We start from the raw sequence: 120,794 nt of genomic DNA, 5'->3' as shown, positions 1-120,794 counted from the left end.
GTCTCTGGAGGTCGATGATCCGAGTGTACCGCTGGAGAACCTGGGATGCCAGAAATCAAGCTGAGTGGGTCTGTGCCAGCCCTTCCAGCGGTGGGATCTCCAGGATCTCAGCCGAGATCTCTTGCTGGTAGGTCTCTCAGCTGCTACGATCCCGCGTAGAGAACAGGCAGTTCATGAGCTACAATTAGATATCCCCACACCACCAGCCACCCAACCTGCACCTACTACAAGTGGAGCTTCCACCCACGCACCCACCACCCAGGAGGTGCCCAACCCACCCCGAGACTTCTCCAGGAACCCTTTTAGGAAAGCCCTCTGCTTCCCACAGGAAAGGCAGCGCTCGAACCCGGCCAGAACCGCCCCCAGAGTGCCGAGGCTCCGCACCTATTACTGCAGGTACCTCCAGAGATGCTGCAGGGTCCCCGCAGAGCAGCCGAGCTCCCCCTCACGCCGCGCGCCCCACCGCGCAAGCTCTGGCCCCAGAGGCGCGGTTTGAGGGCCGGGGGCGGGAGACGGTGAGGAGAAGTAGGCGGGGCGAAAAAGAGCGCGGGCGGCAGCGTCAACCTAAGAAGTAAAGAGGCGAGCCGGCGGGGGAGGAGGTTGAGTGACAGGTGACTAGACCAATGGTCAGGGCTGCCGGGCGCGGTGGGGGGCGGGGCGGCGGGCAGCCAATGGGAAGCGCTGCGCTGTCAGGAGCGAGCGCCTCAAATAATCGGGCTCAGCTGATTGTCCCCGGCAGAGAGTTGTTTGGCGGCGGGCGGGCGGGCGGCGCAGCCAGGAGGGCGGGCGAGAAGGCGGCGGAGGAGGAGGATTGGAGGGGTGTGAGGGGAAGCTCCCCTTTGTTGCATGGGGGTGTCGAGTCGGGGCTGAGGGGAGGAAGGGGAAGGGGAGGGCGCGGCGACCGTTTGTCGGGCCGTTGCCTTCCCGCTGCCCCATGAGCCCGACGGCAGCGGCCCTGGCTGAGGGGGCGGCCCTGGCTGAGGGGGCCGCCGTGCCCTACGCGGTGGAGCTGGGTCTGACCGTGCTCCACACGGCTCTGTACGCCGCGCTCTTCCTCTTCGCCTACCTGCAGCTCTGGCTGCTCCTCTACTACCGGGAGCGGCGGCTGAGCTATCACACGCTCTGCCTCTTCCTTTGCCTGCTCTGGGCAGCCCTCAGGACCACCCTCTTCTCCTTCTACCTGCAGAACTCTCTGCAGGCCCTCCGCCTCCAGCAGCCCTTTGCCCACTGGCTTCTCTACTGCCTGCCCGGCTGCCTGCTCTTCTCCAGCCTCTGCCTCCTCAACCTCTATTTCGCTGAGGTAAGTTTTTTCCTTTGGGGGGGGGGGGGAGGAGGGACACACCAAATCCTCACCATGCAGGACAGTGGGGTTAAAGGCTCCTCTTCAGCCACCCCACCTAAACTTGGAGGTGCCCTGAAGTCAAGGCTTTGAGGTGGGATGGATGGGGGGTGGGGGTGGAGGTGCGCCCTGGTCAGGCTCAGTGGGTGCTCGGAGGGCTGCCCTCGATGAAGGCTTTAGGGCAGGTTGGGAAGATGCAGGATGTGCCCTGAATCCAAGCTTGGAGTGGGGGAGCCCAGGGATTATGCTTTGAATCCAGGCTTGGGGGTGGGGAGGGATGGAGGCGGGGAGGGGAGTAAGCAAAAAGTGTGCCCTGAATCCTTGCAGCAGGGTGATGAGGTGCAGGGGGGACTTCCAGAAACGCAGACCCCCACGGGGTGGTATGGAGGGGTAACAAGCACATGCCCTGAATTTGGGGTTGGGGGTGGGGAGGGGGTGCAGAGATGTGCCCTGCTCCCGGGTGGGGCTTTACCCTTTGCAGCCCTCTGAGACATGACAGCACCGTGGGGTTCTCCTGGGGAGGATTGTTTAGCATCTTCTTATAATTGATTCCTCCTCTCTAAAGGGGACCAGAAAGTGGCAGCAGCAGGGGCTGCTCTGGCCTGGAGTGATGCCAACCATTACGTCACCACCTAGAGCCTCTTCTGCTATTGTTGCTGCGCTCCCTCCTTCTCTCCATCTCTCCGCTCTGCTGCAAACTGGGCTTGTTGTTCTGCAGCTTGTTGTCAGACACACACACAAAAAAGCCCTGAGATCCCCCTGCTTCCCCAAATAACAGCCTGGGGTTGGAGAGGTGGGCCCCTTCCCAGTACCATGATCACTACTGGGACAGTGCGGAGCTGCTTGTTATTGTTGCCAAGCTGTATTCCTCTTTTTCTAGGTTTTCCATCACTTGTTTGGTTATTTAGTTCCCCTTTCTCTATTCCTTTCACTTGGCTTTGTTTTTAAATCCATGGCTTTCTCTTCCCTGTCCTCCTCCAAATATTTTCTTTCTGCTCCAGTTTCTCCTGAGCAGCCCTTCGCTTGCCTGCCTTCCAGTTTGGTGACTTGTTTCGTAAATAGGCAGCACTTTCCCTCCAGCTTTGTTGTTGTTGTTCAGATTCTTTGCTCTGCAGCTCTCAGCTGTTCGCCAGCCTCACAAAGGAATCGCTAACACACAGCGAAATCGCTCCATCGCTCCCATGTGTCACCCGTGGGGAGTTATGATTTTATTTTCCTGAGGACATCAACATTCACATGATAATGTGAGACGTGGAGCAATGGGGTTGTTCAGCTGTTTTGGTTCTTCCTCCTCCCCCCTCCCTGCCCCGTCTTCTTCAGTGTAAACACCTGGGATCTGGGGGTAAAAAAGCTGTTGGGTGTTAGATATCGAGTGGCAGCAAAATAACAAATGGTGCATGGTGTGCATAATCTTGTCTGTTAAAGGGAGCCTGACCTACCAATTGCTCTAACCAGGAGGTGTTTGCGTCTCCTTGAAGTCAAGCTGAGGAAGGGATCCTGTGTTCTGGTGCCACAAAGTGCCTGGATTTCTGTTTTCTTCTAAGTCGCTGGACTTGACAGCAGCTTTGCCTCTTCGCAGGCCAGTTAAAAGAGCTCCTTTAAAGAGCAGCAAAATCAATTCAGATGGATTCTCAGGCTTCCCACAACATGTTTTTCAGTGGACTCTGGCTGATTATACCCCATTTCTTTCTCCTTGAAGACTAGAGCCAAGGGAGATTTTATCTGAGGAAATAAGAGCACAGAATCTAAAGTGGGGAAGGGTAAAATTATTTATTACACTGGGTGGGTATGCTTAGTTACAGAGAGGTTCTGACACCGAGCAGAATGGGTGTCCAGCACTCTGTGGTGCTCATGGGTGATCCCGTGGTGGTGGGTAGTGAAGCCTGCAGATCCTGAGATTTAGAGGAGGAGTACAGCTAGATGGACCAAAGCCTTTGGTGTTTTTCTGGCTTCCATTTTAATAATAGAAATGATGCTGAGTGGTGATATTTGGCCTCCTCTGCTTGGACAACAGGCTGATAAAATCAGTCCATCCTTCTCTGGACAAATGTGCTGGCAAATAACTGGGATGTGCCTGGCTTGGCTGCTCTTAAATCATAGGAGGAATTGTGTTAAGGGGTCTTAGGGTTTAATTGAACCGGAATTATCACTACCTGGAGGAAGGAGAGAAGCTATGGTGGTGGAACCACAGCAGTTGAGGTGAAGTGGCTCAAGATCTAGAGATGTCTGATAAGTTTGTGTAACTTGTCATGTAAACAGTGTGGTGCAGAAACTTTAATTTCCCTCCTCGCTGGAGCTGTTCAAGGCCAGGCTGGACAAGGCCTTGAGCAACCTGGTCTAGGGAAAGGTGTCTCTGCTCGTGGCAGGGGGGTTGGAACTAGGTGATCTTGAAGGTCCTTTCCAACCCAAACCATTCTGATTCAAGCAGAACCTGCTGTGGAAGGCCCATCCATTCCCAGTTTTTAAGAGCCAGTGGGTAACAACCTGTAGAAGATCATTTGTCTTCAAGCCTGAGGGTGTCATCCTGGTCTGGTGTGTCCTCAGATAAAAGCACAGGCTGTTTCTGTGCTGATGGCCTGGCTGATTGTCTTTGAGCACAGTGCCTTCTTTGTGGAGATGCTGGAGAAATGGCATCTGTCTAAGCAGTGGAAGAAAACGTGGCCTGTGCTGTGGTATTTGAGCTAATCCTGCTTGATTTATGGAGCTCCTCAGGCTATGGACAAGCTGAGAATGAAATGGTGCTGGGTGGGGGAAGAGCTCCAGGGAACAACAAATGCCCATGGAGAGCTTGTGCTGTTTTGCACTCCAGGCTGTTATGGGGCTGAAATTTGAACTCGTGGTCTGGTGTTCTTCTTTCTGTGGGAAGAAGCTCTCCTCTGCCTATCCCCTCCTGACTTTTGAGGTTCCTAGAGGGATGTGGAGGGTTGACAAGATTGATTCTTTGGTGGTGGAACGTTCTGTTACCTGGAAAACCAGAAGGTGTAATAATGTCTGCTTGGGACCATCTCTTCCTCTCTGCTCCAGCTTGTAACAGAATGAGTTACTGTGAAGATGTAGAGTTCACAGTACATCAGGTCAGAATTCCTCAGATCTGTTCCAAATCTTGCCTGAAATTGGCAGACCCATGGCTCAGATATCCATCCCAGGAAAGTTTTGGAACAGCTCCTCTGTTGTCACCTAGACATCTGCTTGAGTAATGTTGCCTCTCCTAAGAGTCTGCCAGTTCCTGCTTTCCCCCAGGACATGCTCAGGAGCACAGAACATGTGGAAGTGTAGCCACAGCAGTGCATTAAGAATGTGGCCAGCAGATCAAGGGAAGTTCTCCTTCTCCTCTACTCTACCCTAGTGAGGCCAAAGCTGGAAGACTGGGCCCAGTTTTGGGCTCCCTAGTTCAAGAGATAGAAGGAACTAGTGGAGAGAGTCTAGGAGAGGCAGTGAAAATGCTGGGGGTAAGGGGGGGAGCTGAGGGAGCTGGGGCTGTTTTAGCCTGGAGAAAAGCAGCTTGAGAGGGGATCTGATCAATGCCAATCAAGAGATAAAGGGGAGGGGTCAAAAGGATGGGGCCAGACTCTTTTCAGTGGTGCCCAGTGACAGGAACCCAGGAGGTTTCATCTGACCAAGAGGAGAAACTTCTTTGCTATGAGGGTGCTGCAGCCCTGGAGCAGGCTGCCCAGAGAGGTTGTGGAGTCTCCTCCTCTGGAGAGATTCCAAACCCAGGTGGACATAGTGGTCCTAGGCAACTTGCTGTGGGTGATCCTGCTTTAGCAGGGGCCTTGGACTAGATGATCTCCAGAGGCCACTTCCAACACCCACCAGTCTGGGCTTCCGTAATGGCCTCCATCTTGACCATTTCAAAGACCTTGAGCACTTGGCATCCTTGCCTCATTTGGGAGTCAGTAACTGTGCCACAATGAGTAAGGCCTTCTGCTGGTGTTGTGAGGTGAGGCTTTGGCATGCTGCTCTGCCAGACTGGTGTGGCCATAACCTTTAACCTGTCTGGGTTTCTCTAAGTGCTCCATCTGATGAGATGACATCAGCCTCTTTCATCCCTCCCTACTCGAATTGCACTGGAGCAGACAGCCATGGAAGGAGCATCCAGCTTGGAAGCTGTTTGTCCTTGGTGTCCTCTGTATCCCTGCCTTCTCTGATGGAAAACTGGGAAAGTCTCCACCCATTCTTGCTCTCTTCCACTTTTCTTGTCTAGCAGGGAACTAGCTTGTGCCCTCTGCCTCAGAAGGACAGCTGGGAAGGGGTCACAAATTCAAAACTGCTCCATCCCATAGCTGATGATTCCCAGGGGCTCCATGGTTCCTGACTGAACAGGTGGCCATGCCAGGGCCCAGCTATTCTAGGAAATCAGGGGACATGCAAGTTGCACCCTGTGTTCAGGATGGCATGGGATGATCTCAGTATTAGTGGGGATGGTGAGAGCTCCTCCTCACAGATTGTTCCAGCTCTCTCTGCAGGGTGAGGGGGGCTAGAACACTTGTTCTGGGGTGTAGTCCCAAAATAGTCCCTGCTCTGCTCCGATGTTTGCTGCTGAATGACTGTGGTGAGAGAAGGAATCTGGCTGTGGATGCTCCTGCAACTGAGAGCTGTGCTTCTCTCAAGGCAGGGCATGGCCATGTCTTGTCTTGAGCTCAAACTCTTGATTTCTTCATGGAGCAAAGAGACTTTGATTCTGTCAGACAATGAGAAACTTCTGGCTCCTCTGGATCTTTCAGATGTATTGTAAGTGGCTGTACCAAAACCACACTGAAGTGTTAGGACTAAGGTTCTGGATTGTACAGGTGTTGAAAATGATCCTCAGAGCTGTTTGTGGGATATGGTGTCTGTTACTTGCCATCTTTTAGCAGCTGTGACACCCCCAGTACGCCCTCTAAGGAGGGGAGTATGTTTCTACATGCTCCAGGAACTTCACTTTCTGGGTGCAGTGACGTGAGCAAAGTGTTCACTTTGCAAGACATCCACTCTCATCACAACAACACAAGCCTGCAGCATCACAAGGGCCTTCGAGGTCTGTAAGTCGTCTCAGCCTCACCTTTTTCCTAAGTCTGTGGCTCATGTGAACTGCTCCAAGGACTTGTGGCTCAGGAAAGACAATGAAGTGTTGCCTCACTGCTATAAAAGGCTTGCTCAGGAGTAAATGTTCTCAGTCCTGCTTCTCTGGGTGAGCAGAGACCTCTTCCTTGTTTTCAGCAGGCAACTGTGTGACTTCTGGGGCTGGTCTCAGCTAGGGTCTGAAGGAACTGCTCAGGTTGCAAGGGTTGCCCTGCTGTCTGAGGGCAGGGGTCTGTATTTCTTATTTTTGTGAAGAATGTTCCTGAGCTCTGCACTGGCTCCTTCACAACAGAGACCTCTACATCAGCAGTCCTTGGATTTTGAAGGCAGCAGAGGTAGTCCACTGCTGAAAGCCCTGTGAGATTGGCTTGAGGGTAAGAACTCAGAGATGTGTTTAGAACCCTGCTGGTGTCACCTACTGACCCTACAGAGAAAAAGCAGCCTTCAGGTGAATCATGGCTTAGCTAAAGCCACTGTAAATTGAGTGGTGTCCTGAAGTTACAGGACTAAAGAGCTGGGGGCTAAGGAGTGTGAGGTTAGTGCTGTGGTCTCCCTCTGCTTTTTGTGGCAGCAAGCCAAGCATGAGTCTCAGGTTTCCATTGCACTCTTAACCCTGAGACAGCTTTGTGGGTTTTAGTCCTCAGGCTCAGAGGAGGGTCATGGGAGACTCCTAGGGATTTTTCTCTTTTGAAGTCACCACATGGTCTTTGCAAGGCCCAGGTTTCCTGTATCTCAGATGAGCTTTGGAGCTCAAGGTGGATTATGCTATGCTTCTGTACTTCTCTGGGCTGGTATGGACCAGGACAACAGTGCAGAAGACTTCAAAGGCTGCTAATTGTACTGTGCCCCTCAGCCATGAGGGCCAGATCCCTCTGCTGTACTACTGTCTTGTTCCCCAGCAAGTGCTGCTTGAGTTCATCCACCCTCAGAGTTGGGGAGAGGAGCTAGGCAGTGAAACTGGCTCTCAAAGAGGCAGCTGGAGCTGTCTGATGCCCTGTAGGAAGGCTTTCAAATGCTTGAAGTTACTACAATGGGTCAGACAATCTTCAAACCCAGAAATGTCTCTGGGTTTCCTGAAGTTTGAGTGCCATTGCTACCTTGCTGCTGACTGGGAGTCAGGGATCAAGAGATCCCCTCAGAAGAAAAGCTAACTGAGGGTGTCTTGTAAAAGATGAGTTGTCCTTCTCCACAGCCATAGGCTGGAAGCTGACAGGGAGGACTCCTTGCAGATGCAATGAAACTAAAGCTCTACATACAGGCAGTGATCCTACAGTGGGCTTTTGCTGATCCCACATCTGCTGGGTCTGCATGGATGGTTTCCCTACCTCTTCCCAAGTTCCTTCAAAGTCTCTAGACACAAGCTTTGTCTAAGGCAGAATGTGACTTCAGCTTTGAGATCCTTCCTGGTGGGGTCTGTCCCGGGAGCTGCATTTTTTTCCTAGAATCACAGAATTCATCTGGTTGGAAAAGACCTTTAAGATTGAATCCAACCATTATCTAACTCTATCAAGTCAGCACCACATCTCTGCTGCTTGGAAACACCTCCAGGACAAAACCCAGTTCCTGCCATGGCTATGCTGAATTAGTGTGTGACAAACAAGCTCCATGTAGCTCTGCCACTATGCTGCTTGTCCTGACCATGGCTGAACACCAGTTCAAACATATTGACTTCTAGCAGGACCACTGTGCTCACAGCTGGGCTGTCAGCTTCTTAAACTGTCTAGCCTCCCTTAAGCTAGAAATCCTGCTCCTGTAGGCTTCAGCAGGAGGCACCTGCCCCACCATTTCTGTCAAGTGTGCTGTGCAACGTGGCAGGTGGGACCTTCCACCTCTGGAGGACTTCCAACCATTGCAGAGTTAGTTTTCAGATGTGTTTGGCCTACAGACACCTTCAGGGTGAAGGAGCTGTGAGCTCCAAGTGCTTGTTTAAGTCTGCAGGTCCATAATCCAATCCCAGAGGGCTATTTTATATCAGCTGTTGGTCTTGCTGAAGCACAGCAGCTGAAACAGCCTTCTCCAACAGGGGAATCAAGTGTGATGGAGGTCCTAAAATATGCAGCACACAACACTGGGCAAAGTAGATGCATTTTGAATGATCTCCGGAGTGCTTTCTGCTTTTTGTGCAGTCCTTAAGTGTGGTTTTAAAGGTCCTTGTCACATGTGGGGTATTAAATATTTCTGTGCTTGTTGAACACCTGTGTTTGAGCCTGGCTCTTGCAAAATAATTCCAATCTGCAAGTCCAGTACAAGCTTGGTGCTAATAATCTTGAGTCCTCCAAGATCATAGAATCATTTTGGTTGGAAAAGACTTTTGAATCCAACCATTGTCTAACTCTACAAGATATCCAGCTAGATGCTGGATTCCCTACTGTACTTCCTCACTTCAAGAAGGACAATGAGGTGCTGGAATGTGTCCAAAGAAGGGCAATGAATATGAAGGGCCTAGAGCACAAGTTCTGTGAAGAGCAGCTGAGGGAACTAGGGTTGTTTAGCCTGGAGGAAAGGAGGCTGAAGGGAGACCTTTTGGCTTTTTACAATTTTATGAAAGGATGCTGGAGTAAGGTGGTGGTTGGTCTGTTCTCCCAAGGAACAAGTGATAGGCCAAAAGAAAATGGCCTTGAGCTGTGCCAGGGAGGGTTGGACATTAGGAACAATTTCATTCCTGTAAGGGTTGTCAAGCCCTGTAACAGGCTGCTGAGGGAAGTGGTGGAGTCTCCATCCTTGGAGGGATTGGAAAGCAATGTAGGTGTGGTGCTGAGGGACATGGTTTAGTGGTGACCTGGTAGTGCTGGGTTAATGGATGGACTTGGTCTTGGAGGTCTCTTCCAACATTAATGATTCTCTGATTCTATCTTAACTAAGTTTGATGGAGAGCTATAGGCCATGCTCAGTAATGCTCTGCAAATCTTTCCCCTAGGTTATATTCAAAGTGAAATGTGCAGCTGAATTCAACAAATACAAGTAAGTGACACTTCCTTAATGTTACCTGCAAAGCTGCTGTGAGGTGAACTCCTGCTGCAGTATTAGGAGTGGGAGCTTCAGACTCAAAACCAGAGCTCAATGCCATACCTGGCTGTGCTCCAAAGGACCGGTGTTGTGCCTTAGGCAGAACTGGGAGCTTCTAGGGTACCAAGGAAGCAAAATTCCATGCTGCATGCCTCCATGTCCTCAGCATCCCCATACCAGTGCTGGTAGCAAACTAGATGAATTTGTAAGGTCTTTCTGAGCTGTCCCACCTAAAAAGCTCTGCAGGCTAAGGCTTGAGCAATAAGTGAGCCCTGTATTAGTGCAGCCCAGGTGCTTCCCAGCCATTTCCAGAGAAACCCACAAAGGAAAACAGGCGCTCCAGTGGCTTTCAATAAAGTCACAGTGATTGTGATGACTCAGAGCTTATTGACTGAAGTTAATGCAGAGCTGGAGTGACACTTAAAATCTGCAAGATAAGAACCTGACTGTCAGAAGATGAGTCTTGCGACTCATGACTGCTTCCACTGTTTGAGTTGGTGGCTCAAATACTCTGCAGACCTGGGCTGAAACTTGCTGAGATGTCTGAACTTGATAGCAAGCACAGCCCTGGGTGCACTGGGGGGTTCTCTTGCCTGATGAGATAGGAGGGTGGTGCAGAATGAGCCCGGAACTGACTGACTCTGTCTCCATTTTTTTCCCCTCCTCCATCTCTCCAGGGTCCTGTTGTACCTGGGCTCTGTATTTACCAGCCTTCTCTTCTTAGTTGTGAACTTAACTTGTGCAATGTTAATCCATGGTGAGGTCCCAGAGAGCCAGCTGAAGTGGACAGTCCTTGCCCGTGCCCTGGTCAACGACAGCCTCTTCATCCTCTGTGCCATCTCACTGGCTTGCTGCATGTGCAAACTGGGAAAGATGTCTTCAGCAAATGTCTACCTCGAGTCTAAGGTAGGTGAATGCCTCTTGTCATCTGCAGAAACTGCACAGTCATCACCTGGATTCTCAGCTGGATCTGGGTGTGCTTACTTGGGGTGATTCTCACCTGGTAGCACCTGAGCTACTCTTGCTCAAAGACACCTTCCAGTGTGGAGGTGGCAGCTACCCCCTCCAGAAAGCACTTGCTTCTGCTGCAGGACACTTCATTCCTACACATTTTAGGGGGAGTACATTGTCTGTAGCTTTGCTGGCACAGGAGAAGATCACAGAATCTTAGTGTGGTGGGATTGGATTGGACCTCTGGAGATCATCCAGTCCAACCACCCTGCTAAAGCAGGGTCACCCAGAGCGGGTTGCCCAGGATCACAATGTCCAGGTGAGTTTGAGAAGGAAACTCAACCTCTATACAGCTTGTTCCAGTTCATCACCCTCAGATGGATGAGCTGCTTATGCTTTTCAAGTTCAGACGTATAACTTAGGGTTTGACTGGAGAGGGCTCTTCAAGAGCAGCAGATGCCATTTCTGCAGTATGTTGTCAGTAAGGACAATACAATACAATCTGCAGTACTTTCTCTGGCAGATGTATAACAGTCCTCTGCAAAGGGAGAGCTTCAGCTACTTGAGGCATTGCTTGACTGTCCTGGATGAGATGAGCATCTTAGAAGGGGAGGAGAAGCTGCTTTAGGCCTTTCCCCAAGGTAGGAGGACATCTGAGGGTCTGAGCGTACACAGCTCTTCCCTCCCAAGGAGATAGGAAAGCTGAGCCACCAGCCAGTCTCATCTTAGTGTGGCAGTAGGCTGCAATGAAGTGTGCACTTGGCCTGCCTCCTCTTCCTCTGGGAAGCCATATCACTGCTGTCAAAGGCAATGGTCCATGGTGGGGCAGAGGAGGGGTCTTTTGAAGAACCTGGAAACATCTACAGGGAAAACTTTAGCACCTGAGCATGGGTGGATTCAGGGAAGCCAGCTGCCTGGCTCTGGTACTTTTGAGCTACTGTGACTCTCTATGGGCTTAAATCACTGTTGTGACTTGCTCTGAGAGGCTGCCTTCAGTGAGCTCCTGGAAGCTTCTATGAAGACCTTCTGGAGCCACCCAACTGCCATGCATTGGCTGGAGGTATCTCCTTGATCCTTAGCAGGCTGTTTGTGTGACCGTTCAAAGTGGCTGTGGTCTTTAGAGTGACATCTGAGTGGGTGGCCAGAGCTGTGCTGTCAGGGTTGAAGCTGAAGCTTTCTGTAGAAGTCTGGCTCTCTTAAGCAACAGAGAACATTGGTTCCTGCCCAGAATCCAGGGTGTGTAGGCTGGGAGTGTCTTCCTAGCTGGCTCCAGTGACAGCTGTCCACCAGGTGATCTGAAGCGAGACAGGAGCTGTGACTAAGCACTCAGAACTTGCTCACAATCCAGCTTGCCTGGGCCAGGTATCCAGCTCTGACTGGCTCTGGACACTAACTTATCAAGTTCACCCAGCAGTGGTTCAGCAACACAGCAACTTCCTCTAGTTACATTCCTGAGGTTGCCTGTGGGGCCTTGCTCAGGTAGGACATGCTCTAGAGAAGTCTGCTTTGGGCTTGAACACTCAACCTGACTGTCAGGTAAAGCTCTCTTGCATGCAAATGTTGTCTCCCTTCCCTTGTGGGCATCCCCTGACTTGGTCTTGTGTAGGAGCTGTGAAAATAGGGTGGGGATGAGCAGAAGTGTTACACAAATGCCTGAAAAGGTTGTCCTGCCTCCTCAACTTCAGCTGTGAACCTGCTGACACAAAACAATACAGCAAGGCTGGAGGGGCCCCTCAGGCTGCTTCCACTGAAGATAGGGAGATTTGAGCCACTTGACACTTGAGAAAGGAGGTTGTGCTATTGGACTGCTGCCAGATTCTGTTCTGTGCTCCTTCTCAGGTGGAGACATAGAATCACAGGATGGCTTGGGTTGGAACAGACCTTTAAAGGTCACCTAATACAATCCCTCTGCAATCAGCAGGAATACCTACAACTAGAGCAAGTTGTGCAGAGCTGTGGACAAGCTGACCTGGAGTGGGTCCAGGGATGGGGCATCAACCACCTCTGGGAAACCTGGACTAGTGTATCTCCACCCTGAGCATCAAATATTTCTTCCTTCTCTTCAATCTCCCCTGTTTTTAGTTCAAACCCTCACCCCTTGTCCTGTCACAACAGGGCCTGCTCGAAGGTCTGTCCCCAGCTTTCTGATCAGCCCCTTTAAGCACTGAAAGGCCACCAGAAGGTCTCCCCAGAGCCTTCTCTTCTCCAGGCTGAACAACCCCAACTCTCAGCCTGGGCTCACAGCAGGGGACTTCCAGCTCTCCCATCATTGCTGTGACCTCCTCATTCTCCAAGAGGTTCACGTCTCCCCTGTGCCAAGGACTCCAGAGCTGGCCCCAACACTACAGGTAGGGCCTTAGCAGAGCAGAAGGGCAGAATCCCCTCCTACCTGCTGCCCATGTTGCTGGGGATCAGCCCAGGAGATGGCTGGGTCTGGGCTGCAAGTGCACAGTGTGGGTCACATCCACCATCACCCCCAAGGCCTTCTCCATAGGGCTGCTCTCCAGCCCTTCATCCTTCCCCAGCCTGTAATGATGCTGGGGTTTGTCCTAGCCCAGGTACAGGGCCTTGTGCTTGACCTCATTGAGGCTGTGCCAGATATGCAGCCAGATCCTACCCTGTGGTCCTCGTCACCTTCCCCAGCCTCTTCTCATTATGCTGACCTGAACCCCAAGGACTCAGCTAACAGCACTAAAAGAGACTTTGCTCCTATGCTTCACTGGTGTAATAGGGACTTTGCCAGCAGCACTTTTGTGCTGACTCTTCCAAGACACTGTTTTGAGCAAGAGCTGTAAAGCTGGGAGAAGAGAGCTGGCATCTCCATAGCCTGGATGTGGAGCAAGTCAATGAGGTGAGCTTCCAGAGCAGATTGCTTAAAAAACAAAGGCAAGTCAGCTGCTGAGATGTTTGCCTGCCCACTTACTGCCTTGGTGGCTACCAGTAGCTATTAAAAAACTTCATGGGTGTTTTTAGCAAAGGAAAGGAGACACAGATCTTCGGTGACTTCCTCTCCCAGGAGTAGCCATCCAGGAAAGGTAGGTGCTGTGACCTTCAGGTACCTCCTGTAGTTATCTCTGTTCTGAAACATGGAGTGAGCTCTTCACTGGCACAAGCTACCAGGAGGCAGAGCTCTTGAACATCTAGCAACCTTTCAGTGTGTACAGCAGTGCCTGGTTTGGCCCACAGCAATGCTGAGGTTCAGCTGCTAGGTCTTCAGCTGCTAGTTGTTCACCCAAACTCTTCAGGCTTCTTTCCTAGACAAACAGATTCCATGTCAGGGGTGCCAAACTGCTGCAGAGTGAGGGACATCACTGACAAAGTCTGATCAGGCTGTAGGAGAAGCAGCAAGCTCATGGCTGTTGGTTGGCCTTCTGGAGAGTACCACAGTGGTTGGAAGAGCTTCTTGCTGGACCATCAGTTTGAAGCTGACTGATAAGATCCTGGGAATGGTACTCCAGTGCCTCAAGTCTTCCCTGCTTCCAGGTGACATGGGCTGTATCATTCAGCTTCTGCAGTGAACTCATCACACAAGGAAGCTCTTACCCAGCTCTGAATATTTTAGCAACACCATGCAAATATTCTAGATCCTTCTTAAGCACTTGAGGTGGTGCTGGTAAATCACAGGGCTGTAGGAAGGTCTGTGTTAAACCAGTTTCTTCTTCCTATTCTAGGGAACATCTGTCTGCCAGGCTATTCTTGTGGGATCTGTAGTGGCTCTTCTGTATTCCTCAAGGGCTTGCTATAACCTGGTAGCTGTGGCCATATCTCCAGACAGTGTTCCTGGTCCTTTTAACTATGGCTGGGACAACCTTTCAGACAAGGTAAGTATCTGTGATCCTCAGTTGAGAGGTGGTGAAGTGAAAGGCAGTTATTGTTCCCTGCTGTGAGGGCTGTGAAGATAAAAAGGGGATAGCCTGGGGGGGTCTGTTCAGCTGAATCCCTACACAAGCTGGCTTTCTGCCTCAGAAGCCCTGCTTGATGTCTCCACCACAGCAAACCCAAATCTTCCACAATCTGACTGCCTCTCCAGGAGGGATTCCTTGTTGTGCTCTTCAGTCTTAGCCTGCCCACTCTTCTTTGGGGGGAAGAGGAGGACCAAGTCAACTAGAGCAGAAAAGCAATGCTTAATTGGGTGTGGCTGCATGTGAGGGAGAGTTGCTCTGGGGAAGGAGCTAACAGCACTCTGGTGGCAAGCTGAGGAGAACCATCTCCCTGAAAACAGTAGCAGGACCTGGATAAGGGTCATTATTCTGTTGCAGGGCTTCCTGCCTCTGAGTTCTCCATGCTCCTAGTTTGTATGCTGTGTTCAGCTTTGGAAGCCCTGTGGCTCTGCTGATGGCTGGGTCAAAGATCTCTTAACTTCTTTCCACAGATGCACATGGAAGTGAGCAGTGAAGAGTATGTGGTGTTTGGGGTGGTTCTCTTCCTCTGGGAGCTGGTGCCAACCACTTTTGTGGTGCTCTTCTTTCGGGCTCAGAGGCTGAGTCAGAACCTGGTAAGCCTCACGCTGGAGCTTGAGGAGCTCCAAGGTGCCTGGGGAGGTGGAGGTTGGGAAGCTGTGAGAAATACCTCACTTCTGGCCTAACTTTCTCTCTGACAGACTCCAGCAGGGATGGTCAACAGTCACAGTTACAGCTCCAGAGCTTACTTCTTTGACAATCCAAGGCGCTACGACAGTGACGATGACTTGTCACGGCTTGGGGCTAGAGAAGGAGGGTGAGTGTTGTCCTGCTGCCTGGTGTAGAGACAGCTGAGCTCTTGGCTTCTGCTCTGAGGAGACAAATGTAAGTGTAAGAGACAGCTGGGGCAAGGAGGCTTCTGACAAAGGTTGAGTTTGGTCCCTTCAGCAACTCACAAGGAGCTTCCACTTAGATGAAAATGGCCAACTTGGAGAGGTGGATTTCACACTGCATCTCCACATATGCAGTGACTGCAGACAGGAGGTCTCAACCAGGATGGCTGCTCTTGCTAGAATCCTTCCTCAGCTGCAGGGTCAGATTGCTCTTCAGTCACCTTGTCCAGAGAGGTTTCTCTACTGGAAAGAGGTGGTGAAGTCCTGAGAGGGATGTGCTCTCTGGGAGCCAACTGGGACAAAGCTCTGTAGGAACACCTGTTGTAGAGAATGGTCAGGTATCCCTGACCAAAACTCCAAGGGGAAATGTGGCAGTCCTTAATTTGCTGCTCAGAGGACTTAACTTCACCTGCCCAGGAGTGTAGTGAGAGGTTCTGGCTCTTCTTGACCAGTGTTGTAGGGCCTGGTTCTCCTCTCCTTATATCCATTCCTTGGAGATAACTGTGCCAGCATGTTGCAGGTGCTTCCACAGGTTTGGATGCCCTGATCAGTCATAGCAACCCCATGAATGCTTCAGGCTTGGAACAGGGTACCTGGAAACTGCACAGCAAAGAAAGGACCTGGGGGGTGTTGGTCAACAGCTGGCTGAAGGTGAGCTCAGGTGGGTAAGAAGGCTGATAGCATTCTCACCTGGATCAGCAATAGTGTGGCCAGCAGGACCAGGGCAGTGATTGTCCCCCTCTACTGGGCACTGGTGAGGCCACACCTTAATACCAAGTTCAGTTTTGGGCTCTTGAGTCCAAGAAGGACATTGAGGTGGTGGAGCATGTCCAGAGAAGGGCAGTGAAGCTGGTGAGTGGGCTGGAGAACAGGACTTGTAAGGAGTGGCTGAGGAAACTGGGGTTGTTTAGCCTGGAGAAAAGAAGACTAAGAGGACACTTTCTCACTCTACAACTCCCTGAAAGGAAGTTGGAGCCAGGTGGAGGTTGGTCTCCCAACTAACAAGTTATAGGACAAGAGGAAATGGCCTCAAGTTTCACCAAGGGAGGTTTAGGTTGGACTAAGCAACAATTTCTCCACCAAAAGGATTCTCAAGCGCTGGAGCAGGTGCCCAGAGCAGTGGTGGAGTCCCCATCCCTGGGGGTGTTTAAAAACCATGCAGACAAGGCACTTTGAGACATGATTTAGGGGCAGTGGTGGGTTGACAGTTGGATCTGATGATCTTAGAGGTCTTTTCCAGCCTTACTGATTTTACGATTCTATGATCAGTGCTGGGAGCAACAGCTTTCCTAGCTGCAGCCAAAGTTCTCCTTTCTAAGAGTCCCTATCTACTTGCTGTGTCTCTCCCTACAGCTTGGCCACCCCTCAGTGCTCTGGCTGCTACGGGTCCCTGGCTGGCAGTGACAGCTACGTGGTGGGTGCCCATCTCGGCTCAGCCGCTACGGACAGCGCTCCCTTGCTCTTTGCCGCAGGCGGCTCGGAGATGAATAACCACCACAGCTCATACCCTCCACTACAGGACTAAAGAGGCTGCGAGGTCCTTCTCCTCCCAGAAGTGGCATTCATGTATAGGATTGTGACCTGGTTTTTCTTCCCACCTTCCCCAAAACGTTGAACCTGTCGACACAAACATTCCACTACCTGCTGCGGCCGTTAGCGGGACCTTGAGCCTACGGCTGCTGGCGGTGAGCAAGAGAACTGTGACTTTAAGGTACCATGTAGCAAAATGAAGCTGAACTCTCTGGAAGCTTTTTTTTTTTTTTTGGTGGTTTTTTTTTTTTTAAGTTCTTCTTGGTCTGGTCTTCAAGATGTTGGCAGCTAAAATTGCACCAGAGCTTCCTCACTAGAAAAGAAAACATCAAAAAATGCGTATTTGCACTTTTTATCTGCACACTTGGAAGGAACGGATCTTGCTCAGGCCATGCTTGGTCTGAGACTGTTCTAATTACTCCTTTTTAATTGCACATCTGTGGCTAGGAGAGGCACTGTCCTCCCTGCAAAGACCTGTTCATGAAGCCCTCTGCATCCTGACTCATTTGGGAGTGTGAAGCTCTGTGGTCCTCCTGCAGGGAACCTTGATGTGTGCTGTGCCATGTTGACACCTGCCAGGGCTAAGCCTGGGCTTGCTCTGGCTGCTGGTCCTGGTTTCACCTGGTAGCCAAGCTCTCCTACATAGGGCTGTGGGGTGGAAGCTGAGCTCAGAGCATATCCTAGCAGAAGCCTCAGCATGATACCAAGTGTTCCTACTGGCATTAAGGTGGTCACCAACCCCCACTGGCTTGTGGTGAAGGAGGAGGAGGGCTGGTATGGATGGTAGCTGCTGGCAGGTGATGTGGGGCAAGAAGCTGCTGCCTTCAGGGAGAGCTTCAAGCTGGAGTGGCCCAAAGCACATGTAATACCAGGGCTGCTGTGAGTGGTGGGAGGTGGCCAGTGATTCTGCTCCTCCTTGCTCTTCAACCATGGTTGGGGCTCCCCTTTCCCCTCTCAGTATTAAACTGCATTGAGCAAATAACCAAGAGTTTTAACCCTGAAGTGAATGTGAACTGGTGGGGTCCCCTCTAAGGTGCAGGAGGTCTCTCTTGTGGTAGAGGTAGGAGCTGAGGGAAGGGATCTTTGTTTTCCCTTTTCAGGGGGCAGTGCTCTGGGTCTGGAGTCCTGCTGCTGCCCCAGTATCTGTTGACAGTGTGGGGTGGTGTGCACAGGGTTTGGGTCTGCTGGGTCAGTTTGTAACCAAAATAGCCAAGTTTGACCTGGCCTGTAGCTCCATCAGGTTCTTGGAGACAAAGCTTGGTGTTATTCCTGGCTTGTCCCTGGGCCTGATGTGGGGATGAGCAAAGCAGCTTTGATCATAGCCTTGGCTGGAGGCACTGGTCTGGAGAGGGCAGCTGCTCTGACCTCTGGACAACCTGAACTGGAACTGCTTGTACCCCACTTTGAGCTGCTCTTGCTGCTGGAACCCAAGACAGTGAAGGAGCAGGATCCTGTGTATGGAGCAGGATTGTGCTGCCTGGCTGGGGGACACTGAGTCAGGCGTTGGTGCATCAGTGTCCACAGCTGAGTGTGAGAAACCCCCAAGCACTGGGCCAGACCCAGCTTCTCCTCCCTTGCCTCATGCTTGCTAGTATGGCTTGGTCACCCTGTTACCCACCTTGTCACAGTGAGAGACTTGTCATACCTTGTCCCTCTGTTCTGGCTTGTGGGCCCCTCTCTGCTAACCTGCTTCCTTCTTGCTGGCCCAAAACCAAGAGCAACCCCAGCTGCTTCTTGGAGAAGGCTCTGAGATGACAACAGCCCATCCCTCTTGCTCTAGTACTTGAACTGGAGAGGCCCACACTGCCTGCTGTGGCTCTCCTGGCTGTTCCACCTCATGTGGTGGGAGGGACCTGCCTCCTTCCCTCAACTGGGCCACAAAAACAGGTTGCTCCATCTCGATCACTGCTCGACTTATGACAAAGCTCCTGAAGGGCCTGGGCTGGGTGCTGTTGCCCTTCTTTCCTTTCCCATAAGTCGCCAAAGACAGTTAAGTGATGTTGGTGGCCCCTGTTTCTTGCTTAAATTCCAAAGCACTAGGAGCACTTTAAGTTTTTCTTCTGGAGGGAAAAGAGTGTAGTGCAAAAAAAAAAAAAAAACAAACCTAATTAAAAAAACTAAACTGAAGGGCTACAGGCTCCTTGTTCACGTTGCACTGAAGCACACACCACCAAGATGATCTTCCTGGCGTAAGGGGGCTCTGAGTCTCGTTGCTGATGAGTGACTGGCAAAGTGTTTTGGGTTTTACTCATTTCAGAACTCTTTGACCACTCCTGGTGGGGTTGGTCCTGTGTTTTACTGAAGTAATTTATAGCTGAGAAGTACAATGACTTTTTTAATGCATAGTTGCCTTTTTGTTAGCTTTTTTTTTTCTTTCCTTTTAATTTTTTTTGAGGGGGTCTGGTTTAACAGTGTTTTGGCTTTGGCAGTTGGGCAGCAGCTGCCTGCACCAGGAAGCTGTGGCCAATGAATGTACCTATTTGTTCTTCACTAAACTGTAACCAAGCACTGCTCTGTTCATGAAATAAAAAAAAAAAACCAAAACTAAAGTTTAAAAAAAAAAAGCCCTTTCTGTGCTGGGTTGCTGTGGTCTGCTCTTGGTCTGAGCCAGCCCAGCCAGCTTCAGACCTGCTCCTGGCCAGGTGCTTGGTGGCTGTGCCCCCATGGAAACCCAAATATTACAGAATCAGTGGTAGGGGTGGGAAAGGAGTGCTGGAGATCATCCAGTCCAACCCCCCTGCTAAAGCAGGGTCACCCACAGCAGGTTGCCCAGGATCACAAGGTCCAGGTGGGTTTGGAATCTCTCTGGAGAAGGAGACTTCACAACCTCTCTGAGCAGCCTGTTCCGGGGTTCCAGCACCCTCACAGCAAAAACTTTTCTCCTCTTGGTCAGATGAAACCTCCTGGGTTCCTGTCACTGGGCACCACTGAAAAGAGTCTGGCCCCACCCTCTTGCCCCCCTCCCCCCATAGCTCTAGCATCGATCAGGTCCCTTCTCAGGCTGCTCTTCTCCAGGCTCAACACCCCCAGCTCTCTCAGCCTTTCCTGCTCACAGAGATGCTCCAGGCCCCTCAGCATCTTTGGAGCCTCCCTGGACTCTTGCAGTAGTGTCCTGTCTCTCTTGTACTGGGGAACCCAGAACTGGACCAAGGACTCTGGCTGCAACTCCATGAGGGTAGAGTAGGAGGGGAGAGGATCCCACTTAAACAGGCTGGGAAAAGCAGGAAGGCCAACAGGTTCCAGTACTTGCCTAAATTTGCCTCAACCTCTTCCTTCTTGTCCCCATTTTCTCCTCCCCACCAGAGACCAACCACCAAGCAGCACATTTTCTGAGGCACACTCTTCCTCCTTTCTACACCACAAGAGCCCAGGACCACTGCTCCCACAAGGTTCTAGCACAAGGCTGACCAAGCAGTGAGTAGCAGGTTCCTTGTTATGCTCCTCGGTCCTTCTCCCCACACCTCCAACAAGGAAGTAATTGGAGAAGCCTACGGCACAAAGCAGGGTTCCTGCAGCAGGGACCATCAGGGCCAGCCTGTCACCAGGAGAGAGCTTCACAGGATGAGGAAGGCACCTGTGCATGGCTGCAGCTCTGGAGCACAGGAGCTCCTACAGCCCCTTACTGATTATTTGATGTCCAGAGACCGTGTAAGCAAGGGGCTGGTTGGAATCATGGAGCAGGCAAGGAATTTTCCCTGTAATTTATTCATTGGCATGATTCCTGCCCTGGCTCCAGCTTCTGAAGGCAAAGAGATGGGTCTAGTCCACCAGAGTACAGCAGGAGTCAAAGATCTTACTCAGAATGATCTTCCAATCTATAAATAAACTTTTCATACAAAATAAAAAGTAGCTTTTTTCTTTTCCTTCTTGTACAAAATATTTCTCATCAGCAGGTCACAAACAATCAGCTGGGAAGAAGAGGTCCAGCAAGTGGTCTTCACCCTGTGGTGCTGGGAATGTGAGGAAAGGAAGGTATTCATTCATTTTCAGTCCAGAACAGCCAAGCAAGAAGAATGTCTCGGGTCTCTCTTTCCCCAGTGAATTCATCTCATATTTCTTAAGATATTTCTGAAGTTTTCCAATTCTCTGACGCTCGTTGAGATCCTGGGTGCAGGAGAAGGAAAAAGCAAAGATCAGAGCAATGTGTGAGATAATGGTTGGACTTGATGATTCATAGATTCATTGACTGGTTTGTGTTGGAAGGGACTTTAAAGATCACCTAGTTCCAACCCCCCTGCCATGGGCAGGGACACCTTCCATTAGCCTGAGTTGCCCAAGGCCTCATCCAGCCTGGATTTGAACACCTTCAGGGCAACCTGCTCCCATGTCTCACCACCCTCACTATAAAGAATTTCCTCCTAATTCCCAGTCTACATCTCCCCTCTTCCAGCTTCAATCCATTCCCTCTTGTCCTATTGTCCCATTGCCCTACAAGCCCTTGTAAAAAGTCCCTCCTCAGCTTTCTTGTACCTCCCCCTCAAGTAACTTAGAGGACCTTGGAGGTCTTTTTCAACCACACTAATTCTGTGGGCATGAGGCCTTGTTTAAAATTGAGGAGAGAGAAACTGTGATGGAGTAAAGCTTCAAGGAGCTCTTGGGAAGAGACAGTTCAGGTTTGCAGCTAAATTAGGTTCTGGTTACAACCAGGCTCTTCCTTCTTTTCACTCTTTTTAAAGCAAGCAGTGAGAAACTTGAGTGGAACAGGATGTTACAAGCCCATCAACTAGAGATCAAGAAACAGACCATAATATTACCACAGCAGAGTCTCCTTGGGATAGAAACATGTTTCTACTTGAGGGTTTTTAATTACCCACCACATTTTTTGTACTCCTGGAGCATCAGTGAGGATGCCTGATAAGACTCTGAGGACAGGGCCTGTCAAGGAAGGCTCTGTCCTTCCTGACTAGGACAAGGCTCTGAATAACCCACATGACTTGTGAACAACAAGCAGAAGGTGGAGGCTTGATTTAAAGCCTGCACTTGGGTCATAACAACCCCATGAACACTCCAGGCTTGGGGCTGAGTGGCTGAAAAATGCTCAGTGGAAAAGGACTTGGAGATGCTGGTTGACAGCTGGCTGTAGATGAGCCTATGTGTGCCCAAGTGGCCAAGAAGGCCAACATCATCCTGGCCTGGATCAGCAATAGTGTGGCCAGCAGCACCAGGGAAGTGATTGAGTACCTGTACTGGGCACTGGTGAGGCCACACTGGGTTCAGTTTTGGGCCCCTCACTCCAAGAAGGTCATTGAGGTGCTGGAGTGGGTCCGGAGAAGGGCAATGGAACATGTGAAGGGTCTAAAGAATGGATCTGTGAGGAGCAGATTAGGGACCTAGGGTTGTTTAGCCTGGAAAAAAGGAAGCTGAAGGGAGGAGACTTCATTGCTGTCTACAACTTCCTGAAAGGAGGCTGGAACATTGTCTCCCTAGGAAGTGACAGAACAAGGGGAAATGGCCTCAAGTTGCACTAGGGGAGGTTTAGGTGGGACATTAGGAAAAAATTCTTCACAGAACAGGTTGCCAAGCCCTGAACAGGCTGTCCAGGAGAAAGTGGTGGAGCCACCGTCCCTGGAGGTCCAGAGGAGGGCAATGAAATTCATTGAAGGATCATGGGGCAGATCATCTCGAATGCCATTACAAAGCACATGCAGGGCAACCAGGTGAGGCTGTCAGCTCTGAAGTGAACACAGAATCAGAATCTTGTCTGGGGACAATGTGGGACTCAGGATCCTAAAACCCAGGAGATTCCCTGTACCTTCACAGGAACATTTCCTTGAATCCCTCACAGAAATGTCGAGTATGAAGTTGTTCTGTGTGGTTCCAGCTGTTGCATGTGACATTAACATCATCTGAAAGCCTCTTTATGAGGCAACATGACCAGAGCAGGAGTTCACACCGAGGCTGCTGACAAGAACTGACTGTTTAAGCTGAAATGGGATGTACCACAGCAGCTCATGTAAAAGCAGAGGAGAAAAATCACAAACTAACCTTCCAAAAGCATTAAATAAGGCCACAATTTCTTGTCTGCTCAGCTGGAATCCATGGGAAGGACCACTCTCAGGAATCTTCTCTATCAGGTTTTCAGAGAAGAGGATCTTCAGCACTGTACCCAGGCCCTGTGTCTGTGCACAACAAACAAAAGCAGTTAACAGCAAGGAGACACCCAGGGACTCACAAAATTAACTTGACTTTCCTCCTCCATCTTTACAAGGATTCCTGTTGACAATCTCCACAGAGCAAGACTTGAATCTCACTTGACATGACCCAGACTGGGAAGCATAACAGAGCCAGGATGCTCTGAGAACTGGAGTACTTTAATCTGTAGAAGAGGAGACCTCATTGCTCTCTACAACTCTCTGAAAGGAAGCTGGAGTGAGACAGGGGTTAGTCTCTTCTCCCTAGTATCAGGTGACAGAACAAGAGAAAATGGCCTTAAGTTGCACCAAGGGAGGTTTAGGTTGGATATTAGGAACAATTTCTTTCCTCAAAGAGTGGTCAGGCTTTGGAACAGGCTGCCCAGGGAGGTGGTGGAGTCACCATCCCTGGAGGTGTTCAAGAAACGTGTGGACACAGCAGTGGTAGGTCAACGGTTGGACTTGATCTTAGGTCTTTTCCAACCCAAACAATTCTATGACTCTATGTTTTATTTAGTGTTGATGTGTCCATGTGTAAAACCCAGTGCAGACCTCAGCAAACCCCCACAGCAGATTCTGCCTCCCTTGCTGGAGGATCTGTGCCCCACGTCTCCCTCCCAGGCAGTGATTCTAGCAAGGTAACTCAGTTTTCAGCTGTAGAGACACAAGCAGTTCCTGCCAAGCCCTGCAAGCAGGAATCAGCACCCCACTTCCTGCTGACTGGATGAAGAGATGATCCCAATAGTTCCAAATCCAGGAGCTGACCAGCTTAGCTAAGAACTCAGTATGGATCCAGAGATCCTACCAGATGAGGTACTTACAGACACATCCCCAGCTCCTGACAAAGCTTACCTGCAGCTTCCCCCACAGGCGACATTTGAAGCAGCCAACGCAGTCCATAATCTTAGAAATATTCTTGAAGTGCAGCCTGAATTCCTCCTGGGGTGGACAAAGAAAGGCATTCAGGTTGGTCACAGTTATGCACTAATTAGGATTCCTTCCATTTGTTAATCCTGGACAAAAATGATGGAAGGGCTGGAAGCCCTCTGCTATGAAGCCAGGCTGAGAGAGTTGGGGTTGTTCAACCTAGAGAAGAGTAGGTTCCAAGGAGACTTTCTGGTGGCCAGTCAGGGCTTAAAGGGACCAGACAGAAAGCTTTTAAGCAGGACCTGTTGTGACAGGACAAGGGGTGATGGTTTAAACTAAAAGAAAGAGATTCAGACGGGAGAGAAGGGAAAAAATTTTGATGATGAAGGTGGTAAGACCCTGTCCCAGGTTGCCCAAAGCAGAGGCAGATGCCCCATCCCTGGAACCATTAAGGTGAGGTTGATCAGGGCTCTGAGCAGATGTCCTTGATAACTGCAGGGGGGCCGGACTAGATGACCTTTAAAGGTCCCTTCCCACTCAAACCATTCTGTAATTCTATGATTCTGTGACTCCAGGCTAAATTCAGTGGGACTGAGGGAAATGCCTACTGAAATGGGCTCCTCACCCCACACTACCCACAAGCATCCAAACCATTCAGAAAGCAAAACGAATTGGAAAGACCCAACCCAGTAACTCCTTTTGGTACTCCAAATGGTAGGGCTGGCCAATTACCTTGAGTTTTGCAGCTTCCTTTGGATTCCCTGCAAAGAAGGAGTTCTCATCAAAGTGCAGTGGGAAAGACCTGAAACAGAAGGAGAAGAATTTTATCTCCACAGCTTGTTTGTGTGGCTGAAGCCTCTGGTTAGGGGTGGGGATTAAAATGATAGGTGTTGGACACTGGACATCTCACAATGTATTTTAAGTGCAAGCTGCTTGCTTCTTACATCTCTGGATGCTTTCCCTTTTAGCTTGCATCTCACCATCTGATTCTGGCATCCTCCTCTTACTCCAAAATGTGCCTAACAGCCTCAACTGTTAAACCCTGGTGCTAACTACTGTGGTTTGCAGTTTGAATGGAGATGCAGATGTTCACCAAGGCCAAGTCTGGGGTCAGCACTTGGGTCACAACCCCACAAATGCTCCAGGCTTGGGGCAGGGTGGCTGGAAACTGCACACATCACACTGTCCCACTAGACAGGCAAACCCAGGACCTAGGTGCAAAAGGGTTCAAGGTGCAAAAATGTGCTCAGAGATGCCAGGGTGGACAGAGCCACCCTCCCCAGGTACCAAATCTAATTACTTGGCCAGATGGAGTATTTCCAGCAACTGGTTCTTCACTTCCTCATCATGACTTGGATTCCCTGTGTAGAGCTGGAATCCTGAGCGCTCAAAGAAGGGCAGCACTTTGGAGAGGGCCCTCAGCTCTATCAGGTACAGAAAATACAGGTTCTTCAGTCTTCTGGGACCTTCCCCTCTGGTGATGACTTCATCAAATCTCTGCTGGAACTCTGTAACATTTGGGCCCCATTTCTTCTCTGACCATGTATCTGAGAAAGCAAAAGAAACAAAGATATGAGGCAGGCAGGTGCAGATCTGGTTCATCTCCTCCCACCAGACCAAGCTAAACAGCGAGATAGAACTCAAGCCAAGCTTTACAGCAGTCACAGCCCTCTTGCTGACCACAAAGAGTTCCAAGAGCCAAAAGAGAAATGTTCTTAATCAAACTCCAAGCCCAACAATGCACAGTTGCTGCTGGGTTTTGTCAGCTGGGTTAAAACATCACCCTGGCATACAAGCAAAAGCTGAAAACAGAGGGTGCCCATTTTAAAGAGAGTTAAACCAGTTGAAGAGTTTCTCATCAGCTTATTGTTTCTCAGAGCAGTTTGATGTCAGCTGGTGACAACTTCACATCTGCCTGCAAGTGAAGAGGGTCAGGTAGATGTACTGGGGTGGTTCAGTCTGGAGAAAAGGAGGCTGACAGGAGACCTCTTCAGTCTCTACAACTCATGAAAGGAGGTTGGAGCCAGGTGGGGGTTGGTCTCTTCTCCCAGGGAAGAAGTGATAGAACAAGAACAAATGGCCTTAGGTTGTGCCAGGGGAGGTTTAGGTTGGACACAAGGAACAATTACTTCCCTGAAAGGGTTGCCAAGCCCTGGAACAGTCTGCTTAGGGAAGTGGTAAAGTCCCAATCCCTTGAGGGACTTTAAAGCCATGGTTTAGTGGTGGACTTGGCAGTGCTGGATTAATGCTTGGCCTTGGTGACATTAAAATGGTCTCTTCCAACCAAAACAATTCAATGATAGGTTGTGAAGAGTCCCTTTGCTCCTTCACTCCTACTTACAAATGCCACCAAATTACTGCAGAACTCAGAATTCCCTGCTTTGCTCTGAGTGTCTGCACAGGCCTCCTAAGCACTTTGCACTGGTTGAATAGAGATTGGTAGGTTCCCTAATGAACAGGGATATTGCAAGAGCATTCCTTCTGTTGTGGAAGTGCAAGAGAAGAGAAGTAGCCAAGAGTAAAGACTCTTACTTGGCTGTCTGCAGCCAACCTTATTTTCCTAATCATCTCCATAGTCCCACCTCATCTCTTGCTTCTCTTGTTATTCTAGCTTCCAACACAGTCTAACTCACATCAAGGTGAGGCTTATGTGGGCTGTAGAAACTTAAAGTAGAATGAGCTGGTTAAATCTCAATTGCCTGTCCAAATTCCAACAGCTCTCACCAAATCTGTACTTGACTTTTGTGAGCTTTAGCAGAATGAAGGTGGTGGGTTTGGTCTAAACAACCATGGCTTCAGACCATGACTTTTAGGGCAACAAAGCTGGTGAAGGGTCTAGAGAATAAGTCTTACAAAGAGTGGCTGAGGCAATGGGGATCATTTAGTCTGGAGAAGAGGAGGCTGAGGGGAGACCTCATTGCTCTCTACAACTCCCTGAAAGGAAGTTGGAGTGAGATGGAGGTCAGTCTCTTCTCCATAGTATCAGGTGACAGAACAAGAGAAAATGGCCTTAAGTCGCACCAGGGGAGGTTTAGGTTGGATATTAGGAACAATTTCTTTCCTGAAAGCATGGTCAGGCTTTGGAACAGGCTGCCCAGGGAGGTGGAGTCACCATCCCAGGAGGTCTTCAAAAAAATGTGTGGACGTGGCACTTTGTGACATGGTTTAATGATGTTGGTGGTCTCGGCCTGGACTCAATCTTGGAGGTATTTTCCAATCCAAACAATTCTATGATTCTATGACTTAATCCATCAGGAAGTTAATCAGAACTTGCATCCCACAGCCCTTGGCCACACAAATTGTGCTTTCACACTGGCCTCAATTTTTAACCCCAGGGTGGAAATTTAGATTCGTCAGAGAAATCTTTCTCTACCTATGGAGAAAGGCAGGCAGAGGAAATGGAAATGTATTGAGGGTTTTGGAAAAGCCCAGCCAAGTGTTTCACCAGCTAGGCAAGATCATTGCTAAACTGACCATCACAAAGACAGGTTAGGAAGGAACAGCCTTGACATGCTGCTAGAAACCTGCTTGGAAATAACCTGGAGGAAGATTAGAAGGAGTATGGGCTGGAAGTGTTAGGAGAGAGCACAGTCCAGCCATGTTCAGACCTAAAGACATGGTAATTGCACTCCTGACTGTTAGACAACCTCTGTGCTGAGAGTAGTAAGAGGAAAGCACAAAAGGAGGCCTGAACCCTGCTGGAATAGGCTCCTGCTGCCATTTAGCAGAGCCACAGACATGTCACTTTAGGTCTGATGTCAGACAGAAAGCAGCATTTACCTTGCAAAAGGTACCTGGCACTCAGGTGGATGTTGATGCTGGCATGGAGACCAGAAATGAGTCTGTAGAAAGCTCGCTTCTCTACACAGACACCTGAAAATAAACAAATACTTTAAGATACTGAAAGCACAGGTTGAATTTTCTTCTTGCTGTCAGATCTAATCCCTCTTGCATGCAGCAACTCCCACCCTCCCCACTTTGTCTTCATCCTAGGAAGAGCAACTAGGTTTAGAAGAAGGATTACCTTTCAGCCACTTGTAAAATGCATGCCCTGGAAAAAAAACAAGGAAAACAAGCACATCACTTTGAGAGCACTGCCCAAGCCTGAGTCCCTGAAACCACCTCCAAGGCCAGTCCCCCGAGGAACTCTGCTTACTCCAGTTTGTAGAAGCAGGGAGAGGAATGTTAGAAGAGCAGGAAAATAGTTTCTCCCCAACCTTTCTGACAAGACAGCATGGCAGCAGCTAAACATACCACGTGGTCTTTCCTACCCATCTCCCTGAGGGCTGGTGGGGAGCAGAAGTACTGCACAGGGCAAAACAACAACTGTGAAGCCCTTTTATTTCTGGACAGGATGGGAGACAGGCAGTTTGATTCAAAATAAGATAAAACAGTGCAACCTAGCAGGTACAATCACACAAAACAGTGTTTCACATTACTCCTGCTACACAGAACCATAGAATTGCTTTGGTTGGATTGCATCTTGGTTTAAGATCATCAAGTCAAACCTTCAACTTGCATGCTTGAAAGGTATCTGGAGAACAAAGTGATTTGGAGATAATTTGGAGATAAAAAGACATGAGATACACATAGGCCCAGAGGGTGATGAGCTCCAGGGCACAGCCTTTTCCAGGCCTGAGCCTTGCAGGGCACCCAGCTCCTACCAGCCCTCAGAGGGTGTTGGGACTAAGTCTCCTCAATGCTCCTGCCCAAAAGGGGCTAAGCTTTCTCAAAGCTTAACAAAAACAAGCACTGAAAAGACACAGGTCCTGGTCCTGAAGGATTAAGACACTCTGCTGACTTGATCTTCAATTTGCCTTCACTCCTAACTGCTGGTGCTTTCTAAGGTCTTCAAACAAGGATGGGCTGGCCTAAGAAACAGTGAGATCTCTCACAGAGTCCTCAACACAGCAGAATTTCCAGACAACTTCTGATTTTGCTAGCCAGGTGCATTATCTACTGGCACAGCTCGTGACAGCATGATAATGGCACCACATGTCTGTTATCAGTAAAACTAAACAAAGTGCCACTCACCTTCATCATCTCCTGATGAGGAAAAAAAAGCCCAGAGTGGTGGAGGGAGAAAAAAGAGGAGATAAAAGTTACATGTGACCAACATTAAACTCAAGCACAAGCATTAAGGCCACCCTGTTTATTGGCTCTGACAAGAGAATGAGCTTCTCCAGGGAGGTTTAGAAGCATTCTGAACAAAGAGTATCACCTCAAACTGCAGCAGTGGACACATCAGATGAGCAAAGCTCCTGAATAACCTGACCAGCACAGGAGAGATAAGTATTTGCAGGGGAAATAAAAGCACCATACATTTGGAGCAGAGACCAGAAAAAAAGGGACAAAAATGCCTACTTGTGACAGAGATCTCCTGGATGACCCCTGACAGGATACTGAAAGATACCATCCCTGCTTCCTGCAGTTTGTTAGTCACTTGCAGCAACTCTGGCAGGTTTCAGGTCAGATCCTCTGCTGTCATGTCCTCCTACTTCCTCACCTCAACAGTCCTTCCCTCTCCCTTCAACATACCTGTGTTATTTCATTCTGATCATGCCCTAAACAGAGGTGCTGAAGGGAAGGACAGATATTTGAAAGGACATTGTCCATTTCCTTCACCAGTGCTGCTTCTGAAGTGCCACCCTTTGCACAAGGGCCTGCAGAGGGGAAAGAAAGGACCCCCAGCAGGCAAAGAAAGGGCCTACATGGCTTAGGGAAAATCCCACAATCACCCCAGAGGATACTGCTGGAGCAGTGGTCAGGTCAAACCAACAGGGAGTAAGGTTGATTCTAGATGTCTGGGCATCAGGAGACATGGGGTCTCCCAGGAGACATGGGCAAGAAGCTGTGATGCTTCTCAGATCATTCCCTACTGTCATGTATGCTGTCCAGCCTTCACCTCTGGGACACAGTTTCTCTTACTGGTTCTCTACTGAGAACTCAGCCAGGTTCTCATTTCAGTCCATCACAGATAGTTTGGCATTGCCAAGTGCAGAAATCAGGCTCCCAGTCCCTCCACAGCTCACGAGGCTTCCAAGAGTGAAAGATCAGACTTCCTTTCCCCGTGATGAATGCTAGAGAGCCACACTTCCAGGTGCCCTTCCATAAAACTCGACACTTGATCAAGAGCTACAACATATTTCTCATTCAGCAGAATTAGCCTAGAGAATTTGCTCTTCCTGGAGTGGGATCAGTAGACTACTAAAGCGTTTAGAGAGATGCATAAATGACTTACCTCTACCAGATGCCAAAGGTCTTTTTACATTCTGAGGCCTAAGAGGGAAATAAAAATAATATGGAGATAAGTGACAGTGTCCCTTCTGTGCAGAAGCACAGCAGAAGTAGTTACTTCTCTGCAGTCAAAAGGCAGTCACAAAGAAGATGGAGACTCCCTTTTACAAGGAGTCCCATGGAAGAGACGAAGGGTGATGAGTACAAGTTACTCCTGGGGTGATTCCAGTGGGACACAAGAAGAAAACTGTCCACAACAAGGACAATCAGCCATTGTGATGATCTACCCAGAGAAATGGTAGAGTCCCCAGCACTGGAAACTTAAGATTCGCTTGGCAGAGTGTTGGACCATCTTGTCTAGATCATGCTTTTGCCAAGAAAGGTTGGGCCAGGTGATCCCTGAGGTGCTTTCAATCTGGTATTCTGTGATTCTATGAAATAAGCAAAGAAGTTCTTGGATCTCCTTATGTGCTTAGGCTTGCTCAGACAGGAAAAGGCCAGAGCAAAATGTGGCTTTCCTTTTTTCTTCTTTCTTTAGAAAATAGCTAGGAAAACTCAAGTGTCTACAGAGGAGCTGTTGGACATTATCCCACAGCCCTGGTGTAACATGATATACCAGCACAAACAGGGAGGAAATGCCTAAAGAGACCACCAATACTGTGTCAGCCCCAGGGAATTCTGACTGGTATGTGGAATGGGGAGAGAGAGCTCCATGCTATGGCCAAGGGAGGACAGAACTGTGTGCTAGGACCATGCACACAAGACATGCACACCACCTGCCAGGCTGCACTAGAAACCTGCAGCATGATAAAAGCTGTGGTCCAAAAAAACAGCCAAGAGACCTCAGGAGGCAGCCACGTGGGTTGTCCTCTCCTGCACAGCCTGTACTGCACAAATAGTGCAGCAAAGCCAGGACAATCACAGAACCCCAGACTGGTGGGGGTTGGAAGGGACCTCTAGAGGTCATCTAGTCCAACCTCCCTGATAAATCAGGATCACCCACAATAGCTTGTCCAGGTGAGTTTGGAAACTCTCCAGAGAACAAGACCCCCACAACCTCTCTGCAGCCTGCTCCAGGACTCCAGCACCTTCATACCAAAGAAGTTTTTCCTCATGTTCAGATGGAAGCTCTTGGGTTCCAGTTTATTCCTGTTGCCCCTTGTCCTGTCACTGGGCACCACTGGAAAGAGTCTGGCCACATCCTCTTGCCCCCCACCCTTTACCTCTTGCTGAGTACTGATCAGATCCCCTCTCAGGCTGCTTTTCTCCAGGATAATTAGCCCCAGGTCTCTCAGCCCTTTCTTGTGTAGGGACTCATGGAACAGTTAAGCCCATGCAGCCTCCCTGCAAAAACCAGCATGTGCAGGATATGGTATACATCTCCTAAAGCACCTACTTGAAGCAGTTTTCTTCATAAATACTGTTCCAGATCTTCCAGGCATCAGGTCCTTTGTAGCCAGTGTAGCGCTCAGGATTCAGGAGCAGATCCACGTACTCAGCATCAGGGGAATAGATGTCTGTGAAGCACAGTGCTGGGTCAGTGACCAAAACATCTGAACGAAGAATGACATCTTCCAAGGCTGACCCAGCCACCCCTCTGCATTCAGAATGATCTTTCTAGCACAGACACCACCTCATCCCTGCCCAGAGAGCCAGGGGCATGCTATTTGCTACACATGAACCCACATCAGCAGGGCCAAGATCTCTGTCCTTCAGAGCTATCAGAGCAAGAGGCCACTAACAGCAAAGCAAACCCCAAGTGTGCTCCAGCCAAGCTACTCACTTGCTGATCATGGCAAGACCTTGACCAGCAGCAAAACTTTGCCAGATATATTTGCATCATATTATCTTCAAGGCACAATCATAGGAACCTAGGATGTTAGAAGTTGGAAGGGACCTCCAGAGACCATTGAGTCCAATGCCCCTGCCAAAGCAGGATTACCTAGGGCAGGCCACACATCCAGGTGGGTTTTCAAAGTCTCCAATGAAGGAGACAATGCAACCTCTCTGGGCAGACTGCTCCAGGGCTCTGTCACCCTCACTGTCGAGAAGTTTCTCCTCATGTTGAAGTGCTGTGTTCCAGCTTGTAGCTGTTGTTCATTGTCTTATTACTGGGCACCACTGAAAACAGACTGGCACCTCCTTGATACCCACCATTCAGGTATTTGTAGACATTAATAAGACCCCCTCTCAGCCTTCTCCTCAAGGCTAAACAGCCCCAGGTTTCTCAGCCTTTCTTCATAGAAGAGATGTTCAAGTCTCCCAAACATCCTCATTGCTCTCCACTGGATTCTCTCCAGCAGATCCCTGTCTCTCCTGAATTGGGGAGCCCAAAACTGGACACAACGTTCCCTGTATGGCCTCACCAGGGCAGAGTAGAGGGGGGGAAGAACTTCTCTAGACCTGCTGAGCACACTTTTCTTGATACACCCCAGGATACCATTGGCCCTCTTGGTCACAAGGGCACATTGCTGTCCCATGGATAACTTACTGTCAACTACGACTCCAAAGTCTTTCTCCCTAAGGAGAAAGTACTAAGGGCCAGGGGTGTGGAAAAGAGAAGGAGTTCTCTATAGCCTCCAGGCTTGCTAAAACATTGGCTTTGGGTTATTCTTGCACTATGCTTTGTAGTTTCACCAATTGCTTTTCCATTTAAACTTTCCATCACTCTTCAATCCATTTTTGTGAGTGTCATTCTTTTGTCCCTCTCTGGGCAAGAGAGGATCTGTCTGGCCTCAAACCAGCACAGAGGAGCTTAAAATCCCATGACAAGACTTGTCAGATCTAGCAGGTCCCCATACCATCAGCTTCGCAGAAGCTGTCTGAAGAGTCATCATGCTGTGTCCACTGCAGCACTGCCTCCTGGGTTTCCTTGCTGCAAAGAGTGGAAAAAGCCCATCAGAAAGAGCACTGATAGTAGTTTTCCTTCAGGAGAAGTCAGGATTGTGGAAAAAGAAGTCCAACCTCAAAGAGCCATCAACAGCTCCAAGTCTTTCGGCCTCTTCACATTCTTCAGCAAGGTTGTTGGCTTCTTCTGAATACTGGGTTGAAAAACAAAGGGGTGGGGAGGCAGAGGAGGATTACAAAGCAGCTTTTAACTCACTAACCAGTTCAAGCACCAGGAACACTTCTATGATTCATCCCATCCTGGTCTTCCACAGGATGCCCACAGATAGCCAGAGGCTTATGCAATCCTGGTGACTGTTGCAGGGACTCACAGCAGCCCCTGGCACTGCCACAGGGGCATTTTGTGCCTGATGCCATCTGCTCTTGGAGAAGCTCTGGGTTAGTGGAGTGGAAGACCTGACCTCAGGATAGCCACCTTCAAGACTCCACATCAAACACTCGAAGAGGGTAAAAATGCAGCCACAAAGGCATCCCAAAGGATACTGCCCATCCGACTAAGGCAGCTTTCATCAGCTGCAGTGACACAAACGTGGTCCTCTAAACTGTGTCATTTTGTGCAGATGGACACACCTACCTTGTAACTTCCAGATCTGATTCCATCAGGAACTTCCTCCTGAAAGACAAAACAGAGCATGTGCTACGTGTGGGGCTGATGAGGCCTTTCAGCCTGATCTTTACGAGATATTAGGTGTTTGTAGAAGTTGAAAAAGGAAGAGGTTGTAGTGAGGTGGGTGTTGGGCTCTTCTACCGAGGAAGAAGTGACAGGAAGAGAGAAAATGGCCTCAAGTTGTACCAGGGGAGGTTTAGGTTGGACATCAGAAGCACCTTTTTTCACTGACAGGGTTCTCAAACCCTGGAACAGGCTCCCCAGGGACATGGTTGAATCCCCACCCCGGGAGGTGTTTCAAAGACACAGAGGTGTGATGCTGAAGGATGTGATTTAGCACCAGACTCGGCAGAGCTAGAGAATGGTTGAACACAACAATCTGAAAGGTCTTTTCTGACCAAAACAATTCCATGATTCTAAGTTGGAGGCAAGCAAAGCACTCAGCTGAGCTTACAACACATTCGATTTCTGGCTCCTCCATGTACCAAGGTTAAGCAACGCTCTTGGTGCTTTGCCTTTTTGCAAGACTCCTCTTCTCTCAAGGTCAGCAACCCTCCCCAGCTCCTGCATCATGTTCTGTTCTGCCTACACAAGTGTGAGGTTGGTGAAGCCAACTGAAACCATAGAGGAGCTGGAGTTGCCTCTGGTCAGCTGATGCCTGCCATCCTGTCTCCCAGCGATGCTGGTGCTCCTGGCAGGAGCCCAAGTGCCTCCTAAGGTACTGCATCTCCCAGCCCCTGACACATGTCATCCAAAGACAATACTTCTACCACTCCATCACCTAATGTCAGGCTTGCCAGCCTAGCACAACATCAGCAGATTACACACATTCCCCTCAACTCCACAGAATCACAGCACAGTGGAGGTTGGAAGGGACCTCTGGAGATCAGCCAGTCCAACCCCTCTGCTAAAGCAGGGGAACCCAGAGCAGCCTGCACAGAATCACAATGGTCAGGTGGGTTTGGAACCTCTCCAGAGACTCCACAACCTCTCTGGGCAGCCTGCTCCAGGGCTCCAACACCCTCACACCAAATTAACTTTTTCCTCCTGTTCAGATAGAACCTCCTGGGCTCCACTGTGCCCATTGCTCCTTGCCTTGTCACTAGGTAACCACTGACAAGAGTCTGGTCCCATCCTCTTCCCCTCCACCCTGCCCCTTTAGCTCTTGCTGAGCACTGAGAAGATTCCCTCTCAGGCTTCTCTTCTCCAGGCTAAACAGCCCCAGATCTCTCAGCCTTTCCTCCTCACAGAGATGCTCCATGCCCCTCAGCATCTTTGTAGCCTCTGCTGGACTCTCTGCAGTAGTTCCTTGTCTCTCTTGAACTGGGGAACCCAGAACTAGACCCAGGACTCCAGCTGCAGCTCTATTAAGGCAGAGTAGAGGGGGAAGAGAACCTCCTTAGACCTGCTGGTCACACCGTTCTTGAGCCCCAGGAGAGCATTTGCTTTCTTGTCCACAATGGTACTTTGCTAGCTCATGGTGAACTTGTTGTCCACCAGCACTCCCAGGTCCTTTTCCACAGAGCTGCTTTCCAGCAGGTCACCCCTCACCTGTACTGGTGCAGGGGTTATTCCTCCCCAGGTGCAGGACCCTACACTTGTCCTTGTCAAACTTCATGAGGTTCCCCTCTGCCCAACTCTCCAGCCTGGCCAGGTTTCACTGACTGGCAACCACTTCTTCCTGCTTTGTATCATCCACAAACAATCCATTTCCTCCATCAGCAGGAAATCAAGAAAGCCACCAGTAGCAGGAATAAGCATCACAACGACTGGCAGCCCAGGAAAAGAAAAAATAATCAATGAATAAGCACCATTTTTGCTGCTTTCAGAATAAAATGGACCCAAATCAAAATAATTAAAGCCAGAAGTGACACAGTTCTTAAACCTCTTACTAATGTAATTGTAATGTTATTCCATCACGTTGGTATTACTCATTACCAAAACCATCATTTTTTTAAGGGGGAAAAAAAATGGGTTCATAATAGGTGCTTTTTAAAGACTGAGAAAGTAAAGGGCACCTGTTTGAGGTGTAGAGTAGTTGCTGAGAATACAAATGAACACATTTCTCATACAGGCACCTTATTGTTTCAAGGTGTCACAGAATTGTTTTGGTTGGAAAAGGCCTTTAACATCAAGCCCAACCATTATCTAACTCTCCCAAGGCTGGTGCATTGCTGGTTCATAGTGAACTTGAGCACCAGGCTCCGGGCAAGGATGCAGGACAAGTTTTGACCACTTAACCAATAAAAAAGGCTGGCTTATCTTTAAATGTTCCAAATCTAGCATTTTGGCTTTTCTCACGGATACCAGTGTTACTGCACCTAAGAAAGCTCCATCAGAGCCAAACCTCTGTAGCTGTAATAACAAGATGACTCAGTCATTTATCTGTTTCTTCCTCTTGGTGTCCAACAGCCAAACAGAGAAGGCAGGCAAAGGAGTGGATTTGCTACTTACAGAAGGGCAGGGCTGTACAGCACAGTCTCTTATTCCACAGTGACTGCTGTCATTCCAAAAAGGACATGGCTTCTGTAGGTTTACCTGCAAACAACACATCACCCTATTAGACATTTCCTCCAGGCAACAAAGACAACCTTCAACCCCACATCCTCTCTACCTTGGTTTCAAGGCTTGAGATAACAGAACCTGGTGCAGTGAGAGCGGAAACAGATGATGTTATTTATCTTCAGGTTGATCACACTCTACTTGCAACTCATATGAGGTTTCTAAATTGGAAATACATGGATTTGATGGGTGGACCACTTGGTGGATAAGGAATTGGCTTGATGATCACACTCAGAGGGATGGTCAATGGCTCGATGTCTAAGTGGAGACAAGTGATGAGTGGTGCTCCTCAGGGTCAGTATTGTGTCTTGGTGCTGTTTAACATCCTTGTTGGTGACACAGACAATAGGATTGATTGCACCCTCAGCAGCTCTGCCAACCACACTAAACTCTGTGGTGCAGTCAACACGCTGCAGGGAAAGGAAGACATCCAGAGGGGCCTGGACAGGTTTCAGAGATGGGCCAATGCTAATCTCATGAAGCTTGGCAGAGCCAAGTGCAAGGTCCTGCACATGGGTTGGGGCAATCCCAAGCACAAAAACAGACAAGAGAGTAAAAAGTCTAGAAAATATTAGGAAATTAAATATTTCTTTACCAAGAGATCCAGTCAAATGCTGGAACAGGCTTCCTGGAGAGGTGGTCAGTGCCTGACAGTGTTTAAGAGGCATTTGGACAATGCTCTTAATGACATGCTTTAACTTTTGGTCAGCCCTGAGATAAATCAGTCTGGATGATCACTGCAGGTCCCTTCCAACTGGAATTCTTCCAGTCTCTATCTTTAAAGCCATGCCATTTATTTTAGAAGTGTGTTTTAGCACATTGAGAGTCTCCTAACAATAGAAGAGTCCCATTTACTGACTGCTTGGTCAAAAATTAAGCAGCAGCAGGCAAAATGGATGCAGTACCACAATTCTTGGACAAGAAAATTACCTTGTAGTATCTAAAGTAGTCACTTTCCAGAAGCGCATTCAGTCTAGGAAAAAGCTTGTAGTTGTTGAAGGCATCAATGGTTTCTACATCACATGTGCAGTCATCTAAGTGACCAGTAACCTGGATAAAAAACCAAAACAATTAATATTAATGACTTACCCTGTACTTTTAAACGCTTCAGACAATAAAGTGCCTTTTTTTTTTTTTTTAACCAGCAAGTCACAGAATAGTTTTGGTTGGAAGAGACTTTTAAAGGTCATCTAGCCCAACCTCCTTACAATGACCAGGGACATCTGCAACTGGAGGAGGTTGGGCAGAGCCCCAAACAACCTGACCTGGAATGGTTCCAGGGATGGGGCATCTACCACCTCTCTGAGCAACCTGGGACAGGATCTCACCACCCTCAGAAAGAAACTTCTCCTTTCTATGCCAGATGTCCCTCTTTCAGTTCAAACCATCACCCCTTGTCCTGCCACCACAGGCACTGCTCAAAAGTCTGTCCCCAGCGTTCTGGTCAGCCCCCTTAGCACTGAAAAGCCACCAGAAGGTCTCCCTGGAGACTTCTCTTCTCCAGGCTGAACTGCCCAACTCCCTCAGCCTGGCCTCACAGCAGACAGGTTCCATCCATCCCATCACTGCTGTGACCTCCTCTAGCCCTGCTCCAACAAGTCCATGTGCTGAGGGCTCCAGAGCTGGCCCCAGACTTCAGGTGGGGTCTCAGAGACCAGACATTTGAGGAGACTTTGAACACACAAAACCACAGAGCCCTTTTGCCGACACATCTGACACAGTTAAATAGATGACTGATGTTTCTGTCAGGGTCAAATCCTGCAAGACACTGGATATGGGCTGCTGGAACATTGGGCACTTACACACTGCCAGTCAGCTCAGGATCCCATCTGAGAGAAGCTCCCATATGTCATTCCTGGAAGATGACATACAAGTGAGAACTGGTGTTTGCGTAAGGGACCAGTTAGGAAACACAAAAGGACCAATTAGGCAACAAAAACGTCACCAAGGATTACAGCACTCTGAGAAAGTCCTTGTGGCTAAATCAGCTGCACTGAGGCCATTTGTCTGATTTCATCACAGAATGGTAGGGGTTGGAAGGGACCTCTGGAGATCATCCAGTCCAATCCCTTTCCAAAGCAGGGTCACCTAGAGAAAGTCACACTGGAACGCATCCAGGTGGACTCCAGAAATGGAAACTCCACCACATCTCTGGACAGCCTATTCAAGTGCTCCATCACTCTTAAACTAAAGAAGTTCCTCCTCATGTTTAGATGGAACTTATGTTCAAGTCTGTGCCTGCCATCCCTTGTCCTGTCACTGGGCACCACTGAAAAAAAATGGTCCAATACTCCTGATGTATATATAAACGTGTATGATATGCCCCCCCCAGTCTTCTCCTCTCCAGACTAAAAAGACCCAATTCTGTCTTTCCTCACAAAAGAGATGTTCCAGCCCCCTCAGTATCTTCTTAGCCCTCTTCTGTACCCTCTCCAGCAAAACCACAACTGCAACCCTCTCTTCTCCTCACTTCAGAGAACCATTTGGCAAGAAAACATCTGATGCAAATCTGATGTAGAAAAAGCCAATCCTTCTTGCATCATCCTGAACAAGTCAGCAAGCTGTGTGGAAGCCCTAAAAAAAAAAAAAAAAAAAAAAACAACCAAACCAAACCACCACCCCACAACCACCACCAAAATAAAGCAGCATGGATTCAGCTCTCTCTAGCTTTCTGAGACATAGATTACAGCCTGGGTTGCACAACACAGAAGTTGTTTTGTTTCCCCCTACACCTACTGCTGAGTTCTTGGGGAACTCACCCCAGCCAAAATCAAGGTTTACAACTCATCTGCTCTTGACAGCACACCAGGGAATTTTCCTGGATGTAGGTGTAGCAATCCCACACATGTTGAGCTGCCTACAAAATCCTGGTGGCAGACAGCCACTAAATGTGCCCTACACTGCTGCTCTAGGGGGTTAGGTTCAATCTCTGCCTCCTCTCTGTGCACAAAACAAGCTGGAAGCAGAGACAAGCAAGATAAGCCAGGAAACACTGGTACAGAATCATAGAATTGTAGAATTGTTTCAACTGGAAAAGACCAAGTCCAACTGTCAACCTAACATCACCATGGCCACTAAACCATGTCCCAGAGTGCCATGTCCACACATTTCTTCAACACCTTCAGGGATGGTGACTCCATCACCTCCCTGGGCTGCCTGTTCCAAAGCCTGACCACTCTTGCAGGAAAGACATTTTTCCTCATGTCCAACCTAAACTTCTCCTGATGCAACTTGAGGCTATTTCCTCTTATTCTATCACTTAGTACTAGGCAGAAGAAACCAACCCCCACCTGTCTCCAGCTTCCACACTAAACAAGCCCAGTTCCCTTAGCATGGGCTGTTTCTCTGTTTCTGTGAAGAGTGACAGTGGTGGCACAGAAGGTCCACAGGAAGGCCATGAGCAAACAGAGTTGGTGAACACACAAGACCTAAGACAGTGGTGGGTTGTATTTAAAGTGCTCCCTCTTTTCTTACTTTTAAAGCACTCAACCAACCCAAGGGCTCTCATAAAAGCTGTGGGGCAACAAATAGAGGCAAGTCAGAAAAGGCAGCAGGTGACCAAAGCCACCATCACAGCAGCCAAACCCAAGAAGGGAGTAAAACCCTGTAAGCCTGAAGAAGAAGCCCCCCTTAACCCAAAGCAACTCTACACATTCCTGAAGCAAGGCTGGAGAGAGGAGGATGCCAGGCTCTTCTCTTTGATTACAAGCCACAGGACTAGAGGAAATGGTTTCAAGCTGCACCAGGGCAGGTTTAGGCTGGATGTTAGGAAATACTTCTTCACTGAAAGGATTATCAAAGGAATGGTCTGCCCAGGGCAGTGGTGGAGTCATCATCCCTGGGGGTGTTCAAGCTGCATGTGGACCTGGTGCACAGGGACATGGTTTAGTGTTGACTCTTCAGTGCTGGGTTGAAAGCCTGACTGGATGACCTTCGGAGGTCTCTTTCAACCAGACATACTCTGTGTGATTCTGTGCTACTCCAGCCTTCACAATTAGAGAAAAACATTCATGTGGCTGACACCATCAGGCTGTGCTGCCTTTCAGTGAGACCTGGACAGGCTGGAGGGGAACCTCATGAAGTTCAACAAAGGCAGGTCCTGTACATGAGGAGGAATAACCCCAGAGAGAAGAGAGGGGCACGTGAGAAGCATGAGCCACCTGCCTTGACGCATTTCCGCAGCGTCCTCAGATCACTCAGCAAGAGCTACACATCAGCTTCAATAAATCCATGATAATTACTGCTGTGGAGATGAAGCTCCCTGCCCTCCTTCTGAGAAGGAAGTCAAAAATGGAACACAAAGTCATATGAAATGGGGAAGGAAGAGGGAGAAAAATAGCTTGGATCAGGCATAGGGCACCTTAAAGGTAACTATAGATTCTTCCTGCCACTCCAGACAGAGGGAAGGAATCTATCAGGAGTGGTCAGCATGGATTCACTATGGGAAATCATGCTGGACTAGTCTGATAGCCTTATGGTGTGACCAGTTGGGTAGATAAGAAGAGAGCAGTGGGTGTTGTCTACCTGGACTTCAGCAAGGCTTTTCACACTGTCTCCCATAACATCCTCACAAGTAAACTTAAGAGGTGTCGTTGGATGACTGGACAGCAAGATGAATTGAGAACTGGCTGAAGGACGAAGTTCAGAGGTTGCAATCAGTGATGCAGAGCCCAGTTGGAGGCCTGTGGCTAGTGAGGTTCCCCAGGGGTCACTACTGGGTCCAGTGTTGTTCAACATCTTCATCAATGACTCGAACGAAGGGCCAGAGCAGACCCTCAGACAGTTTGATGATACAAAACTGAGGAAAGTGGCTAACACCATCAGTCTGTGCTGCCATTCACTAAGACCTGAACAGGCTGGAGAGTTGGGCAGAAGGGAACCTCACGAAGTTGAAGGGCAAGCATAGAGTCAGAGTCCTGCACCTGTACAGGCTCTGTGAAGGAGGACCTGGGAGTGCTGATGAACAAGCAACTTGCCATGAGCCACCAATGTGCCATTGTGGACAAGGAGGCCAATGGTGTCCTGGGATGCATGAAGAGCGTGGCCAGCAGGTCTAAGGAGGTTCTCTTCCACCTTCTACTCTGCCCTAGTGAGGCCACACCTGAAATATTGGGTCCAGTTCTGGGCTCTCCAGTTCAAGAGAGACAAGGGTTTACTGGAGAGAGTCCAGTGGAGGCTACAAAGATGCTGAAGACTGAAGCATCTCCATGGGGAGGAAAGGCTGAGAGCCCTGCAGCTGTTTTGCCTGGAGAAGAGCAGCACGAGAAGGGATCTTCTCAGTGCTCAGCAAGAGCTAAAGGATAGGGCCAGACTCTTTTCAGTGGTTGCCCAATACAAGGGACAATGGGCACAAACCCAGGAGGTTCCATCTGACCGAGAGGAAAAACTTTGCTGTGAGAGTGCTGGAGCCCTGGAGGAGACTGCCCAGAGAGGTTGTGGAGTCTCCTTCTCCAGAGAGATTCCAAACCCACCTGGACCTTGTGATCCTGCGCAACCTTCTGTGGGTGACTAAAGGAGTGAGGGGAATTCCAAGAGGGCCAGAATCCCCTGAGCGAGTTGTTAGGTACAGCACCATGATTTGGAGGATCACTTCTATTTCCAGTGGTCACACTGAAGCCCACCAACTCATCCTCACCCATGTACTGTCCTCTGTCAACCATTTCAGGTGGTAACAAGGATTAACAGCAGAGCAATTAAACTTTCCAGTAGCCTGAATCACCTTTGTAAAAACAAACAAACAAAAACCCGAACACACCTAAAAACCCCGACCAAAAACATAACAGCAATTTGCTAATCCACTTTCCCAATTTAAAACTGTTTTGAAATTAATAAAAAGAAAACCCCACCACAAAAACCCCACACCACAACAAAAGCCTAACCAACCAACCAACCACATTTTTTGCTTCCTGGAAACTTATCCCTTGTTGCAGGCAGCTTTGAGATCGGATCTAAAACCTTCCTGCAAAAAGATTCGTGGATAATCTTCGGCCACTCTCTGTCTCCGTGCTAAACAAACATGTCACTCCAAAGGAAGGACATTTCTGTAAGAGGTGACATCAGAGCACCTGGCCAGCCCTCAGCTGAAACAGGACACATCATTTTTTGCCACCAAGAACATGCCTGTGAGGGCGGTACAGGTAAAAGGAAGATGCTGAAGAAAACTCAAGCTCCGCTCAAGAGGGAAAATGTTCTTCCTCCAAGGATTTCAGTAAGATTGTGCAGAAATAGGCAATTTCCCTGGCTACCACATGGCCAGTGAGGTATCACTGACCTGCTGACCTTCTCTGCCTCCTATCCACCAGGCTGCTGAGAAAGAATCATAGAATCATTTATGAATCATAGAATCATAGAATCATTTATGATGAAAAACACAAAGCACAGCCTGGTGACACCACCTGTATGTGCCCAACCTACCAAAGCTAACAGGCAAAGGAGCAGAGAAGAAGCATCAAGAGACTAAGATGAAAGCCCCAGTGATGCCACAACCAAACAGCACTGATACAGGGGAGTGAGCAGTACCAGATCACTTAGAAGGGCATGGTCTTCATCTTAGAAGCTCCCTCTTTTCCATGACCACCTGCATCTCCAGAACCTGTTTCTTCCAGCCAGAGACTCACTTCTTTGAGTCTTCAATTCCTGCTGTCAGAGTGGCTGAGCTACAGCATGCGTCAGACTTGTCCTGCAATGGGTAGTGCCTCAAAACACTTTTCCCCTGCCACCTCCCTAAAATATTTATCTCCATCTTCAACCTGTAATAATTAGGACAGTTGTTTAAGATGAAGCACAAATCGACCCAGTCCCAAACATGTGCCATGTGCTTGCTGGCACTGGTGAACCACCAGGAGGAGTGGCAGCAATGGGTTTTGCTCCACACACACCCACCCAGTGGCGTGTGAGACACTGAGGGGCAGGGTTGGGTTTGCCTGGTGAGAAGAGATGCAATGGAGCTGCTGAGACAGATACCACGCAAGAGGCTCCAGCTGCTGAGTAAACACTCAGGAAGGTGTTTGGCTGGGTTCCATAACAGCCACTCTCAATCCCTCAACACCAATGCACCCGCCTTGTGCACACAGCATAGGTTGGAACACCACCACTGCACACTCCTTGGGTTTGGCCCTTGCTTCATCTTCCTTTAGGTCCATCCCACACTCCTGCCAGTCTGCTCTCCCTGGCACTGGCTGATGTGTCTCTCTATACCTCTTCCCGCTTCCCTCAGCGTCACAGAAACGTCCCCTAAGCAGTGGATTTGGGGCTATGGGCTCCATCCCAGACCCACACACAGCTGGGCAGGAGAGAAGGCAAACTTCTCTTGTGCATCTCCCACCTGCAGCTACAAAATGGCACAGGGAAGGGAACACTACAGTGGCTGAGGAGTTGCTTTTGGCCTGTATCACCTTCAGTGGCAGCTGCCTGCTCTTGTAGATAAGCCACACATCAGCCCCAGGCTGATGGCAAGCAGATGCCTCTCCTGCTGTCCCAGCACTGGGGCTTCCAGAATGAACACAGAACGAAAGCTCACATGGGAGCCTCAGGATGAGGTTAAGCCACAGAATCACAGACTGGTGAGGGCTGGTACAGAACTCTGGAGACCATCCAGTCCAACCCCCCTAAGAAAGCAGGGTCACCCACAGCAGCCTGCCCAGGATCACAACGTCCAGGTAGGTTTGGAATCTCTCCAGAGAAGGAAACTTCACAACCTCTCCGGACAGCCTGCACCAGGGCTCCAGCACCCTCACACCAAAAAAGTTTCTCCTCATGTTCAGATGGAACTTCCTGGGTTCCAGTTTGTGCACGTTGCCCCTTGTCCTGTCACTAGGCACCACTGAAAAGAGTCTGGCCCAATCCTCTTGCTCCCTACTCCCTTTAGCTATTGACCAGATCCCCTCTGAGGCTGCTCTTCTCCAGACTAAACAGCTGCAGGTGTCTCACCTTTCCTCCTTACAGAGATGCTCCAGGCCCCTCATAATCATCTTTGTAGGCTCTGCTGGACCCTCTCAAACTGGGAAGCTCAGAACTGGACCCAGATGTGGCCCCACTAGGGCACAGTAGAGGGAGAGAAGATCCTCCCTCAACCTGGTAGCTACTCTTCTTCATGCACCCCCAGGATGCCAGTTGCCGTCTCGGTCACAAGGGTCTGTGGCTGGCTCATGGTGGGCTTGTTGTCCACCAGCACTCACAGGTCCTTCTCCACAGAGCTGCCTTCCAGCAGGTCAGCCCCTTCATCTGTACTGATGCAGGGGTTTATTCCTCCCCAGGTGCCAGGCCCTACACTTGCCCTTGTTGAAGTTCACGTAGTTCTTGCCCACCCAACTCCCCAGCCTGTCCAAGTCTCACTGCATGCCAGCAAAGTCTGGTGGTGTCAGCCACTCTTCTCAGTTTTGTATCATCAGCAAACCTGCTAAGACTGACATGCTGTCAGATGGCCCCTCCAAGCACCTTCTAGCAAAGATGGCCCTGCAGCTGCTCCACTCTTGGAAGCTACCTCTCAAGCCACCCCAGAGAGATCAGGAGCTGTGCTATGTATGAATTCCTGCCCTGAGGGCTGCTGGATGAACATCAATTCAGCAAGAATGTAAGAGTGGCTTGAAAGTCTGTTTAGGTAACAAGGAGGTAACTCTCGGTGCCTGGACTCTGGCACTAATGATGGCATACTGACCACAGAAACATCCCTGAGGGAAGGCAGCCTGCTGCCAGACCGGAAACCAAGCCAAAAATCCCAGTTTGCCCAGCACCTGCAGCACATCCTTAACGCACCTACATCAGCCTGTAAACAGCCAGTGAGTAATAATTAAAAGGAATAAAGAGAATTGGTTCGTGGCTGACTAAAGCATGAATGAAACAGGAATATCTGGGTGGGGAAAGACCTCTCTGCAAAGCTGGAGGGAACCCCAATACCAAAATGTTATTCAGGGCTCAGGAAAGAGATTGGAAAGGAGAAACAGGCTGTGAAACTTCAGTGAGTTTAGTAACAGAATCACAGAATGGTAGGGGCTGGAAGGGACCTCTGAAGATTGAGTCCAACCCCCCTGCTGCTTCTACTAGAAGATTCCAGACAGGTTAGTAATTTTCTTAAGTAAATGAAGAGTTAAAATAACTGTCAAAAAAAAGCAGGTGAAAGATTCCTCTCTATGGTACAGACAGACAAGAGCACAACACCAGAATTACAGCCTGCTTCAGTCAGCATTTGAAGCATTGCTAGAGCAACTGCTCTCAAAAGTGGCCCTTGTCAGCTATCCCATCACAGGCTGATGGGCAAGCCAAAGCTCTTGCATTCACCTTACATCAGGGTTTCTTCATCTGACAAATTCATGAGACAGAATGAGATGGTTCATGGGTGGAAGCCAAAAGCTATACCCAGGTATTCAAGTATATAAGCAACAGAAGGTAAAACATACCAAGACTTAGCCTGTATTTAGTTTAGGGGTAAATCAAACCCACCAGATCAGTTCTGCACAAGATGATGGGCAGATTCTATTTTACAAGGAGGTGAGGCAGCCCACAAGTGTGCCTTTGAGAGGTTGAGTGTTTAGTAAAGCTGAGAACTGCTGCCCTACACAACATATTCTCCCAAAGGCAACAACGTCTGGAAAAAACTTGAACCTGAGCATTTCTGTTGAAAACTAAACCAAAGCATAAGCTACACAAGATGTGTGCTGGCACAAGAAGAGAGCATTGTACAAAGCACAAGACAGGTTCCTCCTACCCAAGGCAAAAAGCCTGTGAGCCATTACAGTGCCAGAATGCTGGTTTACTTCAGGTACAGGGCTCCTTATCCCATAGCACACACCCAACTCAGACTTCAATCCTTTGCAGGCAAACCTCATTACTAAGCAGAAAGTGTACAAGCAAAAACCATATGGAGATATTGAAAGGCTAAGAGACCTGGGACTGTTTATCCTAGAAGAAAGTAGACAGAGGGAATCTTCTCAGTGCTGATCAATAGCTAAAGGGTGGAGGGGCAAGAGGATGGGGTCAGACTCTTGCCAGTGGTACCCACAGATAGGACATTGGGTAACATGCACAACCTGGAATCTTGGAGGGTCTATCTGACAGAACAAAAAAAAAATTATTTGCTGTGAGGATGCTGGAGCCCTGGGAAAGGTTGCCCAGAGAGGCTGTGGAGTCCCTTTCTCTGAAGGGATTCCAAACCCCCCTGGACATTGTGATCCTGGGCAACCTGTTCTGGGTGATCGTGCTTTAGCACTAGATGGTCCCTTCCAAACTCTACCATTCTATTACTCTGCGACATTGAATCAAAATGCATGATTTTCACTTTTTTATCAGCATAGCTTGTATTTACCACCTCCATGTGAAACTGAAGCATCAAGAGTCACCCAGAAGGCAAAGGCAAGCGCACACCTATGTTTGTTTTCTTTCTCCTCTCCCAAGTTCCAACACACATTTAAGCACTATAATTTTAATATAGCAAGAATGGGCTTTACAATAGCTTCCTTTTTTAAAAAAAGGCAGCAAAAATAAAGCACTAAGTACATTGCACCATCTTCACTTCTCAACTTTGCACAAGCACATTTGCAACATCAGCCTGCATAGTGATCGATCTCCCCAGTCCAGCTGCTTGGCTTAGTCTCTTAGTTGACTATACTCAGTTCTCTTATTTCTGTACATCAACAGAAGATGCATCAAGCGCACTGGGTAACATCCCTGGCAGATCATCAAGCTCACCCCTGGCCATGGTAGGGTAGGGATAGCCCAGCTCACTCCTGGGTTGGGTAGGAGGAGGGTAGAAGGTGTCTGCTGCAGCTACGCTTTTTCCTAGTGAGCAGAACTGAGAGGAAAATCAAGGAAGACCTTCAGGAAAGGGGAGGAGGCAGCTCCCTGGAGAAACACACATCCCTGAAACATCCCAGCAGAGGCACCTGGGTAGTTAGGGAAGAAGTGAGCCAAAACTCAACTCTTTGTGCTACAGGCAGCAAGAGAACACAGAAGACAAGGAAAGCGGCACCCTCCCAGCCCTTTTCCTCTAACCACCCCCGACACTCGGAGAAGGGCCGAGCCACTGAAGCACCCTCGTGGTGGGGTCCCCAGCCGCGGCGCCCACCCTGTCCTATCCTGTCCTGCTCCCCCGGCAGAACCTACCTGGCAAAAGCAACGTCGCTCCGCCTCGCCGTGGGCCACCGCCACCGGCAGCAACAACAGCAACAAAGCGGCGAACCCCAACAACCGCAGCCCGCTGCAGGCCGCCATCTCGCAGAGCCGGCGCGGCCACGGCCGGCTGAAGAAGCCGCGCCGCGCCGTGCACCGCCCCTTGCTCGGGGGCGCGGCCGCCGCCGGCTACGAGCGGAGCTGCACGCAGCCTGGCCCAGCCCGGCCTCCGGGGCTGCCCGGCAGCTGAAGGGCGTCCGGGCCTGGCGAGTTGGCCTGGCGAAACGTCCCAACTTCTGTGCCACGGTGACTCACCCGTGCCAGGACGGGGTGGCGCTGACGGGACGCGAGTGATAAGCCCGGGACCCACGCCCGCAAAGGTGCCGGTGACCGTCGGTAAGAGGCTGAGGTCCCGGGCGCCGGGCAGAGTTCTGCCTCCTGTGCCAGCACAGGGATCCCGAGAGAGAATCGGGCCAGGGCCGGTCTTCTCCTGACAGTGCCTCAGATGGCTGGGTGTGCCTCAGCTGAAGGAAAGACTTGGTCGGGGCCGGTAATCTCCTGGCAATGTGCCCTGGCCCGCATAGAGCAAGGGGCGGCAGCTGACCCTGTTCGGAGGCGGGTGCTGGTGTGGGTGCTCTCCTGCTGAGCAGGAGCACAGCGGAACAGGGAATGCCCCAGCCTGCTGCAGCCCACACTGCCCCCTAGACCCACAGGGCTTTGGGCCTGCCTCTGGCTGTGCAAGATGTGTCCGGGCTCTGTGTACCCACAGGCCGTGGCTGCTGCTGAATCCATATACTGCCACCAGTCAGTGCTGATGATAAATCCTCACTGGTTCAGGTAATGGAATGTATAATTTCGTTGTAGTTTTGTGACTTGTCTTCTTTCTTGACGTCTTCAAAGCTCCTGAGTGGCCTAAAACCTAGAAAAGCCATGTCTGAAGGAACTGCCACAGTGACTGAAGAGGGGAGCTGTGAGATACTTCTGAAGGGACTTGGTCTGGCTGTCACTCATACCAGACACTGTGGTGCATAGCTGTAAGTCCCCACACGTGTAAAAAATCATGGAATCACTTTGGTTAGAAGAGACCTTTAATATCATCAAGGCCAGCTGTTTACCCAGCATTGCTAAGTCCACCACTATCCCTCAATACCACATCTATATGATTAGTTTTAAATTTCTCCAGGGATGGGGACTTCATCATTACCTTGGTCAGTCTATTCCAGGGCATAGAATCACAGAACATTAGAAGTTGGAAAGGGCCTCTAGAGATCATCCAGTCCAGTTCCCCTGCCTGAGCAGGTACACCTGGAGCAGATTGTGCATATAGATAAGTTTTGAATGACTGCAGAGATGGAAACTCCACCACCTTTCTGGGCAGCCTGTTCCAGTGCTCTACCACCTTCAAAGTAAAGGAAGTTCATCCTCGTGTTTAGATGGAACTTTGAACGTTGTACCTGTTACCTCCTGTCCTTTTAAGGAAGAAATTTTACCTCATATCCAACGTGAGCCTCTCCTGGGGCAGCTTGAGACTATTTCCTCTCATCCTATGACTTGTTCCTTGGGAGAAGAAACCAAACCATCACCTCATGTAAACCCTTCTGGGAATTGTAGAGTGAGAAGGTCTCCCCTCAGCCTCCTTTTCTCCAGGCTAAACAATCCCAGTTGCCTCAGCTGCATCTCTCAAGACTTGTGCTCTACACACCAGCTTCGCCACCCTCCCCAGCATACCCATACACACCTACAGATAAACAGGCGCGGGTGTTTCGCATAGGTGTGCGGGGAGGCTGTGTGTGACCAGCTGGATCTGCCGGTCTCAATGCACATGCGCGTTCCCCCCTCGCGTTTCCCTCCCTGTCGTTAGGGGGCGCCGCGCCGCGCGGCGAGCGCGGCGGGCGGGCACGCGCAGGGGGCGTGCCGCGCGCGCGGCCCTGCCCCCGGCGGCCATGGCCCTTCCCGGCATTCCCTATGAGCGGCGGCTGCTCATCATGGCGGACCCGAGAGACAAAGCGCTGCAGGACTACCGCAAGAAGCTGCTGGAGCACAAGGAGATTGACGGACGCCTCAAAGAGTGTGAGCACTGGCCCGGGGGGAACGCCGCAACCCTAAGGATAACCGCTGCTGAGCGCCATAGGGAGCTTTTGAGGGAAACCGACCGCCGCCGCTGCTGCCCGCGCTTCGTCATGGGCCTGGTTGGGCCCCGCGGGGCAGTGCCGGTGTCTTGGCTGAGGGGAGGGCAGCTGGGCCTGAGCGCTGCCGGTCGCGGTTGCCCTTGCCAGTGCTTTGGCTGTTCTCCATTCTACTCTGGAAGAGCACCGTGGGGCAGCCCGAGCCTTGGGATCCCCTTGTTTGGGGACGAGCAGGAGGGTCAGGCCCTGCTGCCTCCACGTCGAGCTGGACGACTCTTTTCCCTCATCTAGTTCCTTGTAGAGTTTTTCAGTTGACGTTTTATTATCCTGTTGCAAATGTTCTCTGTTATACCGTTCTGGCAGTAGTGTCGCCCGCACTATTAATGTCAGTGTCATACAGAAGCACACATACCTTTGAATTTGAGCTTTTTAAACTCACGATTTGGTTTTTAGATGCCATCTGCAGAGTGTTCATGTTAATAAGAAACACTGTTATGTTCAGGGTGTGCGGTCCCTGGAGCATGTGCTTGTAGTAGGGTGACTTAATAGGTGTGCAGATTCCCTACAACCTGGCTCTACCTGCTGGTAAAGGGCCTGTTCCTGAGTTGCTGTTGAATTAAATCTTATAAAAATCCTTTGTTTGTTTCCTCTTCTAGTAAGGGAGCAGCTGAAAGAGCTCACCAAGCAGTATGAAAAGTCAGAAAATGATCTGAAGGCCTTGCAGAGTGTTGGGCAGGTATGTAAGAAAAATGAGATCACAGCAGCCTGTGGTGGTGGGTGGCAGTGAACTGGCCTGGAAGTTCATTTAAGCCCACTTTTGGGAACAGGAACAGACGTACTAAGTGTATGGCCTAAAAAAGTTTTCTGTGTCCTGATGACAGAGATGTGTTAAATAAAAGTGCTGGCAAGTGGCATGAAGCAGGAGAAAAAATTTCGCACCTGGCAGTCATCTTCCATGCTCAAAACACACCTTAAATGCTGTTTTGCACTGATGCTTTATCTGTCGGCTAATACTGTATTTATGCTTTTGCAGATTGTTGGTGAGGTTCTTAAACAACTAACAGAAGAGAAATGTAAGTGTTGGACTGCTGCAGTCTTTGATGTGTTCAAAATAAGCTTTTGTAGTTAAAATCTGGCTAAAGATTTGGGAAGTAATCAGAGTATTGGCAGAAAAATATATTAATCTGGGGTATTTCAGCAGCATAATCAAGAGTGAGTCAAGTAAATTTGATTGGTTTTTGTTTTTCCTTTCCTCTTCTCTCTTCAGTCATTGTGAAGGCTACAAATGGACCAAGATATGTGGTTGGCTGTCGTCGTCAGGTAGTTGATTTATGTGAATGTTTTTAGAAGTTTGATTTAATCTCAGATATTAGCATTGCTTTTCATAAGCTAGGTCCATACTGGCATAAAGTATTTTCTTCTATAATGTGTGTATGGCTTTCCATACTGGTATTTGCTTATGCTTCACAGCTGGTAGCAGTGTCGTTTCCTAGTGAAGATAGAGCAGTCTACAGCATACCTGTAACCTTGCATGTGTTTTATCCTTTTCATTGAGTTCAAGCTCTCTTTCTGCCTGATTGTAAACTCTCTGAAAATTAATCATCACTATGACAATTAGTCAACTGGGCAAGATCTCCCATGCTGTGTTGTGAATGCAGCATTGTGACCATTTTTAATCTTCCTAACTATGTGTCATGGAATCACGGAATGGTTGGGTTGGAAGGGACCTTAAAGGTCATCTAGTTCTAATCCCTCTGGGAGACATCTCCCACTAGACCATGTTGCTGAAGGACCCATCCAACCTGGCTTTGAATGCTTTTTGGCTTGGAGCCTCCACAGCTTCTCTGGGCACCCTGTTCCAGTGCCTCATCACTCTTATGGGGAAGAATTTCATCCTAATGTCTAATCTCAATTTGTCTTCTTTCAATTTGAAGCCATCACCCCTCACCCTGTCACTCCATGCCTTTGTGAAAAATCCCTCTCCGTATGCACCTGTACATTTCTCTGTATTTTTCTAATCCTTTTATACTCCCAATAAATATTGTAGGCAATGCCCCTGGTCTGGGAGGCTCACAATTAGCAATACTTTGCAGTAAGCAGGGAGGAAAACTTTGTCAATCGAGTGTGTGTTTTTCTGAGAGGCTTGACCTTTTCTCCTCCTTTTGGAGAGAAAGCGTTTGAGAAATGTGGGTACCTTTAGGTGTGTTACTCTGTGTAGGACATATGCAGATATCCATGGCTTTCCCTAAGCATGTTGCTATAAAATCATAGAATATATAATTATTTTGGTTGGAAAATACCTTTAAGATCATTGAGTCCAGCCATTATCCAACCATTGAGTCCAACCATTATCCAAGGCTGCTGGTAAACCATGTCTCTCAGCACCACATCTCTGCATCTTCTAAATGCCTCCAGGGATATGTTTTCGCTTGCATAAAACATCTGCAAATGCTCTAAAGACTTAATGTTAAGCTTCATCCCAAGAGGTTATGGTGCAAACTCACCATTTTCTTTCACTAGATAGAAGAAAATATTTTTCTGGAATATAATTGTGTCCTTAATTCTGCTTCAGGACATGTGACATGGTCTTGATGCTCTGTGTTGGAACAGATACATTCAGGGGAATAAGTTATCCTTGTATGAGCCAGGCAGTGCAGCACATACTTACTGTAATAAAAACACTTTAATCTTAAAAGGTCCTTAATTTATAGCAGATACTAAAAAAACCCATACCTATGGTGGTTTTCAAGATGTCAAAATATCAAGGCAAGCCATTTCCTGTGGAATGTTTCACAGTTGAGCAGAATCATGGAATCACAGAATGATTTGGTTGGTCAAAGCGTTGTCAAGGCTAACCTTAAGTATCTCCAGGGATGGGACATCAACTACTTTGGGCAACCTGTTCCACCATCTTGATTTTAAAGAACTTGTTCCTAACATTCAATCTAAATCTCGCCCTTTGTCCTGTCTCTGCAGGCCTTTGTGAACAGTCCCTCTCCATCCTTCTTCTAGCCCCCTTCAGGTACTGGGAGGCTGGCTGCTATTAAGTCTCCCTGGAGCCTTCTGTTCTCCAGACTGAACAACCCCAGCTCCCTCAGCCTGTACTCATAAGAGAGGTGTTCCAGCACCCTGATCGTTTTCATGGTCCTCCTGTGGAACCACTCTAGGTCCATGTCCTTCCTGTATTGAATGTTTGATCCAAGGCCTTGTGGCTTGGCTGCTGAGGAAGGGGAGCAAGGCTTTTTATACTGAAACAAAATTACTTCCCTATCTAAAGTGTATTTTTGAAGGAATTCAAGGTCAAGGGGTTTTTCTTTGTTTTCTTCCCACTGCAAAATAGCATAATTCTATTGGGCAATGTTGAATCTGATGCAGTTTCAACCTTTTACAGTTTGTCCCAAAGAACAAATGGTAGATGAGAGGAAATGGCCTCAGGTTGCTCCGTGGGAGGTACAAGTTGGACATGAGGGACAGTTTCTTCCCTGAAAGGGTTGTCAAGACCTGGTAGAGGCTGCCCAGGAAAATGATGGAGATCTCATTGATGAAGGGTTTAGAAGACATGGAAATGTGGTGCTGAGGGGCATGGTTTAGTGGTAGCCTGGCAGTGATGGGTTTAAGGGTTGTTCTCCATGATCTTAAAGGTCTTTTCCAACCCAAACAATTTTATGATTCTAACAGGTTCATTGGTCTAGGTCAGCTTCTGGATCATAGAATCCTGAACTGTTTTGGTTAGAAGAGCCATTTAAATTCATTGAGTCCAACCTTCAACATAAGACTACCACGGCCATTAAATCATGTCCCAAAGGGCCATGTCCACATGCTTCCTGAACATCTCCAGGGATGGTGACTTGCCTCTCCCAAAGGTCATGTTCCCATAAAACAGTGGGCCAACTTATTCCCATTTTAAGCATTCCCAAAAATGGTGGTGATAGGGACACAGGGTTGGCCTGTACCTTGGTAGCCTTGTCTTCGTATTTGTGATGGAGTTACAGAAAACACTTTCGCTAGAAACAGATTTTGTTGAGGTTCTAATCAAAATATCTTCTTTATGTCTAGCTTGACAAAAGTAAGCTGAAGCCAGGGACAAGAGTCGCTCTGGATATGACCACTCTGACTATCATGAGGTAGGTTTCTGCTCCACAGCTGGTCTTCTGCTCATCATATGAAAGGAGAAAAGAGTGATCTAAGTAGGTTACACAAGAGGTTGGAATGATCAGCAATCACAGAATATATCAGGTTGGAAGGGACCCTCAAATGTCATCTTATCCAACCCTCCTGTGGTGAGCAAGGATATCTGCAGGCTGCTCAGGGTCTTATCAAGTTTGACCTTGAGTGTTACCAGGGATGGGGCCTGAACAGATACCATGTTTTCTGCCAAGAACTGCTTAATTAAGGATGAAAGATACAAGTGGCTAATATATATGGTTCAGGATAAAATTGGCTGCTCTTGAAAAAAATAATTGACTTAACTCTGCATTTCAGCAGGTTTTTAAGCATTAAGAAGAAATATTTTTCATACTTGCCATAAAATGTATGGGAATAACTTTATGAATGTCTTTGCACAGTGACAAATGTCTGCTCTTAACTATTCATTCCAGGTATTTGCCAAGGGAAGTGGATCCATTGGTTTATAACATGTCTCATGAAGATCCAGGAGATGTTTCGTATTCAGAGATTGGAGGCTTGTCAGAACAAATCAGAGAGCTGCGAGAGGTATCCAGTATCTCAAACTTCTGATGTGTTCTGAGTCACGTTTTTCAGTGCAAAAAAGTGTTTTTTCAGCTTTGCAGTTCCTTTTGTGGCAAACAGCAGTGTGATTATGAGCCAACTGACTGTGGCAGATCATTTGTGTGTTGTGCACGCACCTTGTAGGAGCAAAAAAAGGTTGTTCTGGGCACCAAAAACCCAGTTCTCAAAACCTGTTATGTCTTCTCTCTGCTTTTGCAGAAGCTCAGATCGGGATTAAAATGAAGAAAATCCTCTAAAGAGGAGGATTTGAAAGGTCCTTTAGGCTAAGAAAGTGCCATAAAGACAAGTTGGAGGGCATAGAATTGAGAACCAGCAAAGCACATTGAATTTTGTACAAACACTGCTAGAGCAGTGGTATTACTAGGTATTAAAAAGGCATTCTTTACAGTGAAGGTGGTGAGACACTAACAAGTTGACCAGGGAGGTTGTGGATGTTCCTTCCCTGGAGGTGTTCAAGGCCAGGTTGGATGAAGCCTTGAGCAAGCTGGTCTAATGGAGGTGTCCCTGGTCAGTGCAGGGGGGTTGGAACTAAATGATCTTTGAAGTCCCTTCCACCCCAAACCATTCTGTAATTCTATGAATTATGACAGTAGCAAAATACAGTTTAAGCGAAGGCCATCAAGAGAAACAAGCTGTTGTAGAGCTGAGGTCTGAATAACAAAGACAGGACTGTGGACTGATCCATTAAATCAGTCAGACGTTTTCCATCTTAAACGGTTCTCACAGAAAATATGCTGCAGAGAGAAATAAGAACACAGGTATCTGGCTAACAGGCTGTCAAGTACCATTAGCTTCCTGGGATTGCTGATCTAGTTTAATACACATGAGTCTCAGTTTGTTTTTCTGTCTCTTCACAGGTAATAGAACTGCCACTTACAAACCCAGAATTATTCCAGCGTGTGGGAATAATACCTCCAAAAGGCTGCTTGCTCTACGGCCCCCCTGGTGAGTCTCATGAAAGGGTAATGAACATTGAGTTGTCACACTCGTACTGTGGCAATAGCCTTGTTTTGTTGCTTTTTTTTTTCCTTTCTTGTTGCTTTTTTTAAATCCCCAGTGTGCAGCATTGATTTAAACAGCTTCAATCTCCTCTCTGTCTAGGTACAGGGAAAACACTTTTGGCCAGAGCTGTTGCTAGCCAGCTTGACTGCAACTTCCTAAAGGTAGGGTGATTTTACTTCTGACCTCACACACCCCCTCAGCCTGTGTGCACTCCAGTCTCTTCACTTGTGTCTTTTGTTCCTGCATAGGTGGTGTCGAGTTCCATAGTGGATAAGTACATTGGTGAAAGTGCTCGACTGATCAGAGAGATGTTCAATTATGCCCGAGATCATCAGCCATGTATCATTTTCATGGATGAGATAGATGCTATTGGTAAGGCTGGTGGCTTGAGGGGTAGCCCAAGTCTTCTTCAAATGCTAAAATTAGCTATAAAGCCATTCTCAACCTGCATTCTCAAAAGAGTGCAGGTGTGCTGGTCCCAAAGAAGGGACACTGCAGTGCTGGACCGTGTCCAGAGGAGGGCTACAAAGCTGGTGAAGGTTCTGGAGAACAGGTCTTGGAGAGGAGCAGCTGAGAATGCTGGGGTTGTTCAGCCTGGAGTAAAGGAGGCTGAAGAGAGGCCTTCTTGTCTCTACAACTCCCTGAAAAGAGGTTGGAGACAGGTGGCTGTCAGTCTTTTCTCCCAACCAACAAGTGACAGGACAGGAAATGGTCTCACATTATGCCAGGGTTGGTTTAAATTGGCCGTTAGGAAAAGTTTCTTCACTGAATGAGTGGTGAAGCCCTGGAACAGGCCTCCCAGGGAATTGGTGAAATCCTTGTCCCTGGAAGTATTTGAAAAATGTGTAGATGTGGCAGTTAGGGACACCTTAGTGGTGGACTTGGCAATGCTGGTTTAATGGTTGGACTTGATTTTTAAAGGTGTGTATTTAACCTTTTAAATACCATTCTGGCTCTCCCCCAGTTTAAAAGGGAAACCTAATTGTCTTCAGAGTTAGTATTCTGTGGAGGCAAACGTCAAGTGCTGTCACTGATGGGTTTGGTGTGCTGCAGGTGGTCGCCGTTTTTCTGAAGGCACCTCAGCTGACAGAGAAATTCAGAGGACTCTGATGGAGGTGAGTGTCTCATCCCTGGCTACATATTGTAGGGTCCAGATATGGATTGTTCCACTGGGATCTCTCTTGGTACAAGCTTTTCTGAGTTAATAAGCTAAAAGTGAACTACGTGCTGCTTTCACCAAGGGTAGCTGCACATCCTTGGTAACTCAGCCATGAGTTCTATTTGGAGAGTAATGGAAAGGAGCTTTAAAACTGCTAAAAATGTTTGAGAGGTTTCCTTTTCTGGCTGCAACTTGACTTTGCTGCTGCTTACGGTATCTTGAAAATTTGGAGGGCTTCTCTTTCTTAAAGAGGGAAAAACTGAGCTTGTCTCTTAAGTCCCAAGACCACTTATTCTACAAAATGTTAGAACTGTTTGATTTTTTGCAAAACTTTGGTCTAGGGGTGAACCTTGTAGAGTAGGGTTATCAGTTGAACTTGGTCATCCCAAGGGTTCTGAGAAGTAGTTGTGTTACTTTTCCTGTACTAACTGCTCTGGTGAGCTGGGTGGTGTGAAGAGAATGTTAAAACCACTGCTGACTAACACTGGAGCTAATGAGAACCTTCTTTGGCCTGTGTTTGCAAACAGTTTGCCTGATTCAAAAGAATGTCCCTGCCTTACAGAGAGAACTAAATGGCTGTGATCAAAGAGCAAGTACTTTGAATCTTCACAATGAAATGCCTTCCTGTGTGTGGATTAGTATTCAAGAGGCTGCTCTCCAAGTCTGATTTGAATGTCCTGGGCTTGCTGCAATACACTCAGGCTGTGTCAGCCAACATTTGGCTCCTTGTGTTGTTTTCATTGCCTTATTGTTTTAGTCAAGCCTTTCACATTTCAGCTCTGCTTTGCTCAAGATCTTTCTCTCTGGGTAGAGCGTTTTCAGTGTCTCTCTTAAGCTCTTCTTTATTTCTTAGAGTATGTAGGGAGATGGTAACCTCTCATTGGTTTGTAGCATTTTTTGGTGATTTATCACTTGGTGTAAGTATTTATGCAGAAGGCAAGCACAATAGATCACATTAAGAAAGACTTAGGTTGTTTAAAACCAAACTTCTGTTTATTGTTAGCTATTGAATCAGATGGATGGATTTGATACTCTGCACAGAGTTAAAATGATCATGGCTACTAACAGACCAGACACTCTGGATCCCGCGCTCCTGCGGCCTGGAAGACTGGATAGGAAAATCCGTGAGTTACTGCTTTGGTGTGGCTGGGAGGAGGATGTTCTGTGTATCAGCTGTGGGCTTCTTACTAAAGCTGTTTCTCTTTCTAGATATTGATCTGCCAAATGAGCAAGCCAGATTAGACATTTTGAAGATTCATGCAGGTCCTATCACAAAACATGGTGAAATAGGTAAGTAGGAAGTTACCTTAGATATTCCTCCTACTTCTCTTTGTAAAACTGTGACGAGGGTGGGTTGTGACAATGATTCTGCTCTTTTACACTGGCTACACAACTTCTCTCTCAGAATTCTAAATTTTTAATGCATCCTGACTGAATTGTTGCTAACTTCTTTTGCAAGCCTCAGAACGTAGTTGTAAACTGGAAAATCAATGTGGTTCTTATCAGGTAGTTTGCTGTTTCTAAAGGAATGTACAATACGAGTAAAACCATCATTTTCATGTTTTCATTTTCCCTCACAAAGAAAATGTCTTTCTTCAGAAATCAGAAAACAATCTTTAAAGGTCATGGAGAAAATTAGTTGGAGTTTGGAGATGGCATGATGAAAGTCTTGTTGTCTGAAACAAAGCTTGTCTTTGGGTAGTGGTGTAAATCTCCAGAGCGTGAATACCAGGATCTATCAGATAGTCCAAGGACGGTTTATTTCATGACAGTGTTACTTTAAGCTGGCCAGAGTCTTACTTTCATAGTGACACCTCAGAGCTTTCTTATATAAAACCTGTAATTATGATTTGCCTTTGAAACTGCTGCCTTTTATTTCAGTAATGCCCCCGACAGGCCCATCTCTGCTGACACGAGCTATTCACACAGCCAGGCAGCAAGGGCTGGGCAGTGCAACTGATCTCCTTCACCATCTGGCTGCACTAACAGCTGCAGCGCAGCAGTGGAGGCTGGGGGAGGGTGTGAGGGATAAGTGGTGATTTTTCTGAGCATCAGTGTTGGCTTAAATGTGCCTGTCTGAGAGAAGAAGCTCCAAAACTAATCATGAACCTGAGGTGAAGTAGTTCATCTTTTCTCTCCTATCCATAAATGGCTACAAAGATGCTGAGGGGCCTGGAACATCTCTGTGAGGAGGAAAGGTTGAAAGACGTGGAGCTGTTGAGCCTGGAGAAAAGCAGACACAGAGGGGATCTTCTCAATGCTCAGCAAGAGCTAAAGGGACCATAGCGGGGTCGGAGGATGGGGTCAGACTCATTCCACTGGTGCCCAGTGATAGGACAAAGGGCAGTGGGCACAAACTGGAACTCAGGGGGTTCCATCTGACCAAAAGGATAATCTTCTTTGGTATAAGGGTGCTGGAGTCTTGGAGCAGGCTGCCCAAAAATCTGTTCTGGAGAGATTCCAAACGCACCTGGACATTGTGATCCTGGGCAACCTGCTGTGGAAGACACTGCTTTGGCAGGGAGGTTGGATTCATAATGCGCCCCAGGAGACCAATGGCCTTCTTGTCCAGGAGAGCACATTGCTGGCTCATGGTGAGCTTGTCCACCAGCATTCCCAAGTCTTTCTCTGCAGCACTGCTTTCCAGCAGATCAACCCTCACTGTACTGGTGTAGGGGGTTTATTTCTTTCCAGGTGTGGGACTCTACACTTGCCCTTGTTGAACTCGCCTCAACTCTCCATCCTGCCCATATCTTACTGAATGGCAGCATACATCAAGACATTAAATGCCTTTAGTAGATGCAGTTATAAACAGAAAGGGACTGAGTTCCCATCACTGGGAGATATGTTTTCTGCTTTCACATCATTTAAATTATGAGAACATTGTCTTGATGTTGCTTTTCTTCCATTTCATGTTGATGGCTGTAACCACAAGTGAGTCACTTTGGGATTTAATGATAAAATGTGAGCTTTTGGCTGCAGCACATTTCAGTTTTAATGAAAAGGGTGATAGAGCTGATGACTTCAGTTAATTTAATTTAGTGGGCAGCCATCTATTTGCACTGACATCAAAGTAAAGTCATTCTTTGTTAGCTGAACATGTATTTTGTTGGAATCCCTAACAGAAAGTGTAAATTTTTTTCCTAATCAGCATTTGTGTGTCATTAATAGATTATGAAGCAATTGTGAAGCTTTCAGATGGCTTTAATGGAGCAGACTTGAGAAACGTCTGTACTGAAGCAGGTATTTTCTTAACTCTTAATTTTGATGTGCTAATTATTGGTTGATGCTAAAAGGGCTTAATATTTTCTCTGCTAAATTATATTTTCTCTAACTGCTTGTTGGCTGACTGCTGTGACACAGAATCATTAAGGTTGGAAAAGATCTCTGAGATGGAGTCCAACTGTTAACCTAGCACTGCCAGGTCACCATTGAGCCATGTCCCTCAGCTCCACATCTACATGGGTTTTAAATCTCTTCAAGGATGGAGACACTACCACTGCCCTGGGCAGCCTGTTCTAGGGCTTGACAACCACAGAATCACAGAATGTTAGGTGTTGGAAGGGACCTCTGGAGATCACCTAGTTCAAATCCCCATGCCATAGCAGGTTGTCCCTTGGCACCAACATCCATTTTTCTCCTCTTTGTGGAGAATACAAGTTTCTTAGTACCTGAGTTACTGAAGAGTTAATACTGTCATGCTTTTTCCACCATGTAAGCTCATGTATGCGTAGGGTTTGCCTACATGGGAAGGCTGAGTTACACAGTAAATATACCTTGTAGTTTAAAATGAGTTACAATTGATCACCTAGTCATGAAGATGATTTCATTGAAGTTCACTCCTCTTCCCATCACCTAAGACCTGTAACTTAGTTCTGTTTTCACCTCAATCTGAGTGATTCTCTATGTGATTTAGATTTGGTATTAGGAACAGTTTATTTCCTGCAAGAGTGGTCAGGCATTGGACAGGCTGCCCAGGGAGATGGTGCAATCACGATCCATGGAGTTGTTCAAGAAATGTGTGGACGTGGTATTTTGGAACATGGTTTAATGGCCATGGTGGTGTTAGGTTAGTGGTTAGAATTGATGATCTTAAAGGTCTTTTCCAACAAAAACAATTCTATGATTCTATGTGGTGTCCTCTCCACACTGTTGCTGCAAGGACCACCCACTTACTCATGCTGTTAAATTGCTCCTCACAGGGATGTTTGCTATCCGTGCTGATCATGACTTCGTGGTTCAGGAAGACTTCATGAAAGCTGTTAGGAAAGTGGCTGATTCTAAGAAGCTAGAGTCCAAGCTTGACTACAAACCTGTTTAACTGTGTCATGTGTGATGACTGCACGCATCATACCGGGTTCATGTACACACAGAGGAGTAACCTCCCTCTTGATCATTGTAAGGTGTTTGTGTAATGTGTAGCTAGGAATTTGGTTGCAAGATGGCTACAGAAGTGTTTTTTCTGTACAGTTCTGAAATGCAACATTCATTACAGCCCAGGGTAAGTAAAATTTTTCTTAGCAATTATGGTCTGGATTTGTAAAGCTGTGTAGATGGGTTGACAGCAGGAAAGTAATTTCATTTCTTGACTCTTTTTATATCAGTAAATTTCCTTTCCCCAAACAGTTTATGAATAAAACTTGTTTAAATCTGCTTATCCTTGTGCACTTTCCCTGTAACTTGAGGAGCACTAAGTTGTGTATCTTTGAATTTAAACAGCATCTTTTCTTCTTACACGGGGATTACTGCATTGGAGTCCTTTGCCTCGCATAGCCTTGAGCAAACCTTGCTCAGCCAGGGAAGGGCAACTGGTAGTCACTCCTTCACTGCTCAAGTCCAGGAAGAGGATTTAGCTGAGCTGGCATTTAATTATTGCAAGGAGTAAATGAGGTTTAAAATGTTTGCTGTCACAGAATTATAGAATAGTTTCGATGGGAAGGGACCTTTAAAGGCTATCTAGTCCACCCCCCCCTGCAGTCAGTAGGGACATCTGCAGCTGGAGTAGGTGGTTCAGAACCCCATCAAACCTGACCTGGAATGGTCCCAGGTATGGGGAGTCTACCACCTCTCTGGGCAACTTAGATCATGTTTTCACCAGTCTCAGCATCAAAAATGTCTAGAGCACAAATCTTGTGAGGAGCACCTGAAAGAACTGCGGTTGTTAAGTCTCAGGAAGAGGAGACAGAGGAGAGAGCTCCTTGCTCTCTGCAACTCCCTGAATGGAGGTTGAAGCCAGTTGGGGGTTGGTCTCTTCTCCCAAGGAACAAGTGACAAGACAAGATGAAACATCCTCAAGTTGTGCCAGGGGAGGTTAGAAGAAGCTTCACTGAAAGGGTTATCAAGCCCTGGAATAAGCTGGGAAGGGATGTAGTGGAGTAGCCATCCCTGGAGGCGTTTGAAAGATGCATAGGTGGGACATGGTTTAGCAGCAGACTTGGTAGCATTAGGTGATGTTTGACCTTTATGGTATTAAAGGTCCTTTCAGATGAGAACAATTCTATGATTTGAGCCTGTGTTTCTTTAGACATGCAGAGTGGTGTAGCCAATACTTGCAGATCGATGTTGCGTACCTTATGAGACTGGAATTTGGCAGTGTGTGTGTTGCCTTTGTGCACCCTAGCAGCTGACTGCTGCAGCTGTTGTAGTAAACAGAAATAAAATGCAGAGGCCAAGGTGTTGCTGCTCTGAAGGGCATCTGTCAGTATTATTTTTATTTCCAATCAGTTCCACCCCAAGAGGTGTGCATGTGGATCAACTGCACCACTGTGCAGCTTACCTAAATGTTGGGCTGAAACAGAACTGTACCAGACTCTACTTTTGGCTGCTCCTTGATACCCTAATTGGATTACTCCAGGCATGTTCAGCTGACAGACAAATACATTAGATTAACTCTAGATTTGCCAGGAAACAAAACCCTTAACAGCATCTCCCTGGCAGCCTTGACAGCCATTTTAGATCTTTCCCTGTCACTCTGAGAAAAAACAGGTGGCATAAGGTGTAGTTTAACAGGACAGGCAACAAGAGTTTCACATTTCTGTGGGTAAGGGTTGTTGATTTGTTTTCTGGTTAGTATGAAAATTGCCTCTTGTCATTGTGTCAGGAGTGTGAAGATTCAAATCTCAGGTTCAGTTGACTGTGACACCCATTTAAATGCAGCTAATACAGGTCTGAGTGCTCCAGCTAAGCGTACTTGGAACAAGAAAATTCAATAAAAGTCCATTTCTGAGCACTGCAGTGATGTAAGCAGTGAGCTGTAAGCAGAGCATTATCCTGGAGGAGGATAAAAGGTGGCAAACTGTTCCCTGAAGCCCTGGCAGTAGTTATAGCTCATTCTTTAGTTCAAACTGTAAGCTAAGGCTAGCAACACTCATCCCTCTTCCAGACACCAGCTGAAGGTGGGAGCTGAAGTTTCACTGTTGGTTTCCCTTTGCCATTTCATTTTTCATCTTTCCCTGAAAGGGAATTGCAGTGCTGAAGGAGCGGTCACTGAAGTGGGAAGTTTCTCAAGGGGGAAATAAGCAAATGAACAAAGCGTTTAAGTAGTTTGGGATCATAGAATGGTTTGGATTGTGAGGGAACTCAAGGATCATCTGGTTCTAACCCCCTTGCTATGGGCATGGACACCTTCAACTAGATCAGGTTGCTCAAAGTTTCATCCCATCTGGTCTTGAATACCTTCAGGGATGGAGCATTCACATATCCTCTGGGCAACCTGTTCCAGTGCCTCACCACCCTCACAGGTAAGAATTTCTTTCTACTACCTAATCTAAATCTCCCCTCTTTCAGTTTGAGTCTGTTACCCTTTGTCCTATCAGTACACTCATTACAGAGTGCCTCCTGTCCTGTTGGCCCCTTTAAGTACTGAAAAGCCACAGGAAGGTCTATCTGGACCTTTCTCTTCTCCAGCCTGTCCTCGCGTTGTTGCGGCCTCCTCTCGCCCTCCTTCAACAGATTCATGCCTCTGCTGTGCTGCGGACTCCAGAGCTGGCCCCATCACTGCAGGTGGGGTTTCATCAGAGTAGAAGGGCAGAATCCCTTCCCTTCAACTGCTGCTCATGATGCTGGAGATGCAGTCTAGCATGTGACTGACTTTCTGGGCTGCAAGCACACGTTGATGTCTGCTGTTCAATTTTTCATTCATCAACACCCTCCAGTTCTCCTTGGCTGCTCTCAGTCCCTTCATCCCCCAGCCTGTTTGAGATTGCATCAACCCAGCTGCAGGATCTTGCACTTTGCTTTGTTGAACTTCAAGAGGTTTGCATGCACCTATATCTCAGGCCTGTCCAGGTCCCTCTTTCTGGATGGCATCCCTTTCATCCAGTGCAGACCACATCACTCAGCCGAACTTACTGCAGGTGCCCTGATCCCAGTGTCCCATGTCACCGGTAAAGGTGTTAAACAGCACTGGTCCTGGTACTGACCCCTGAAGAACAGTAGTTGTCACTGGACTCCACTTGGACAGTGAGCTGTTACCAAGTCTGAGTGTAACCATCCATATCCAATTTAGGGACAAGGATCTCAAGGCTATCTTAAAGTCCTGGAAAGCATGGGACCAGGGAACCTCAAAAAGCAGAAAAAGATTCCTGCCCTAGAACAGTTGTCAGAGGATATCTCTTATGCATGAAGAGGACCTGTTTGAAAACAACCCCAGTGGCATCAGCTGAAAGTTGAGGCAGACAGACCCTTTTTGATGGCAGCTAAATTGCCAAAATGGAGGCAGTTTGATGATGATGAGCCAGCAGTGTGCTCAGGTAGCCAAGAAGGCCAGCAGCAGGCCTGGATCAGCAATAGTATGGCCACAAGGAGCAGGGAAGTCGTTGTGCCCCTCTGCTCAGAACTTGTGAAGCTATACATCAAATACTGGGTTCAATTTTGGGCTCTTCAGTACAAGAAAGACAGTGAGATGCTGGAGCATGTCCAAAGAGTACAACAAAGCTGGTGAAGGGTCTAAGGATAAGTCTAATGAGGGGCAGCTGAGGGAACTTTGGGGAGAAAAGGGAACTAGGGGGAGACCTTGCTCTCTACGTCTCCCTGAAAGAAGGTTGGACGCAGGGGGGGGCAGACTCTTTTGCCCAAGTAACAAGCCATAGAACAAGAGGAAACAGCCTCAGGTTGCACCTGGGAGGTTTACACTGGATGTGAAGAGAAATTTCTTCACCACAAGGGTTGTCATCTATTGGAATAGGCTGTCCAGGGAAGTGGTGGAGTCACCATTCAGGGAAGTACTTAAAAGATGTGTAGATGTGGCATATGGTTTAGTGATTGATGATCTCAAGGATCTTGTGCAACCTGAATGATGCTATGAGAAAGTGGCAGGATGAGGGGACAGTGATGTTTGGATGTGTTGATGGCCACGATACAGTGGTGTGTGTGTGTGTGTGTGAGGTGTGGGGTGTGTGAGGTATGACGTGCTTCAGGCCTGTGCTTCTACCCAGAGACGCTGGACTTCGATCTTTGTGTCCCTTTGGTTGTTACAGGGCCTGCTGAAGTTCTGATCTGCGTTGTGAGACGTTAATTAACGCCTGTTAATTAACGAATTCAGGGTGCTACGGGCGCTTGCCCCAACCCCCGATTTGGGGAAGGCCCTTGCGGAGAGGGAGGCGGAGAGCGCGGGGAAGCCGCTGGGCGCCTGAGGGGAGCGGGAGCGCGAGCGCCCCGGCGCCCGCTGGGGGCGGAGCGGTGGCGGGCCGGGGGTGGAGGCGGTGCCGCTGCCGCTGCCGCTGGAGCGGAGCCTGCCGGGGGCGGGCGGAAGGGCTGGGGAGAGGCGGTGGCGGGAGGAGGAGAGAAGAGGCACAAGCAGCAGCAACAGCAGCATGGCGGCCGGGCGCGAGCGGCTGAGCGCGTCGCCGCCTCCTCCTCCACCGCCTCCTCCTGCCGCCGCTGCCGCCGTTGCTGCTGCTCCCGAGCCGGAGCCTGCGGGCCCGCTGCCCAAATAGCCGCCCTGTCCGGTCCTGCCCCGCTCGGAGAACGTCCCGGTCATGGAGCTCGCCAAGCCGGCCTTCCCCGCGCTGCCGCAGGCCAAAGAGGACTCTGAGGTGAGAGGCAGAGAGAACGACGGGGGGGCCGCCGCTCGGGCCCGCCTGAGGAGAACCGCTGCCGACCCGGTTCCTGCGCCCCAGCCCCGCGTGGCGAGGGTGGTCCTGGCTTCCCCATCCCTTGTCCCGACACGGTCTGGGGGGCCCTGTCCCCCACCAGTGGGGTATGTTCTGTCCCCTTTACCTCACAACCCGCTTCCCCTGGCCGCAGGGACCCCGCTGAGACCCCAACGCAGGCCTCACTGGCTGCCCCCCGAATCCCCACCGAAGCGCAGGTCTGTCTCCTCCCCTCTCTATTGGTGACACCCCCGTTCTAAGGCACCACTGCCGGGGCTGTGCCACTCCCGCAGGACCACCGACCACATCCTTCGGTGCTGCCTGTTGTCTTCTGTTCCCTGCCGTCTCCATGGCTTTCTCTCAGACCCCCTGCCCTCCTGCACCTCCCTTTGGGATGCCTCCGGTCACTCCCCGTCTTCTTCCAGGGCTTTTAGCCAGCCCTGCCTGCTTTCACAGAACCCTTTCCAGTTAATCTCCGTTGGCTTTTACCTTCTGCTAGTGCTCTCCCCTCAGCTTCTTGTCTCTGATGTCCCCTTTTCTGTGCCTCAGTGTGTTATGGCCTGCCTGTTAGCCGCCCTTTTGCTTTCCACTGCGTGTTCCCTCTCCCTTTGTATGGTCACCAGTCCTCCATCTGCTGCTGGCTGCCTGCTTGCCCCTTCTATGTCCGTGCAGAAAGGGAACGAGCTGCTAACAGGGAGTACCTACCTGTCCCCTTCCTAACATTTGGTGCCTACTAACTCTTTAGATACTCCAGAAACAATTGGTGAGTCTATTGGGGAGGCATTTTTACAGCGCTCCAGAGCCAAGACTTGCAAACTAAGACAGGTGGCAATATCTGCCAAGACTAAACTGCGCCCTGTGTGGTGTCAGAGGAGTCGGGTCAGTGCAGTGTCTGATTTCTGAACTTGGCTTAGCTTCTCAGGCCTGACCCTGGAGGCTGGTGGGGTGTTTTCATGTGTCACAAGCAGCCCAAAGGGCCCTGCTTTCATAGCTGTTGGTTATTTAATGGAAAAAGTTGCAGTGTTCACGTGGAAAGTTGATAGCATCAGAGCTTTACAGGTTGTTGTATGCTTCATAAACATCAGCATTTGTTCCTGCTTGAATGGAGTTATTGTTGAATGCTGCTGTTGTGGTAAGTTACCTGAAATACAGAAGTTACTATGTCTCCTTTTTGTTGTCAAGGTTTAATAACCTCCTTATGTCAAAGCCAGGAGGGTGTTTGCCGGTCACCTTAATTGTTTTCAGAAGTTGTAAGCAGTTTGTATCTGAGTTTAGAATTTGTTTGTTTTTAAATATCTTTTCTTTCTGGAGAAACCAAACATGGTCTACAGTTACTTCTGAAAATGATTAATTAAAACCTGGATGGTTTTTTTGAAGCTGTTTAGAATGAAGTGTGTGGTTAAAATAATTTTAGAAGCAGGGATTGCTTCCAGTCTTACCAACTCTTAGCTGATGAAAACTGAAATTATAATAATCTCCTTCAAAATGGACTTTGCTTTTTGCTCTCTTTGTGCTCTATCTCAATAGTATAATGTATAGAGTGTTAGAACTTCACATGCTGTTAGACCATAGTGGAGAAATTGAAGAAATATTATTTAAAAACTCCAGGTGACTTTTTTTTTTCCCCAGCACCTTACACTTGTGTCTGACTCGATCTAAATGCATCATAGTTGGGAGTATTTGAGGAAAACAGAAAAGTTAAAGCCAGTGTGAGACTGTCAAAGTTCTTGTGGAGCTAACTTGAGCAAAACATAAGAGATTTATTCAGCCTTGGGCTTTCAGACCATTTCTTAAGGAGATGCTTTGGAAAAGCAAATTAAGGAAGCTAAAATAATTCTGCCCACACACTGTAGTTACTCGTGGAAAGCTGAAGATCATCTCATGTATATTGCAGTGAGAAGGCTCGTTAAGAAGTCCTCTCTAATATTATTTCAGGAAGCTGGCTGTGCTTGGTTTAATGCTGTCTTGGTAGATGTGATTTCAAGATATTGGGAGGAGGAAGGGGAGGAGAGATAACTTGGGAAACCCCTGGTTTACTTTCTGAAGTGCACCTTTGTGGTAATTTCAAGGCAGTCTAACTGCAACCTCCCAACTCCCTTCTCCTGACTGACACAAATAACCATATTACAGCTTAAATAATAATAATTGAAAAAGAAACCAAACAAGTGAGCTGATCTGGTTAACTGCACAGCTTCACACTCCAGTGTTGGCACAAGAAGTCCAAGAGCAGGCAGGGCTGTCTGTTGGGGGGGTGACAGCAGGCAGTGGATGGATTGACTTAGGCAGGCTGCAGGAATACACTCTAGATAAATAGGTCAGTGTTCTGCCCTGTAGACTGTTTGCAGTGTCCCTAATCCATACCTAGTGTTGCATGTTGCTGGAGTTTTAAACTACTTGGCTATTGGTAATTTTTAGAGCTTGGGAAATGCCACATCAAGAAATGTTGGTGGTATTTACCTGCTGGAGAGAGTTGTGCTTTCCTCTGCATTCCTCATCAGTTGCCATTTCTGGAATTGATGGATCAGAAACTGCTTCTTCTAAGTAGTTAGTGATCTGTGTCACTTTTGGGTTGGTTGGTTGTTTTTTGCTTTGAGTGTTGTGTTTTTTGGGGGGCAATTTGTGTGTACTTAAAGTTCATTCAGGTGGTGAAACCCTGTTTGTTGTAGGTCAAGCACAGATAGGTATTTGCCAGCACTTGCCATGCTTTGGTACCACCATGTGTCAGCGGTGGCTTGTACTACTTCCTCTAGTCTGCTCTCATGTGCTGGCTGTGGTCTGGGTGAGTTGTCCAGTCCTGCAAGATTAGCTAATGAAGGCTGGGGTAAACCAGCTCCTGTCTTTCACTGGTGAATCCATGGTAGTTAAAAGCTGAACTCTTTTTACAGGTCCTTGTGTCATCTGAGTGTCTTCTAATTTTTGGATAGTTGTGGAATCACAGGAGGATTTGGGTTGGAAATGACCTTTAAAGGTCGCCTAGTCCGACTCGCCTGTAATGAGCAAGGACATCAACTAGATTAGGTTGCTCAGAGCCTCAAACAACCTGATCTGGAATGTTTCCAGGGACGGGGCATCTACCACTGCTCTGGGCAACCTGGGACAGTGTCTCACCAGCCTCAACATCTACCTCACCATTCTTTCAAAGCTTTTCTGGTATATGCCATCAACGTCTGTAAACTCTGCATGTGCCTTTATAGGTTGGCAACAGTGAATATGTCAAAGTCTGATGAGTAATACTGATTGTGCACAGCATGGAAACCATTTCCAAGCTTAGATTTAATTCTATTTTTCTAAAATTGGTACATTTGTCAAGATGAAGTCTCAAACTTTCTTAAATCTGAGACGTTCTGGCTGGTTGGTTGTGGGTGTGGGTTTTTTTCATGTATGGTTAAAGACTCTTTAAAAGAGGATCAGGTTATTAGTTGTATGCTGGCATGTTGGAATCCTTGAATGATAGTGGTTGGAAGGTTGCAGATCATTGAGTCCACCCTCCCTGTCAAAGCAGGATCACATAGGGTGGGTCATACAGGAATGCATCCAAATGGGTTTTGAAAGTCTCCAGAGGAGGAGATGCCACAACCTCTCTGGGTAGCCTGCTCCAGTGCTCTGTCACCCTTGCAGTAAAGAAGTTTTTCCTCATATTGAGGTGTAATTTGCTGTGTTACAGTTTGTATCCGTTGCCTTTTGTCCTATTACAAGACAAGAACTGGGACATCTTAGCGTTTCTGGAAAGGTGGTAAATAAAAACTGGAATAATTTAAAGATTTTAATGTGAATTATTTTCCTATTTAACATTAAACAAAAATAAAGAGTTAATACTAGAATACCCCTAATGGGAACACAGCAATAACTACCAGTTCATTTCTTTGTTAAACCATTAGCATATCTGCTTGGAAGCAGGCTGAGTAAACTAATAATTGTGATGTGTTTAGAGATGGTTTTATTTTTTTAGGACTCTCCATGGTTTTTGTAACGGAATTATCAGCTTATTGACTGAATGGTCACATTTGCCTTTTTGTTATGCATACGAGCTGAGTTCTCTTTTTAGCACATGATTTTTTGGAAGGAATTTACATTTCTTGACAGCTATATTTAGTCTGAAATGCTAATGGATTTTTGACTGCCTTTTTAGCTGTGCAACAGTGCAGTCTGTCTAAAGGTGGAACACATCTCTTCAACTGTTTTATACTCTTACTTGTAATAGGGAACACAATCCCCCTTAAACACAGTGATTCCCCTCCTCTGCAGGGGGGAAATCTTAAAATAAGTAGGAAGCCTGGAGTATAATACTTATTTTACCTGCCCACAGAAGAAATTTAAAACAAATGCCATTTTATGCTGGGAAATGTAAATCAGGTGACAGATTTTGATCATAACTCTGTGGGATACTCTCAGACGACTTTGCATACATCAGAAGCAGTGCTCTGTGGCAGCTGAAGTTGAGCAATCCTGTCAGTCGTGATTAACTCACGCCCTGTCAGTCCTGATTACCTTGCGCTTTGCCTCTGTGGGCAGCCTGTTGAGTCCACAGGAATTCACACAGATGTGAAGGTGGCTCACAGCTGGAGCTGTTTGTAGGACTAGGGGGGCTTGTGGCCAAGAGGGCCAATGGTATCCCCCTACTCTGCCCTGCTGAGAACACCCCTGCAATACTGTATCTGGTTTGGGCTCCCCAATTCAAGAGAGACAGAGCTCAGCAAAGACAGAAAGCTCAACAAAGAGCTACAAGGATGACTGGGGGATTTGAACATCTCTCCTGTGAAGAAAGGCTGAGAGAACTGGGCTGCTTAATCTTGAGAAGAGAAGGCTGAGAGGAGATCTTACAAATGTCTACAAATATCTGAGGGGTGGATGTCAAGATGAAGGTGCCAGTATCTTTGTGGTGGTGCCCAGTAATAGGACAAGGAACAACAGGTAAAAACTGGAACACAGGGAGTTCCACCTCAACGTGAGGAGAAATGTCTTTACCATGAGGGTGACAGAGCTCTGGAGCAGGCTGCCAAAAGAGGATGTGGAGTCTCCTTCATAGGGATGCATTCCTGCGTGGCCTGCCTTAGGTGATCCTGCTCTGGCAGGGGCATTAGACTCTGATTTCTGAAACTCCCAACCCCTAACATTCTATGGTTCTATGACTTAAAGGATGTTAGGGTTTTTTTCCTTTAAGTTGCTCTATTTTTCTTCCCCATGAGGGTGGTGAGGCACTGGAACAGGTTACCCAAGGAAGTTGTGGAGGCTACAAGCCTGAAGCGTTCAAAATCATTTTGAATGGGGTCTCGAGCAATCTGGTCTAGTGGGAGGTGTCCCTGCTCATGACTTTGGGGTGAAACTTACAAGATCTTCAGTGTCCCTTGCAGCCCAAATTATTCTGTGATTTTTGTGATATTTATCTAAATGAGGATTGTAAAGTGACTTGGCTGTCCCTATGTAGCCTTGCTCACTAGGCTGCAGGTAAGAGTGTGAAAAAGGACATTTTTACCATTGTAAATAATAGTGATAATCTGAATTCCATTTTTCTCTACTGGTAAAACTTGCTTCATTAGTGCTTATTCTACAAATTCATCATAAAGTGAATTAAGGCCTTTTATTGTAGTGGGTAGAAATGGCTTGGGATCAGTGTGAGAGACATACTACTAGAAGAAATTTAGATGAGTCTTAGCTTCTATGCAAGTCTATCCCTCGCTACAAGAAAGACATTAAGGTACTGGAGTAGTTCCAGAGAAGGGCATCAAAGCTGGCGAGGGGTCTGGAGAACAAATCCTATGAGGAATGGCAGAAGAAACTGAAAAGGAGACTGAAGGGAGATCTTTTCTCTACAACTCCCTGAAAGGAGGTTGGAGCCAGGTGGGGGATGGTCTGTTCTCCCAAGTAACAAGGAATAGGATGAGAGGAAATGGCCTCAGGTTGAACAAGTTAGGTTTAGGTTTGACATTAGAAGAAACTTCTTTACTGAAAGGATTCTCTAACACTTGAACAGGCTCCCCAGGGAAGTGGTTGAATCCTCATCCCTTGAGGTGTCGAAAAGAGATGTGGTACTGAGGAACATGGTTTAGCAACAGCCTTGGTAGAGTTTGAGAATGATTTGACTTGGTCTTGGTCAAAACTTGGTGATCTTAAAGGTTTCTTCCAACCAAAACAATTCCATGTTTCTATTTAAAAAGAAGCTAGTACAAAAAATGTGCTGGTCCTGTCACTTGGTTCTGTGCTTCATATGAGCTGAGGAATTCTGCCTTCCCTGCTCGATCATGCTTTAATCAGCCAGGTCTGCAGACCCTGTGTGCTAATTGGTATTTAACAAGCTACTAGGGTGTCTTTTGGACCAGTGTCACAGAATGGGACAAATTAGAAACATTTTTCTTATCTATAGTCTATCCTTTTCCATGGTTTGTTTCTCTTTGCTAAAACAACTGTTGTTTTACTGTTGGATTCTTCTTCCTTCCTCTGTCTTCTGTAGTTCCCACCTGCTATTGTTTTTCCTCTCCAGCTTCCTGCTTTTGTATTCCTCTGTGTTTTCAGAAGCCAAAAGGATGAGGACATCCCACTGTCCCAGTACTCTACAAACAGAACACACTGTTCAGCTGCTTCCCAGCCCATGTTTATCACTGTTGAGGCTCCCCAAACTGGGAATCTGTGACTGAACCCATCTAATAGCTGGCTTTGCTAAAAAGGGGCTTTACCCATGCTGCCAACCACCCAGTGTTGTCACTGGTTTTGTCCCCGTGCTTATCTGACCTGTGGTGACCTGGGGCAGGGAGCTTACAGCTGGCTTTGCTAAAAAGGCTGTTGGTTGGGGCCATTATAGTTCCCTGAGTGTAGCGATTAAGCAGTAGTGCAAAGGTGGGAGTGGAACTTCACCCTTTAGTGAGCCACTGCTTTGGTTTGAGTTAGCAGTGCTGTCAAAGCCTTTCTTCACCTCCTTATACAGCTCTGTTCTTGTTCCTGGCATGGCCACATCTTGAGGGAACAAAAATACGGGACTTCATTTTTCAGTATCTTATGTATCTGCATTAGAACTTCCACTTGAAAACAAACCAAAGATACTTAGCCCTGAAGTGGTCAGGCAGTTGGACTAAATGATCATTGGCCTCAGAATAATAATAGGTCACAGAATCCCAGCGTGGTGGGGATTGGAATCTAGTCCAACCCACCTACTAAAGCAGAGTCACCTACAGCAGGTTGCCCAGGATCACAATGTCTGACTCCCATCAGTTGGATGGAGTCACTTCCAATTGAAATAATTCTATAAATATATGTAAAAAAATACATATATATTAAAAAAGGGGCAAAAAAGCTTCTACTGGAGTAACTGTCCAAGAACATGAAGCCTGACTGAAACTACAGACAGCCTTTAATGTCACTCTTGTTTGTGGCTCTTTTTGAGGCCCTTAAAGTAGCAGAGTATCCAGACATGACAGGTCTCAGTAATACTCAAATATTTTACTTGATTATTTCTTCAGTGCCTCATTTAATTTATCTGGTTGCTTACTAAAAGGTGGCAAGTGAGGACTACTGCTTTAGTGTTTTATGATTTCTCCTTGACAATTGTTTAGAATAGATTGACCAAGGAGGTGGTAGAGTTACTGTCCCTGGAGGCATGCAAGAAACATGCTGGCATCACACTTTGGGACGTGGTTTTATAGACATGATGGTCTTAGGTGGAAGGTTGGACTCAGTAATCTTAGAGGTTTCTCCCAACCCAAACAATTCTGTGATCCCATTTTGCAAAGACTGTTGGTGTCACGAGGTTTATTTTTGTGCAAGTCTTTAATGATAATGTCCTCCCTACCACCCTTTTGTGGACTGTATCAGCTGGCACTTTTTTCCAGTCTAAAACACTTTGAAAAATAAGATGTCATCTCATTTAATTGTGTAAAGTAAACTTAAAACTGCCTCAGAATTAAGCATAAAGCTCCTATGTTAAGGTAATCACTCAGGGATCAGGAACCATCCACAATCCAAGCTGTAGCCAGCTCAGAGAGGTGTTGGCAGTTAATGATGCCCTGACTGTGCTGATCCTACACTGTGTAGCTGTAATTTTAATTTCCTGCATAGAGCAGTACAAAGTTACAGCCAAGAGATCCGTTGGCCAGAGCAGATGAAGGAGTTGAAGCAGGTCAGCAGGATTTGTGGCTGTCATAGTCTTCACAGTTGTTTTCAGCTTTGGTTTCACAACTTGTGGTTGTGAGGTTTGGAGGAGAGACTGAGTCTTACAGCTTCTATGAATATTCCACTAGACAGGGAAAGAAATTTAGGCAGGAGGATTGTGACAGCCCTAGATTTTTGAGGTATGCAAGGAACAATAAATCACACAGAAGTCTTGCTGTAATGAGCTCTAATGGGATGAAAAATCAGTAGAGAGAGGTGAGTGATGCTATTAATCAAGAGCAAAAGAGCTGTTAGGGTGTTGCAAAACGTCAGAAATCTGAAGTAGCCAGGAAGTTACTGGGAGTGTTGTGCAGCTTTCAAAAGGATCTGAGGCCTTGAAAGCAGAGAAACCCACTGCAGATGGTGGGTGATGCTGAGCAGATAAAGGCCCCAGCACCTAAAATCTAGAAATATCTTTATTGCTGTTGGATTCTCCTGCTAAATAAACCTGCTGGATAAACCTGCTGATTCTGATTTATTTTACTGGTGGTTTTGTTTTTCCAGCACCTTTCAGAGCTTCTTCTTTCAATCTAAGGTGTTTTGCAGTCTCTACTAATTAGGCAGCAGGAGTTTAACCATAACAAAGTGCAGTATTGCAGGTTGCCTTTCAACCAAGGCTGAGCTTTGGCAAAGACCAACTGAGATGTACTTTTTATATGTGAAAATTAGGTGGGCCTTCAGATTCAAACTGTCTGTTAGGTAGCAGTTAAGTGTTGCCACTTATCGCCATTTCACCACATTCCTTTTGGTGAGGTACACAAATTGCATCAGGTGTGTTGTGGTGCTGTGTTTGAGAACCACAGCCTTTGCTTTCATGCAGATTTTGAACATGGACAAGTCTCAGTGTCGGGGCTGTTAATATAAAATTGATATTATTAATTTTTTAATTAGTTTTAAGTCCTTGCCAAGGTTGCTCTTGCAGGAGAAAGTCCATGTCTGTGTGCATTTGCACATCACTGTGAGGTGTCATGGTTTCTTGCCATTAAACTGTTCTTCAACAGAAGAGCAAGTGTAGCTATGGCAAAATATTGGCAGAACTGTTGGCATAGTGATTCAATGTAGTCTGGATATTGGTTATCAAGAAGCTCTTTGTCACGTAGACAACTCTCACCTGTTCATTGCTGCCTTCAATTGGCTGTAGATGGGGAAGGGAGGGATTTGAATGTGCCTTATTCCTTTTTGTCTTGCTAATCCCTCTGTTCCCAGACAGCAGTTGAAGTGTTTTAGATGGACTTGTAGAATTACAGAATGGTTTGCGTTGGAGTAGAACTTAGAGATCATCTAGTTCCAGCCCTGCTGCCATGGGCAGGGACATCTTCCACCAGACCATGTTGCTCAAGGCCCCATCCAGCTGGGCTTTGAACACTCTCTTTGAACACGCTTCTCTGGGTAACCTGTTCCAATGCCTGACAACCCCCATGGGGAAGAATTTCTTCCTAATGTCTAATCTCAGTTGAGCTTCTTCCAGATAGTTCCTTGCATTTCATTTGTGCAAATACAAAATACACCAGACACGTGCAGTGAACACCCTCAACAAAACAGTCACCAAACCACGTCCCTCAGTACCGCATCTACATGGCTTTTAAGTCCCTCCAGGGATGATTATTCAGCTGTTTCCCTGGGCAGCCTGTTCCAGGGCCTTATAAACCTTTCAGTGAAGATTTTACAAATGTCCAACCTCCTTTGGTGCAACCTGAGGCTGTTTCCCCTTGTCCTGTCTCGTTAGTCTGGAAGATAGTGTCTTTCACTGAGTTGCCACTGACTAGTTAGAACCAATTGAATACTCAGTGGCAAGGAGTGCTGCTATTCTTTACAGCTCTGGGGCATCTGTGGCTCTGAGTAACCTGATCTAGTGTGAGGTGTCCCGGTCCATAGCAGGGGGGTTGGAACTGGATGATCCTTGAGGTCCCTTCCAACCCTAACAATTCTATGATTCTATGATCCGCAGTTGTTTTCTTAGCAAAATTCTTGTGTTTGATCTGATAAAAAGGGAAGCTTTCAGTTATTTGTCTGTTGGGTGCTTCACAGTGTGGAAAGCATGGTTGATGAATGAATTCCTCAAAATGAGACCTTTGCTTAGGTTCAGTCTACATTAATAGATTATTTTTGGATAATTTTGCATGACACTTGAATAACCTTGTGTTGTTAGTTTGAAAAGCCTGGAGTTTGTCCGACTCCCCTACCAGAGTGGGTTCACCTAGAGAAGGTTACACAGGACCGCTCTAGACGGGATTTGAATGACTCCATAGATGGAGACTCCACTGCCTTGTTGGCCAGCCTGTTCCAGTGCTCCACCACCCCCTCTAAGGAATAGTTGTGTTAAGTCCTTTTGATCACACTAGTGATGAATTTGTGTTTTTGTTATGCTCCAGATTAAGACTTTTAAATTCTGCAAGTATGTACATGGAGTTATAAACCCACTTAAACACTTTTGTGCTCCTGGAGTGTAACTTTCAGAGTTTTTCTCACAATATTGTTTTGTGCTTGGACAAAACAGAGGGTTTCTTGCTTTTTGGCCTCAGATTGTGCTACGGGAGGATATTAGCTTGGATATTAGAAGAAACTTCTTCACTGAAGGGGTTCCCAAACCCTGGAATGGACTCTGCCGGGTGGTGATTGAATCCCCATTCCTGGGGGTGTTTCAAAGATGCAGAGATGTGGTACTGAGGGACATGATTTAGCACCAGACTTGGTAAAGTTAGAGAGTGGTTGGACTCTATGATCTTAAAGGCCTTTTCCCACAAAAACAATTCTATGATTCTAATTATGCTCTCATACATGCAGTAAGACAATGAGATTATGTTAAACCTCTCTTAGGTCAGAATTCATTGGACAGAGTTCTATAAATATTATCCTTTTGTCACAGGATTTCTATTTTCTACTGAAAGGAGATTTTTATGGTTACAGCTGGAACACACAAGAGTAACTTACTTTACTTCTCTGGGTCTTTTGCAAAGACCATTTCTGTGTATTTTATATCCCTGATTGTCTACCATTTTAGGTAGTATTCAAAGAATTGCTTTGAGTGGCTTGATATTTGTTTGCTTTCTCAGAAATGTTGTCCCAGATTCAATTCAAGTGGTTTCCAGATTAACTTCACTGATACTAAAATCCTTCCTAATTCCACTTCCAAGAGCCAGCAAAACACCACTGAGTCATCATGTGTGTGTCTGAGGAAGCACTGGATTTGATTTCTCTTGTGTGCCTCAATAAAAAGGGAGGTTAACAGGAAGTTGATGCTGAGCTGGATAGTGCTGCAGGTTAAGATCTTGGCTCTTTCATAGATTCGTTGAATGATTTGAGTTAGAAGGGACCTTCAAGATCATCTAGTTCCACCCTCCCCACCATGGGCAGGGACACCTTCCACTAGACCAGATTGCTCAAGGCCTCATCCAACCTGGCCTTGAACACCTCCAGGGAGGGGGCACCCATGACTTCCCTGGGCAACTGTTTCCAGGGTCTCACCACGCTAAGCACCAAAAATTTTGTCCTTTTCTCTAGGCTGAATCTCCCTCTTTTAGTTTAAAACCATCACCCCTTTTCCTGTCACAGCAGGCTCTGGTAAAAGTCTGGAGCCTTCTCCAGTCTGAACAGACCCAACTCTCTCAGCCTGTCCCCACAGGGGAAGTGCTCCAGCCCTCCGATCATCCTTGTGGCCTCCTCTGGACCCTCTCTAATAGTTCCACGTCCTTCTTGTGCTGGGGGCACCCTTTTTGTGCTTGGGATTGTCCCAACCCAGATGTAGGACCTTGCACTTGGCTTTCTTGAACTTCATGAGGGTGGCTTGGGTCCATCTCTCCAGCCTGTCCAGGTCCCTCTGGATGCCATCCCTTACTTCCAGCGCTATCAACCTTACCACACAGCTTGGTGTCATCCACAAACTTGCTGAGGGTGCACTCAATCCCACTGTCCACAACTTCTTGTTGTAACCCTGATCTCCTTTCAGAGGTGGAATATTTAGAGTTGTAATTTTCTCAGAGTTTAGAGGATTTTTGGAACCAAACAAGAGCGACATATGGCAAAGTTTTTTCTTAGCTGCCCATGTGCGTGGAGCACCCAGCAAAGTTACATAAAGAAATGCATGCAATCTATTTGCTTTGGTGTGTTTGCCTGTTTCCTTTTTATTTTCTCTCCAGCTGGTAACTGTGATCTCAGATACAACTCCTTCGTGTGCCTGGGTCAAAGAATGAGTAAGAGCCTGTTAATAGAGGACAGTGGGAGTTGTAGAGAGGGAAAGACAGGAATAGAGCTTGCCTGAGCATTTTGCTCTTCAGCTTTGGCAGCTCTCTTAAATGGGCTGAAGGATGAAAATGTTGATACTGGCTCTTGCTGAGGGCAGTTCGGATAGATAGAGGGACAGGTTGCTGGAGTTGGGGCTGTTCAGCCTGGAGAAAGGAAGGTTCCAGGGAGACCTTATAGTGGTCTTACAGTACCTGAAGAGCGCCTGCCAGAAATCTGGGGAGAGAGTTTTCACAAGGCCTTGTGGTGATAGGACAAGGGGGAATGGATTTAAGATGGAAAAGGGCAGATTTAGACTGGATATTAGGAAGAAATTCTTTAGAGTGAGGGTGGTCAGACACTGGAACAGGTTGTCCAGGGAGGTTATGGATGCCCCTTCCCTGGAGATGTTCAGGATCAGGTTGGACAAGGCCTTGAGCAACCTGATCTAGTGGAAGGTGTCCCTGCTCAGTGTAGGGAGGTTGGAACGAGATGATCTTTAAGGTCCCCTCCAACCCAAACCATTCTGTGACAGTAAGTAGGTGGGGATGTGATGGTTCCCCAGTGGTGGACTTTCACAAAATTGAGGATCTGAGATCTCTGGAAAGATGTGATGTGTGGATTAACTGATGGGGAGTACTGTGTCATTTGTGGCTGAACACAAGTGTGTGCATTTACCGTCCTTCCTGTCTTAACTCTCTAGTGGAGGTTCACTTCAATAGCTTGCTGAGTTCACAGAAAACATAACTTCTAAAGATTGTTAAAGAAAAATCCTAAATATTCAGAAGAAAGTTATTTGGAATATGTTAGTTGGGGCAGTGTGGATTTTAAGGGAGTTACCCACTATACTTATTATCTTCTGTTTTTTCAGTGGCTGTAGGAATGTGCCAGGCAAAGGAATTCTTTTCGCTTCTGGGGCTAGTACAGAATGTTCTAATGTTCTTTCCTCCTTTTTCTTTTTTTCCTTCCTGCCTTTTCTAAGCAGGAAGCTAAGGTGTGGATGTACAATATGCAGGCTTCATCTCTGATGTAGAGGTTTCTTCACATTAGCTTTTAAAATGGTGTTACTTGCACTTGAGCGTTACTGGTCTCCATGTGGAGAGTTAGCAGTGAGTATGACCACTGTGCCGTTGCATAGCAAGTAGCTTGTACAACCTGCAGAATAGAGATTTTGCTTCTTTTATATAACATACACATGCAAATCTCTGCTTGAATGTGTTCTGTTATTTTTTTTTTTCCCTTGTGCCCATTTATAATTGTGAGTTTTGTTTTGTTTTTAAGGATTGGACCTATCCGATGAGGAGAGAGATGCAGGTATGACACAATTTAATGTATCATTTGAGTCAAAACCTGTAGTGTTTTCAGTTTAAAAAAGTGCCTAAAAAAGGCCTGGGATCAAAATAAGTCTTTAGGGGTAAAGTGTTAGGCAACACCATGGGAGGGATGTGTGAGGAGTGGATACGTGCTTGGATCTCTGCTGTACAAATACAAAGAAAAAAGTGTGTTTTGTCTTTCAGAATCCCCACCGTGTTATGTTTTTGTCTTTGTTTTTAGGAGATCATTGTTAAAAACGTATCAGAGCTTTGCTTTTTAGCTTGAATTTGGTTGGAAGTAAGTGCTCTTCAGCAGGATGGACAATAAAATTTTCCTACCACAATGTCACTGAGTCTTTGCTCTAGATAAGATCAGCAGACTTGCATGTCTGTGTTGGTGGGGAGAAAAATGGCTGAAAATTGGTATTTTCCTGCTGCTAAGACTAGAAGACTTGCCATACATGTATGTCTCTTCATGTGAGTGATTTTTTAGAATTAATTATGACACATTCATACACAAAGTTAATGTCCCCCTCATTTGGTCTGGGGCTGGGTAAGGTGCAGTGATCAAACTGGAACTCGATCCAAATAAAGGACTTGATTCCTGTTCCAAAGCAAGATCTCCTGCACAAAGATCATGTTTCTTTTGGTTTGCCAAACGTTTAGACCATTGTCCTGTTAGAAATGACACTTGATAACACCTCTCACTGCCACATGAATGACTTGTTCCCATGGCTGTGGTCTGAGCTGAGAGGGATGTATTCTCTTGGGTAATTTTCACTTGGTATTAAATGTCTTTTCTTTTGCCTCCTAGGAAATTTTACCTGGGTTATTTTTAGGCCCATATTCTTCAGCTATGAAAAGCAAGGTAAGATTTTTAGAATACCATAAGGAAACTTTGCTGTGCTGATTTCATTTGTTACTGCAGATGCATTCAAATGTTAGTTATATAGGTGTAAATTTGCTGGCAATCCTCAACTGGAACATGCAAGATGCCAGAGAAGTGATAAATGGTGCATTTATGGGGTGGACCTTTTATCCTACAGCATTATCTGATTTGGTGTTGATGCCTCCCCTTTCCAGAGTGGAGCCAGGTGGGGGCGGTTTCTTCTCCCAAAGAACAAGTGACAGGACAAGAGGAAATGGCCCCTGGTTGCACCGGGGGAGGTTTGTGTTGGAAATGAGGAACAATTTCTTCCCTGAAAGGGTTGTCAAGCCTTGGAACAGGCTGCCCAGGGAAATGGTAGAGTCCCTATCCTTGGAGGGATTTCAAAGCCATGTAAATATGGTGCTGAGGGACATGGTTTAGTGGTGACCTGGCAGTGCTGGATTAGTGGTTGGACTAATCATCCAGTGGTGATGATCTTAAAAGTCTCTTCCAACCAAAACAATTCTATAATTCTAACTCTCCCCTCAGGCACATCCTGGGGCAGCTGGCACTTAAAACACTTTGTTTACCATAACAATCTTGTGACCTAAAGGGTTGCTCCAGGAGAATAGTGAAAAAAAGAACCTCAGTTAACTTTTTTTTTTCATGTGGCTTGAAGTGCTGCATGCATTTATACTGACACATGTACTTTCTCAGTTCAGCTTGTCAGCTTTTACCTACTTCTTGCAAACCAGAGAAAAAAGGCAAGTTTGCAGTGACTTCCATATCAATTGCATTAATTGGCAGCTTTTTGTAATAAAATCGAGTCTTATAGGGAAGGTCAGATAGGTAAGAAAAACTCTATCAAGCATTTTATTTCCCTTGCTAAAGTTGTGTTCCTCAGGGGTCAGTGCTGGGTCCAATCTTATTCAATATCTTCTTCAACAATCTGGATGAGGGGACAGTATACCCTCAGCAAGTGTGCTGGGAAGATTGGCTGATATTCTAGAAGGCTGTGCAGCCATTCAGCAAGATCTGGACAAATTGGAGAGCTGGGCTAAGGGGAAACCTAAGGAGGTTCAAAAAACAATTAAGTGTAGAGTTCAAAAACAGTGAGTGTAGAGTACTGTACCTGTGGAAGAACAGCACCGGGCACCAGTACAGATTAGGGGTTGGCCTGTTGGAAAGCAGCTCTGTGGAGAAGCCCCATGGAGTCCTGGTGGACAGTATGTTATCTGTGGGACACCAATGTGCCCTTGTGGCCAAGAAGTCCGATGATCTTCTGGGGTGCATTAAGAAAAGTGTGGCCAGCATGTTAAGGGAGGTTCTCTTCCCCCTCTGCTCCACCCTTGTGAGACCACATCTGGAGTATTCTGTCCAGTTTCAGGCTCCCCAGTTCAAGAGAGACAGGGATATACTAGAGAGTGTCCAACAGAGGCTGCAAGGGCAATGAAGGGACTGGAACATCTGTCTGATGAAGAAAGGGTGAGAGACCTGGGGCTGTTAAGATCTGCTCTCAGTCTTCTCCAGACTAATTAATGCTTATAAGTATCTGAAGGATGGGTGTCAAGAAGGTGCCAGCCTCTTTTCAGTGGTGTTATGTGATAGGAGAAGGGGCAATGGATGTAGACAGGAAGCTCCACCTCAACATGAGGAGAAACTTCTTTACTGTGAGGGTGACAGAGCAGGCTGCTCAGAGAGGTTGTGGAGTCTCCTCTGAAGATAGTCCAAAACCCATCTGGATGTGTTCCTGTGTGACCTGCAGTAAATGATCCTGCTTTGGCAGGGGCGTTGGATTTGATCTTAAGAGGTCCCTTCCAACCTTTCCCATTCTATGAAAGTGTTGCAACACAAATCAGAGCTGAGAACTCACAGGTATGCAGTAAAATAAGGTAAATTGCATCTACACTAAAGACACGTAAGACAAAGCTTCTATCTCCAAATTACCTCAAATTAGGTGATTTTACTTTCAAGAGTTTGATTCCAGCAAGAACCTGATGCTAGCTGAGAATTATTGCATCATATAGGGACTTGGAGTTGCAGGCAAAGGTGGGCAGAGATAAATTAGTTCACTCAACGCTGCCTTTTTTCCCTGTTCTCTGTTATTGTTCGGAATGGTTTGGTTATTTTTTTCTTGCAGCTCCTAATGACTGTGCTTTGTTTTCTCCAAAGACAAAATTTTTCATGCTGTGCTTTGAATATTAGAAAACAAGATCTGATTTTCCTTGAGGACACAATACAGCCATGTTGTATGTTTAAGCATAGCTTTTCTTTCTATTACTGTGTAACAGCCTTCTTTTTTTATTTAAACAAACCAAGATTTAGTAAGCTTTTAAATAAGATTTAATCAAAATGTCTTGTGTGTTTTCTTGTTTTTCCACAGCTACCTACACTTCAGAAACATGGAATAACCCATGTAATATGCATACGGCAAAACATTGAAGCAAATTTTATTAAACCAAACTTCCAACAGTTATTTAGGTGAGAAATGAGCCAGATTTGTGTCCTTTCTAAATATTTTCGTATTGTCAGAACTATTTGAACGATGTACTGAGATGCAGAAAGACTTACATCCAAAGCATGAAGTTTATTCATCCTGCTGAACTCCAGATTTAGGCAAGTCTGCAAATGAGAACTACCCACCAAAGTTACTCCGAGGACAATTTGTCCTGCTAATAATAACATTTGAGGTGACTTAATATACCTCTGAAAAAGCTGCAGTGAGCCCCAGGAAAGAACACTGCTCTGTATTTACACACTGATGGGAGCAGATGAGTATGTAGTACACCACCTTCAAATAAAGCTGAGGCACCTGTAGCATGGAGATGTCAGCCAGAGGGACAGGCTGGACAGGCTTGAGGTGGGCCCATGGTAACCTCATGAAGTTCAATAAAGCCAAGTGCAAGGTCCTGCACCTGGTTTAGGGCAATCTCAAGCACAAATACAGGCTGGGTGCAGAGTGGATGGAGAGCAGTCCTGAGGAGAAGAACATGGGGGTGCTGGTGGTGAAAAGCTGGTCATGTGCTGGCACCATGTACTCACAGCCCAGAGACAAACCAGGTCTAGGGCTGCTCTTCAGCAGTGTGGGCAGCAGGTGGAGGGAAGGGATTCTGCCTCTCTGCTCTGCTGAGACATCACTTGCAGTGCTGGGGCCAGCTCTGGAGTCCTCAGCACAGGAGAGATGTGGACCTGTTGGAGCAGAGCCAGAGAAGGCCATAGCCAGGTTGGATGGGGCCTTGAGCAATCTGGTCTAGTGGAAGGTGTCTCTGCCCACGGCAGGGGGGATTTGAACTAGATGACTTTTAAGGTCCCTTCCAACCCAAACTATTCTATTGTACTATGGCACTTGTGGATTCCTTCATGTCTAAGAGGTGTTTTGATCAGGGGATGTTGGAGAAGGTTCTTTACTTGCTTCCTCATTAAGGACAGCTCTGAAGTCTGCTTGGTTGTAGAAGTGCTGGAGAAGTTCTTACACCAGAAAGTAAAGCCACACTGGTTGCTATCTGTAGATTTGGGTGTTGTAGTGGGATTGAATCAGCTGTACCTGTACTGGAGGCAGCAACTTAGTGTTATTGTCTACTCACAAGAGCTGTTTTCATTGCAGGTATTTAGTCTTGGACATAGCAGATAATCCAGTTGAGAACATAATACGTTTTTTCCCTATGGTAAGTGTCTCTTTGTTGATGTGAGTGGGTTGGGAGTGGAGGTGCCAGTAGAAGTTTTCTGAACTTAGGATATCCACCCTCAAGCACCTGGAAGGACTGTGAACTCTTCAGTGACTTTATTAATGCCACTTTAAGTGTAATTAACCTCTTTTATACAGATATAGAAACTAAGGCAGAGTTGTAAGAGCTCTATCATCTTATAGTCTCACCAAAAAAGAAAAAAAAAAGAAAGGAAATTAGAAAGGACTGGTCTCAGACCAAAGATGTCTAGGAGGTCATGGGAGAGTGCTAGAGAAACTTGGCCCCTAGGAAACTTATCTTTTGAGCTCAAGAGTATTTACTTCTCTTGTATCAAATACTATTCAATATGTATCAATACAAATTCAACAGTAAATAGTAACCAGTTGTTGTAAATAAGTTTCACAGCATCTCCAAACCTGTGCTGCAGAGGAATTAAAAAGTAACTTTAAACTAAACAGTGCCTGTTTACATACTGACCTTTGAAATAGATTAAACCCCTAGTTTTGAGCTATGAGTTTGTATCTTTATTTTAGGTTAGTTTGCAACAGTGAAAAATCCCTTTTGGTTTTTCCTCCTCAAAAACAAACAAACAAACCTGAAGAAACCCCAATAAATCCCAAGCCCCACCAAAAAGATCTTCTGGCTTCCCTGTCTATGGCAGAGGTGGTCATGTTTTGGCAGAGCAAGGGGACAAATTAGCCAGTAGCTTGCAGCTTTTTTAACATACTTTCTGAAGTATAAATACTTTTGGTCAGGGGATGCTGGAGAAGGTTCTTCGTGCTTCCTCATAAGGACAGCTCTGGAGTTTGCTTGTTTGGAGAAGTTCTCTGACCAGAAAGTAAAGCCAGGGGGTGTCCCTGCCTGTGGCAATGAGTTGGCACTGGATGATCTTTGAAGTTCCTTCCTACCCAAACCATTCTATGATTATAGAGGGTAGTGTATATAGTGTATAGGGGACACTCATTAGACTTTTATGCATTTTTATTTCTGGCTTTGCAGTAGTTTTTCGCTGAAAATTTTATGGGTATTTGAATGCCCAGAAGAAAGAGAAATGTCCAGTTGAAGTGATATCTAAGTCTGTATAAAGAATGTGTCATTGTCACTCTATAAAAAGACTGATGTTACATTCTACAGTTTGGTAGAATTTTTATATCTAAAAATAATCTGAAACTTTGAGCCTTGTAATTTTTTTTTTCTTTTTAGACTAAAGAATTTATTGATGGAAGTTTACAAAGTGGAGGTAAAACCCTAGTAACTTTACCCTTTTATTTGCTGATACATTGTTGTTAAAGCTTTAAAACTAGCTTAGTGGTAGAGGCTCTTGAGTATGAAGCTTTCTTGAATTTGGGGGTTTATTGGAATTTACTTGTATTAGACAAGTTCAGAGCAAAGTGTTCTTTCTTTCTGCCTCTGACTGGAAAACAAATCTTTTTGTAGCTCTAGCATATTTTTCACTTTAAACACAACTGTGTTCTCTGTATGAATGATTTTTGTCCCCTTTTGTGTAGGGCCTTAAACCTGTGTTGTTGTACATTCTGCTCCTCAAATCCTTAGAGGAGCAGTATCCCAGAGCAGCAGTGGACAGAGCAGTAGTTTAGTAATGTAGAGTGTGGTAAGGCACTATTCTTAAGATATACCTTGCTGCTGTGTAGTTCTCCATATATAGGAAAAAAAATAGATTTTAAAGAATTTTCTTCAGTCTGTTCAAGTGTGGTTGTGGCTTTTTTGCCTTCTCAGGAAAAGTTCTTGTCCATGGAAATGCAGGGATTTCTAGAAGGTAGGGAATGATCCATGCTGCTTTTTGGTTTATTTTATTATTATTTTAAACCAATGGAAAGACATTTTTATTGATTTGTTTATTTATTTCCTTTCAGTGCTGCCTTAGTTATTGCATACATAATGGAAACATTTGGGGTGAAGTACAGGTAGGAACAGGAGTTCTTACTGTCTAACTACCAAAAAGGAGTTCTTGCTACCTAACTAACAGTAGTAGTTAACAGTAGGCAACCATTTGTATGAGAGAGTATTTGAGTACAGCCAGAAGTCTGATGCCTCTGTAGGTATTCGTCTTTTGATTCAAGCATTGTAAATGAAGAATCAGTTTGGAGAGAACATAAACATGTATTGACTCTCAGAAGCCAGTTGCTGAGATTAAGTGAAGACTTTAACGTAGGGTAGATTGTCCCATCTCACTTCCCTCCAGGTTTATTTACATCCTTCCTTTAGGAAGAAGTAGTTACCTGCTGCTCATGGGAGCAGGATCCCAGCCTACGCAGATTGATGCTGTGCTGTAAAGCTAGAGGAGAGGCCCTGAGAGGCTGGTTTTAAGTAGCTGAAAACAGGTCAGCAAGCTGAGGAGTGGAGCTGGAGGTGGGCAAATGTTTTGCAACTTCTCCTCCTTATTTTGCTCAAACAATTCGTTACACAAACCAGTTTAGAGGAGAATTTAGAGGTTGTGTATTTCCTAAGAACTGATAGAAGGAAAACTGAAGCTGCAGAGCCTTTTGTCATAACCTGTTTCCCACTAAAGTAGTTTCTCTTTCTCTTTCTAAGGGATGCATTTACTTATGTTCAAGAAAGAAGATTCTGTATTAATCCTAATGCTGGTTTTGTCCATCAACTTCAGGTGACTTCTTTTATTACTGGTCATAACTCAAAAGCTATTTGATGAATCATCTTCCTGCACAACAGCTGTTTCTACTTAGGCTTAACATTTACTGTAAGAATGTGCTTCAAGTCAATGTCAGGAGCTGTAATGGAGCTTGGGAGGGAGATGAATGGGTATCCTGGTTCCTTAGACGTTAGACCAAACAAAGCTGGGAATGGAGGAGAAATAAAAACCCTGTTTTGTGCAGTGATCAAGAGGCTCTGAAACAGGCTAGCTGGGGATAAGGAAACTGCAGCGTGAGAACTGTGCCACACACCAGTGATGCTTCTTGACACTTGAATTCCTAGGTGATGGAATTCGCAGGTCTGGAACAGCAAACAGTGATACTGTGAAGTTGCTTTGTCGCAGTCCAGGAGTCTGCTGGGTGGGCAAATGTCAGAACAGTGTGTTGAAACAGACTTGCAGTGTCTCTGCTGTTACTTAGGTGGCTGGCATCAAGATGACTCATATCTCTTGAGTTTGTTTTTTTTTTTTGTTTCTAAAGTAACTCTTGTGAGGAGTTGCTGTGTAGCCCTGGAAGTGTGACAGGCCACTGAAACACGAGGTCAAAGCCATCTCCTCGTAATAAATGTCTGAAGCTACTGTATTCTAGGATTGGTTTGTTCCTATTGAGTTGCCTTCTGCGAGCAACAAGTTCTCTGAACGTTCTCACAGAACTGTTTCAATGGAAGTTTACTTTTCCTTAATGCCATTTTTTGATCACCCTTTAAGTTTTGTTTTGCTCTGTCTTCTTGACAGTATATTTCTCATGTCAAAGCAGCAAAGAACTCTCTTCCGCTAAAATGTATGCCTTCCTCTAAAATGTATGCCTTCCTCTAAGACACTCTAATCAGTCTTAGGGTAATCTGAATTAGTCTTCAACTTTACCATGAGGATGGTAAAATGATAGAACTTACTGAGGTTGGAAGAGACCTTTGGGGTCATCAAGTCCAACTGCTCATCTAGAAATCACAATCCTACCACTACTGCTAAGCTGCTACCACTAAACCACATCCCTAAGCACTATATCCACGTGTCCCCTTGAAGGATGGTGACTCCACCACCTCCATTGGCAGCCTGTTCTGGTGCCTGATAAACCTTTCTGTGAAGAAATTTTTCCTGATATCCAACCTGAACCTCATCTGGCACAACTTGAGGCTGTTTCCTCTTGTCCTGGGGCACTGGAACAGGTTGCCTAGAGAAATTGTGGATGTCCTGGAAATGTTAAGACAGGTTGGATGGGGCCTTGAGCAACCTGGTCTAGTGGAAGGTGTCCCTGCCTGTGGCAGGAGGGGTGGAACTAGATGATCTTGAAGGTCCCTTTTAACTTAAACTATTCTATGACATTGTGATGGTTTTAAGGCTATATCTTTAATTTCTTCTCACAGAGTTGGAGCAGAAAGGTAAACACTACAACAGATGTGATTCTATGATCCTTACACAGCAGCATGCCAAATTAATAGCAATATATATTAAACTTTTTCAGGAATATGAAGCCATCTATCTAGCAAAATTAACCATCCAGATGATGTCACCACTGCAGCTGGAGAGATCCCTTTCGGTTCCTCCTGGTACTACAGGTCAGAAGCCTCTTCTGTTGTGTATGATGCTACCTGTCTCACTGGGGACTTTTGTACTCCCTAAGTAAATTTCTAGCTGTGACTTTCAGACTTTTGAGGAGGAGATGGCTCCAAATGGCATTCAAACTCCAGTGTGCAGTACTTAAATATTCTGTTCTCTGGCTAAAATTCCCTGTGGTGTCCTTCACCCTGCCCCTTCTCCCTGTCCTTCAAAACCCACAAGTTCCCCAGAGGCATCAAGAGGAGCAAGTTGAAAGCAGCCAATGTTCCTGATATTGCTGCTGCCTTTAAAATTAAGGTGGTTGCTCAGGAAAAAAAAAGTTTTGCTGCATCTTTAAACAGATAACAGGGGATCAGGGCACGTAAAAAATGTTACCTTCATCATCTAGATGGGGGCCAGTAGCAACTCCAGCTAAAGGTCAGTGAAAATGCAGTTTGGGAGGAGATGCAGAAGGGGAGTGCAAAAAATGGTGGGTTCTAGGGAATTTCTCTTCCATGTGAGAACTGAGGGAAGAAAAGTGCTGTCACCAACTGGCTGTCCAAAACCTGAATGTCTTCAGGGTAGAGTCTTGTTATTGACTCTTCTTTCAAGGAAACAATTATAACTGCCCTGTAGCCCTGCTCACAGCTGATCTTGTTCATCTGAATCCTTCTTCTTCTTGCCTGTTGCAGGAAGCTTGAAGCGAATGCATGAAGAGGATGAAGAACTTGGAACCATGCAAGTGGCAGCAGCACAGAATGGATGATGCCTGAGGACAAGCATTGGTGGTACTGCAAATTCCTGTCAAGAAAGGTGAAGAAAAATAGGGAAAAAACAAACAAACAAACAACATTAAAGCAAAATGATGAACTCACACACACACACAGAGCTTCTTTTCAATTACATGTTGCTTTCAGATGTGAATCTGCCTCTGCAACACACTAAGCATCATTTTTAAGATGTTGGACTTCTTGAATGACTAGATGGCACTGATTGTTTTACTCCTTTTTTACACTTTACAGTTTTATTCTAAACCAAGATTTTTTGGACTTGCAAAGAGGTATTATTGCAATAATGCACTTTTCATACTTGAAATTTCTTTATTTGTATGATATAAAGTTATTACTTTAAACAAAAATGCAAGCTGGGGGGGAATTTGTTTATAAAGTTATTTGTGTAATTTATAACGAGAGACTTTAGTAAAGAAAAAGTTTGCTAAAACTCACCTTGTTCTCAGTATGTATCATGGTGGTGCTTGTGGAAATGTGCTGCTGCTGACAGCTGTGCCACAGCAGTGACCTCATCAGTACTGAAGTCTTTACCTTGTCTTAAAGCCTCATTATCCGTTAAACTCTTGATACTGACACTGAGTCAGAATTGTTTTGGCTGCAAAAGACCTATAACATCATTCAGTTCAACTGTTAGCTGAAGCAAGTCTGGTGCTAAACCATGTCCTTCAGCACCACATCTCTGCCTCTTAAACACCTCCAGGGATGGAGCCTCTATCACTTCCCTGGGCAGCCTGTGCCCGGGGCTTGACAACCCTTTCAGGGAAGAAATTTTTCTTCATGTTCAAACTAGACCTCCCTTGGCACAATTTAAGGCCATCTCCTTTTGTCCTATCACTTATTCCTTGGGAGAAGAGACCAACCCCTACCTGGCTCCAACCTCCTTTCAGGGGGTCATGGAGAGCAAGAAGGTCTCCCTTCACCCTCCTTTACTCCAGGCTGAACAACCCCAGTTCCTTTATCTGCTCCTCACAAGACCTGTGCTATAGACCTTCTGAGACCCCTTTAAGACAAAATACTGATCTAAAAACCTCACCTTGTTTTATACAAGTTAGAACTTAAGAGTCCTGATTAATTACTTAATGAAATAGTTATGTGCTGAGCTAATACAGAGAGCAGCTACCAGTTTTACATACATCAAAACTGAATTAGAGAGCATTAAAAAGCTGCTTGTTAAATTGGTCAGAGGCTGACTGCAGTTGAGGAAACCAGTATGACCCATCTGTCTGCTAGCCTGGTGCAGCTTCAGACTGCACAACTGAAGGAGTTGTTGCCTTTAAGACAAAGGTTTGCATCATGGGAGGTAAAAATTGGGTTGTTTGAAAACTGAGGCCTAAAGTGCTGGCTTAGATGTAGAATCATAGAATGTTAGGGGTTAGAATGGACCTCTAGAAATCATCCAGTCCAACCTCCCTGCCAAAGCAGGACCACCTAGGACATGTCACACAGGAATGCATCCAGGTGGGTTTGCAATCTCTTCAGAGAAGGAGACTCCACAACCTCTCTGGGTAGCCTGCTCCTTATGTTGAGGTGGAACTTCCTGTGTTCCATCTTACACCCATTGTAGAGACATCAGCTCTTCTAAAGCATTAGAGTCAATTAAGATCACACTTATCTGCTTTAAAGTTTTCCAGCTGGGAATTGTCCAGGCAGTTTGTGCAGGTTTAATTCTTGTTCCTTCTCAGCAGCTCAGTGATAACCACTGGTTGAGCAGTTACAGCCTCAGCTCTGTGTCTCTGCTTGGTTTGCCAGCTCAGCCTGCTGCATCAGAGATGAGTGAAATGATGGCTCCTCTAGAGCTCACAGGTGACCGAGTAAATGATAAAGCTGTGAGAAGAACTTGTGTCTTTGGGAAGTCTGAGCTTGTGGATAGGAGTGTTTTAACAGGGGACAGGTGGGCTCAAGAGATCAGAGTCCAGCTCTGTCCTGTACTCTGATCTCATAGAATCACAGAACGGGTTGGGTTAGAAGAGAACTTAAATCTCATCTAGTTCCAACCCCTGCCATGGGACACTAGACCAGGTTGCTCATAGCCCCATTCAACCTGTCTTTGAACACTTCCAGGCTTGGAGCCTCCACAGTTTCTCTGGGTGACCTGTTCTAGTGCCTCACCATGCTCGTCAGGAAAAAATTCCTCCTAATGTCTAATCTCAGTTGAGCTTCCAGTTTGAAGCCCTCATCCCTTGTCCTGTCACTCCAAACTTTTGTAAAAAGTTTCTCTCTAGCCCTCCTGCAGCCCCCTTCAAATGGTGGCAGGCTGCTCTAAGGTCTTCCTGGAGCCTTCTCTTCTCCAAGCTGAACAGCTCCAACTCTCTCAGCCTGTCTTCATAGGACAGATGTTCCAGTCCTCTGATCATCTTCATGGCCCTCCTCTGGACCTGCTCTAACAGTTCCATGTCCTTATTTTATTGGGGCCTCCAGAGCTGGACCCCACTGCAAGTGGGGTCTCATCAGAGCAGAGAAGGAGGCTGTGAGTGGCCACTGGCTTCTGTCATCCTCAAAATGGGCAACCTGTGATGAGAGGGACCCTCTGAGGGCAAATATTTTGATTTTACCTGCACAGATCTAAACAGTGCAGCCATTTTTGTTCTGAGGATCTCTTCTGATGCTGCCTTTTGTTGGAGGATGGTCCAGAAGCTTGTTTACCTTGTAGGAGTTTCTGCCTCACTTTGTGTATTCAAGGCAAGTTGACCACACCTGTGACTTGCTAGTCTTTGCTTAGTTGCTGATCCTCTGCCCTGTCTCCTCTGAAGCTCCTCAAGGTTTGCTGAGAGGAAGTCTCTCAGCTATGAGCTCTTGGCCTTAAGTCAGGAAACATGGGTGAGGCTATATAGCCTCACAATCCCTTCGTGCATGGACTGTGAAGGTCCTAGAGTGCTGCATGAGGGCAGAGATCACAGCTTCAGTGGAGCTTAACAGGAGTTCAGCAGCACTTCACTGCTGTCTGTCTTCTGCTGCCTACATCAGTGCTGGAGCAGTGAAGATCCCTCAAGAAAAAAATCTTTTAGGAAACACAGGATCATTTCAGTTGGAAAATATCTTTAGCATTGTTGAGTCCAGCCATTATCTAACTCTATGAAGTCTGGTGCTAACCCATGTCCCTCAGCACATCTCTTAAAACACCTTCAAGGATGATGATCCAGCCACCTTCCTAGGGACCCTATTCCAGGCCTTGACAATCCTTTGGGGAAGAAAGTTTTTGTCATGTCCAAGCAAAACTGAACCCAGTACATGAGGTGTGGCCTCACCTGTGCTGAGTACAGAGAGACAATCACCACCCTGGTCCTGCTGGCCACCCTATTGCTGATCCAGGCCAGGATGCTGGTGGCCTTCTTGGGCACACTGCTGGCTCATGTTCAGCCCAGTGTCAATGAACACCCCTAGGTCCTTTTCCACTGGGCAATTTCCAGCCACTCTACCTGGAGTATTCATGGGAGTGACCCAACTGCAGGACCCAGCACATGACCTTGTTGATCCTCAACCCACTGGCCTTGACCCATCAGTCCAGCCTGTCCAGATCCCTCTGTAGAGCCTCCCTACCCTCAAGCAGATCGACTCTCCCTCCCAGCTTAGTGTCATCTGCAGTGTGACTGAGGGTGCCTTGATCCCCTCATCCATCTCACTGATGCTTTAGTAGTTGGAACTCTTTCAGTTCAAGGAAAAGATGTGTGACTGTTCCCTGCTTCAGAACTCCAGCCCATCAGGGTTCAGCTGACTGGCTCAGCATGCTGTGCTGGTTTCATGGTTGCAGGCTCTATTAACTGACTCTCTTTAGAAGAATGCTTCTGGAGCTCTTGGGAAATGCAGTCTGGGATGTCTCACCACTTACCCACGAAGCTACCACAGGGCTGTAGTGGAGTCTGTTGATGTTTGTCTCTCTTGCAACATTCACCAAATGCTCACAGCTAGGAGCTGCTGCTGAAACAAGGGTGGGAACCAGAAAAAAAAAAGTGCACTAAATGGCTTTGTTTCAGCTCCCTTGGGAGGCAGAAGAGATGAAACAGATGGAGGAACACTCTTAATTCATCTAACTATCCCCTGCCAGAGAGGCTTGTTCATGTCTAGTCTGGTTCTGTTATCTCACCAAGGTCCTGGTGCTTCCCTGGGGAGACTGTTTCACAAACTAACAAGCTTCATGACTAATGATTTTCCACCAGTCTTAAGTTTTTCATGCCATTACCCCCTGCTGATGCCTCCTACAATCATTCTGGTCTGTCTGCCTGCTACTTGCAGATAACAGCCTCTTGGATCCTAAGGGATTCTGAGCTTAGTTTTCCTTATCTATCCATTATTAAGCCTTTTATGTAAAACTTCTTGACATCTGTCTCACTAAGCTCACTGTCAGCAGATATTTCAATTACTGTTTGCTTTCTGGAGTTAAACCAAAGGTGGTAATTGGCCTTGGAGGAGCAGCACAGGTTGAATTTTCTCCCTTCTGCAGGTCCAGATTTGAAGTTGCAGGACCCAGATCTTTAGAGGATCTACAGCTGTATGTTAAGGTGCTGATGATGTTCCCTTTTCCAGCTTAGGGGAAGCAGAGTGAAGAAGCTGGAGATCTGCTGCTCATCAGGGGCGAGCTGTTACCCTAAAAGTGAAATCCCAAGGAGGAGGCACCATTAAGAATCTGGAGAAGCTGGCAGTTATGTTATGGTTGATTTCTGGGATTTTGGGAGACCTTTTTGTGGGCTTTTGGTACTTAAAGGGGCTGAGAAGAAAGATGGGGGCAGACATTTGAGCAGGGTCTTTTGTGACAGGACCTTTGTCCTGTGATGGGTTTAAACTGAAGGAGGGAAATTCAGACTAGAGAGAAGGAAGGACTAAGGGTGATGAGAGAAGGGTGATGAGACCCTGTCCCTGCTTGCCCAGAGAGGAGGTAGATGCTGCATCCCTGGAACATTTCCAGGTCAGGTTCTTTGGGGCTCTGAGCAACCTACTCTAGTTCCAGATGTCCCTGCTGACTGACCCAAATCATTCCGTGATTCTGACAGGATCCTTGGTTCTGTTCTCCTGTGGGTCTTGCTCTTTCCTGTTGAAGCAACTCTACTGCAGAAAAATTAAGAGGGCTTCTTCACTTCAGGAGATGCATGGTGTATTTTCATATCACCAGCTGCTGCTAAATGCTGGGGTTTGTGGCATCTTCCTGGTTCCTGTGAGCCATGCCAGTTCAAAACACAGGTACTTGTGTCCTAGGTGTTCTTCCAGCTGCCATGCCTGAATCCACAGCGATATTTGTCTTAGGTATCAGCTCAGCAGCATCTGCCCAGTAACTGGCCAGTTCCTGCCTTGCAGCTCACTCCCACAACCCTCTCCTCATGGAGAAGACCTTACTCAGAGCCCAGCCTTCCTCCTGGGAGTTCTGCCAGCTCAGGTGTGACACAGCATGTGACACCACCTCTCCTGTCAACCTAGAGCTGCAGTAACTGCCATTTCCATCTGGGTGTAGTCTGCCAAGGGTGGGAACGTCACCTCTGGCACAGGACAAAGAGCTCCTCCTAGCTATGGAGATGCTGATGAGATGATTCCACCCAGCAGAGGCATTGTCATGCAGCCAAGAAAACCAAAGCTTTCAGCCCAGTTCATTTGGTTTACAATGATCTAAGCTGGGCACACAATCACCTGCTCCTCACTCCTGATCTTTTCATTAACTCTTAGTGAGGGCCTGAAACTATTTAGATGGTGGAGATATCACAGAACTCAAACAACCCACCTGGAATTAGGGAAAGTTCAGAATTAATTAAACACTGTGAAAGACAAGAAAATCCACCTCAATTATTTGAGCCCATCAGAAAGCAGTAGCTGATCTTATACAATTAGTTCAGAGTTGGGGCTCAAGAACCATTTGGATCTTCTGTCAGGAGCAGCTCAGCTCTCCCTCAGGGATGTTCTCCCCTAAGCAAATGTGGTGCAAAGCCTGAAAGACAGGGACACAGTGGGTTAGGAACATGTCTGGCTTTGAGACCAGCAGATCCCAGACTCTGTCCTGCTCCTGGCAGCTCAGGGCTTGTGTCCATGTCTGAGCAATCCAGCTTTTTGGATGCACACCTCTGCTTGCAGGAGAAGTGCTTGGGCTGGGGTTTGTCCCTACAGACAAAAGCTCCACCCTCAGAATGAGCCAAGAATGCCCTTTGAAAACTGGATTCACAGAACCTATCCTTGTAACGATGAAAACATACAGCAAGCACGTGCTTAAAATCAATGAGTCACAAAACATCATTTTCAAGTCCAAGGAACAGAAACCAAAAGGTATTTTGCAGCAGGTGGTGCTGAAAGACACCAGGTCTGTGCTGACTTGATCCCCACCACTAGGCACAATGCAGCAACATGGAAACCAGACCACATGTGTTTGACAACTTCCATTTATTCAGCTTAAACAAAGATAATTTTTATTTCTCCTTAAAAAATAATCAATAAATAAACAAACCAGGCATCACCAGGGTGAGCGGAGTACCATCAGAAACATTCCATAGAACCCCCACCCCAGCTTAAAGTAGCTCTCCACACCACCATGAAAGAACTTCTTGTAAGGCCATGACTGGTCACAATCCAGACCTTCACCTCTTGATAATGCCCTATTCAGGGATGGAGCATTTGTCACTTGTCACACAAGACACCACTGTTGGAGCCCTGGCGTTGTACATTAATTTGCTTGCCAGCACTGGCAAAAGTGCTCAAATTGTGTATCCAGCCTCACAGCAAGAGGGAGCCCTCAGGATGGACATTTCTCTGCTGGTTTGGAATGTGTGGCTCCCAGGAGATCCAGTAGAGCCAGCTGGCTGGTGCTCTGTGAGGATGGATCCCTCACTGCACATCCCAACCACATTCCAATGGAGTAGAAGACAATCCCACTCCAAACTGGGTGTATTCTCCATCCAACATCCCAGTTCTCCAGTAACCTTTGCCCTGTTGGAAACCAAAGCATCACAGAATCATTGAGGTTGGAAAAGTCCTTTTAGATTAGTTTGGGTTAGAAGGGACCTTTCAAGCTCATCTAGTCCAACCCTCCTCAAGTCAGCAGGGACATCATCTAAAGCAGGTTGCTCAGAGCCCCAGACAATCTGACCTGGAATGGTTCCAGGGATGGGAACCACTGGGATATTCTTTAGTCCAAAAAAATTATCCTGAAAACAAAGTTATCAGCTAAAGTGCAGGAGCCCTGCAGCGAGAAGGACACATGCAGTTCAAGACCCAGAACACCAGCTGTTAGCCTGTAAGGATTCACCCCTACCTCAGAAAGTGACAAATTTGCTTGTGGAAAGTTGTGCCTATAACGTCAGGTACATGAAGACCACTAGCACTTCCAACCCAATTTAATCACTGGATCTCATGGGCAAAGCAGAACCAGAGCTGGTTCTACCCAAGAGAAGCACCATCCCTGCCCAAGCTACGTCACCCTTCCACAGAACCCAGACAGCACAACCATCCCATGGGCTGGACTTTGGCTACCAAGAAAAGAAGCCCAAACCTTTAGAAAAATACAACGTGAGAAAAGATTTGAGATAAAAATATAGACCTTTGGTTAAAAACCATCCCTTTAAGAGTTCTTTGTAACCAAACTAGAACCAAAATAAGCTCCACTTAGACTAAACAGTAGTAAAAATTAGTTCTAAGCACTGATTTTCCTAACCCCAAGGACCCTTCTAAAACATCAGTGATTATTTTTCTTTTTTTTCAAATCAGGGTTTAGACATTTGATGTTATTTATAGGGATCAATTAAATTTGCAGCAATAAACCAGACAATTTTTCCATGAAGAGAATGTTTGTAACATGAGCTTCTCCACCAACAGTCTGTATCAAAAGAAAAAGGACTAAAAGTTCTTAGTTAAAGAACCGTTGAAACATGTAATTCTCTTCAGACACCGAATAGCCAAACTTCTTGTAGAAATCCACATTTTTTGGCAGACATTCCAGGGTGATTTTGTAACAGTTCAGTCTCTTACTTAGCAGTGTCAGGGTGGATGTTAATCTGAAGGAGAGAAAAGCAGCAGTTACATGGAAGGATGGGCTCGGTTCACATTTCAGTGGCTAAACAACGTTTTACAGCACTGTGCATTTTACTGCACTACAGGACAAACTGCTGTCCCAAGAAAAGAACAAAATGTCATAGAATCGTAGGCTGGCTTGGGTTGGTTGACTATCATCTAGTCCAAGCCCACTGCAGTCAGCAGGGACATCTGCAACTAGAGCAGGCTGCTCAGAGCCGCAGCCAACCTGACCTGCAGTGGTGCCATGGATGGGGCATCTACCACCTCTCTGAGCAACCTGGGCCCAGAGCATCAAAGTTTTCTTCTTTCTCTCCAGTCTGAATTTCCCTCTCAGTTTAAACCATTACTCCTTATCCTGTCACGACAGGCCCCGCCCAAATGTCTGTCCCCATCTTTCTGATCAGCCCCTTTAAGCACAGAAAGGACACAAGAAGGTCTCTCTGGAGCCTTCTCCAGACTGAAGAATTCCAGCCCTCAGCCTGGCCTCATAGCAGAGGGCTGTGGCCTCCTCTGACCCCTCTCCAACAGGTCCATGTGTCTCCTGTGCTGAGGACTCCAAAGCTGGACCAATCACTACAGCTGTGGTCTCAGCAGAGCAGAGGGGCAGAATCCCCTCCCTCCACCTGCTGCCCACACTGCTGGGGATCAGCCCAGGACAGACCGGGGTCTGGGCTGTGAGTGCACAGTGCCAGCTTATGTTTCATCCACCAGCACCCCCTTCTCCTCAGGGCTACTCTCCAGCAGGGGACTACTCTCCAGCTTGTGTTGACAGCAAGGGACTGCCCCGACCTAGATATATTAGCACCTTCCAGCCCATTCCACATGACTGATACAAGAACCTCAGCTCTCACGCTGCTAGCTAGCGCAACCTACTGGCTAAACTCCTTTCACACATCTGCCTGGGGAGGACCCACCCTGCAGAGAAAATCCTGCTCTGTGAGCTGTCTTTGTTCATAGCATAAGGTGAGGGGACAGAAACCAGCTGTTGAATGACAAAGGTGATGAAATACTCACAGTTTACCAAGCTGCCTTCCTCTACACTCCCTGCTTACTACGACGTCTTCTATCCTTCCCCTCTGAAAACACAGTGAGGTGTTAAGTCAAACAGAGCACTATTGTGTGAGATTCTGCCCTACCTTTCACCCTTGGATTTTCTCTTTTCTATTTAGATCCAGCTCCTCCGGTGGTCAACACACAGTGTTGACAGTGGTAAGTCCCCTTCCAGCAGCCAGCAGGAACTTCAATCCCACCCCAGCTCTTCCCTGCCAAGGGGTTTGTATCTCTCCAGCTCCCTGCTTTCACACATTTAGCTGGGACTCCACACCAGCAAGATCCTCAGCCATCTGCTTCACCAGAACCACGTCTGGCTAGGTCTGGGAGGACAGGACAGACTTAGATTGCTCATTTTCCTCAAGAAAAGCGAAAAGCTCCCTTTTTACTCTTTGCTGAGCACCCAAGGATGGGAGTTACTTTTCAAGTGCCTTTGCAAGGTACCTCATCACACAGTAACACATCAGAATGACCTGTCAGGGGAGAGGATCTTTTTCCTGCAGTGAGAGAATTTACCTTTGCACAGGAGTGAGTGAACTTGTGTTCTATCACCAGCGTTGCCGTGGCAACAATCTGGCCAAGGTTGGTATCTTCTACGACAGTAACGTAGTAATCTCCGGATCTCTTCATGTGCTCAAAGGTTTCTGTGGGAGCAGACGGAGAGCAGAGAGTCAGCATCAATCTCAGATGAAATTGATGTCAAGTCAAACACTTGCAACAGGTTCTGAATGCATACCACTGCATAGGATTCAGCATTGTCCTAGGGCAAAAAAGAAGCTCCTCTTCTACAAAGGCAAGCTGAGAGAGTTGGAGTTGTTCAGCCTGGAGAAAAGACCCCAGGGAGACCTTCTGATGGCCTCCCAGTACCTGAAAGGGGCCTACAAGAAAGCTGGGGAGGGACTTTTTACAAGGGCTTGTAGCACTAGGACAAGGGGGAGTGCTTTTAAACTACAGAAGGGTAGATTTAGATTGGACATTAGGAAGAAGTTCTTTACTATGAGGGTGATGGAACACTGGAACAGTGTGGAAGCCCCATCCCTGGGAACATTCAAGGTCAGACTTGATGGGGCTCTGAGCAACTTGATGTAGTTGCAGATGTCCCTGCTTACTGCAGAGGGGTTGGACCAGATGACCTCTAGAGGTCCCTTCCAACCCAGTGCATTCTGTGATTCTGCAATTCTGTGAAAATCCCAGAAGCTGGAAGCCCCAGAGATAGACCAAGCCGACAGGAGAAGGAAAAAAGCAGAAATTAAACAAAATCCTTTCCCTCAGCTGCCAAGAGAAGCGTCCATTCCCAGAGTCCTTGCAGATGGACACTATGACAAAACTGGCAACACTTCCAAGTCTTCCTAAATCTCAGACAAACCAGTGAAGGAAGCTCAGGATGCTGTGGAGGTCAGAGGCCTCTGCCTCACTGCAAGTGCTGCAATAACTCAACCAGAACAAGCCATCCCCCCTCTACCGAGTACCTAAAGCTCGGCCTCAGAAGCAGGAATACAATTCAGGCCTGTCCCAGCCAAGATGCCCTCCAGGATACCTCAAACTGGATCCAACACTTAGTGCTAGAGGCTGCCTCAGGGTAGCTGAGCTAATAAATCCCTTTGGCATCAGGCAGTCAGGAGAGGCACGCCCAAGCAGCTTTGCCATCAGTATCCTCTTGTTCCCAACAACCACTATGGAAACGCCAAGAAATTATGATCTACTCACTGATGAACTGCTCTGGGCTTGCAACTCCAGTTTCAGTCAGCTGACCCAGAACCTTAAAAAAGCCTGTTATTAAAGAAGAGGGGGAGAAACAAATATCAGTCAAGGACAGAGACACACGATTAGCTCCAAAGAGTGCAATGGCTGTTTGAAGAGAACATCGCCCTGGCCAGCAGGACCTCTGTACTCAGCACTGGTGAGATCACACCTTCCAATTCTGTGTTGTTTTGGGCCCCTCAGTCCAAGAAGGACATTGAGATGCCGGAGTGGGTCCAGAGAAGTATAGCAAAGCTGGTGAAAGGTCTGGAGAACAGGCCTTGTGAGGAGCAGCTGAAGGAACTCCAGTTGCTCAGCGTGGAGAAAATGAGGTTGAGGGTAGGCCTCACTCTTCTCTACAATTCCCTGAAAGGAGGCTGGAGTGAGGTGGGGATTGGTCTTGTCTCACAAGGAAACTGTCTCAAGTTGTGCCAGGGGAGGTAACCTGCTCTAGATGACCCTGCTTTAGCAGGAGGGTTGAACTAGGTGATCTCCAGAGGCCCCTTCCAACATGTCCCCCACAGGCTGCGAATGTGTGAAAATGAGCAATCCCCAGCTATCTTGTAGCAATACATTTTATCCAGTTCAGCACCCAGCTTTACTTTTTTTACTTTACCTCGATTTAAATCAGCAGTGCAAAGTGGTCTCAAAACTAGGCCATCTCCTGGATCTAGAGGAGAAATAGCAGGAGAAAACGTGGTGGTGTTCTGGCTCCAGTCAAGCTCATGCAGAATATTTGGGTCAAACATCGGCGTGTCATCAGGCATCACGGTTGCAACAGGCATCATGGCTGCAACAGGTGTTCTGGAACAGAAACACACAGGTAAGGGACATTCTGGTCTGCTTTTGGTTCAGTGTGCTGTCTCCCCTGGTTATATCACACCATGTGATATTCCTCAGGGATGTGAAGAAAAGGGAACAAAACTTTATCTGCAATTGAAGCTCCTTCACCAGAGGGTTAAAGCATGGAGCGTACACCAACTGTGTCCCCCCAGCAGCATGGGCAGCCTGTGGAAGGAGGGGATTCTGCCCCTCTGCTGCACTCTGCTGAGACCAGCTCAGGAGCCCTCAGCACAGGAGAGACAGGGACCTGTTAGAGTGGAGCCAGAGAAGGCCACAGCAATGATGGGACAGCTGGAAGCCCTCTACTGTGAGGACAGGCTGAGAGAGTTGGGCTTGTTCAGCCTGGAGAAGAGAAGGCTCCAGGGAGACCTTAGAGCAGCCTTCCAGTATTCAAAGGGGGCTAGAGGAGAGCTGCAGAGACCTTTTACAAAGGCATGGAGTGACAGGACAAGGGCTGATAGCTTCAAACTGGAAGAAGATCATTTGAGATTAGACATTAGGAAGAAATTCTTCCCCATAGGGGTGGTAAGGCACTGGAACAGGTTGGACACTTGGAACCTGTGAAGGTTCCAAGCCTGGAAGTGTTCAAGCCAGGTTGGATGGAGTCTTGAGCAACCTGGTGTCCCTGCCCATGGCAGCAGGGTTGGAACTAGATGATCTTTAGGGTCCCTTCTAACTCAAACCATTCTGTGATTCTATGATCTGAAGTCAACACATGTGGCACTTGTGTTCATCTGGGAAGTTTTTCCTTGGGAAAAACAAACCCAGATAAGACACTGACCCCTCCAGCCCTCTGAAAAGGGAAGCATTTTGCTCTCTGAGTTTACTGAGTACAGAGGAGATGATATCCATCAGTGTTCTGTTTCAACCTCTGGTAGCCACAGTAGAGGCTTTTTTCCATCAGCCCCATCACACAAATACTTCATGTCTCAGTCCAGAGCCACCCTGTCACACAGATGAAATCCCAGGTGATCCAGCAGCCTGCACTGCCTGTCTTGTGTTGGCTCAGGGTATTTACACGGCCTGATGCCACCTCACAGTTGTGAAGCACAGGCCCTCACTGTCCATTAACTGGGAGAACACTGAACTGCCAAGATGACAGACTCCTGTTAATGATTAAAGAGAGATTTGGGAATTGTGCATTATCTGGAATCAGGGATAAGAGGAAGCAACGAGATATATTTCCCTACTTGCTAGATAACAGGAAACTAATCCTTGGTTTGTCACCTGGGGAATACCTGTTTGGGTTTCTGGTGTGAACAGAGCACTTCACGGGAACTTCTCCCCAGGCTAGGTTCTTTATTCATCTTCAGATTCGCTTAGCTCCACCATAAAAGTTATGGTGGTCTGATGCTGTAGGACAGGCCAAATAAAAATCAGAAACAAAAATGTCTTTGGGATGAATGCTTTTCAAAATAAGACAAGTCACAGCTTTATTAAGCTGCCAGAGAAAGCGCAGAGGATGTCAGCTATGAAACACCTCAGCATAGCTGCAGCACTCAGGCCTCAAAGCTGGAAACCCAACTGAAAAAAATCTCCTTAAAAAAACCCAAAATAACCACAAATTCCTTTTTTTTAGGCCACCTGCTGGTATCTACTAGCCTTAAAAATCCCCATTCTCATCTCAACCTTGCACAGGAAAGTAAACCCCATAGCTGTTAGAGCAAATAAACAGCAGTGCTAATTCTCACCCCCCACCCCCTGAGTTTTCAAAATGAAAGAGCAGGAAAAATGAAGTAAAAAAAAAAGAAAAGAAGAAATTCCATAGACAGGGGAGTCAGAAGTGAGAATCCACGTCTCCTGAATCTCAATCCTGAGCTTTAGCCATCAGACCACACCAGTTTATGGAGCCCATAATAAACTGGTCCCTGCTAAGCAAGACTGAAGCCTTCCTGGTTTCAGCAACACATTTGGCATCTCTTTGCCTAGATCTCAATTATTCTAATACTGCCATTACCCTGTCCCCCAACAAAACCCTGCTAGAATTTGTGAGTGTCTGTAACAACATTCGTGTTCTGTGCAGACTAAACCTAATTAATTTCAGCTCAGGGTTATAGAACACCACACACAGTGGTAGAAAAGCACACAAAGGAAATAAAATTGTTGATGCACTTCAAGCAGTTAATTGACAAACTAAGAGTTATTTCTCAAACTGCATCTGTCACAGCTGGAGCAGGAAGAAGTTTCATGCATTTCCTGGAATTAGGAATATGACTTGCTCTCTAAAAAAAACACTCCACAAATCAAGGATGAACGTATGAGGAAGATGATGAGCTCTGGCCTGGTTTGATGAGTGGCCCATTTCCCCTCCAAGCTTGCTGAGCTTTCCCCAAGCCCGGGAGCTGGCCCTGGTACACACCTGCAGTCACTCCTGGAGCTTCCCAGGCTTCCCACTCGTGACAGGGCAAGGATGGGGTCATGCCAGCGCCCACAGGACACACTCAGCCCCACTCACCCATCCTACCTTCCTCTGCACTGTTCCAGGAAGGTGGCCAGGTATGCCAAGGGTGCCCATGAAGTGAGACCCTCCCCCCCGCGTCCCCATCCTGGGAGCCAGCGGCTGCTCGGCCGGACCTCTGCCAGCTCCCCAGCGCTGGGAGACCAGCTGACAGAGGGATGACAGCCCCGCGGCAGGGTGCCCACCTGAACCACCACTCCTCGGGACGGGGGGGATCCACACAGCCCCACGTGTGCCTCCTCAGGGAGTCCTCACAGCTCCCCTCAGCCGAAGCAGCCCCTCAGGAGTGAGATCCCACATGGAACGCCCGAAGAGGGTCCCCTCACCCCCACACAAAGTCCCGCAGCAGGGTCCCCTCACCTCACACCCTCCTCGGAGCGCCCCCACACTCCCTCACCAAAGGCTCAGCCTCTTAGAGTCCCCAGATCTCATCACCTCACACCCAGCCGCTCGTGGGGGCGCCCACCCCAGCCTCTCACCTCACACATACCCCTTCGTTGAGGTCCCCACAGCTCTCCTCCGCTCCTCTTGCAGCCCCCTCAGGAAGACACCTCGCAGCCTCGCTCTCCTAGCAGGCTTCTCAGGAGGGCTTCCCGCAGCCCCACTCCCCTCACAGCCCCCTCAGGAGAACTCTCCGCAGCCCCGCTCCCCGCAGCCCCGCCGCCAGTACTCACCCGCACACGAGGCCGCGGCGCTCGCTCCCGCCTGCACCCGGCTCCGCCGCAGGCGCCGCACGGACGTGGCAGGGGGGCGAGACCCGACGCCCTACGCACATACAACGCGCAGCCAATCACCGCCTTCCGCCCCCGCCCCGGCCCTGTGACCTTCCGGGACAGCCGCGCCCCCGAGCGCCGATTGGATTATACTCAGTATGACCACGCCCCGGCCTCCAGGAAGGCCCCGCCCCAGGTGACGTAGCGCCCGGGAGCCGGGACAAGATGATGAATGGTGGCCAGTGGTTGGTGTTGCTGTCCGCCCTCGATGCTCCCGCTGCTCCTCCTGACGCCTCCCGACCTATCCCCAGGAGTGAGGCGGGTGTCAAGGGTCGGGCAGTGTCCCTCAGCTCAGGGAGTGATTTCTCCTGCAGCGGGATGTGGGGATGTTGTTTGCACCTTGAGTACTGGGTTCAGTTTTGGGCTCCTCGCTCCAAGAAGGACATTGGGGTGCTGGAACGTGTACAGAGAATGGCAACAAAGCTGGGGAAGGGTCTGGAGGACAGGTCTGGTGAGGAGTGGCTGGGGGAACTGGGGTTGTTTAGCCTGGAGAAAAGGAGGCCAAAGGGAGACCTGACTCTCTACAACTCTCTGAAAGGGGGTTGGAGCCAGGTGAGGTTTGGTCTCTTCTCCCAAGTAATAAACGATAGGACAAGAGGAAATGGCATCAAGTTGCATCAGGGGAGGCTTAGGTTGGACATTAGGAACAATTTCTTCCCCAAAAGGACTGTCAAGTCCTGAACAGGGCTGCTCAGGGCAGTGGTGGAGTCACCATCCCCGGAAGGCTTTAAAAGCCATGTGGATGTGCTGAGTAACATGGTTTAGTGGTGGACTTGGCAGTGCTGGGTTAGTGGTTGAACTTGATGATCTTAAAGATATTTTTCCCAACAAAATTATTCTGTGATTCTAAAGATTCTGATTAGTTTCAGGGTTTTCTTCTGTTGGAGAGGTAAAACTGAAGCCTAGACCACGTGAGGTCAGTGAAGATCTGTCTGACACTTTGCAGAAGCAGCAGATCACTGGGCAGCTCGCAGGGTGTGGTTGCTGGCTGCTCTAGAAATGTTTCCCTGTGTTTTTACTGGGACTAGGCCTCTGGAATTACTCTGGGAAGCTCTGGAGGGCTGCTCGCTTTAATCCAGAGCTGGCTATAGCTCAGGAGAGGCTCACGGGTATCTCTGGAGGGATGGCTCAGGTGAAAGGGCTACACAGAGATTCTCCTTTCACCTGAGGAATTTTAGGTGGCAGCAGCTTTCATCATGGAAACATCCCTCACTTTGATAATTTTAATCTTTGGGAGATTGTGTGTGGAACCTCCTTCATTCCCCTTGGACAAGGGCTTTGAGCCCTTGATCTAGTAGAAGGTGTCCCTATGTGTGGTAGAGGGGCTTGGAACCAGATGATCATCAAGATCCCTTCTAACCCAAACCACTGTGTGGTTCTTTGCTGAGATGGGCCTTGTTCATCCTCCATGACTGACAGGAGACATGAGCAGGGGTTTTTCTTCCTTTTCAATAAAGAAAGCAACAACTTGGAGATCACTTGAGAGACTGATTTATAAATAGCTGAGGTCAAGGCATGTGTGGAGCTGGAGCCCTGCTGAAGAAGATCATTCTACAACATGCTTCTGAGACATGATTGTCATTTTCCATGTTTCTTCCCCCTGAATGAATCACTCTCTGTTACCATGGAAACTATCAACATTACTTAGTTTTCACTTCTTCAGGCCCAGAGTGACCAGATGACACACACCAACCTCCCTGGGCTCAGGCACACCCAAAATCTGGGGGAGATGCTCTCCTCAAGCTCATCCAGCAGAGCCAGGGCTGGGGTCTGTGGGCAAACCACTGTGACCATTAACCTTTGATGGTAAGGGAAGAGTACAAACAGGTTGTGAGTTTTCCCCACTGTGTCCCATCTCTATTCCCTTTGTTTTGAGGGAGTAAAAGAGAAGGGAAGGTCCCACCCTTGAAAAATTAACATCAGATCTTGCATGAAAAGAAACTGGGAAGTGCTGCTTTGGTTGGTTAAATAGAGAAACTGGGAGTGCAAACATGTTTCCCCTGAGTGGAAGATGTCAGGCAAGGGTTTAGCTTAATTAGCTCTGCAGTGCCTTTTCCTTGATGGAAAGATTTTGTGTATGTGAGATAGATTCCATGTTTTACTGTGAAATCCCTGTGAAAAGTGAAGGCTTTTCAAAAGCCAGATCATGCCATAACAAGGTCACGACCACATGGGGTCAGCCCAGCTCTCCCTAGTGAGGCTTGCCACAGAGGTCTTGGGTCTGCACTGGGAATACCCTGGGTTTTGGATGAGCTTTATCCAGACACATCCTCCGGGTTTCCAGCAGTCAGCTGTGTTAGCACATCCTGACCCAACTGAGCAGTGCTATTCTCTGAGTGTGCATCTCAGCTTCTGACCTGCAGAGCTCACACTGTGCTGCAGCATAACTTTACAGAATGAGGTAAAAACCCTTTAGTTTGGGTTAAACCCCTCACCCTGCCCCAGCAGGACCAGTTTTGTTTGTCCTGGAGACAAGTCCTGTCCTATTTACCAGCTCAAGTGCTGGCTTCAGCTTGGCTTGAGGACAGAAACCTTTCTGCATGTGGATTTTGTAGCAGCAGGTGTCTAAACCAGGCTGCACCTCAAATACTGGGTTCGGTTTTGGGTCCCTCACTCCAAAGAGGACATTGTGGAGTCAGTCCAAAGAAGGCAATGAAGATGGTGAAAGGTTTGGAAAAACAGGTCTGGTGCTCCTGAGAGTCCACACACGAAACAGGCTTCACTTTCTACCAAGAGCTTGGCAAAAGGCACATGGCTGCTGCTGAGCTCTCACATCTCCTGGAGTCCCACCCGGTGGCTTTTTAAAGGTCAAGCAATTAGGGCCAGTGAGGATTCACAGCAGCCAGCAACTAAACCTCCCTGGTAGCTCCAAGGCCAGGATTTGGTTGCTGAAAAGCAAGGGGAAAGTTGAACTAAGACATTTCCATTTGTGTCACAGATAACGTTCATCTCCTCTCTGCTGGTTCCCCTGCAGCAGATTTTATTGCAGAGGGAAAAAAACATCCCAGGAAAGTGATATCCTCTGGTTGCTCCGTGCTTGCCAGCGCTGGAACAAGGCTGTCACAAGGCAGGGAAACTGCAAATTCATGAGCAAAGGACAGTCAGGAAGATGGGAAAGGAGCCACACGCTTGATGTAGCTGCCTGAGCCTGAAACACACCCTGCTTTATGAGGAAAGAAAAAGGCTTCTCCTTTCCTTTGGCCCTATGACACAAGGCAGGAAGAACGAACAAACCCTCACCACAATAAAACTGTTTATCTTCTGTTTTGGAAACAGATGCTCAGGGCTTGGTGTACCCAGGGACCAACCTCTGGCTCTTTTTTAACTTCTTATAGATTAGGCTGTATCCAGGCACTGATAAATCCTGAGTGGTGGAAATGTCTCCATGAATGAGCTCCAGGCAGCTGGGTTTCACAGAGGACACAGCACCTGCTTAACTCCTCACTCCAAGAAGGACACTGAGGTGCTGGAGTGGGTCCAGAGAAGGATAATGAAGGTGATGAAGGGTCTGGAGAACAGGTTTGTGAGGAGCAGCTGAGGGAGCTGGGGTTGTTTAGCCTGGAGAAAAGGAGGGGAGACCTATCTCTACAGCTCTCTAGAAACAAGTGACAGGACAAGAGGAAACAGCCTCAAGTTGCACCAAGGGAGGTTTAGGTTGGGCATTAGGAACAATTTCTTCCCCAAAAGGGCTGTCAAGCCCTGGACAGGGCTGCTCAGGGTAGTGGTGGAATCACCATTCCTGGAGGGATTTAAGAGTTGTGTAGATGTGATGCTGAGGGACACGGTTTAGTGGTGATCTGGCAGTGCTGGTTAACTGTTGGTCTTGGTGATCTTAAAGGTCTCTGTTAACTGGAATGATTCTATGAGTCTAACTCTCATCTGTCTGACAAAGAGAAGATGCTGCCATGCCTCCCCAGATGTTGTCCACAGATGCATGACAAGAACCTTGAACATGATAAAATCACAGGGGAAGCCTGGTAGTCTCCAGCAAAGCTTTGCCACCATCCAGCTGGCCACCTGGGACCTGGGAAATGGCATTTCTTTGGGGGTTTTGATAGCATTGGTGCAGTTCTTAGAGGAGAAGTGTCTGCTTCACTGGAAATAATTATTCCCATCTTTAGCTTAGAAGCCAAAAGTAATTTAACTGCAGGGGAAGTGTCTGGAACTGCTTGGTGTGTCAAATGCCCCTGCCCCAACTTTCAGGGGGAAGCAGAGGCTGCCTCAGCCCACCATCTATAGAGGCTGGAAGAAATGCATGTTGAGCATCTTCAGGTTTTATCATCTGTCTTCCCCGTGGCCCAGAAACACTAAGTTTTGTAAAGAAAATCCCCACCTGAGGCCAACAGCATCACACCTTATTAGTGCTCCAATATCTCAGCTGTGAGTCCAACTTGAGGCTTAAAATCATGCAAGAAGCTGGATGTGGCCATTTCAGGAGACGTAAAATAGCAGCAGCTTGCCCCCAAAAAAATTGAACCTGGAGTAGATTGAGGACAAACCTGGCCTTGAGCTGAGAAGTGGGAAATGCAGCCCACTTCCTTTTGATCCCCAAGCCCCCTGAGCCTGCACACAGCAGGTATGAGGGTGCTGGATCTTTAGTAAGTCCATAAATGGATGGTCCCTGCAGGTGAAATGACATTTTCTCATCAGCCACAGGCAGAGCACTCCAGGTGATGGATGTCCCCAGCCTTCCCCTGCAGAATGAGCATGCTGTGGACTCAAGAAGTCATTTTCTCTGGATGGGTTAGGGAGTAAATCACAGCTTTTACCTTTTACCCTCCCACCAAACTCAAGCTGGTGGCATCAAGATGGCACCTGTCTAGTGACTATCTCTGCACACACACTGTCTCACCTGACTTCCCATCAGTGAGCTGGTTCTGAAGGACCTTCCTGCATTTCCCAAAGGGTGTATTTCTGAATTAAATTCAGGAATTAAGCTTCCTCAAAGGGAATACAGTCCTGGTCTCTTATCCTCCTCTTCCATGGATGCTGGGGGAGATGTTTCAGGGACAAAACTGACCTCTCTGCAGCCACGGAGCAGCCAGAGTTTGGGCACGGGTGAGTGTCCATCCTGCACAATGAGGTCATCTGAAAACTGAAGGCCAAGCTCAGCAGTGGGAAGGGCTTTGGAGAGGAGCTGTGGGCAGGAGGAAGCTCTCACACCCTGACTGTACGTGAGGCCCAGCACGGCAGCTCTGTGACCACCCCAGCTGAAGGCAGAAAAACCTTGGCATGTCCCTCAGCAGCAGGCTGATGGGACAAAGTGTGCAGCAGTTTGGAAGTAAGTGGTTAACAACCAGCTGAGAGGCTCTGCCAGGCCATGCTGGACCCTGCACCACGCTGTGGAGCAGGACGTGTAGCCTGTGAGGAAGCACAGCCTGAATTTGGGCAGCTGAGAACACAAAGGACAACGTTGCCCTGTGAGCTGCTTGGCAGGCTTGATCTCTGTTTATCCATCCTGGTGGGAATGCCTTATCTTCTGCCTGGGCTGCACTGTGAGCAGTGATAAGAGGTGGTTGTTAAACAGAACCCCAGGCTGATGTTCCTTTGGTCTCCATATTCCAAGGTTACAGAGAAGAAAAAACAGTGGTGGCTGATTGCTGTGCCCAGAGCCAGCATGGTGTGGCAGGAGTCCTGTGGTGGCTGATACAAGCCTGTGGGGTGGAGCATTTTGCCACTGCTCTAGTGTCATGGAGCCACCTGCAGCAGGGCCACCTCTGTGTCCAGGCCACGATCATAGAACCATTTTGATTGGAAAAGACCTTTGAGGTCACTGAGTCCAACCATTCTTTAACTCCACCAAGCCTGGTGCCAAACCATGTCCCTCAGGGCCACATCTCTGTGTCTTTGAAACACCTCCAGGGATGGGGATTCAGCCCCCACTGTGGGCAGCCTGTTCCAGTGTTTGAGAACCCTTTCAGTGGAGAAGTTTCTTCTCATATCCAACCTAAACCTTCCTGCTTCAACTTGAGGCCATTTCTTCTTGCCCTGTTACTTGTTACCAGGGAGAAGAGACCAACTGCCACCTGGCTCCAACCTCCTTTTGGGGAGTTGTAGAGAACCAGAAGGTTTTCCCACATCTTCCTTTTCTCCAGGCTGAAGAACCCCAGTTCCCTCAGCTGCTCCTCACCAGACCTGTTCTCCAGACCCTTCACCAGCTTTGTTACCCTTCTCTGGACCTGCTCCAGCACCTCAGAATATTTTTTGTTTGTTTGTTTGTTTTTTTGTTTTTGTAGTAAGAAAGCTCAAAATTGACCACAGTACTCAAGGTATGGCCTCACCAGGAGGGTGGCAAATACTCCATGACCCTGAACCTCCCCTGGTACAGCTTGAGGTCATTTCCTCTTGTCCTGGCACTTGTTACTAGGGAGAAGAGACCAACCCTCATCTGGCTGCACCATCCTTGTAGAGGGCTGTGATCTCTCCTTGGCCCCAGCCAGCTGGTGACAGGGAATCTGCTCAGCCATGCCATGGCTGTCCCTGGTTCACCTCACCCAGCTGTCCCTTTTCCCTCTAGGTGGAGTTATTACACATCAGATTTCAGCTCCTTCCGTGTCTGGACCTGCAGATGATGAGGTCCCTTCCACTCTGTTGGCATCTTCATTACTCAGATAATTCCCAGGAATTTAATGAAGCCCAGGGTGTCCTGGAGGGTTTGCTTGCTGCATGTGTGGGATGGGAAGGCTGAGCTGTGCTTGGGGTGATGTGAGCAGGGGAAGGGGGAAGGCCATTCCGAATGCAATGAGAGGGATAACACAGGGGTGTAGTGTGGGCTTTGGGGAGCATCTTCCCTTCATTCTGCTTTATCCCCCTCTTACCTGGTGGTGCAGTTGGGGGGGGAGGGAGGGAAGGCAGGAAATCCTGCAGGGCTATTTTTGAACTCTGGATCGATTAACAACGTCGTTAAGGGGTGGGGATTGACTTGGTTGCAGAGGGCTTGAAGGGCAACCTTGCTTCCAGATGTGCTCATTCCCAGGTTGCATGGACATCTGGGATAGCACAGGGTTTGGCTGGGAATGCTTAGGGAGCAATTTGAGCCAGATTCTGCTGTGCCCAAGGTCTGTGAGTGCCTAGGGAGCAATTTGAGCCAGATTCTGTTGTGCCCAAGAACTGTGAGTGCTTAGGGAGCAACTTGAGCCAGATTCTGCTGTGCCCAAGAGCAGGTCTACCCTTGAGGCTATTCATCTTCACAGAATCACAGAATTGTAGGGGTTGGAAGGGACCTCGAGAGATCACTGCTAAAGCAGGTTCACCTACAGAAGGTCACACAGGAATACATCCAGGTGGGTTTTGAATGTCTCCAGAGATGGAGACTCCACCACCTTCCAGTGCTCCATCACCCTTAAATTAAAGAAGTTCCTCCTGATGTTTAGATGGAACTGCTTATGTTCAAGTTTGTGCCCATTCCTTTCACCACACTGCATTGCTGCAGGGCCAGGAGGGTCAGCTTTTAGGTCCTTGAAAGTGGCTTCTTCTCTCTCTCTCTTTTTTTTTCCTTCTTTTTTATTTATTTTTTTTGCCACTGCATAAAGGAAGAATGTTACAAGTGCTCACCCAGTGCTCTCCCTGGTGCTCAGCTTGTTCACCCACCAGCAACATTCTTCACTCTCAGGGTCCCTCCCAGGATCTTCATTGCTTTTAAAGATGTAACCCCCCCTCTCCCTCCTGTCCCATCATCTCCCTGCTGGTCTTAGACACGTTCCCATCAGCTTCTCCTGTTTATGGGAAGGGGAAAAACCCAAAAGCCTTCATGAGATAAACCATCGAGGGTAAGGCTTTGTCCTTTGAAGTGCCTGACGTGATTTTCAGCTGTGGCATGATGTGAAGCAGATGTGGTCCCTCCAGATGGCTACCCAGGACAGGGCAGTGTGGAGCAGAGCTGGAGGTGGCCATGGGGCAGCTGGATAAGTAGGGATGAGGATACATGGGGATCTGGGCTGGGTGAAGGTTTTTTTTTTTTTACTGTGTTTGCTTTGTGGGGACATCTTGTGGTGTTTGGCATTGTGGGGGGAGCCAGGCAGAGGGGATGAGCTGGCCTGTTTAGCAGGACCCAAGCTCTAGGAAGGGACATACCATGTTTGGGATGTTTGGTCTCAGACCTGTTGCTTTGCTTGAGCCTGTGCATACCCCAGGCTCTCAGTGTTACACCTAGAGCCTTTCCAAGACTTTCTGGGCTGTGTCTTTCCAACTTTGCCATTCCTGAGAGCCCTCCTCACCCTTATCACCTCATCAGGACAAAAGCAAATAGTCTAAAACTCTTTCCTCAAGGTCACTGATAGCCAAGAGCAGCTCTTTCTTTGCTCTCCTGCCTAAAGCTGCTGAGAGAGCCATTGGGGAAACTGGTCCCAGGTGAGGTGTGGCTGTCCCTGCCTCCTGTGATGGGCAATACACACCACACCTGTGGGAAGGAGCACCACCTCCAAATGCAGCCAGGAAGCCACAGAATCACAGAATGCCTTGGGTTGGAAGAGACCTCTAGAGGTCATCTAGTCCAACGTGCCCTGCAGTAAGCAGGGACATCTCCAACTAGATCAGGTTCCTCAGAGCCTCACGTCAAGCCTGACCTTGAATGTCTCCAGGGACGTCCACCACCTCCCAGGACAACCTGTTCCAGTATTCCACCACCCTCATACTAAGGAGGACTGAATGGGCACAGGTAGGACAGTTGGGCTGCTGAGATAACCCTTCCTGCTCCTGAGCTGGATGTGGGGAGCATGGCTGGGGCTTGCTGGGATGTGGTGCTGTGGATTTCATTTGATGTTCTCAACATTTTAAGTGCCAAAGCCCTAACAGGAACATGAAGGGAGAGGAGCCCTGCGGGGAGGTGGCTGGGGGCAAATGTAGGTGTCAGGAGCTGGTTGCAGGCTCCCCATTGCTGGGCTTGTCCCTCAACTTTCTGCTCCAGGCAAGCAAGTGGCAGAGCCAGTCAGAAACAGGGTGGTGAGAGGTGTGAGAAGGACTTCACCAGGCTTGTTCTGCAGGGGATGTGCCAGTGAGGGAGAGCTGACATCTCAGCTCTGCCCTGGGATTCAGGAATTGCACAAGAGGAGTACTGTGTCTGGTTCTGGAGTTCTCAGCATAAAAATGACAGAATCACAGACTGGTGGGGGGTGGAAGAGACCTCTGGAGATTATCCAGTCCAACCCCATGCAAAAGCAGGGTCACTCACAGCAGCTTGCCCAGGATCACAATGTCCAGGCAGGTCTGGAATCTCCCCGGAGAAGGAGACTCCATAACCTCTCTGGGCAGCCTGCTCCAGGGCTCCAGAGCCCTCACAGCAAAGAATTTTCTCCTCCTGTTCAGATGGAGCCTCCTGGGTTCTGGTTTGTGCCTGTTGCCCCTTGTTCTGTCACAGGGCACCACTGAAAAGAGTCTGGTCCCATCCTCTTGCCCTACCCCCACTTTACCTCTTGGTTCCACTTGCTGTTTCTTTTTCTTTCCTTCCAAGAAAGGCATGGACCTGTTGGAGTGGGGACAGAGGAGGCTGTAAAAATGGTCAGGGGACTGGAATCCCTCTGCTGTGAGGACAGACTGAGAGAGCTGGGGTTGTACCACCTAGAGAAGACAGGGCTCCAGGGATAAAAGGAAGACATTTTTGATGCTGAAGGTGGTGTAACACTGGCCCAGGTTGCCCAGAGAGGTTTTAGATGTCCCATCCCTGGAACCATTCCAGACCAGCTTGTTTGGGGCTCTGAGCAACTTGCTGTATTTGCAGAAGTGCCTGCTGTCTGCAGGGGGGTTGGACTAGGTGGCTTTTGAAGGTGCCCTCCAATCCAAACCATTCCATGATTCTGTGAATACAGAACTGCTGTTGTCCCATCCTGCAAGCCCAGACTGGTGCATGCCCAGTTTGGAGGGCAGAATGGGGACACAGGCTGGGCCCATGGGCTTCACTCGCCCACTGCAATCCCCCTGTGGCCCCTCCTGCTTGCCCCTGAGCCGATCCAATGCCTCCTTCTGGGATGTGTTCTGGGCAAGGACTGAGGAGGAGCCATTCCCACCCAGGGGAGCTGGTGTGAGTCAAATTTCTTATCCCAGTTCCTCTGCTGTTTCTTTTACGCCCCCTCTCCAGGCAGGAAATCAAAGCCCAGCTTGCTCATTAGGGGCTGACCAGCTGCTGACCAAAAGCCAACAAAAAACCCCAAGTGCTGTGTTTGCTCAAACTGCTGCTTTCTCAGGGGAGGAGTGGGAGCCCTCCAGCCAGAGCCTTCCCACCGGCTTCGCTGGGAGGCAGCAGCGCAGGGGAGCTCCATGTCCAGGTCTTTGACTTAACCATGGATCAAAGGGAGAGCTTTCCAGATGATTTCTGTGTCTGACAGGTTCTTGCATTCCTGAGCCACTGTGACATATGGGCTTGGCCCTTCTGAGTCACTTGGGCTCCAGGGAAATATTTCTGATGGTCCTGTGTTGAGCTAAAAAAAGAATCTCACCCCTACCCTGAAAGTGTCACCAGCAGGTCAAGGGAGGTTCTCCTCCCCATCTGTTCTGCCCTAGGGAAGCCACATCTGGAGAACTAGGTCCAGTTCTTGGCTCCTCAGTTGGAGAGACAGGGAACAACTGGAGAGAGTCCAGCAGAGGCTATAAAGATGCTGAAGGGCCTGGAGCATCTCTGTGAGGAGGAAAGGCTGAGACCTGGGGCTGTTGAGCCTGGAGAAGAGCAGCCTGAGAGGGGATCTGATCAATGCTCAGCAAGAGGATGAGACCACACTCTTTTCAGTGGTGCCCAGTGCCAGGACAAGGGGCAGTGAGCACAAACTGGAACCCAGGAGGTTCTGTCTGAGCAGGAGGAGAAACTCAAATGGTGTGAGGATGCTGGAGCCCTGGAGCAGGCTGCTCAGAGAGGTAGTGGAGTCTCCACTCCAGAGATTCCAGACCTTCCTAGAGATGATCCTAGGCAACCTGCTGTGGGTGGCCCTGCTTTATCAGGGGGGGTTGGACTAGAAGATCTCCAGAGGTCTCTTCCAACTTCCATCATGCTGGGATTCTATTGGAAAGTGAAATGCTGCATGCAGCCTTTTACATGGATCAGACCAACCTGGTCTAGTGGAAGGTGTCCCTGCCCACAACAGGGGAGTTGGAACTAGATGATCTTTAAGGTCCCTTCCAACCCAAACCATTCCATGATTCTATGATTCTATGAATGATCAAAACAATGTAAGCTCCCCATCAGCTTTTTGGGGGTGAATTTGGTATGTTGGGATTTTATTTCTTCTTAAACTGGTGTTTCCCATCTCCTCCCCTCCTCCATCCCCCATCACAGCTGTTCCCAGCTCCCAGCAAGGGGAAGGTCCAGATTTGCATCCCTGACCTGTGGCCTCAATAACACCCTGGGAAAAGTCCCCATTTGTGTTCTGCAGTTATAAAAAACAGACAGGAAGCTTCGGAGAAACCCAAGGAGCCGGCTGGGGGGGAGGGTAGGGAAGGCTGAAGCTTGAAATATGTGGAACAGCTGGAGAGATGCAGGAGATTTGGAGTTAACTCCAGTTGGCAGACAGTCACCAGCAGTGCTCCCCAGGGCTGGGGCAAGTTCCCTTTAATATCTTTATCAATGATCTGGATGAGGGGGTCAAGGGCACCCTCTGTAAGTTTGCAGATGACACTAAGTTGGGTTAGAGTGTTGATCTGCTGGAGGAGTGTTGATCTGCTGGAGGGCAGGAAGGCTCTGCACTGGTGAGGTCACATCTCAAATACTGGGGTCAGTGTTGGTGTTCTCACTCCAAGAAGGACATTGAGATGCTGGAGCATGTCCAGTGAAGCTGGTGAAGGGTCTGGAGAACAGGTCTGGTGAGGAGCAGTTGAGGGAACTCCTTTCAGGGCGTTCTAGAGAGCCAGGTGGGGGTTGGTCTCCTCCCTAGCATCAGGTGATAGAATGGGAGGAAGTGGCCTGAAATTGTGCCAGGGGAGGTTTAGGTTGGACATTAGGAACAACTTCTTTCCTGCAAGAGTGGTCAGGCATTGGAACAGGCTGCCCAGGGAGGTGGTGGAGTCACCATCCCTGGAGGTGTTCAAGAAGTGTGTGCACATGGCACTCTGGGACATGGTTTAGTGGTCATGGTGGTGTTAGGTTGATGGTTACACTGAATGATCTTAGAGGACTTTCCCAACCAAAACAACACTCTGGTTGTGAGATTTCAAAGGAGGGGCTGGGGTGCCAGTTGGAACGGGAGCAGGCGTGAGGATGGGTTGCCCAGAGCACACTGCTCTGGAGCTTATGGGAAAAGAGGCACTTCTTGCTTTTTAATCCATAACATCCAGGAGATATTTATAGATCTTTTATCTCTTCAGTGCCTTGGTGCCACAAGTAAAAGCTTCCAGTGCTTTTATGGTACTTAAAGCCAACAAATCAAACCCCCACTGGTTTCCAGAAAGGTTTTGAGCTGCATGAGCGTGGTCATGACTCAGTCAGAATTTAATTAGGCTGATGAAACCGCTTCTCATATCCAAATTGGTGCCATCACTGAGGGCTTTGGCTCATCACCATCCTTTCCTGCACTGAAGACAAGGGTTACAACACCCAGGGAGAGGGGGGTTCTCAGCAGGCAGACTGAAGCAGGCAGCTCACATCCGTGTGTGGTTTTGTCTCTGGCTGGCGGTGGCGACGCCTGGTCTGGGTTTCCTGCATCCTTGGTCAGTGCTGGGTGAATCCCTGGTGGCCCTGGTTGCCTAGAGGCCCTCTCCACAGGCTTATGCAGCAAGCAGGGCAGGGCAGGGTGGAAGATGCTGCTGATCCCATCCCTGATGGGTTTACCAGGCTTCTGGCCCTGCAGTGCATGACCAAATGAGAAGCTAGGAAGGGTTGGAAGAGGAAGGGGACGGTGCTCACATCCCCACCGTAGTCTGAGCACCTGGATAAAGGGACAGAGTGGATCCAGGTCCAGTTTGCTGATGATACCAAACCCGGAGGAGTGGTTGACCCCCCATCAGGCTGTGCTGTCATTCAGTGACACCTGGACAGTCTGGAAATTTGGTTGGAGGGGAACCTCATGAAGTTCAACAATAACAAGTGTAGGCAAGCACCTGGGGAGGAATAACCCCTGCACCAGCATGGGTGAGGGGTGACCTGCTGGAAAGCAGCTCTCTGGAGAAGGACCTGGGAGTGCTGGTGGAAAACAAGTTCACCATGAGCCAGCAATGTGCTCAGTCAGCCAAGCAGGCCAATGGTCTCCTGGGGTGCATTCCTTTGAGGGTGGTAGAGTCCTGGAGCAGGCTGCCCAGAGAGGCTGTGGAGTCTCCTTCTCTGGAGAGATTCCAAACCCACCTGGACATTGTGATCCTGGGTAATCTGCTGTGGGTGACCCTACTTTAGCAGGGGGGTTGGACTAGATATCTCCAGAGGTCCCTTCCAACCTCCACCAGTCTGGAATTCTGGTGTTTTGTAATTTAGGAGATGCCTTTGCACTCAGCTGATCCCAGAGAGCTGGACCACCCAGGAATCCCTTCCCAAACAGCTTCCCCAGATCTCTTTCCATCGACTTGCGTTCATACCCAGGCTGGGCAGCTCTCACTCTGCTCCTTTCTGCAGCCCTCTTTCAGAGATACTTCCTAGGGTTTTTTTTGTTGTTGTTGTTGTTTATAAATTCCCTGTGGGTCTGCAGGTCTCCCACCAGTACAAAACTCTGTTCCTGCTTTAGGACCTCTCTGTGACTTGCCCATCTGCAGGGTATTGAGTTACTGGGGGCTTAAAAAGCTGCAGGGATCCCAGCCCACCCCCAGCCCAGCTCTTGCTCCGACATGCAAACCCTCTCCCTGCCTCCAGCAAACTGGTTTCTCACCCCAGCAGCCGGTTTGCATCAAGACCTTTCACTGGAGTGATTTATTTTTTCCTTTCTCCTCCTTTTCAAGGTCGTGCAGCAGGGTCAGCAGAGAAAGGGCATCCATCCCCCTGGTCCTCCTTGCTGTTTTAGGGCTAGAGAAATCCCATCTTCAGGCATCTCTATCAGCTGCTTGCATTAAACTGGGGCTTAAGAGTTTGTTGGCTCTGAACTACCATCCCCATAATGTCCTTCCTGAAAAGAGAAGACTGAGAATAGATCTTATCAATGTACATAGATACCTGAAGGGTGAGTGTCAAGAAGAAGGGGCCAGTTTCTTTTCAGTGGTGTCCTGTATTGGGACAAGGGGCAATGGATGCAAACTGGAACACAGGCAGTTCCATCTCAACGTAAGGAGAAACTTCTTTGCTGTGAGGGTGCTGGAGCCCTGGAGCAGGCTGCCCAGAGAGGTCTCCTTCTCTAGAGACTTTTTAATTTGGTGTACTTGTCTTTTGTTACCCAGAAGGGTCAACCACAGCCATATTTCACTGCATCAGCAGAATAATGCTCCACATCTCCACTCAGTGCTGGTGCTGCAGAGGCCCATGGGAGCAATGTCTGGTGAGTACAGGAGAATCAGCAGAGCAGATAGCTATGGTCCTCCTTGTCCTCATGTTGCCTGTCCCTGGGGTGGACAATCCATCCCCTCCTGTGGGCTCCAGCTCTACCACCTCCCCTCACCAAGCCAACATGCTGCTTGTGCTTCCACCTCATGCTTGGTGTCCATACTCGGTGTGTGACTGTTCCCACCCATGCTGGCCTGCCCCGAGCTTGCCTTTGTGCTCTGTTTGATCTGGTGTTTCTCCAGACTTTAGGTAAACCACAGATATTTCATTCCTCTGCCCCCTCCATTCCAACAGCTCATTTCCCATTTGGATCTTTTCATCCAAGGAAAAAGGAAAAACATCCCAGAAACTCCACCAGTCTCCTTCAGAGCCTCTCAAACCACCCTGTGACTCCTGTGCTGCTTCTCAGCCTCCTGTAATTTCCCACCCAGCTTCTCCCAACTCCCATGCTTGAGGGGGGCCATGCAGGGAAGATCTGCAGTCACAAACAGCTTCTCCCTTCCCATGCCCCTTCCTCGACCTCCTCGGCTTCTCTGCTTAGCATTTCCTGCCTCATCACCTCCCCCAGCTGCAAAACTGGGCCCCAAGTCAGTGTAGCAGAGTGCTGTGGAGGTGACCAGGGATGGATGGGTAGATGGATGGATGATGGATCTTTACAATGAATTGTAGACTCATAGAATGGTTTGGGTTGGAAAGGACCTTAAAGACTGTCTAGTTAGAACCCCCTACCCTGCCATGGACAGGGACACCTTTCACTAGACCAGGCTGCCCAAAGCCTCATCCAGCCTGGCCTTGAACCCTTCCAGGGAGGGGGCATCCACAACCTCCCTGGGCAACCTGTTCCCGTGTCTTACCATGCCCATTGTAAAGAATTTCTTCCTAACTTCCAGTCTAAATCTCCCCTCCTCCAGCTTCAATCCATTCCCCCTCATCCTATCACAGCAAGCCCTTGTAAAAAGTCCCTCCCTTCACCATGAGAATGGTGCAACACTAGAACAAGTTGCCCAGAGATGTGTTTGAAGCCCCATCCCTGGAGGTATTCAAGGTCAAACTTGATGGGGCCCTGCACACCCTGATGCAGTTGCAGATGTTCCTGCTCACTGCAGGAGGGGTTGGAAGAGATGACCTTTTGGGTCCCTTCCAACCTGATGCATTCTATGATCTTCTCTGGATATTAGGAAGAAATTCTTTACGGTGAGAGTGATGAGACACTGGAACAGGTTGCCCAGGGAGATCATGAATGCCTCTTCCCTTGAAGGTGTTCAAGACCAGGTTGGATGGGGCCCTGTGCAACCTGGGATAGTGGAAGGTGTCCCTGCCCGTGCTAGGGGGTGTTGGAACTAGATGATCTGTGAGGTCCCTTCCAACCCAAACCATTCTGTGATTCTTGCCCCACCTTTCCTTTCCACCTTACAGCTCCCTGCCCTGCATACCCTCAGGCTGTGAAATAGAGGTGAATATTTTTTGGCAAGCCATGCCCATCACACGCCTGGCTTCAGCGCAGTTCCAGGCCAGGCAGGTTTTTATGGCAGTGCCTCACCTGCTCTTTCACCCAGCCAAATCCTAGTGCTGCCTGCCAGGACCGTGCCCGTTCCCCTGTCTCCTGGGACCGCCCGGACTTGCCGGGCAGCCAGGGGCTGCCAGCACCCAAAAGAACGAGCCTGTGGGCAAGGGGCAGGGCTGGGAGGCTCCATAGCAGGTCCTGAGCACACCTCTGCCCTGGCTGCAGTCCCATTTGACGTGGGACCAAGGAGTGGGAGGAACCACTTGGCATCACTGAGCCACCTCTTCGCCTTACACTTATGGAGCAAAGGTGCAGCCTGCCCCAAAGCATGTGAGGCAAAGGAGATCTCTGCAGAAATGCAGCAGTGGTGGGGATGTGAATCATTTCCTCTCAGTGAAGCAAGTTCAGCTTGCACCCAGGGAAAATGCTGCAGGTGATGCTGTCTCTTGCTCCTCTCTGTCGCCCATGGACCTGGAGGTCCACGTGAGTACCCAGCCACGAGCAGGACATGGACCTGCTGGAGAGGGGCCAGAGGAGGCTAAAACATTGATGTGAGGGCTGGAGGCCCTCTGCTGTGAAGTCAGGCTGAGAGTGTTGGGGCTCTTCAGCCTGTAGAAGTGGGGAGGGACTTTTTACATGTAGTGATAGGATGAGGGGGAATGGATTGAAGCTGGAAGAGGGGAGATTTAGGCTGGATGTTAGGAAGAAATTCTTTACAGTGAGGGTGGTGAGACACTGGAACAGGTTGCCCAGGGAGGTTGTGGATGCCCCTTCCCTGGAAGTGTTCAAGGCCAGGTTGGATGAGGCCTTGAGCAACCTGGTCTAGTGGCAGGTGCTCAGTGCAGGGGGGTTGGAAAGAGAGGATCTTTAAGATCCCTTCCAGCCCAAACCATTCTCTGATTCTTTTGCTTTGGCAAGCTTGGGACGAGGCAGCAGCAGGACGCAGAGGGTGGTTGCATCACGGGAGAGCTGTCCTGCCACAGCGCAGCGGAACCACGAAACCCAGGAGTAAAACCCACAGAAACCAGGAGTAAGCAGCTGGGTATTAAATAAAAGATTTGACTTTTATTTAAAATAAAATGCATTTGTACATAGTCTTTGTGTAACCACAGACTACAGGAACGCAACACTGGTTATTCCCCGGCATCAGGTGGGGCAGGAGCTCCCCTCCTCGTCTGCCGTACTGTGGCGCTGGCTTAAGGAGTGAGGAGGTCCTGGCCCTGGAGAGGATGTGGAGGGGTTTGTGGCACAGCTCTGAAATCCTATTTAACTGAGATAAAAATTTCCTGGGTTGAAACTGAGGGGTTTTGCAGGGCAGGGGTATTTTGGTGACTCCCCATACTCCTTACAGGCATCCTATAGTTAATGCTGATTTATGCTGATAAATCTAAGCTGGCTTGTGAGAGAAGTTAAAAAAACTGTACAATTTTATAAAATCTGTGGGTTTGTTTTTTTTCTTTTTGGTTTTTGTTGATTTTTTTTTTTTTACATTAGTTACACACAAAACAAAACCCCTATTATACTTCATAGACCTTTGACTTCATATTGTAATGAGAAAGTTTTGCATATCGTAGGCAGAAGAAGTGGCTATGCTGGTGAAAAATACTAAGAAGTGTCAATAATACA

General features: G+C 47.8%; 5 protein-coding genes across 5 annotated transcripts; 3 read left to right on the top strand and 2 right to left on the bottom strand.

Moving 5' to 3' along the window:
* The first annotated feature begins 934 nt into the window (after positions 1 to 934).
* GPR137C (G protein-coupled receptor 137C) lies at positions 935 to 16,674 on the top strand. Its single transcript, XM_054400681.1, has 7 exons — positions 935 to 1,300; positions 9,318 to 9,361; positions 10,084 to 10,312; positions 14,029 to 14,178; positions 14,730 to 14,852; positions 14,958 to 15,073; positions 16,503 to 16,674. Exons 1-7 carry the CDS (start codon positions 935 to 937, stop codon positions 16,672 to 16,674), a joined length of 1,200 nt encoding a protein of 399 aa, XP_054256656.1.
* Positions 16,675 to 20,410: 3,736 nt separating this feature from the next.
* ERO1A (endoplasmic reticulum oxidoreductase 1 alpha) lies at positions 20,411 to 47,195 on the bottom strand. The gene is made up of 16 exons (XM_054400680.1): positions 47,088 to 47,195; positions 36,921 to 37,049; positions 35,883 to 35,966; positions 33,396 to 33,434; positions 32,879 to 32,955; positions 32,716 to 32,789; positions 31,311 to 31,431; positions 29,919 to 29,956; positions 28,712 to 28,723; positions 27,702 to 27,728; positions 27,458 to 27,550; positions 24,978 to 25,224; positions 24,410 to 24,479; positions 23,663 to 23,749; positions 22,665 to 22,798; positions 20,411 to 20,783 (listed from the first exon to the last, which is right to left on the bottom strand). The coding sequence occupies exons 1-16, from the start codon at positions 47,193 to 47,195 to the stop codon at positions 20,723 to 20,725; spliced, it is 1,401 nt and encodes a 466-aa protein (XP_054256655.1). The 3' UTR covers positions 20,411 to 20,722.
* A 1,855-nt stretch (positions 47,196 to 49,050) lies between these two features.
* Positions 49,051 to 60,748, top strand: PSMC6 (proteasome 26S subunit, ATPase 6). The gene is made up of 14 exons (XM_054400015.1): positions 49,051 to 49,163; positions 49,876 to 49,955; positions 50,253 to 50,292; positions 50,487 to 50,539; positions 53,276 to 53,343; positions 53,818 to 53,932; positions 54,826 to 54,913; positions 55,070 to 55,131; positions 55,219 to 55,342; positions 56,024 to 56,085; positions 57,133 to 57,253; positions 57,339 to 57,419; positions 59,301 to 59,372; positions 60,332 to 60,748. Exons 1-14 carry the CDS (start codon positions 49,079 to 49,081, stop codon positions 60,448 to 60,450), a joined length of 1,170 nt encoding a protein of 389 aa, XP_054255990.1. The 5' UTR covers positions 49,051 to 49,078; the 3' UTR covers positions 60,451 to 60,748.
* A 4,330-nt stretch (positions 60,749 to 65,078) lies between these two features.
* On the top strand, positions 65,079 to 88,723 carry STYX (serine/threonine/tyrosine interacting protein). The gene is made up of 11 exons (XM_054400182.1): positions 65,079 to 65,164; positions 78,860 to 78,892; positions 79,706 to 79,759; positions 82,143 to 82,240; positions 83,364 to 83,424; positions 84,649 to 84,685; positions 85,183 to 85,222; positions 85,320 to 85,370; positions 85,999 to 86,071; positions 87,579 to 87,672; positions 88,345 to 88,723. The coding sequence occupies exons 1-11, from the start codon at positions 65,108 to 65,110 to the stop codon at positions 88,416 to 88,418; spliced, it is 672 nt and encodes a 223-aa protein (XP_054256157.1). The 5' UTR covers positions 65,079 to 65,107; the 3' UTR covers positions 88,419 to 88,723.
* Positions 88,724 to 96,151: 7,428 nt separating this feature from the next.
* GNPNAT1 (glucosamine-phosphate N-acetyltransferase 1) lies at positions 96,152 to 101,326 on the bottom strand. Its single transcript, XM_054400519.1, has 6 exons — positions 101,295 to 101,326; positions 99,830 to 100,017; positions 99,181 to 99,243; positions 97,990 to 98,117; positions 97,438 to 97,499; positions 96,152 to 96,404 (listed from the first exon to the last, which is right to left on the bottom strand). The coding sequence occupies exons 2-6, from the start codon at positions 99,999 to 100,001 to the stop codon at positions 96,257 to 96,259; spliced, it is 573 nt and encodes a 190-aa protein (XP_054256494.1). The 5' UTR covers positions 100,002 to 100,017; positions 101,295 to 101,326; the 3' UTR covers positions 96,152 to 96,256.
* Between the last annotated feature and the right edge of the window lie 19,468 nt (positions 101,327 to 120,794).

Source organism: Indicator indicator, chromosome 4 (assembly GCF_027791375.1).
Source record: "Indicator indicator isolate 239-I01 chromosome 4, UM_Iind_1.1, whole genome shotgun sequence".
Lineage (NCBI taxonomy): Eukaryota > Metazoa > Chordata > Aves > Piciformes > Indicatoridae > Indicator > Indicator indicator.
The sequence above is the reverse complement of the archived record's forward strand: the minus strand, read 5'-3'. Positions and strand labels throughout refer to the sequence as shown.

What these genes read in the sequence shown, in the direction of transcription:
- GPR137C (XM_054400681.1), top strand. Translation starts at nt 935, where the DNA reads ATGAGCCCGACGGCAGCGGCCCTGGCTGAGGGGGCGGCCCTGGCTGAG. An exon ending in GGGACAACCTTTCAGACAAG is followed by an intron (nt 14,179 to 14,729) that starts GTAAGTATCTGT and finishes TTCTTTCCACAG; the next exon opens with ATGCACATGGAAGTGAGCAG. An exon ending in AGAGGCTGAGTCAGAACCTG is followed by an intron (nt 14,853 to 14,957) that starts GTAAGCCTCACG and finishes TCTCTCTGACAG; the next exon opens with ACTCCAGCAGGGATGGTCAA.
- ERO1A (XM_054400680.1), bottom strand. Translation starts at nt 47,195, where the DNA reads ATGGCGGCCTGCAGCGGGCTGCGGTTGTTGGGGTTCGCCGCTTTGTTG. An exon ending in CTGTACAGCCCTGCCCTTCT is followed by an intron (nt 33,435 to 35,882) that starts GTAAGTAGCAAA and finishes TTTGTCTTTCAG; the next exon opens with GAGGAAGTTCCTGATGGAAT. An exon ending in TCAGATCTGGAAGTTACAAG is followed by an intron (nt 32,956 to 33,395) that starts GTAGGTGTGTCC and finishes TTTTCAACCCAG; the next exon opens with TATTCAGAAGAAGCCAACAA.
- PSMC6 (XM_054400015.1), top strand. Translation starts at nt 49,079, where the DNA reads ATGGCGGACCCGAGAGACAAAGCGCTGCAGGACTACCGCAAGAAGCTG. An exon ending in TGACGGACGCCTCAAAGAGT is followed by an intron (nt 49,164 to 49,875) that starts GTGAGCACTGGC and finishes TTCCTCTTCTAG; the next exon opens with TAAGGGAGCAGCTGAAAGAG. An exon ending in ACCACTCTGACTATCATGAG is followed by an intron (nt 53,344 to 53,817) that starts GTAGGTTTCTGC and finishes TATTCATTCCAG; the next exon opens with GTATTTGCCAAGGGAAGTGG.
- STYX (XM_054400182.1), top strand. Translation starts at nt 65,108, where the DNA reads ATGGAGCTCGCCAAGCCGGCCTTCCCCGCGCTGCCGCAGGCCAAAGAG. An exon ending in CGATGAGGAGAGAGATGCAG is followed by an intron (nt 78,893 to 79,705) that starts GTATGACACAAT and finishes TTTGCCTCCTAG; the next exon opens with GAAATTTTACCTGGGTTATT. An exon ending in TGGAAGTTTACAAAGTGGAG is followed by an intron (nt 84,686 to 85,182) that starts GTAAAACCCTAG and finishes TTGCCTTCTCAG; the next exon opens with GAAAAGTTCTTGTCCATGGA.
- GNPNAT1 (XM_054400519.1), bottom strand. Translation starts at nt 100,001, where the DNA reads ATGATGCCTGTTGCAACCGTGATGCCTGATGACACGCCGATGTTTGAC. An exon ending in AAGCCCAGAGCAGTTCATCA is followed by an intron (nt 98,118 to 99,180) that starts GTGAGTAGATCA and finishes CTGCTCCCACAG; the next exon opens with AAACCTTTGAGCACATGAAG. An exon ending in TCACTCACTCCTGTGCAAAG is followed by an intron (nt 97,500 to 97,989) that starts GTAAATTCTCTC and finishes CTGTGTTTTCAG; the next exon opens with AGGGGAAGGATAGAAGACGT.